The 121,896-nt window shown below is 39.5% G+C and overlaps 1 protein-coding gene across 1 annotated transcript; it reads right to left on the bottom strand.

Annotated features, from left to right (window-relative positions):
* Nucleotides 1-1,359: 1,359 nt before the first annotated feature.
* Nucleotides 1,360-107,609, bottom strand: ZNF385C (zinc finger protein 385C). Its single transcript, XM_025166820.2, has 8 exons — nt 107,360-107,609; nt 20,275-20,417; nt 13,467-13,577; nt 10,425-10,599; nt 9,852-10,202; nt 7,538-7,725; nt 2,799-2,912; nt 1,360-1,654 (listed from the first exon to the last, which is right to left on the bottom strand). Exons 1-8 carry the CDS (start codon nt 107,607-107,609, stop codon nt 1,433-1,435), a joined length of 1,554 nt encoding a protein of 517 aa, XP_025022588.2. The 3' UTR covers nt 1,360-1,432.
* Nucleotides 107,610-121,896: the final 14,287 nt, after the last annotated feature.

The following is a 121,896-nucleotide window of genomic DNA, read 5'->3' as shown; positions in this document are numbered from 1 at the left end:
AACTGCAGCATACAATATTATCTAAGGGTAAGAAACACAAGCACATTTGCACAAAATATGGCTCAAATATGCATAATTCAAAGGCATTATATTGGAACTCGTGCTTGGTAACATATTTCTCATAGAGTAGCTTTTTATGTTTTGGATTTTGCATCTAAAAGCTGAAATTCAGGTGTCCTTGAACTCTACTACTCTGACACTCCTGACATTTATCCTTCTACCAATGAACATCACCATAGAAATCCTGGCTCTGGCCTTTCTTCCTCATCCAGTATGTTTAAGTAGATCCCAACAGTGGTCTGATCCATTAGACTGGCATGAATATGATAACAGAAATTGGGAATAAGTCGTTTCAAATGCTCAAGGACACAGGGCAGATATGTATGGATAGTTCCCTACTGTGCATTTACTATATGCTTCCAGATTCTTACTTTTCCTTTGCCCTGTGCAATGCATACCATAATAACTATAAATATGGTCTCTATGGTGCCTTTCTGTTACGTTGAAGCTACAAGTCCAGAATTCTCATGTTGGCTCAAAATTCTGGGTCTTGTCAATACAGCTGGAAGGGCACCCAGCTGGGGAAGTCTGCCTTAAGATCTCCATATCCTTCTTTCCTATAACTCACATAAATCCTTTCCATACATTTAAAAAAAAAACCTCTTTCCATACATAAGCAAAAAATATTTCAGAAACTCAACTTAAGCTTTCCTGCCTATGCAACAACACTTCTCTCTCTCCTGCCTCCATATACTCACACAGACATTCTCTTCTCCTTTCCTCTCCTTCAATTCAAAGACCCATTTCAGTTCCTTCTTCAAGTATAGGGATGTCTTAGTATCTTACAAGAATAATAATAAATGTTTATCAATATGGGAATGATGCAGGGTCAGATCATCACTATTTACTTTTTTCCCCTTCTTAGGTTTGTAGCTGTGAGAAGGGGAATGTGAACTGAATTAGGATCTGCATCAAAATCTGATATCCACGCAGGTGTGTTTTGGAAAAGAAACCTGTTTGGAGTTCCAATCACACAATTCCTAAATTGTATGTAGTCTGACCTCATCCACAAATTCCTAATTAATAGAATTCTGTGTACAATGGCAGATACTTTTAAATCCTCAGATGTTTTGAATATACTCCTGACTTCACCACCAGACCATCTGGATAAGTGAGATTGTGCTTCTAGGTGTACAAGTGTTAGAAAGCCTGGTGCATTGTGGGAGTATCAGACAACAGGAAGAGTTATTTCCAAATATAACTGAGTTAATGACACATATGGAAACCTCAAACAAATAAAAAAAAAGTTCCACTTCAAAGATTCTGTGTTTCCTTTGCTCAGAACACAGCCTTGTAAAGTCACCCACCCTCCCCAATTTTCCTTGTACAGCTTTCATCTAAAATTCACCACCCAAACAACCTTGGGGTTTCTCTAGTAAGGGGCAAAGACGATAGGGCCTGTAGCTGCTCGCACAGGGCCTGGGGGGGTTCGAAAAAGCGCTGGTCCAAAGATTGGTGCTTGGAAGAGGGTAGCAGCAGCTGGTCGGAGAGTTAGTGGGCTGGGCAAAGTGCACACAGTGGCAGGCGTCAGGGGACTTGGCAGGAACCGGGCAGCCAAGGTCTTCGTGAGATGCTTCTGCAGAGCCAGTTTGGACTGTGGAGAGTGAGAATGAGGGGCAGGGAAGAGGCACAAAGAGACACACATGGTACATGAGCAAAGCAGCTTCAAAAGGCAAGGGGAACATAGAGAGGATTTGCTTTAATATTGCAGTAAATAATTTAAACAAGGGACCCAGTATCAAAGCTTATTTAACACCCTGGTTCAGCCTTGAAAAAGGTGAATTAACAGTAGTTTGCAAATAATTGGGTAAAAATAGGAATGGCCAACACGAAGCCTTCCAGATGTTCCTCAGGAGCTCAACCAATGCAATGAATGGCAAGGGATGCTGTGAATTATATTTCCACATCATCTGGAGAACCATATATTGTTCCCCTCTTGGCTTACAGCAATTCTGTATGACTTTATTGTGATAAAATCTCTTTTACTTTTGGAGCGGGGTGAAGCTTAAAAGAATGTAGCAAGTAGCCCTATTGAATCAGCTCAAATGTCCATCTATTGCCAGCAGTGAAGAAGCCATAGGCAAAGTGTTTGTGTATGTGTGTGTGCGCACATGTATGTGTAGGAGGTTAAGGCTGTGTTATAGCTGGGTAAGCAAAGGGTTTTTTCCCCCAGCTGTAGCCTTCCTTATCCTTTAAAATGGCTTTTCCTGTTAAGAAAATAAAGCTTGTCCTTTTTTTTTTTTTAGGGGGGATACAAGGTGAGTCTTGTTGATGCTCAACAGCATCTGGAGGGCTTCTGAGGTCCATCTCATATACTTAACCAGTGATAGATCTTTTCCTCCATGTATTTGTCTAATCCTTTTTAAACAGCTATCTGATCTCTTCGCCACTACAACAGTCCTGCTACAATTACTTCCACTAAATTAATTATGCACTACAAGAAGATGCATACAGAGAAAAGGGAATACTGGGAATTGTAACCTCTTGATCTGTCCCACTACTCTTCTTGTTTCCTCTCATGCAAGCAGTTATCTCTCGCTCTAGTTTCCAAATGTTGCTGAGAGCAGTACTACCTGCAATTTTGCTGTAGGATGAGATAGTTCAATGCTCAGACACAACTCTCCACAGAGTGGGTGACTGGGTTTCCAAGAATAATTAAAACACCAGGGGAAATTCCTCATTGTCCCCCATATTTTCAATACACCACACAATTACCTGGCACCTTCTGTGACAAATACCTTGAGAATACTCACTGCCAGGGCGGTATTCTTCTGTAGCTTGCTGTACGGGCTGTATTTGGGCTTTGGTGGCTTTCCTGCAAGCCTGTCTTTGTGGCGTCTACTGCTCATATGCTGTAGATGGAAAAACAAAAGTCCCCGCCATTATCAATTAAATAGGAGGCCCTCCAAGGTATCTTCAAGGGTCATGTCAGGAGTGGGCAGGAGACCAGCTGGACTCCACTGTTAGTGTACCAGTCCAATGATTGCCTAATGACTCCTACTCAATAAGATAGTGAACATTTGATCATTAATTTGATTACTAAAGCTTATCCTGACCCAAGAAAGCTACTCTTTACATATTTAAGGAGGTCTGCATAATCAGGTTCACTTAACAAAGATTATTTATGTATTTATTGTATATTCATTCTGGATGCACATAACTATTCTGGAAGTTTGACACATATCATTGGACACCAGGATCCTAAGAGAAAATAAATAGAATTTTAAGACTTATATTTGTTATGTATAGAATTGGAAGGGCCTAAAAGAGGTGTGCTGGAAACTGGCAAAGGGGACATGGATCCATAGCTCATGTGGCTCCCAGCATACCCCCTGTTCAGCAGATACCCTATATCAATCCTAGGGCTGGTATCAATTTTATTTTTCCATCCTGCTAATTTCTAAGGGCAGTCCTTTATGGTGAGGCGGGGGGAAGCAAAAGGAAGTCTACCGGAGGACAGGCTATGGACCAGCCACATCCAATACTTCTCCAGCCTCTGGATGCACTTCAAACAGGGAAATAATTTTGTACTGATCCTAGAGCTGGTGTAAAGAATGTAACAATGGCAGCAACTAAAAAGAAAAACTTTAGAACTGAATAATAACTTAAAGTGTATTTGCAGATGGAGCCCTTTCACCTTCATTGAATAAAAACATCTTGAAAGAAGAACAAAGGAAAAAACTACGCCTCTCCTCCCCTCCTTGGTTCATGGCAGGAGGGCTTTCGAATCCTTCAAGACCCCAAGCTGAAGCTCTATGAATGGTAATTGAACTTACAGTGAAGTACTTTTCTGGTCACCCAAAGATGGACTTGACAGAAAAGGAAAGGGACACCTCCACCTCTTCTAGCTACAAGACAGGACTTAAGCCTTCTTCCTGTCCTGTGGAAGAAAAAACCCTTCATTTAAGTCACATACACTGATCTGATCTGAGAGTAGTTCAGCTTTGTGTAATTTACTGTAACAGCCAAAAAACTTGCCATTGAAAGAAAACATGGGATAATGGAAGAAGAATATTGAACAGGTAAGTTAGTTAATGATTTGACTTGCTTGAACTAACTCCTAGTCTGTCCTCAGAACTGTAGAGCAAGGCTGTTGGGGCTATCTTTCAGTGACCAGAAAGGTACTTCATGGTAAGTCCAACTACTGTTCTTGGTCATTAAAGATTCAGCTAATAGGAAAGAGATACATTACAGCAGTATTCCCAGGGAGAGTCAATAGAAGCTAATACTTCCTCTGTAGCACTGGTCACCCAAAGGGTGCACCTGTGAAGGCAAACTTGTCCAACCTATAATGTTTATAATAAACATACTGTAGATGGTTCTGCCAAGGTCCCTGCCAAATGTCCCTTAACAAGAACCCTACTGTTAAAGACTGATGCAGTTGCTTGTTCTCCCCATGGAGTGGTCTGTAATAGCAGGACATTTTGGGGGGTGGGGGGGGGGGGTTGGATGTGTACACCAAAGTGTTACATTTCCTGACCCACCTGCTGATAGATAATTGTAACTCATCTCCCTAGGTTACTATTTTGCAGTAACCAAAAGAGTAACCACCTTCCACCTTTCTAGAATATGTTTCAATAAATTATTAGTGTCTTGCACACATCCAGCACATTCTCTAGGGTGGGAAGGGTCTGGACAGAAAATGGGGAATAAGCTTTGTTCTTGGTAGAATTTGGAATTGATGTTGGCCATGAAACAGAGTCTGTGAGCCTTACCTTGTAAAACTGGGGGAAACTACTTGCAGGTTCTCCTGGAACATGCATGTTGGACAGGTTGAAACTAGTCCTCAGGACCAACTCACATTGGGCTTTAAAGGTCAAAAACAGCACTTTGAATTGCACCCAGAAGCCAGCAGGAAGCCAATAGGATCCGGAGGACTGGTGTCATATTCTCAGCCTATACTGGAGAATAATCAGGCTGCTGCATTCTGGAATAACTGAAACTTTTGCATGGTTTTCAAGGAGAATAATGGTGACAGGCTCTCCTCTCTTCCTGCTTGCTCTGGGATGCCTCTGTTTCCCATGCACTGATTTAGTATTCCATATCACCCAGCTCTGGAGACTGCTTTGCTTATGTCTGGGGGGATGAATCGGATCCAATGGGGACCTGACCCTCTTCTGGATCCTGAGATGCCATGTTGGGCCTAGCAAGACTGACTCATGGTTTACCTCCTTCTTCTGATATACCACCCAATCTGATGTTTCTGGTTCTCTGGTCACCATACTGTCCTCACTGCTGCTGCACTGCTCTAGAAAGTAAGAGCTGTAATTTGTATAATAACGTCTTGATATCCTTTGTCACCTTCAGTTGGTATTGTTTGTACTAAACTTTCTACTGACAGAGCTTTAGAGTGTTCTGTGTTTTTATTTGCGGAAGGAACTGAAAGAAGGTGTTTTTGATTGTGTTGAAGTACCTATTCTGATTCAGTTTGACCAACAGGATCATGATGAGCTTTTTGATATCACTTTGGCTGTAGGACTCCAGTATTTTTAACCATTTACTCTGACACTTTTGTCTGGTAGAGTGAACTGAGAGATACCACCCTGTCTTTGTGGCAAGAACTACGTGTGCATCTTTCTTTGAGTCTTTTGCTCAATAAGGTAAATGCAGAACAGGATAACTAACTTTTAGTCTATTTTAGGGCTTGATTCAAAATGCTCAATTCAAAGTTTTACATTAACAGTAATAAGCAACAGAAATGAAAGAATATGGATATAATTACAATTCAAATAATTAATTTGTGCTTCTGCTATTCAGCTTTTGGTCTCTGTACAATTATTTTAAAATATATTTTTTTCCAGGGGGATATAGGTAGATAATGCCTAGAATGACATAAAAGAAGAGAAACACAAGACAAGAGACTAATACAGAATGACACCAGCTACATTTTCTAGTTTGTGGCAAATCACTTCAAGATGGCATCCCTGATGACAATTTCTAGAATGCATTCCTTCATATGTGAGTTGCTCACTCTTGAGATGAAAAGTGACCAAGATATTTGAAAGACTATTGTATCAGCTTAGCCCGCCCAATTGTTGAAGACTGTTAAAAAGTCTCTCATGCCTCTGTCATCAGCATCTGTGCTATATTTGTCAGGAAAAGAGAAAATCTTCTCAGCTGCACTCAGCCTCTTGAATGCTCTCCTGAGAGAGGACAGCCCTCCCACTTCTATGATGTTTCATTACTGGATCAAATGTTTCCTCTTCCGATATTCTTTTGTTCTTCAAAGGTGCAAATGCTCCCCTCCAACAGTATGTTTTCTGTTCTTGCTGATTATTTTAAAATGTTGTTCTTGGCTGCTGCTTTTTAAAAATTCTTTGAAGAGTTAAATTGCTTTTCACTGTTACACACACACACACACACACACACACACACACACGAATGTGTAGTTACTACAGATATTACTAATACAGTGAAAGCTCTCAACTGGGGGAGGGAGTGTCCGTTATTCCTCAACAGTCATTAAATTGCAAATTACATCATTTATGGTGATTTGCGTCATTATGTCATTATGCAAACGACACACATTGACGTGAATGACATTATTTGGGTAATGATGTTATTACACAAATGACGCAAATAAATGCAAATGATGTAATTTGCATCATTTGTATATTCAAGTCATTATGCAAATGAGGTAAATCAACGTGATGGCATGAAATTAATGTAAATGTAATGTAAATTTAACATTTAACATGGACTACTTTGGATTGAAAGGACTTGTCTGTTACTTCAGGGGGTGTTCAGAAAGAAATCTTGTCCAATACACGTGAAGTCCATTAAATGGGGGTCAGTGGGATCAAGGCTTCTCTGTATCATTGTTATTGTTTCTGTTGTTATGCTGCTGCTTTTTAATCTTCTTGGTTACTTTACTCAAGGTAGCATGAAAGTATTTTTAATTAATTAATTAATTAATTAATTAATTAGATACTGTATGCAGATGTACATAACATTAACTCTGATCGTTCTCTTGTCACTGGAAAAGCCATTTGTGTAGGATTTCCTGGAAGGCAAATATATATTTGAAATCCGATGAGAGTGAAAAGCTGCTTGGGACACTATTTGGAGCAGAAAAATTCAAGGAGGAGAAAGACATGAGCAGCTGGCCTTCCATGCCCCTTTTCCATCCTGACTGCCCCTTAAGATGTGGCTTTGTTTATTTTATAAAGACTGTTGGAGTGACGTTCCGGGTGTCCTAATGCAACATTCACTTTAGCCTGTAGTTCAATATGGTGAAATTTCCACTTGCAACATAACTTCATCTCTAACCTTAATGGAAATTTAATGAACAGGCCTAAGCTGAAACTTGGGGGTGGGAGTAGGATGGAAAGATTAATTCCCCACTCCCCTTTTTCTCTCCACCTTAAAATGCTTCTTTCAAAAATGTTCAAAATTCAGCACAGCCCTCATCACAGTCCTCCAGGCAATCAGAGGAGCTGCGGGGGCCACTTTGTCCTGCTTAGATTGCTCGACTCACCTGTTTGAGCTGCGTCTCTGAGTTGACAAAGATCTCGCACACCTGGCACTGGAAGGCCTTGTTCTGAATGTTGAGGCTGCCCTTGCTGCCAATCCGTTTGGGCTTGTGTCCCACTCGGGAAAGGACCTTCCCTCGGCCTCGCCTCGGCAAAACAGTCTGCCCTTCCAGCATCGATTTGTGCTTTGCTCCTGGGAGTGGGGAAGAGAAGATGAGTTTGGGAACAAAAAAGGAAAACTTGGCTCTCGCACTTTGATAAGCAGGAGGCATTCTAAGACAAGAGGCAGATATGGCCATGCTTCAAAGGGATGGGGCAGTTCCATGATGCCAGAATCAAGGTGGCTGTTCAGAAAATCTAGGGCAGATGTCTGACACAACATCTGGATGATGTTACATTTTTCTACTTGTTTCCTTGCTACATGCACTTTTTATATATATTTAATATAGTGTTTGAGAGCTAGTTGAGTGTTTGAGAGCCAGTTTGGTATAGTGCTTAAGGCACCAGGCTAGAAACCCGGAGACCGTGATATAAGTTTATGCATTCTGTTATGGTATCTTAGTCTATTTTTAATAGGTTTTATGAACTTATCTTGCCTTTCTGTCAATTGCACTATTTAGGGATCACCTTTGTATTTTCTTTTTTTGCTACTGTTAGGTAGAATAGAGATAGCAAGTAAGGCGAGGCCAAATCCCAAATGAATCCATTTTTCTTTATTTTTAACTGTCCTAATTATTGTGATTCCTTGTTTTGCCTGAAAACATAAGACATCAAGAAAAAAAAAATGACAGCCTTAAAAATTAAAAGTGAAAATAAAGCAGTTCATTATTCTATAGAAAGAAAATTCTACAGGCAATTTGAAAATGACAATATTAAATAAAATCCAAAAATTTCACAAAAGCAAGTAAGCTTTCAAGTTCATTAACATTATTCATAAGGTTAGTCTAGCCTACTTTAGTTTAATATACTCCAAGTGCATTGGACTACAGCATCAAGCATCTCAAGCCAACATGGAAGGCCCCAGATCAGAGTAGAGACAATTAAATAATTGAAAGATAGTGACGGTGGGGGAAAACAAAATTTTACTGAACAGAACAGAAACTCAAAATTGGTTGTGTACTTTTTTATATATATAAAATGGAGGAAGTATTAAAGAGATATTGGATTGCTGCAAGAAGATTTCATGATGCATCATGCAAGGATAGAAAAGTACAGCTGTTTTTTTCTTTGAGTCAAAACAGAAAAGAACTGGGATAGAACTTGGAATCACAGTGCTTCTCAAGAGTACTGGGATTCCAAGTTCTATCCAAATTCTTTTCTATTGCAAACAGTAGCCTACAAATAAGTTACTAGCCAAGCCTACCTATTTGTATAATCATTTTTGGCTTTAGGAAACAAAGAACCAGCTCTCAAGCTTCTGAATACACTTCATCTTACTCACCGTAAGTGAACAGCTACAGTATTGCAAAATCTGGCGGGCAGTATCTGTAAATGACGCCTATTCTCAACATACTCTCCTCTCATGGCATTCACGCTACTGTATCTCTTCCATTCTATGGATAGCCTATTACCATGCCTGCTGAACGAATGCTAAAACCAAAAATCTACTAATGAACTAAACACACTTGTTTATTAATTAGAAGGAATTGATCAAGGATCCCAAAAATCAGAAACGTATTATTTCAGCACTAAATGTAGTTCACTGGAGCAAAATTTGGTAATAGGTCACCTTCTCTAGGTGGCAGCCTCCATATGTGTTGAGAACTCTAGGAGTCCCAGTCCTAGGAGATTTGAAAGGTGCCAGATTGGGGAAGTCTGGTTTACAGTTTTTTATAGGCTTCAGTTATTAAAGTCTATCAATGTCAGTGAGGAAAGCTGATGTATCTTCTGGTAGCATTCAACATTTTCTGTAGAGGAAGAGGAGTTACTTATCCTTTTTACTGCTACAATGGAACTACCCTTGGTCCAGTATCAATACCTGGACAAATGTTTTTGGCAGGTGAAATGAACGAAGGTTTTGGACGGGGCAAGAAGGCAAATGATGAAAATATCATTGCACCATGGTGATGCAAGTCCTCCCCCTTTTGTACATCCATCACGATGACGCACACATGTACAAAAGGTGTGAAGCTTGCATTGTGACCCTGATTTCATCATTTAGACAAAAGCCTTCAATCCTGCAAATGCCTCTGAATTATCATGGGTTACATGCAACAGGCTCCAGATGTCATATCTTTTACAGCAGTGGTAGACATGTTGTATAGTCTAGCTTGGCCTTTTATGTGGTAGCTGGAGAAAACCCACATGAAGGCTCCTTACCAGAATTATGAGCCTCCAACTGAGAGGCAGAGTTAACTGTTACTTTGCAAGTGGGACAGTACAAGTGCTGCCTGATTTTCTTCCCCTCTTTCTCCACCTCTGGTGCTGAGCTGGTGGTTCCTCCAGATTCAGTGGCTGGCACCTCCATACCAGCTGTTGCTGCTGCTGCTGCTGCAGATGTCACACTTGCACTATCTGGAGCTCCTTCCAAGGGCTCTGAAACTGATGGGGAGACCAGGGACATGACGCCAGTAGGTATCTTGGCTGGTGATTCCTCTGTCGGGGACATCAGCATGAGGTTCCAATGTTCTGTCATTGGTTGGCTCAGTCCTAGCAAGCTATTGGATTGCGCTAACAAAAGAGGAAGACGTTTATTTTCTTTGGAATAATGGTTCTAAGATTAACAAGCCTTTAAGGTAACTAGTATTTGCTTCCATTGTAGTGGCATCTCAGCTAAGATTATTCTTCCACTAGACAACAACAGGAGAGGTAAATTACAGGCAAGTATGAAAGTTTCCCCAAACTAAAATCTGCCTAGAAGAAGGCTTCTTCCTAGATCAGCTTGCCTCTTACCTGTGCTGTTGGTAGTGGTGTCTCTGCTGATATCTAGTGCAGCTTCAAAGTCAGCCATTTTTTCTTGGCTGCTGCTGCTGCTATTGTCAGCTGTCTTGTGCTTATTTTTCACTGCTTCAATGGCTTTGAGTCTCCGGGCATGCTTGTGGCCTCTGTAATGTGCCTCAGCTTGATTCTGAGAGAGATAAACGGGAGGGGAGGGTTGAGTGATAGAGAAGAGTATTAAGGCCATTCCATATTATGGAAGATCAAAGAGAGACTACAATGCAAAGTGATTTGCTAAGCCCATTTTTCTAGTTGGTAGAGTAGCACTTTGAAGCCTGGTTTATCTTCCTGCTGCAGCAGCAGATGACTTTTTTCCCAACTACCTTGCTATTTTTCCCCAATTTCCCCATTTCTTTTTTTTTTTTTACAGTATTGAGGAGCAGCACAGAAATAATCCTTCTGTGTACATCTTCCTCCCATCTGAGCCCTTGGAAAAAGCCAAACAGATAGGCAGGCCAAGTGATCGACAGTGAACTGAGTGTACAAAAGTGAAGTGGATCTTTTAAGAATATAAGGATAAAATGTGATTTCAGGCATAAGCTAAACATTCCCCATCAAAACAAAAAATGCATCAAAAATAGAGCAATAGGGAATTTTCCATACTTCTCCTTTCTGGGCATTGAGCACTTGTATTTCCTTCTTCAACCATTATGCAAACTAAGAGGAACCTCTGTGTAACACCCTCATTTTAATTCAGATTGGACTTAAATTCACATGAATTTGCTGGAGAGCCATTCATTGTAGTGAGAATCGGGAGAATCGTCTTTGACTGCTAAGTACACAAGCTTTTGGGGGTGGGGGGAGTCTTTTGTATTTTCTTTTTTTTAATATTTTATCAGCAGTGAACAGACAGAGGACATTAACACATACTTCAGTTATTCATCCTTTTCACTGAAAAGCTAAAGGGGCTGGATGAAGGAAAGCACAAAGTGTAAACACACACATATACACAGAACTGGCATGGCTGCCTGGGAACATACACTTCATGTTAGCTATGCATTCCAGGAAGGGACAATGGTCGACAATTATGTCCTTCTCCTCCCCTCCACTTCAAGTGAATATATTTAGTTATATTATTTCATTTTGTATGGCAAAGCCGTCTGCTGCATATTCTTTCAGAAGCTGCACATTTTTATTTTCCTTTTTTTTTTTTTTGCTTGCCCAAAAGCTCTTTTTGAAACAAGAAATGGGCTGCATTTAATCAGGGGCAACGTGTCTTATCTCCATTTCGCCAGGCAATGAACAATGCCAGGAATTGAATTATATGGATGCACAGCATGAGGCAGGGAGGGAGCGAAAGTCATCAGATGAAACGGGAGCCTGACGGCAAAGGGGTGTGGGTGGATGTGTGCGCGCGCGTGCATGTACAAAATGAAAACAGAGAGGACGCAGTGCTTTGCTAGAGGGCCACGCTGTACAAACAGGATAGTGCTGAAGGTCACTTAGCCCAACCGTGAGGCTCAAGTCCTACACATCTAGCACAAGGAAAGGCAAAAGAAGGAAGATGAAAAACAGAGCCTGATTTATAACTAAGCTCAAGCAGGTCTTCAGTGACTCAGACTATAGACAGACTTTTACTGGGGCAAAGGAGCCCTGCTTGATCCACTTATTCTCCTGGCGTTCAGAGATTTCCTTGGTTATTTCTCCTGTAAGCCTTGTAAGCCTTGGATACTTCTGTTTCATAGGCCCTTTTGCCTGGGTATTAATTTCTACGGGTAGAGGAGTGATGAAATTATCTTGGATAATTTCTTTAGGAAGCACAAGAAAATGTGTGACATTATGATTTGTATAAGTCAAAGAACATTAGTATGTTGGTTGGTTCTAGTAAATCTATGTAAATAAATAGTACGTTCTGCCACCTTTAGTATAGAAAATCCATGTTACGCTGGATGAATGCATTTAGATAATGTTTTAGGAGAGCATGGAATAAAAAGAAAATTCTGCCCAGGAAAGTTTTTGTCACAGCTTTTATCGTTAAAAGAGAGAGAGAGAGGCACCAGGCACTGTGCTGAAGTCTGCCTACGAGACAATATGGCTGTATACTGCTGTCCCTTCTTCTGGCCAGATTCAAGTAATGGCCCACAGGCTGAAAAGAGAGCCTTCCAAACAGAGCGCTTTACTATGCAAGCTCCCTGCCTGACTTTCTGGATGCAGAATAGAGGAGAACACCAACACATGGCTTCCCTTTGCAAGCCCTTAAGAGCCCATTGCTGCCTCCCCCCCAAAAGGGAAAAAACACAGGTGTGGAAAGTGGCAGCAGAGGCAATAGTAGATATTTCCTGCAAAAAAATGTGTGATATCTTTTTTCCAAAAGGAGTTGAAATGGCATAAGAACTCCCTAGATGCCTGGCTGGTAGAAATAATGTTCAATGAACTTGCATGCATAACATGATGTGCCATGTTTTATGACATATAAGCAAGCAAATTATCATGCTGTTACCTTCTTCTTTGACTGTGATTGTAGGCCCCTTCCATGAGTGGGCATGATGAACAAACCAGGTGGCTTTACCCATGGTTTGTTAAATACGTCATCCACACTAGAAGTTCTAGCTTGTTCCTCTTGAAACAATTTAGAGACAGAAACTTAGAGGAAGAAGCACAAGTCCTTGATTTGGATGGTGCACTAAACAATCCCTAGAAGGAGCAGTCTGTGGTGGATGCTCATTCTCTGATAAGACTTATTAATATGACTTGCTGTGCTTTCTGCTCTGTAAGCCATAAATCAGGCCTTCACAGGCCCAAATCTCACCCTTGCCAAAGACTACCACAAACTCAGCTTTAAGATATTTTCAGCTTTGGGTTGTTCTAGAATATGAAGGCACTGCCAATCATTACCTTCCTTACAAATTATCAGATTAGGTGCTTTGAACACTAAAACATTATGTGAGTTGTTGTGCCACTCATAAGCAAGACTGACATCATTATCTATATTGTTTCTCTCTTTTTCCTTTTTCCCACCGATATGCTTGGCCCTAGTGCATCAGGGACGTAGCTTACCGCAGAGTTGAATCTCAGGTGGCAAATATTACAAGAGATGAACTGCTTCTTCTTGAGCGGATTGGGTACACCAAAGGTATGGTTGATTACTGCCTTCTGTACTGGATCCATCTAGAGAGGGGAAGGATGTGAAGAAAAGTGGAGCCAAGTTAGCTGATGCTCTGACAGCCAGAAATGTAAAATTGTGCTTGGGCATATTTCAAAAACTGCCTTCGTAGTGCTGCTGAACCCATTTGCCGAGAAAATGTGCTCATCTGTCATATTTGGGTCAGGAATAGCTATAAACTTCTGCTCCTCCAAAACCTCTGTCCTATTCAGGAACTAGCTAAAAGTAGAACCTTCAAGGACTTGATGCAGCTGGACATGTCATATATACACACAAAACAGGCCTTGCTGCAGAACACAAAGCCTGTATGTTAGCTCTCAGGTTTAAAATCTTAAGCCTTTCCTTCCTGACCTTAGAAGTTAATGGATTCTTAGCCATGACTTTCCCAGCCTTGAGACTGGAATGCACTGGTTCAGTGTTTATACAGGGGCATTCTCTGGCCTGAACAGCACTAGTTACTACCTCTCCAGCTTCAGCTGAAAATGGCAATGAATTCTGCTGGTGGTAATGGTTAAGGGGTGCAGAGTTCTAAGGAACCTTTCCTTAACTTGCTGCCTTCCAATTACATTAAGCCACTACTCCCTATATTCTAACCAGCATGGGGAAGGATTGTGTTCTCAGGGAACTATAGGAATTGTGAATTGCAATGTCTGGAGGACATTTGATTGGAGAAAGTTGTTCCAAGGTGTGCATCTTTCCTGACAGTTCTGGTCAGGCTTGTTTTGCCTCTCTGCTGCTCAGTGTGCCCTAAGAATGTACCCTGGAGAACCTCCCAAGAATTAACAGGCCTGCGCAACATCCACTGGCATTTTTTGAAAGCTCCACAAATCTACTGCTGCCAAGAAGGATCTGCCGTTGCTGCCTAGTTTTTTGCAGCCACTTCTGCCCCAAAAGACATGCTGCTGAGCACCTCCAACGCTGCTAATTCCATTGCTGCTTCCATGCCTCTAGCTGCCAAACAGCTGATCAGGGTGTCAGCTATTCCTGTGCGGCCCACAATTATTTCTAATGTGGCAGCATGGCCCATTTCCCTCTACACGTTGTGCTGGCCTGCTCTACAAGGTGAGAGTTGTTGCAGGAAGAAGATACTGTCGGACAAGCTTTCACGGAAACTTGTCAGCCATTACAGGTCTTGTAATTGGAAAAAACACTATAAAGTTCTCAAGAACCTCACGTTTCTCTAGAAATCACTGATGTGGAAGATCATTTATGCCGTGATAGGAAATAGAACTTGGGGAACTAACATTTCCATAGTTGCCTGATGTCTCAAGGGCCAAGTCAAAAGAACTTAAAAACCAGCATTTGTTTAACATCCAGATTGAGAAAATTCTGCTGCAAACCAACATGAAATCTTCATTTCTATTGCATTCTGCTTTATTTCTTCTTTGTTTCTTTTGGTTTTCCCTAACTTTGCGTTAGAACTTGTTTAAATATCCACAATAATTGTAAACAGATAAAAAAGACTAAAGAAAGAACCACAGAGGGGAAAAGGATAAGAGGGAAAAGGAATCAGTTAATATAAAAATACTGTGTGTGTGTGAGCACAACTATAATCTATAATACAAGTATTGTCCTCTTATCCCTGTGGTTGTGGAAGATATCTCCTCCAAAGCTGGCTATCAGGAAGAATGGGGCAAGAAAGAGATTGAGGTTCGAAGGTGATCGTATGTCTCAGCAAAGCTATTTAGTGGCCCAGACAGGTGCATCGGTCTGGCAGGCAAAGTGTGCAGACAAGGGAATCATTATTTGGACCCCTAAATTCCATCACCAAAGGGAATGGAATTGGCAACAAACAGTGATTGATGAAGTGGTGCCTTCCCATGCTTGTGATGAATTTTTTACTCATGCATCTGCAATAAAAATGAAGGGGGGATCTGTAGAGACTGGATGGCAAGAGTGATGGATCAGAGGCTTTAAGAGAGGAAAGGAACTTTTTATACCACAGTTGACAACAGTTTGCTCTAGATAGCACCAACCTGATGTAAAGCTATGTTAAACAAGGTGGTACAGATCCAGAATATGTCCACAAGGAGAAAAATATATTGTGTATTTGTTTGGGAGGAAGAAAAGTGGTGTAAATAATTTTTCTATGAATTTACTATATTCCTAATACCATGAGGATGTCTATCCTGTTTCTTCTGCAATTGTTTTCAACATCCATTGTGCAGAATTGAAAAACAAAGCCTGCTTTGGGAGATCAAAGCAAGGTCTATATTGTCAGCAATTTATTTCTAATACAGTAAAGGTCAACCAGTGCCTGCCCCTCCCCAAAGCATGAAGATGATTCCCTTTTCTGTGAATAATAATAACAAGAACAACTACTACCAATAGCAACCTTTGTACTTGGTGCTCCATTTATAAATTATAGCTAATAGGTATTGCTTTTAACAGACACTTGTTTTTTAAAAACAAATTTTAAACGTGTAACCTTGTGATCAAGTGTTGTCCCATATGTGTAAGGTAAAATCCTATGCATGTTAATTCAGAACTAATCTCTAGTGTGTTCAGTGTGGCTTTCTTTTAAGTGACTTAATTTTTCATATTAAATGATGATAATTACCATAATAGCTATAGCAAATAGCCAAAACATCCTGAGGCTGTGAACAGCATCATTTATTAATATTATTAATTACTTTTTTCAAAATAACAGTTCTCACTTTCTAAAAACATTTGGTTATAGCTGAGTAAAGCAAAGTAGAACAAACTTAGCAAACAAAAGCTATCAGGAAAACAATTCCAGTAATTCAACTTTAAAAAGGCTTTGGACATAATGATGTGTTAATCATTAAATCTAATGACAGATTACTCTGGGCACCAATCAGAGCCATGCAGTCATTACAGAAAGCCCTTCACCATTAACGCAAAAGCAGACATGAAAGAAAACCTCCCCAACAATTTCAAGTTTACTTTAAGCAAATATGTTTTTCTACTACTTCTGTGTTGCCTATTTTGTTATACAATGCTGTCTTCTAACAACAGAGATCAAAATTTCCTCTGGACATATTCCAGGGTACAATAAAATATGGGCTGTTAGACCACTCTGAAGAACAAACTATTCCACCACTGATTTTTTGGCAAAGCCAACACTTTAGAATTAGCCAACACTCAAGAATTACAATAGTTCCATTTTGAATTGCACAGGTGGCCAACTCTATTCTCTCTCCTCTACTATATGTACAAATTCCCAATTACAGGAAATCCAGGGAAAGGTTTTCCTATTTCACTTGGAAAGGAAAATCTGTTTTTAAAAACATCAACTTTGCCTTTTGTTCTTAAAATAACAACACCCATCTACCATAATCCTTTGCTACCTCTCTAACACATCTGTATACCCTGAATCTGGATTGGTTTCATTTGCAGCAAAGGCCTATCTTAATCGACTCAATTGTTGGCTCAAACTAAATGTTGCTAGGGATTCTTTAGCTGCTCTGATTCTCTTTGATGATTTCAAGTCAACTTGGAAGATCCAGCTCCATAAGATTTGTCAGTGTGGCCTTTTAAGCCAATTTGTGTTAGCGCTGGGATTTGACAAAGCCAAAGCATCAATTAAAAAACGTCCGAGACATAGACCTCCAATAAGATCAGGGAGCACTCAACAGATTCTGAGGGTTGGAGATTAATGGAAAACTGTTCAGCCCAGCAATGTACCCATATGACTGTACATCCTTAGGTTACTGTGTCTTTTTTTCCTTAGTATGTTTTAATTATCTACCCTTGGCAGTACTAGGATGAGACAATAACAACATTCCATCTTGGAGCCAATATGAAGCTCAAAAATTAAGGCTCAAGCACATGCAATTCCACACTGCCCTTTCTACGAGATTCCATACTCTGCGCTTATAACTTCCCTTGTACTGAGCAGACCTGGTCTACTAAAGGATCATGTGGACCTCCTGCTAGCTGAGCACTTTGAGATTACTAGGAGAGTTGCAAGATTTGTATAGTCATTTTACTCTGCTAGAGCTATTAGAACAAGCCTAACCTCTGCTATTGCTTATCCATATATGATCTTCTTCCCTTGAACTGTTATTTACTGATTTTTAAATTATACTGTTTTAACTTGATTTTTTAAATTTAATTCTTGACCAAAATAAATAACAGTGTCCAACCTACCAGATATAGCTTACTCTTAATGTGCTAATCTACAGTAGTTGTTGGACTTTCTTACCTCTCTACCTGTTAGCACAAGGACAAAATGCCCAGAAAACTGAAAAGTATTATTTTGTATTCAGGCAGTTTAAAAAAAAAATCCCCAACTCTGTGTATTAAGTAATTTGCAATGACTCAGATTACTTCTGTTTTATCCCTGGGATATTCCCACCAGTACATAATCAGAGATTATTCACTGAACATCCTGTAAAGACTATGAGGTCAGGGAAACCAAGAGACACAGGAAGGGCTCAAACTATGACTTTTAAGAAGTTTTACAAAGGTTTTGCACATTTGAGTGGATTTTGGGGCACCTTCAAAATTTGAACTTGCTTTTTACACAAACCTGACATTTTTTTCTAAGCCAAGAGTTTTCAGTGAAACATATACAAATCCACAAGTGTGTTGCATAACTAAAGGGGGACAAACAAGCCTTTTCTTGCTTTATTCCTAGAATGAAATCATTAGAGAAAAGGGGACCTTTGCAGAGAAAATAAAAGTTAATACAAAGTCTAGAATAAAGATCTGGGGTATCAACATTCTGGTTTGGAACTTCTGGTTTACAAGAAGTTAAGGTCAAACTGCTCTAAAGTTCAGGCTCAGCATAAAAGTACCTCACTTCCAGATCCTGCCCCTTCTCTGTCAAATTATTTCCTTTGGAAGTTCAGTGCAATATCTGGCTTGACATATCTAATGGCTGCTGTTTAAAATTTTTAAAAATATTTAGAAGCCTTATAGTGTTCACTGCAGTTAGGTACTGACACTGTATTTTGTTTATATCAGCTTATTTTAAAGCCATATTTTAAAGCGCTTTTATATTTTGTTATTGTAAATTATCTTGGGAAGACCATGCTCTTGAGATAACTTAGAAATCTACTGAATAAATACAATGAGCCATAATTGAGACAAAACACTTAACTTGGTTCTCTTATATAGCCATAAAAATCAGCTATCAATCTAATCTGAACTGGAAATCTAGAAAAGCCTCAAAATAAAATGTATGCTTCTTTGTACTTTTTTTTTTTAAAAAAACCAAACTACTCAGAAATATTGGGGTTCATTTACTTGATTTAGTCTGGAACAGGTATTCTGCCTTGAGATATAGGAGTTTGATGAAATTATTCTGCAGCAATGCCCTTCCAATTTTCTGCTTCCATACCCAGCAACAATAGAATACTGCTTAAGGATATAATACTGTTTCCTTAACATCTAGACTAGAGATTCTTTCTATCAACTGAAACTTCAATCTGTCCTAGCAACAGATTAGGCAGGAGAGGAAGATAAAATGAACACTATTTGGTTTTTTTTCCACTACAGCAAACAGTAAACACAGCAGTTGAGCTCCTACTTCTTTTGTCTTTTGTTCATTCTTTCTAGGTAGTACCCCCCCTTTTTTTTTTCATTTCAAGGAGAAAGATAAGCAAACAGGTTAACATATGGATTATGCATTATTCATTTTTTAACACTTTAGTTTTCTCAGAAAATAGAAGTTAGGATCACTCATCAAAAATGGTGCTGCTATCAAACAGACAAATAATAGACAACACTTTCAAAATTACTACTGCAAGATATAGTAAGCAAAACCTGGAATAGATAAATGGAGGAAGGCAGGCTTATCAATGAATTAATAGCCCTAGGGATTAAATGGATCCTCAGCAGTCAAAAGTATCATATCAGATAAAAGAGGCAGAAACAGGGGCAGCTGCAAACTTCTTGAAAACATCTACTGCCTGCTGTGAAAACGATGTCAGAGTGGACACTGCATCTGTTTTTATGAAAGATGCTCAAGAACGATCTTCCCCAACTTGAAACCTCCAGGGTCCTATACTGGATGGGAATTTTTGGAGTTGCAATCCTAGTGATCGGTGGGGGGGGGGGGAGTGCCAAGAAAATGTGAGCATGACTGCCTTTAAAGAGCATAAGCTCCATGCTTTTAGAATTTGTGAGGGTTGACTATATCTCTGTTATTTTCACCTGTTAAAATACAGAGGAAACAGAATTTGCAAGGAAACAAAGCATGTTTGGCACAGGCTATTATGGGAAATCAATGGAAAAGTAAAGTCAATTTAGCACACTTTCCTGGGAATCTCTGGCTCCTCCCATCAACTAGAAGACCACCCTGCAGCTACAACTTATCATTTGGCCATCACCATGGCATCCTAACAATCCTCAGTGACCTTTACATCTCTTTTAGCTTAAGCTTTCCATCTGTAATGAAGGAGGGCTGGCATAATATGATGAACATGACTGGGTGTGTGAAGGCATCCTGCACTTGCTGTATTTCTATAGATGCCACACATAGATCAAGCTCAGAGCACGTGTGTTCTGGTTGACCTTGAAGTGGGTAGATCAACAGGGTGAATTATGCAATGAGCAAACAAAGAAGGCTGAGATAAAGAATTGGCCCATCAGCAATTACATTCTGGGGTGAGAAATGGCTACATTTTTGGCCTTTCGCCCAGAAGATAGAGGCTAATTTTGCTGCTGGCTAATTCCATACAGGACACTGCTCTGTAGGGGAAGAAGAAATAGATCAAACCTAGAAAAACTCACCGTGTTGAAATTAGGAAAGAGGTTGAGTGGAGGGGTGCCATTGAGGCGGAAAGTCAGAAAATGCTTGATATCCAGTGATGGATGCAAAGACCGTCCTGGGATGGGAAGCGAGGCTAAGAGGGAGCTATTGTGACTAGCTGGACCTAGGAACCAAGAAGAAAACAGAAATAAGTCATATGACATGTTTCAAAGGATAGAACTGGAAGAAGAGGCTGGCTAACTTTGTCCCTCAAAACAAACCTTCCAATGTAGTGTGCTGCAAGAGAATGGCTAATTCATTATGGGAACTAAGTAAGCCCCAAATTCTCATCCACAGCAGAGGCGGCTATTCACAGTATGTGTTTGGTTCCTCTCTTACATTACATGCTTTCATTGCTTCAAAGTTGTACGCTATTTCAGATAGATGCATTTGTATAGAAATTCAGAATATTCATACATTATAACAAACACATGTAAACATAAAAGTATGATTCACTCCTCAAGTGTTGCAAGCAATGTAAACGCATAGCAGAATAACTCATGCTAGAAAACTGGATAATTCAATCACTCCCAAACCCCAAAACAGCAGAATTATCCAGTAGCTACTGCATCCTGGCATGAATCTCTAAGCATTCCTTCTACTAATTAGTCATACTAAACTCAGATGGACATGTGATCGTTAGTGGGAAAGACTCCCTGAGTCAAGTAATTCTTATTCATAATCCAGGCTGCATCATGCTAATTTTTAGTTCTTTTTTTTAATTTTTTTTTTTTTTTAGGGGTACTAGGGCATCTTAAGTCTCTCCAATATGTTAAGGCACCCATTTCAGCCATTAACCTCCTCGCTAAAGATATCAGACTGATTTTTTTCAGGAATTGGGAGAATATGTCTCAAGGGGCAATTGGTCGCCTTAAGGTTCTACAAGTCTTACAATGCTGATTTTGCCTCTTAAACTCCCAAAATGGGGAAAATGTGTACCAAAATTTTGACCCAGTCTACTTTAGTGTTGTTATTGAATCACTGGCCAATCCTGCTGGGACCTTCAGACAAGGTAAGAGCAGGAAGAGCAGCCCACAAGCTGAAGTTTGTCCACCCTTGAAATATGAACCAGTCTAAAATTAAAACTTTCAATTATGAGAATGAAGTGTGCCCCCTATTTCCATTCAGAAAAAAAACCCCCAAGAAATATATGGACTATTCCTTTATTACTCAGAAAAGGGCCTAGTTTTGCCCTAGGCCATGTGGGAGCCAGGTTTTTGAAGGTCTTCGTGCTCAGTCATGCTGCTGGCTCCTTGTACCATACCAAGGAAAACACCAAATGAACTATATGGACAGAGCTACAGTAGAAAATGGATTGCAGATTTCCTGGGCAATTAAGAAAGTGATAACAATTGGAATGTCTTAACTATACAGTACTGAAGCTGATATAACCTGTGTCATCCTACACACTCAAAATGGAGAATGCTAGCAGCTGTTTCCTCCACTCTATTTCTACAACTAAAAATGATAAGCATAATTTCCACTTGATTTTCTTTCCTCTAGAGCAGTATTTCTCAACCTTGACAACTTTGAGATGTGTGGACTTCAACCCCCAGAATTCCCCAGCCACTTTGCTGGCTGGGGAATTCTGGGAGTTGAAGTCCACACATCTCCAAGCTGCCAAGGTTGAGAAACACTGCTCTAGACTGGCCATACTTAGTTCTTTCAGTCTTCTCTCAAAACAGTTTGCTTACTTGACCCATCCTATCTTCCTTAAAGTTGCTCACAGTCTTTTCCAGTATGCTGCCTCCTTGTATTTGTTGGTAATCAGCACAAAGATACTGTGCGTAGAGGCTGTCTGATTCATTTTGCTGTCTTGGGTGGCCCAGGATTTTGTTGCATTTAAGATTCTGTACTTTGGCTAAAAGCCATTTTGGGGAAATGAAACCCTTTTCAAGGCCTTTCCTGATTGCCCCTCTTTTTCCATCATCCACATATCAAAATAAAGTGAACACCTGGCCATTAGGCATTCCCTGGCATCTCGACAGACCTTCTCAAGGATCCCTTTTAAGTACTGTACATCATATAAATTAGTGGATCCTTTGTTCACTTTGCAGCATCATGTATACTTTCAGCAACAGGTGCGATCTAAATGCTCCAGTCAATAGTTTTCTGTTGCTACAGTTAGCATGAAGAACAGCTGATAGAACTAAAGTGATATTTTAGCTAGAGCTATCCTAAGGATGTCACAAGTCATCTGAAATCTTCTGCTAGTTATGACTCTGTTTCATCACACAGAGATGCCTCCAGAATTCCCCTCGTCCCAAATTTCTCCTCAGATTTCATTGTTCCAGAGGAAAGCAGACTGTTAAAAATACATTATGGCTCTGGATTTGTTTTTTTCTATTTTATGTAGAAAGCTATAGTTCATTAAAAGTTTCAGGTATGGTCTTCACCCATACTCCTTAAAATGTGTTGGCACTAATAGAACAGGAGCAACAAAGGGCAGCCAATTATTAAATATTGTTGCTTTATTGAACTGTTTCTGACATGCATAGGAGATTTCGCAAGGCCAAGCGAAAAGCCCCTAACTCAAATGTATTTTTTCTCAGGAAAAACAAAGCGCTGGCTCAGCCATATGGTGTCAAATTGGGCAACTACTCCTCTACCAAAACACTTTCCTGGGAAAACTACACTGTCAGCTTAGCAGTCTAAACAACAGCCGTCCAGCCCCAGGTATGCCATCTCACTCAGAACTAGGCTAAAGCCTCCTCTTTGGCAGGACTACTTCTGTGTTTCAGTTGCACAATTTGCAAATGGTATGCACGTAATAATTTTTGCCTGATTTTACGCATTTACAGCACTGTGGGCTGTAAATATGGTCTTCCAAGAAGCTGGGAGATAAAATGATAGAATACTGACTAAAATCATGCTCCCATTTTCTGCCATGCTCTACAGTGACCAAACCAGGAATAGGCTGCATGCCTTCTGTCGATGCCAATTGGCCGTATTTACCAATATAAAACAGCAATGCTAATGAAAGTACAGAACAAGAACAAAAACATGTTTTTTAAAACCCTGAGCCATGGACTTTTCCCCTACTGATTGTAGATGGACCTGAGGATGCCTTGAAGGTGCAAGTGGCCTCTTTTTAGCAGACTGGTCAAATTTGCCCTGTCTTCCCAAACCGGTTCCAACTCTAGGGTGAGGGGGAGAAAAATATGGCTTGCTCCATCAGGCATGTACTGATCAAATTATTGTCAACGTCACCCAGAAGGGAAATCTGGGGAACAACAGGGAAAAAAGCCACACAAGCATGTTTCATTTATTCATGTTTAAGGCAACAAAAGCAAGCAGGCCAACAATTTAATACTTATTCTGGCATGGTTGCTAGAGACCATTTTAACTTCACAGCAACTTTGTAAGGGCTGAGATTATCTCCCCAATCATAGTCCAATACTCTAACTCCCTTGTCTTCAACCCAGTGTTTTCCATACATGTTGGAGCACAACTCTCATCATAATGCTATTTGGAGATGATGGGTTTGTAATATGGTGTAGAGAACACAGAGATGACCATGGAGAAGGAATGCAATGTCAGTTAGAAAACATGAACTAAGCTTAGAAAGGGAAGAAGGCAATAGAAAGAAACTTAAAGTGAATGATCTTGACTCTCTTTGGTATAAAAGGGAGGAAAAGGAAAACACTGTCAGGCTTTCAGGATTCTGTCTGTAGCCTATATTAATAAAATAAAGTTCTAGTATTTTTTGTGGAGACCATTTTCTAACCTGGCCTATCTTGAAGGGCTGACATCTAGAGAACGAAGGCTGATCTATTTTTCTTCACTAAAACGTTCCCAAAAAAGAGTGAAAATAAAATTTGCAAGTGTGTGTAGTTATATATGAAATATAATCTTGTAATATTGATCAAATGTTAATCAGAAGAAACAACCAGGAAAAGAACAATATTCAAACATATAGTTAATATGTGGAATGCAGATGTCTTTGATTTTTGGAAACAAGCTTTTAGACTTTAGGACCACAGAGCAAGACATGCCCAAAATATATTGACAGTTTCCACTAATTCCTTGAAAAATACAAACACAAACAGACTAGCAATTGGGAATATCTCAAGGCTACATAGATAATACCAGCTCTTCCCAGGAGAATCTAGTTACTATTCCTCATTCCCTTTAAGGTAGATACGATATTTTGTTTAATACATTAAAATACATGCAACTGGTATTTCAAAGTATATTTTTAAAAAGGGGACAAATATATCACAGTAAAATGTATTGAACTTCTGATACTGGATGCATGCTTTCTGAATAAGATATGCTTAATTCTAATACCCTAACCTTTTCATTCTTGCATAATAAAAATTGCAGGAATAAAAATCATAAGACTGCCCAATTCCTCAGAGGAGTGCTACCTCACTACTCCACTACTGAATAAAGTACTTATCTAGATTTGCTTCCTGATTATAAGGTCAACAACTAGGATAATGACACAGTCAGAGAACACAATGAACTTTTGAGAGCTGCAGATAATCTTGATATGTCTCTGCAATGAAGCATCCAGTCCCAGCCAATGCAGGGATGGAGCAGAATTAACAGCTCATAGGAAAAAACTGGCTGGAAGAAAGTGAAATAAGGCATTTTAAGGTCACAAATGCCTTTAATGATTTTTTTTTCTTATGGTGAACCAGCAGTGCTCATACTGCATGCAGCTTAGAAAGTATTACATTAGAGAGTGAAAATTTTATTGGATTTGCAGCAATGCTTGTAATGCGAGAAATATTAGCATGGTGACTCTGACTTAGGTCTCTCACAGTATGGCTTTGAGTCTATGGAAAACCTTTGTAATCAAACTCTCCTTTCCCAGGAATACTGAAGAAAAGATCTGAACACATTGTCAATCAACATATTCATTTTGAAAAGTGTGTTTCCTATGCTTATGAAGAAAAGCTTGACAGTATGCAAGCCATGCTGCAAATCCTTCAGGATTGAATTTGATTCTGACCTGGAAGTTTAAAAGCACTTGAATGTCCTGGAAATAGGCATCAAGGTCAGCTTCTTCCTGAGCTCTGGCTGGCTGGGGCAATCTTTAGTGACAGGAGACAATTGCTTGCTAAGTAGCCATAATTTGTTATGGCACTAGGACAAAATTTGAAGACATTCAACATGGCAAAACATGCACAATGCCATCTTTTTAAATTCTTTATCTCTCCACCTGCAAGGCAAGATTTACATACTCATTTAAATATGGTTGGAGATAGGATTGTTCTGAGGCAATGTGGAGATTGGAAATATTGTGTACCTCAGGAGCTCCCCGTGGTCCTGAAGGTGACCTGGAAATTTGCTACAGTATAATACTGGCTAAGGGGGCATGGTGGCGCAGAGGCTTAATGACGCTGAAAGCTGCCAGCCAGAAATGGTCGACACTTCAGCGGTTCGAGCCCAGCCTTCGTGCAGCAGAGTGAGCTCCTGCTTCCTCCCCCAGTTCCTGTCAACCCAACAGTTCGAAAACTCACAAGAGTAGATAAATGGGGACTCTCACTCCAGTGGGAGGAAAAATGCTGGCGGTGCCTTGCAAAAAGGAGTCAGGAGCAGTTGCCAGTAGCGCAGAAGCCACGCTCACCTGAGAAAGGCGCGAAGCAACGGAAACCCCGCCTCCTGCCCTCTCCAGCTGGGCTCTGCTCTAGGAAGGAGGCAATGGCAAACCATTTCCGAAACACCTTGCCTTGAAAACTGCAAAAGGACTTGTCCAAAAGCAGTCACTGCAGAGTCGGTAATGACTGAGTGCAGAAAAAAAAAAATACTGGCTACCTTTCCTTTCCACCTTCATACCTTTGTCTGATCATTCTCAGCTCTGTCTGGATGCTGCATACAATCTCATGACTTCTCAAATTTTGCCAAAACAATGGAGTGGTGGCAATGTTTAATCAGCATTTCCTAAACTAAAAATGCACTGCAACATTTTAGCCAGCAAAACACAAATGCAGCCAAAGTCCAGCTGTACTCCAACCATGCTCAAACACAGTCCTTTTGTGCCATCTTTAAGTCTGGTGGAAAGCACATTAACTTAAATTGTACTGCCCTGACAGCCTACCTACCATAGAACTGAGGTTGGGCTACATTGCTGCCCTCTCACAATATAATGTAGTGTAGTTTCAAGGCAGCATTTCATGAATTCCTTTTCCCTTCCACACATTATAACCTATTGGTGGGAAAGCCAACCATCAATTGATCTCTGATGGGGGGCTGAGGCTTAATTCTTATTATTATTTATTTAGCTTCAAGTTTTATCTACTTATTTATTAGACTTCATCTTAATTATTTACAGCATGCTTCTTTTGATAGGACTATCAATCTCCTGGGAGAGCAATAGACCTATGAAATGATTTTCTGGATGATGCCAGCTGGAGATCATCTGGATTATTACCTAGTTCCAGAGAGATCTTGTCAGAGAAACAGAAGATCAATATATCTGTGTTAAACAGCCCCCTCCAATTGGAGCTGGACTGACTGTTGTCTCTGATTATATCATTTCTCATCCCTAAAACACAGGAAGAAGTGGGAAATCCCAATCCAGTCTATAGGTATGACATCATGTGTCTTTTGGCTTCCTCAAAAATGTTAAGGTAGAATACTCTTGCTATAAAAGGAAGAGTATTTGTGATGATGAGAATCTTAAGAAGCTACAGCATGTACTAGAATAGAAAAATGCCCTCACATAGGCCAGCTCTTTCATCATGCAAAAACTGGCTTGTAGGATTCTTACTCTGCTTTTAGAACCTGCAATCTAAATAATTCATCCCAATTTCCAGAGCATATTGATGTACTGTATCATCCTTCTCTGGAGTAACATCCCAGTTGAATTAGTTTTTCAACTCCCATAATTCTTAGTCGGCAAGGCCATGATAGCTAGAAAACATGGGAATTGAAGTTCAACCCAAGAGTGCCAGGTTGGGGAAGGCTGCCTTATACAAATTATAACAGCCACATGACAAGGTTCCATTGTAATCTTGTGTTATAGGGAGAGGGGAATCATGTTCCAGAGGTCAGGTGCTATGAAAGGGTTAATGGCTATTTCAAATTTTAAAAAGTGAAGAAATCATGACAATGTCAATCTTATCTCCACCAGTTACCTTGTTAGATCACTACCATAGCCACCAGTAAAAACTGTGGCTCCAGCCATCAGAACATTGGCCACCCTTGATTGAATGTAATTGTACCCAAAGACCTGCTTCAAAGTGGATAGTCTCAATGGGATTCCTTCCCTCCAACAACAGGTTTTGCTTTCATTACGCTCCCTCCTGCTTCTGCAGTCCCAATGTTCTTGTTATAGTAGGATCCATCTATCATGATAGATATATGGTTGGATCTCCTGCTGTGTCTTTCAGAGTCCCTTAATTGCCTACTCTCTTCTTCCTATAAGCCCAATCTCTTTTTTCTCCTGGTTCACTTTTGACAAAGTCTTTATCTTCTTGGGAGGCCATGCAGCTGGCACTCACTTGTCAATGCCTCTTCATCATATCTGTTTACTTTCAGCCAAGCTGCCAAGGAGATGTATGCCATCCAGCATTAGCATGACTAAGATATTGAACCCAGGATGGGATATGCAGTTAAGAGCAAACTTTATTTTGCTGGTTTCTATTTTCTGTGGGACAAAAGTCTACAGGGAACACCTAAAGGGGGAATAAAACTGCCATTAAATAAGACTCTGGAGATTCTAATGGCAGATATATCCCCATGGTATGTCCCAATAACAACTTTCTAACTTCTCCTAAGTAATGGCTGACTTTGACTGTTTCCTTGCAGTGAGGGTAAAACCACTAAAACCCAAAACCAGTACTCAGCAGGAAGTACAATACACCTCTGTCAGCATTAACTAAAAAGTAGGCATTTCTTTGCAACAAGAATCAACTACATTTATGAGATGCAATAATTCAATACATTTTTTTAAAATAACCACAGCATACATCTTTCCTCCCCAATTACTACAGTTTATTATTTTGAACTGTGGATCATGTTGGCAAAACCATAAGATTTAACCTTAGTTCCTTAGTTGATCAGACAATGTTGCATTACCATAAGAGGTATGTGTAGGTAGGCAAGCTCCAGTCCATTCTGTATAATATAGAATATGTTAGTAAGACAGACAAAGTAAATCCTACTTGATGCGTTTGGAGGATTGATCACGTGGGTGAAACCTGCCCTATCTTTCAGAACTGGTCTGATGAACAAACCTTTCAAAAGGAAGACTCCAAGGTGTTTAGCTAAAATTCAGTAGTAAATTTGAGTATATTGCATTCAAGCTCTGTCAGTACCAATTTCTAATAAGAATTGTGTGCCTTTGGCAGTTTAGAATAACAAGCAAGAACATATTATCATCAGTGATTGTTGCTGTGAATGGGAAACTCTTTTTTTTTTTTACATAGAAATGTATCTATTTGCAAGTTAGACTTTAAACAGGTATTTGTCAACTTAAGGCAAATTGGGGTTTTGCCCACCAAAGTTTAGGCCATAGCAAGATGTTTGACTAGGGACATTTTTCCAAACTCCTTTGAAGGAAAATTTGGATATATTTAACAACCCTTTCTTCCGGTGAGCTTGGCTGCTGGAACATTTTCTTGTTCCTATTTCTAGACTTAATTCAAAACAAGGTTAACTTTTATTATTTTTCAAGCAATCCTGTACTTCTTAGCTTGCCCTCTTTTCTCCCCCCTCTCTCCAAACCAATTTTTGGTCAGTGATATTCCAATAGAGCAGCTGTGGGATATATTTTTAGCTGTTAATTCAGGCACTCAATTAAAAGGATTTGCTGCAACAAAAATGGTGAGGTCTTTGGAGACCTGGATAGAATGACCTAATCTTAAAGATGTCTTCCAGTTGCAAAGAAGGAAACAGTTGGCTAGATGAGAAGCTGTATGCTAGAGAGGGATACTCTAAAAATCCTTTTCTCTATTTAATCAGAACTGGGCAGGATGATAAATGGAGAGCAACTGGACATAGTGTAAGTGTTTGGATTGACATTCTGTTATAAGAAGACACCCTGTAATGGTCTTCACAGTTTGCAGTTTACAAAATGAAGAGCTAAAAAGAATCTTTACTCTTGGTTTGCAACTTGTTTCTCCTTACAATAAAACCACACTGAAAGCCCTATATTTTAATAAACTGAAGGATGCCATAAAGAAGACAACTGGTACAACCTGTCTGTGTTGCATTGACTTCATTCACTCACTTTCCTCCATTCTGTTTCCAACAATAATCAGTAAGTTATTTCTGGAAATTTACAAGCTCTACATCTGGTTCTGCACATGAAGATTCTACCAGATGCAGTAATTAATAGCTTCTGTAAAACAGTCCACCATGAATATACTGTATCTAATTCTTTTTAGAAACACAACAGCTGCTTAACTGGATTAGGCAAAAGATGCTAATTTGCCCCAAATTCTAACTCAGTGACCTGTCAGACTGCGTGATCCAAGCAAAGCTATTAACCCAGGCTTTTGAACTGCCAGCAGCATTTGTGTGCAATTCCTGTCAATACAAATGGATCAGTGGAAATGGATGGATTGGCTGGTTCAAGAACAAATAAAAGCAAATACATCCTATCAACATGCAGAATGAATAGGAAAAGTGCTGGAAGGTAGCTGGTCCAAGAACAAGGGTATGACCTATCAGTATATACTGATTCTGGAATCTAAATTTAAGATTTCTAGTAGTTCATTTCATGCTACCTTGATAGAAAGTGCTGTTCCAAAATAGAAGCAGTAACATATTATACGGGCAGAAATGTCACAGCAAAGCTAGAGAAACTAGAACACTATGCATGCGCTTCAGATGTTAGGGGAAGACTGCCCCTGAAAGCAGTGTTATGAAAATACTACAATTTTGAATTACAGTGGAAATGTAGCAAGAATTCCCTTGCTTTGCAATAGCTATTTCTCCTACCTCCTCCACAATCTACTTCCCACTGGGTGGTGCATATACCCACCCAAAACAAACTATTTGCCTGAGGAACACAAACAAAAGGAAGGAGATGGGAGAACAATACTTTAGTTTCTCACACCAAACCATGCCATCCTGCCATAACCCCTATTAGGAAAGTGGTGGAAGCTCTTCAGCAAGATGGCCCTTTCAGTTTTCTCTTCTCAAACAAAAGTAGTTTAAATGGCAGAGGTGGGGGAGGGACAAGAAAACCAAGCAAATTAGTGAGTTCGGTGCTAGTACACATTACCACTGAAGTGCAAATAGTCTTTTAAAACCAGAGGACTTTGGAATCCAGCAGTGTTAATCTCAGAACAGATGGAGCAAGGGAAGAGAATTAGGAACCTTGATGGAATCAACTCCATGGAGGATAGAAATGGAATAGTGAGAAACATAGTCGTGAAGAACGGGGTGGAGAAAACACAGACTGATCCTGACATCATACTCCTGGATGGGGAAGTATTTTAAAATGTCTGGATGATGACCTCACAAATGGAGTATTTACAGGGGACTAAGAGTACTTCTAGATATAAGCTTCCTAGAGTCACCAGTCAAAAGACATAGTGAAGCTACTTTATCCTTTCCTCATTTATAGTTTAGAAATCATAGTAGGATTAAAATGGAATACTTCTAAAATGTATAAACAAGACAGCACAAGTACATGATAAAAACACTTTCTGGAATCATCCAAGGCTCCAAGTACTTCACGGATAGTGATAACTTATAATTTATTAAATGGTTTCTAACCATATTCTTCATCTTCACCACAGTGGGCTTTTCGCTCCTGCTCCGCACAATGTTTGTCCCTTTTCTGGAATCTTGCAAAGTGAGTAACCAGTATCTCTACTCTTCAGTATGAACAAAGAACACGAAAGACACTGCAGACTACAGCAACCAGAAAAATCTGCAGTAGCTGAACATGCTCTCAAGCACACTGACACAAAATCCTATTTGAAAACACAGAGATACTGGACAACACCAACAGCCACTATACCAGGCTATACTGGGAAGCCATTGAGATTCACAAACACCAGCACAGTTTCAATAAAAAAGAGGAAAGTCTAAAAATCAACAAGACCTGGCTACCAATCCTGAAAAATACAGCCTGCAAAAGGTCAACGAACTCAGCTCAACCACCAGGACGTGTGAACAATTCACACAATGAACATGCTAATCACCCTCAGCAGCCACTGGTTAACAACTCAATAGAAAAAACCCTGCCTAACCCCCAGGAAGATACACACATATTTGACACCAAAACAAGCAGCCAATCGTTAACCCAACCCCCCCCACACCCTTCAGGCACCCTCGCCGATCTCTATAAATTCCCACAACAGGGTCACATCATCCTGGGCACAGAGAGAACTGCTCCTGTCTGTGCTCCTGCCCTCTGAAGATGCTGGTCACAGATGCTGGCGAAATGTTAGGAAACAAAACTTCCAGAACACGGCCACACAGCCTGGAAGACCCACACCAGCCAAAACAAATGGATCATTGAACAAATCAATACAGAATTCTCACTTGAGGCACAAATGACCAGTTCAAACTGCCATACTTTGGACATATTATGCAAAGACCTAGCTCTCTGGAGACGTCTATAATGATGGAAAAGGTGGAAGGAAAAAGATGATGACCAGCAGCAAGGTGGATGGGTGCACCACTGGAAGACCTGAAAGGCCAAGTTGGGGACAGATCCTCCTGGAGAAAATCTATCTATGGGGTTGTAACACCAACTTAATAGCACATAACCAAGCAAAAGATAGAGAGAGTCAAATTGCCTCCTTTTAAGGTCCTTTCTGTTGTAAGAGCCATTTTGGTATCTTTTGCCTCACTGCACCTTCTCAACCTGTTTTCCATTAGGGGCAACAGATGCAATCAAAATTAGCATAGGGATTCCCCTGTTTGACTTCTTTCCATCATTTCTCTGACACTTCTCAATATACCTGTAACTAGTTAGAGTGAAATTCTCAGCACTGCCATCACTTTCAGTTCCTGCTTCTGGTTCCAGTAACTTCTCTTCCCCCAGCCGTTGAGAATAGAGTAGATGCCACCTCAGCTCCATGTGGTCTACCAGACCACACTGTCCTTTCATGCTTTTACTTGAGAATAGAGCTAGATCGGGTATTTAAGCTTACTACCTAACTACAACTCCCTAATAAATATTTTTTTCTCTTTTTCAAACATAAGACCAGTCTCCAGCATAATTCTATTATTTCCACACAAACTTGTTGCACAATGCTATTCCCATATTTTCTTCCTGCTTGGAGTAAAAATTATGTAATGCCCAGCTACACATTTGTAGACGGAACTAGAAACTTGGCATACCAATAAATTAGCTAATTCCAAGTCATAACTTGCCATTAAAAATATCTGATTCTGAAATGCAGGAGAAGAAGGCTGTATGTTTATTTTTGCATTTGCTGAGAATTGATGCTCGGGTGCATACGGGCATCCCAAGCCACGTGTCGTCTCATTTTTGTCATCCACAACAGATACACGCATGGAACATGGAGCTGTTACACCATGCAGATTTCATTTATGGGATCAAGATTAATTAGGATAACAGCAACAGTAGCTGAGCCTTAGAAAGAGTTACCAAGAAGATAGCATATTTGTTTCTCACCGCTGTTTGTAAATGACTTTCCCAATGTTATGCATGATCCAACTCGTGGATTGTGGCAGAAAACACACAGACATGCATACAAAGCATGCAAATTCTTCCCTCTCCCACAAGCAACATGGATGTTTAAATCTATTTGCTAGGAAATTAGCTTCATTGGAATCAATGTTGATGTCTAAATAAAAATTATAGGATTATGGTGTTAGAAGTCTTCATTCTCTTTGTACAATTGCAGAGTGTGATAAAATTTCAGCACTGAATTATAATCTTCCAGCTTTTTCTGTCCCTATGGATTTCATTGCAAGGTAGAGGAACACATTATACTTCCACTAATACACTACTCTGTGTTGTGCAGGGGCACACTATGAAGTGCCCTCTACGCGTAACAAACAGGGTAACTGTCCTCACAAGACAAATCCTGTCTTGTACTTCTTCACTACTGCTCAGCAGCAGGAGAGTCCCATTTTACGTGAACTCGCCTCTACCTGCATATCAAAGACCATCCATTTAAACTAATTTATAATTTCATCAGCTTCTTCCAGGCAACACTGGGTGCACTGAATTCTATTCTGTGGAAATATTTTAATCACTAATCACCAGCTCCCCATCTTCCACATTTGTGTGTGTCAGAGAGAAATCTAATTAGCATGTTTATCTGCCATAAAACAGAGAACCTTACTTATGCAAATCATCTGGCAAAGGCTCAAAATTGGGCAAACAAATTAATTTGATTTTAATAGGCATGAAATGCTGATAAGATTAAAGAAGTCTCCCCTCTTTCTTCCCTCCTTTCCTTGAGTTCTTCTGGCTTTGGCTTGGTGATTGAACTCACGGAGCAGCTGAGAATGGGGAGAGAGAATCTGTTTTAAAGAGCAACATTCAATGGCAGAATTGTTTATTATGTTAATTTAGGATGCTTTTCTCATTATTGGGCTCAGTAGTTAGCTATTCTGCCCCTGCAACTTACAAAGAAAAAAAGACCTTCATTTTTTGAATATCCTGTTTACAGTTAGTAATTTCTCTACCTAACTATTGAAAGATCCCCCATATTGGTAGGTGTCTACATTTATCTATTATGAACAACCATCAGTATGTAACACTAGATTAAACCTGGGGGAAAAAGCAGGTCAAACCACAACTGACACTTTAAATAATGCATCCAGTTTTGCAATCATGTACAAAGCACTTCTGCTACCTCCCAAAATCCCTTATTTGTAAAATGTAGTAGTAATTCAGATATGTCTAATGAGACATATTTTTAGTTTCTCTCGTGCTTAGATGACAGGCGTACTTTGTGGATGTTGAGCTTTTGTATCTTATTGGATACCTCCATTGTGACCATCCAGTGGATGGTGATGAGGACAGCAATCTTTGTGAAGTGGACCTCTATAGTGACATCAGGTGCAGCTCATGGTGGCTTTGTACTGATACCTCAAACGCCAACTGCTCTGGGTTGACTGCCAAGGGCTTGCCAGTGAGCCACTGAAGAGGCATATCACAGTGGGAGCATGGCACTGTTATCTGAGCCTAATCCAAAGGAGTTTTGATTTTACCATGCTTCTTTTGGTAGCATCTAGGAAAAAGATGATTCCTGCTCACAAATTGTAGCTGGGTGAACTCTTCATTTTGGCTCACTGAAATTCCATCTGCACTTTTAGTTGAACTGCAACTTTTCACAGCAGGTTTCTTCCCAGGCAGCTCCACAGCTTATTTCTGGCCTGGGGAATCAACTGATTTGGAGGAGAAACTGATTCTTCCTCCTTTTCTTGCTGGAATATAATCAGACTTTTGCATTTAATTTAGAGAGAAAGCTTTATTTGTCAATTCCCAGGTTTGACTGAAGATGAAAGAGACAAGCGGGAAAGAGATTAGGGAGTTGGCAGATCTGTTCCAACTTTGTCACAATAAAGCTCTTGGGTTTAATTGACAAAGACAGCAAAGAGAGAGAGCTCTGCATTATGAACAAAACCCAATATCTTTTTAAAGGTTTCCTCTCCATTTAAACCACACCATCATTTTTCATTTTCTTGACACTGATTGCTCATTACTTTTGGTTGTTGATATTGCTCTACAGTTTCTGGAAACATATTAAACCAGAGTCCTCATGTGAGAGGAAAGGATAGGAATAGGAGGAGTGGTATACTGTGGGCTGAACCAAGCAGACTAATCCTTGCAATTCTCATTGAAATAAACTGAAATTTTATAACAGTTTAGTAATGCTCCTGACCTGACTGCTCATTGGAAGGATTGATACTGAAGCTCAAGCTCAGATACTTTGGTCACCTAATGCGAAGAGAGGACTCTTTGGAAAAGACCCTGATGCTGGGAATGATTGAAGGCAAAAGATGAAGTGGACAGCAGGGGATGAGATGGTTAGATAGCATCACTGAAGCAATGAGCATGAAACTGAGCAAACTCAGGGAGGCAGTGAAGGACAGGAAGGCCTGGTGCGATATGGTTCATGGGGTCATGAAGAGTCAGACACGACTTAACGACTGAACAACAACAATAATGCTCCTGAACAGCTCCTATCCATTTGAATGGTGGTTTCTTCCCTTACCAAACCACTCAGAGCACTAAACTAGTCAACATGCATGTGCATTTCTCCCTACAGAAGTGCAAAAGATGGCATGTGAAAGAACTATATTCTTCACATTTTGCACTGAGCAGGAATTAAAAACTGAGGCAGTTAAGAACTTCAGTATCCATAGTTAAGATTCTGAGCTAAAAGCTCAAAACCTGCTATTACTCCAAACTCTCCAGCACTTGCCTGAACAAGAAGATCCTTTCCTGGAGTACTGCTCTTTTTTGGAATGCCATCATATTGGACTGACAGTTCAAACTGAAAAATATCTAGATTACACTATTTCCAGATTCCCTGTTCCCCTAGTTAAGAGAGCACTGGGGGTGCATACAGTACATCTTTGTATGCATACAACAAGATGAAAAAGTGGCAGTAACTCTTTCTTTGTGCAAAGTATGACTATTATATACTTCCTGTTGTGGTGCTACTGTATCTGAGAAAGCTAATATCTGGGAACAATTCATGATTTCACCCTGACTTTGGAGCTAACTCCTTCTTCCACTTACTCCCACAAAGTTGCCCTCACTCACAATCACTGAGAATGTATGGTATATATACTGCTTTGTAGGAAGAGGGTTCCCCCCCCCCCCCCCGGTCTCTTCTAGGTATTTCAGAGGCTTGAAGATAGAGTGGAAGTCATTCATCCTTATTAACTTACTGAGATAAACTCTGGTTTGACATAGCCACCTAGCAGTAATGAACAAAATATCTATGACCCAAATATAGGTGACCCAAAGGATATGAATCCAGAAGGCAGATTACAAAGAGAAAAAAATCCATCCCCCCAGCCTGTTGCCTTGTTCCCTAAAAGGAAATGGGTATTCTACAGCTTTAGTTTGCTCACAAATATTTGAGAACTAGTGATTTGGCAGGAAGGTTAGTGGTACTGAAAACAAATCAGGATTCATTCTCCCACAGCCCACCTAATGACACAGAGGAAATCAGAATTGTATCTTTTAGTGTTTATTTATTCTTGAGTTTATATCCCAGCTGTTTATTCCAACATATAAGATGGTATACAACAATAAAAACTACAGAGTAAAAAGCTGAGCAATAGAATTGATGCAATTTAACCTAGTTAAAACCAATTGTAATTAATAAATTCAAGGATTGGTGAAAGTGATGTGATTGTGTCATCTTACAAAATCCTGAGAGAGTGGGAGCTTCATGCATCTCCTTAGGAACTGGATTCCAAAGCCAGTAAGCCACCAAGGAGACGACCTTTTCTTATGTACCTGATAGCACACTTTTGAAAAGGCCTCTCCTGCTGATCCAGGTAATCTGGTGGGTTCATTACTTTAGCACGCTGTGGAAGTTTTAACTTCTAAAGTAGGATTTAGGATACTGCTGTGCATCCAGGAAACAGAGGACATAAAATCAGTGGCAAAGGCTAAAAGAGAACTGAGGGGACAACCTTTTCTTTCCCCATCCTGCTTCCATCTTCTCTTGCTCTCCTTTCAACACTTTCTTCATTGTTTCTCTCCACCAATCACTCCTCACTAAAAATGAGCTCTGATACAGATTCTCCTCTACTTTTCTTGGGATCTCAAGCAGGATACTACATCAACTCGGCAGGAAAAGATGTTATATTCCCTGGCCAATCTGGAGGGCTGTAGATCCCATAATTACACAATGAAACTGGAGAAGTGGGAACTGGGCTCTGAATGATTTATTCAATTATTTCATCTAAAACAATGGTCTATCATTCAGAGAGTTCTAAGAATCTCTGTCATTATATCTATCTTTTTAAAAATGTAAGTTTCTACTTGGCACTACTACAAAGGCCTGAACTAAAAGTACATACACAGTTCTTTTGCTGGTTGCTGGTGGGAGAAAGGATTTTTAATTATTATGTCTTTCCACAATTAGCTTACTGAGCACCCCCCCCCCCAAATAATTAACGAAAGAAGAGAAGAAACTGTTGAAAACAAAAGAATTAGCATGAAGTGTTTTTGGCTGCAGGTATCACTGCAAAGCATAGATACCCTTGAACTAGCTTGAAGAGTAGCTACTGCTTGGGAGGGAAAGTGCCTCAAATGTAACCCTGTTGCAAAGCATACGCAGGGCTTCCCATTCCTTTCTTCCCCTTGCCTCATTTCCCTCCAAGTCAGTTCCCATCTTCTCTTTTCTCCTTCCCAGTACTACTAACCCGTCCCCTCATCCTGTCTGCATCCTGTGTTTGCTTTTCCTTTTTGCTGTTTCTGCTGAACAGGAGGTAGAGGGAGGGGAACCTCTACATTTCTGTGAATGAGAATAGTTCATCCATATGAGGGAGAATTATTGATATGTGTAAACGGGAATCAATTCATTTTGGAAATGCAATTTATTTTATTGGCAATTAATTTAAATTATTAACCAAATTAGTACAGATTTATTTAGTCTTGACCATCCTCATTTTTGGGGAGATTGTAGCTTCCAGCAAGGGTATATACACACACACATATATGTAGGCAGGGGTATCTGAAGGGTATGGTCAAAAAAAGTCAGGATGGTGTTGCATGAATTATGTACATAAAAAGAGGCAAAGCTTCAATTGCAGTGTTGCAGCTGCCATCTTGACTTTTCTGACCATAGCCCTGTATGTGGGCACATATACAAAGGATGTTGTATACACATATTTAATGGGTGAGTGAAGAAAATCTCCAGGACTGGTAACAGATGAGGTTGGAGAAGGTGATGAGCAGTTGGGTTTTTTTCCTTCCTCTTTGAAAGAGGAGGTTTTAAATTCATGGTCATCTTCCTTTTATGCTGATTTTCATTTAAGGCATGTTTTTCCAACTAATATGGGACCTAAACAGCATAGAATGAAAATAAATGCTCTCTAGTCCCCAAGAATAAAAACTACACAAACTAGTAAGACATTGTAAAGGCAAAGACCAAAGAGATTATGCAAAACATATACATTTATACAATTTGCAAATTATACAGGATACTGGATGCAAAGTTTAGATTTTTTCATTTCCTAGTGGAGAACATGCTCTTTTGTCCTCATTTGTCACTGAAATAGCAGGGAAAGTCCCAGGCGGGCTATGAAGGAAGGGTCCCTCTTGAGTCACAAATTTCACTCGGGGCCCATTTCGATATATGTTCCAAGGATGAACATACTGTGTTGTGGTTGTGCCCCTCCACTTCCATTTTTCTAGTATAAAAAGGTAAAAGCAACCCTGACAAACTAAGTCTGGAATTTAAAAGCTCTTTTAGGAAGAAAAGCAGAGGATGATAAGTTTGGGCAGACGATAAACTGCTGAGAAGGGCTTGAAAGGAGTCTGGGGTGATCATAACCATCACACCATGTTGAAATCTTTGCACAGACTACAGAAAAATCAATGGCCAATTTTCCCCTTCAAGTGTTATCTCAGGGCCAAATTACACAGGAGGTTGGAAAATCTGCAATCAAACTCTGAGCACCCTTTGATGGGAAGAATACAGATTTGAGCACACCGAGTTGCTGGGAAGGTGGGAGAGGGAGGCTCAATCCTTCTCAGGGTGTTCACTGGGACTAAAACTGCTACAAGCTTTCCAGACTGCCTTACTATCCACACAGGGTGGGTTTGGCATGGAGAAAGTGACTGGGGAAGTTTAATTAAATACCCCAGAAAATAAGCATCCCATTCCCTGAGCGGCTGCAATCCATTTCATTTCATTCTGCAACTTCCCACTTTAAAACAAAACCTCTTGTGATCAGTTATGGATCTCCCCCTCAGCTGTACTTTTCAACAAGAAAATAAAATTCACCGCAAAATTTTCTCTCAGCTTAGATAAAAATACCAGCGTGCTGCAAACTGACCGAACACAAAAGAATAACCCCCAAAGCCAGATACATTATTTTAATACATATTTTGGATGGATAAATGCATCAGGCACTGCAAAAATGTGTCATTTCAGAAACGGCAAACTCCCTCCTCCCCCTTTTTCTCCGACACACCTCCTTGATGACAGATTCACATCATTTTTTGCAAAGCTGCTACTGGAAAACTTCACTGATTTTTGAATTAGTAAATGGGGGTGGGGAGGGGACGGAATAATCTCAGTTAAACACAAACTATACAGCCTCACCCTTCCTTCAGAAGCAGTTTTCTGGTGCATTAGTTTTGAAACAAAACGTCATCCTTCTTCCCCAGCCTCTCTGCTGAGATCTCGAAGGATTTGAGAGAAGGTGGGGAGGGGAGACACGAATCTATGCAGACAAAGCCCCATGTATGTATGCCCTTGAGATGTTGTTCTTATTCTGCAACACAATTGCGCGCACGCACACACAGAGTATCCAACAGGGCTGTAGGATCAGACCTGTGATTCTCTCTTCTGTTGCTCACTGACAGCTCCAGTGACCAGTTTTGAAGATGGAGAGCCCAATTTTGAGATGGAGTCACAGAAAGAATGAGTCAAATTTACAACACATAAATGACTCCCCCCCCCCGTTTCCTTCTGTTTATTTTTTAACTCTTATCTTCTTGCTTGATGAAGACTTCTAGAGAATGCAAAGACTTGCACATTATTTAATGACCTTGAATTGCCCTAATTAAGATATTGTCCTAATATAGATGTTGGGATAATTATTTGGGTTATCCAGAAGCATATTATTTCCCTGAAATAAAGGGTCACTCTAATCAAAACTACTAAAATCTCCATTTTAAAGGCTGTGATAGGTTCATCATTCCAAAAAGGAGGCTACTCCAACCCACAAAAGGAGCCAGAGGAAAAAAGCATTGAGAAGAAAAACCCCAGGACTAAGGCTGCAGGTCTGAAGCCAAAAAGGACCTTCAGAGTGCACTGCGATATGCATGCAGCCCCCGTCTACACCTCCCTAACCCAAATCTCATACTTTCCTGGAATTGGGCTGCAACAGAGGAAGGCAGCTGTGCAAACCTCAGAAAAGCTCTTAGTTGTCTTAATCATAAGTGCCTTGCATTCTCTGAAGCATCTTTTGGCCTGTCATTTGTAGATCCACTTTTGATGCCATCCCTTTTGTCAGATAAAACTTGTTCCTCATCTGCCATTTCTTCCATAACATCTTTTGGACACAGCCTATTCATAGAAGCAAACATCATTATTGACATTATTGATACTAACTTCTGATTCCATTTTTCAAAAGTGTCCTTCAATATTTTTAATGTTATAAAGTTTTGTGTCATTTTTAATTAGCTGTTAATCAGGCTTGTGTATTTTTCTCCTTTAATTAAAATCTTGAGTTTCCTCTAGTGTCCAATTTTTAAAATTACTTATCTTTATTTTGTCTTGCAGAAGTCAAAACAAATCTATTTCCCGTGAGAAGGATTCTTTATAATTAATTCCAAACTCTTATTCCAAAGTTATCTGAATCCTTAATCTATTTATAACTTTCTAAAATCAAAGTCTTATTTAGCCTTCTGTTGTTTATTTCATTTTTTAAAAATTCTTAAGCTTATGATTAAAATGTTCTTTTGTTAAGGATTGAAGGCAGACTCACCGGCATTTTCAGATTTGTCGATGTGAAGATCTCTAAAAGTTTAAAAGTAGTTAACAAATAATTTCCAAATGTGATTAGGAAGGGAAGTTTGCAAACTTAGTGTTCTTTAAAAGGTGCTGACCGCAGTTATGAACAAGATGGTTATTCCTGTTGTCTCCTAGTGCTCAAAACCCGCTGGGGACTGCTGTCTTGCAGTCTCCTCATGAGGAGCAACTGTTCAGAGCACATGTGGGGAATCTCCTGTCCTCTCCTTGTCCGGAGAGGTTCCGAAGAGCCGGTCTACTCACTAGCTCTTTGTTCTTTGCTGTGGTTGTCAGTTCTGCTTTTCGCAGAGCTGTCTTCAGTCTGCCATTTCTTCCTCCAGAAGTCCATAATATTTGATCTTTCTCTGAGCAAACAAGTTAATTTTGCCATCTCTGCTAGTTCCATCATCTTCACCAACCATTCCTCCATTGTGGGTATATCAGAGTCTTTCCATTTTTGTGCATATAGTTAGTCTTGCAGCAGTGATCATATATAAAAATAGTCACTATAAATGACTTCCAAAAAGCAGAAAAAATGGAAAATGGGACACTCATCTCTGTGGAGGATACAGTGGCAAGTCCTTCAGCTCAAAGCACACTGGGAGTCAATGTGATTAAAGTTGATGCCCTATCAGTTCACACTGTTGAATCAGCAGTTGAATGGCTGAGTAACAGCAGCCAAGGAGATATCTATGTTGTTATGTGTATATGTATAAATACGGACTAAAAATATATCAGTTGCTTATGGAGAGTTTAGTCTAGGTTTTGCCTTATATTTTCCTCCATTTTCTCTATCTTTGACCACAGATGATTCAACATAAAAAAAAGTATTCAATTTACAAAATAGCCACATTGAAAAGAAAATACAGAGCTTGATGTGTATAAATCTACTCACAAAAGAGTGAGGGGAAAATGTGGTTTTCTAGAGAGAGGGAGACACAAAATCTCTTCTCTGATCCAAAATACAGTATAACTTTTCCTTCCTGAAGAGACTCAAATTCACAACTAAAGGAGAATTTGGGAAGAGGGCAACAGTTTTTCCAGGTTTTAGCAATTGCTTTCAAAGATATTTTCTAGAGTTCTATTTTATTTATTTGTTTTGAAAATATGTGCTTCTTTCTTTCTTGCGCTTCAGTGAATCTGTCCCTTAATTCCATTGGACAAATATATAACTGGGAAACTCTGTAGTGTAAACCCACATACAGAACTGTCCAAAGGGCCTTGTACTATCTTTCCTGGAATCAAAAAGCAAGAACCTGAACCTTTTGGGACACTGAGGAATACATACAGATATAAAGTGTTTCCTGGAGGTTGGGGCTAAAGAAGGAAAAGGACACAGGAGATAGGGATTAGGAGAACACAAAAGAAGAGATTTGAAAGTGCCATTTTTTTTTTAAGGTGTTTTTAATTCCACCTTTATTATTTTTATAAATAACTCAAGGCCGACATACCTAATACTCTTTCCTCCTCCTATTTTCCCTACAACAATCACCTTGTGAGGTGAGTTGGGCTGAGAGAGAGGGGCTGGCCCAAAGTCACCCAGCTGGCTTTCATACCTAAGGCGGGACTAGAGCTCACAGTCTCCTGCTTTCTAAGCTGCAAAGACAAAATTACAGTAGCAATATGAAATGTAAAAAGCATGAACATGGGAAAGCTCTTCAGAATGAAAAATGAAATACACCTATTATACTTTGACCTCTTAGTATCAAAGAAGTGAAATGGAGTTAAGCTGGACACTTTCAGTGGAGAAGATCATACTCAGTACACAAATAACAAAGAAGAAATAACAAAGCTTTCATAATTATGAAGGAAATAGCAAAGACAGTACTTGGGTACACTTCAGTCAATGACTGAATAAAACCAATGAGACTTCACTGGCAACCTTTTAATATGATGGTCATCCAAGTTATGTTCCAACCATTGATGCAGTAGACGAGATATCAATGTAGTTTTATGGAGAGTAGAGTTTTATGGTCAAGTTCAATCTGCAATTGGCAGAACATGCAAGCATGATGTGCTGCATGTGGCTGGAGAGCTTTCAGCTTCCATACTGAAACTGGAAACAGTAAGAAAAAAAATGTAGTTGGACTGTATGGCCTAGAAAATTGAAATGAAGCAGGAGAATTACTTACCAATTTCTGACAATCCAATTACTTTTTCCCTGCTAACACAATCTTCAAACATGCCTATATATGTGGACATCACCAGATGGAGTTCACAGAAATCAAATGGACTATATTATTGGTAAAAGGAGATGGAAAAGCTCATTTGTAACAGCAAAGATGTGGCCAAGAGCTGTGGAGCAGATCACAAGCCCACCATTTTCAAGAATATCAGGATCTGTTTTGAACCTGAGGAGGAATTCCTACTGAAATGTGGCAAGCAACAGAAGAAGAATCAAAGAATCATAGTTCTAACCAAACTATGCCAGTAAATCTGGACAATGACACAGTGGTCAATTGATTGGAAGAGGTCAGTCTACATGCCAATAGCAAAGAAAGGAGACTTAGCAGAGTGTACAGTCTATATTTAATTTCACATGCTAGAAAAATAATGCTTAGGTTCATCCAATGCAGCTTAGAGCCCTACGTGGAAAAGGAAATGACAAATGTCCAAACTGATTTTAGAAAAGGCCAAGGAACCAGAGGCATTATTGCTTATGCATGCTGGATAAGTGAGAAAGCCAAAGAACATAAAAAAGAAGTCAGTATGTGTTTCCACTGATTACAGAAAGGCCTTTAATCATGTTGATCATAAGCTGTAGGATGTCCTTGGAAAAATGGGAATCCCAGAACTTTTCATTGTTCTCATGCAAAATCTATACAGAGGACAGAAGTCACAGTCTGGATGGAACATGGGGAAACAGATTGGCTCCAGGTTGGCAAAAGAGTGAAAGAAGTCTGTATACTCCTTATTTAGTCAACCTACATACTGAATATATACTGAGGGAGGCTGGATTGGAAGAAGATGAGTATGGTTTTAAAATTGGAGGAAGAAACATCAGTAATCTACACTATGCTTTTTTTATATAACAACTTTATTAATTTTTTAAAAAGGCACAGTAAAAACTGACAAAAACTAATATGAGGAGGAGGAGGAGGAGGAGGAGGAGGAAGAGGAGGAGAAAATTGAAAAAAGAGAAAACAGTAAAGATCAAAGGGGCAAAAAAGAAAAGAAAAAGAGAGAAAAAACAAAGGAAAAAAAGAATTAACTTCTGACCCTCCTCGCAACAGATGTAAACAACAATAGACATCAAACTGTTACTCTGAATTTAAAACATAACTTCCATTATTTCTATTAACCCATATTATTTCTAATCCTCATATCCATACAACATAATTTTGTTTTTTTGTTTCCCACAAAAAGTCCAAAAAAGGTTTCCAGTTAGCATTAAAATTACACAATGCTTTATCTTGAATCAAAGCTGTCAATTTCGCCATCTCAGCCAACTCCATCAGTTTCACTATCCATTCCTTCACTGTAGGTAGTATCTTATCTTTCCACTTCTGTAAGTAAGCCTTGCTGCTGTTATCATATATAAAAACAAAGTTCCATGAGTTTTTTCCAACTGTTTGGGTCCAAAACTCAAAAGCAAAGTCTCTGGTTTTGACTGAATGTTAATCTTTAAGATCTTTAAAATCTTCGGTATACAAATATGTATCTCATTCCATTTTTTTTTTTTTTTGCTTTTTTACAAGTCCACCAGAAATGATAAAATGTCCCTTCTTCTTGTTCACAATTCCAGCATACATTCGAAGTACCTTTATATATTTTAGATAATTTTTCTGGCAACAAATACCAACAATACATCATTTGATAAAAATTCTCTTTAAAGTTATAACACAATGTAAATTTCAGTCCTTTCTGCCACATATTTTCCCACCGTTCCATCTCTACATTGTAGCCAGTTTTTAGCCCATTTTATCATACAATCCTTAACTTGTTCATCTTCTGTTTCTAATTTCAATAAAGGTTTATACACCTTTGCAATAACATGTTCATCATTACTACATAATTCTGCTTCAAATTCAGTCTTACCATATTCAAAACCATAAGTCCTTTTATCTATTTTAAATCTCTCTTGTAATTGTACATAAGAAAACCATTGACACATGTATCCTTCTGATATCAATTCCTCTCGTCTTTAATTTAAAATCCCTTTGAGAAAATTCCAATATGTCACCATAAGTTAACCATTTATTTTTAGTTATCATTTCTCTTCTATAAAAAGCTTCTTGTGGTGACAACTATAAAGGAACCTTTGGAGACAACATAGATTTATATCTATTCCATATTCTCAGTATGGCACATCTAATAAAATGACTTTTAAAATCTACATTAACTATTGTACCATAAATAGCCGTGCCACCCAAATCTTAAGTCATGACCTTCTAGTTCCAATAACCTCCTATTTTTAAAAGTCACCCACTCTTTCATCCAAACCAAACAACAAGCTGCAAAATACACCTTCAAATTTGGGAGACTTAAACCTCCTTTTTCTTTAACATCTTGTACAATTTAGATGTATCTTTATACCATTGTTTAAATGGAGCATCAATTGTCATAACAGCTATTGTTTGAAAAAAAATAACATTCTAGGTAAAATATTCATCTTAATTACTGAAATTCTTCCCAGCAATAACAATTATAATTCTTACCATCTTAACATATCTTTAATTTCATTCCAAGTCTTAACATAATTATTGTGAAACAACATACAATTACTATTTGTCGATTCACCCCAAATATTTAACCTTTTCTTCCACCTTAAAATGTGTTTTGTCATCTGTTCTTCTTGTTCTTGTATCCCCATATTTTTCATTAACATTTTAGTCTTTTGTTTATTGATTTTAAAACCAGCCAAAGCACTGAATTCTTTCAACTTTTTCATTAAAGCTTCAATCCCCTTCAGGGGTCCTTCAACACCAACACCAAAACCAAATCGTCTGCAAAGTCTCTCAACTTATATGTCTCTTTCTTAATTTTTATGCCCCTTATCGTCTCATCTCTCTTTATATCTCTATTCAAAACTTCCAAAACTAAAATAAACAACAAGGGAGACAAAGGGCAACCTTGTCTTGTTCCTTTTTGTATCTAACATGTTTTAACTAAATCTCCATTCACAATAATCTGTGCTTTCTGTAGTGTATAAGTTGATTTCACTCCTTTTATAAAATTCTCTCCAAGGTTCCTGTCTTCCAAAACTTTAAACATAAAAGGCCAATTTAAGTTGTCAAAAGCTTTCTCTGCATCCAAAAAGATTAATGCAGCTTGTTTTTCATTATGTTGTTCCAAATATTCTATAATGTCCAGCACCATTCTAACATTTATTGTCTTTTAGGTAAAAATCCACACTGATCTTCATGAATAAATTCTTGTAATATAACTTTCAGCTAAAATCATTGTGAACAGCTTATAGTCATTATTCAATAATGATATCGGTCTATAATTTTTAGTTAAAGTCAAATCTTTTCTTTTTTAGGTAATAACGCTATATTGGCCTCCTTCCAAGACTCTGGCATTCCATCTTCCATCAATATAAAATTCATCATAGATTAGAACAGCTGTAGAATTTCATCCTCAAAATTTCTATAATATGTTCCTGGAAGCCCATCTGGTCCTGGTGCTTTAGTTGGTTTAATGCTTTTAATAGCTTCAGATACTTCCATTATTGTTATAGGACCATTCATAATCTGTCTTTGTTTATCTGAAAGCTTTGGCAAATTTTGTTTTTTTAAACAGTCATCTATTTTTTCTAGAGAAATATTTTTCTTTTGCATAAACTAGAGTAATATTGAAGAAAATTGTTTGTATCATTATCTGTTATTACAGTATCAGCCTCTTGAAATTTCATAATCATTTTCTTTTCTTTCTCCTTTCTTAATTTATATGCCAACCATCTCCCTGGCTTGTTGGCAAATTCAAAATTTTTTTGTTTGGCATAGCTCATATTTTTTTCCAATTCTCTCACTGTTAGCTGTTGCTGCAAAAGTTTAATTTGGTTTGAAATACTTAACTTTTATGGTGTTAACTTTAATTCATCCTCTTTCTTCTTTATCTCATACAAAATAGCTTGCATTTTTTCTTGATTTCTCTTTTTAAACTCAATATTATGCTGAATGAAATATCCTCTAATAAAAGCTTTACTTGTATCCCAAACCATTCGCAAGTCTGTACCTTTATTTAAATTGTTCTAAAAAAAAGTCCATTAATCTTTTTTTATAATCTTTCACTATCTCTTCTTAATGTTCCTGTACCAGCATTTCATGTAGTCTCCATCTGAATTAATTAGATTTTCTTTTAAAAGTTCAACTCACTGGATTATGACCAGAAAAAGAGTTCGATAAAATCTCTGCTTTGAAATCCAAATCATGTCTATCCTTGAGAACAATCTATGTCTTTCTAAAAAATAAGTATATTCTTTAGAAGTACCATTTTCTGTCTCCATATATCCAGTAAAGATAAATTGTCCATCAAATCAAACAATATTTTAGGTAGTTTATTCTGATTCTTTTTAACTTCTTTCTCTGATGTTCTATCCAATTGGGGGTATACCACTCCATTCCAATCTCCCATCAGCCACCAATTTTCGTAAGAAAAATTTGTCAATTTTTCCATAAGATATTTAAACATTTTTCCTTTATCATCATTTGGAGCATAAAGTCCCAAGATTAACGTTTTAATTCCCTGTAGTTTGACTTCTATTGCAGCAAATCTACCATATTCATCAGCCAATACTAATTTCAGTTTTAATTGTGGATTAACATATAACACGACTCTGTTAACTTGTTTTGGACCTGTTGAAATAAATTCTTGTCCCAAATTTGTATAAATCAAATATTTTATGTCCTTTTTTCTAATATGAGTTTCTTGTAAACAAATTACATCTTAAGTTGTTTTTTTTAAAAATAATGGAACACTTCTCTTCTGTGGAGTATTTGCTCCAATTATATTCTGTGTTAGCCATTTGTAATCCATAATTAAGCCAGTAGTTTAGAAAAGTCTATACCTGTGGCATCCAACCCAGAGTCCTCTCTTTCATCTTCCTCTTGGACCTGTTTGGCTTTTGAGACTGTCTGCTCATCCTCCTCCACTTGCATCTCTTCCAGGTCTCCTTTAAATTTTTCTGGAAATTCTTTGGCTTTATGAACAGAATTCAGTCGAAATCTTTTCTGTTGGAAAGTAAAAATCACTCTCTCCAGTTTATCCCAACAAAACAAAATCTTCTTCTGTTTCAATATTTCCGTCAAAAAGAATTAGTCCTTTCTCTTGCATAAAATTCTGATGGGAATTTCTTTTAATATAATTATATCCACATTGTCAATCTTCAATCTGGTATTAAAATGCCATTGCAGAACTTGATTCCTAGCCCTTTTCTTTGGAAAATGTACTAATACATCTCTTGGTACATGTCTTATTGCTGCATAATGTGAATTTACCCGATACACCTTATCAATCTCATCTTCAGCTTTTCCTTCTTCTCAATTTAAAAAATTGTGCCAGTGCTTGAACTATCTTTCTTCTAATATCTTCACCTGAAATTTCTGGAATAGCTCTGAATCTCAGGCAAAATTCCTTCTCCCTTAACTCCAACAAAGCCACATTATCCAGTCCTTTCTCCAACTCCAGATCTCTAGTTTCCATTCTGTCAGTAAGCTGCTCCAGAAATTTGTTTCATCTCTCCACCTATTTGTTTCATGTAACTGTCCATCTTATCTATTATTTCTTCCATTTTTTTCCAAAGTCGCAAATTTAGCTCTTAATTCATCAAACATTGGTTTAAGTAAATTCAAAGCAACCTCCTCTACCGGTCACTCTACAGAGCCTAATCTTTTTCACATTTTTTCACTGCTTTCCTGGTAGCCATTATCTTTTTATTTTATTTTTTTCCTTTGCACAAGTAAAACGGCTAGCCGGATATAATTAAATACAAGAGAAAGTAAATTGACAGTTCACACCCCCTGGTGTCTTTCAAGCTGGAATTGCAAGCACACATCAAAGAAAACACACAGGGATCGAGTTACTGTCTTCTGTTTTGAAAACCCAGCCAATTAACATGCATAGGCTAGTACAACACGAAACTTTCTTATGGAAAAATCAAACCTCATTACTGCAAATGGAGTTTCGTAGAAAAATGAACTTCTAATAAATAAATCTTCCCTTTTCATTGTAAATAACTTTTAAGTCTCTTTTAAATTCCAATTTTCATCCAGGTTTTTGCAAATTAATCAGATTCAAATTAAAGCTCTATTTCTTCTTTTAAAAATATAGTCCCAAAAATAAGGATAAGCCCCAAGAGAATTACTTATCTGTTGTGAAGGAAGGTCTCTGTTAAGTTGAAAAATAATTATAATCCAAAGTGCTTTAGAAATGAGGTTCGGTTGGCTCTAGTGTCCATATAAAAGCGCACTGTAGCTACAAACCAAGATGGATCCCTTGCCTCCCGACCTGAAAGCCATTCACAGAGGGGTTTATCTCTGCAACTGGAGGGCAGATGGATTGATTTCACACTTCCTCCTTGATTCGGAGCAAGTTAAGCAGCCTGCACTTGCTGTCAGCCACTGATCAGTTGTGGTGCTGTCTCCCCTCACAGGAAGAGATGACTAAGCCACCATTGTCCCTACCAGAAATTAATAATCTATGCTATGCAGATGACACTACTCTAATAGGTGAAAATGCAAATGATCTACAAGCTCTAGTAATGAAAGTCAACAAGCACAGTGAAAAAAATGGGACAATTAAATATAAGAAGCCCAAACAAATGACAAGAAGAATAGCAACCATGCTTAGAACATACAATGAAAATACTTAAGTACCATTGTGAATAGCTTCTGCTTTTTAGGATTGATTATCAACTATAAAGGAACCAACAGTCAAGAAATATGCTGCAATCTAGCACTTGGTAGAGTAGCAATGAAGGGCTTGAAAAACATATTCAGATGCTGTGATGTGTCTGTACCTACAAAGATCAATACTGTGCAGGCTTGGTTTTCTTTGTGATGCTGTATGGAAGCAAAAGTTGGACTTTGAAGGCGCAGGATAGAAAGATGCTTTTGAATGTTAGTGTTGGAGAAGACTCCTGGGAATACAATGGATAGACAAGAAAACAAACTTGTAGATCACAGAACAAATTAATCCAGAGTTCTCATTTGAGGGACAAATGACAAGACTCAAATTATCAAATTTTGGATACATTATCCAAAAACCTAGTACTCTTGAGAAATCTATAATGTTCAGAAAAGTGGAAGGAAAGAGAAGACAATAATGATCACCAGCAAGATGGATGGACTCAATTACAGTGGCAATGGGTGCACAGTTGGAAGACCTGAACAGCCAGGTTGGGGACAATTCATCCTGGAGAAAGTTTGTATATGTGATCACTAATAGTTGACACTGATGATGGTACATAATCAACCTATCAATCAATATTCATATGGGATAAAAAATTCTCAGACCATCCCTTGTAAATTATTCCAGAAACCTAGAAATCAGAGGATGCAGGGTTTTGGACCCTTTGGTTATGTCTGCTTCACACAGGCAGAAGATGCTTTTTGCCTGAGTCATGCAATCCCAAACAGAGAATCAGTTATGGAGATTCTGGTGATCTGAATGGGCCAGAGCAACTACTAGCTATTTTCTGTCATTCCAATATGGAGCAGATGCTGTTTTGAAACAACACTTCTGGTGCAGATGCCTCTCCAATTCCTGAAAGTGAACCTTTTTTCTAGACAGAAACAGAAGGAAGCAAAAGTTCTCCATAGGAAACTGCTTATTCCATGTCAAACCCTTTCCATCTAGCTAACTAATGTCTACCCCAACAGAAAACAGATTTCCAGTATTTCAAATAGGAGCTCTTATCTGAACCAGTTACAAATTGAATCTGGTATATTTTGCATGCAAAAGCATGTGCTCTACCACCATGATAAAAATCTGCAAGATCAGAGGCATGGAGGAACATGAATGGGTTCCAGAAAACAAGGTATCCACTTTCAGGAATGGGCTGTAGCTTGTGTTCATTTACTTAAATTTATAACCTGCATTTCTCTTCCAACTGCAAATGCCCCCCTCCCAATTACAAGAAATATAAAGCTATGACAAAAAGATGTAACAATCATGTTATCAAGACTTCCTAAAACCTGATTAGCTACTGATGGAAACAGATTGTTCAATGTTAGGGACTGTCTATTGCTGTTACTTGTTAGGAATTGGTGACTGAAGGAACAGTGGACATATTCCAGAAAAAGCACATAATGCAGCTCCAATGGGGAAAAAAGGGCTCAGTTGTGATGTGAATCCCACTGGTAGAGAACTTAAAGTTCAATAGGTATCTGGGCACACACAAGCAGCAGGAATATGCTGGAATATGTATGCAACTCTGTTCAATCAAAGCCTTAGATCTGAAAGTGAAGGAGCTATCTGATCAGTTTTAAACTGGTGGCTGCTATAAACCTCTTCAAGAGTAGAAGACTGGTTAAAATGATCTGACGTAGGTGCCTTATGGATCTGGATAGTTTCATAAACGTGTTTGGGAACTTTTGCACATCTACTGGTGATACTGGTGAAACCCTAGCTGATCATGGAGATGGCCCAAATACTATCACTCCCAAGTGCCTTCCTCTGTATAGCAGAGCTCAATTAGCATCTGGTTTTACCATGAGTTGCTTCCAGTGAGGAATGGTAAACTGACATTCCACGGACAGTGGGAGATGTTACAGCTGAAAGGCAGCTGGATGCTGGATCCGGACTGCCAAAAATTCTCCTGGAGGAAAGAGAATTCTTGAGATTACCCATGTGCATTCCAGAGTTGTTTTTTTTTCTTTTTCTTGTGAGTAGATGGCAGAAACTGACATTTGTTATGTCTCTTGCAAGCAGCTGGGAATCACTGGATTCCATCAAACTCAGAGCCATTAATAGGGCCTTTTGTGGACTCCAAGTTTCATTAAACCTCATCTTCTTAATCACTTTGGAGTTTACTTTTTTTTTTTTTTTTACTGCTTGTTAAAGACTGAAAACCTTCTAAACTGCAAGTCTGGTTGTATTCACTGGGTGAGTTTTCCTTCAATCCGTTAAGAAAGCAAATTATGAGTTTAAAGTTTTGTAAGAATTTTCTTTTTTCGAATATACAGCAAAAGGATGATTACAAGTTATTACTGTTGCCTTTAAGCAGATTAAGAGCTCAGATGGACTTGATTTAACACTTTGAAGTTAATTGAAAGGATCCTTTCTCATAGGAAAATTCCTTTGTTTATATCTGGAACTGATAAGACGACTTTGAGGTTTGGACACTAGAGGGCACCAGATTGCTACCTGTTCAGTAATGTTTACTGAATGGGTCCAGGAAGTTTTTGAGTTATTTAAGTATATAGTGGAATCAGAAGGTGTTATTGAAGAGGAACAGGCCCCACTGAATAAAACTGAAATTGACCTATAGGTGGATTTAAATATTATAGCCTACAAGCAAGAGATGGAAATAATGGATTTACAAATGAAACTGGATGGATTTAAAAATTTAAAAAGACATACAAATAATAATCCAGAAGAGCAATTATCCAATTTTCTCATACTAGATTTACAAAAGGGATTTGATGGAGTTGCCACACTGAAATTACAAAAGGGTCTTGAAAAAGAAGACAAGGATTTTGAGAGAAGAGACAAAGAGAGTATGAGAAAGCAGATGTTAGAATTTTCTTTGAGGAATTTAAAGATTGTTGGAAGAAAGAAAGATTACAAAATCAGTTTATCTGATTAAGGTTAAAATCATTTCTGCTATTTCTGGTGATGTTTGTTTTTCTGACTAGTACTGGATAATGATGGTTATATTTGATAATGTTTAATTGTTTTTTGACTGGGACTAGAATTCGACTATTTGAAGAGAGAAAATAGAGGGGATCTGTTTAAATAGAAATGGAGATATAAATATAAAAGGAAGGATTCAAATTTGGTATAATAGATAAAGTTTGTAATATTTAGGTTGTTATGTTATTTCTGATAACTCTTACTGGACTTTTGCTGATTAATATGAAGAGATGAGGTTTTAGAGATGGGCTTATAGAGAATGGGGTGAGGTAAGGAATGAAGAAGTGTTTGGTTTATTTTAAGAGATAGTGATAAGTTGTTAATGTTGACTATACTTGCTGGAGATGAAGGGGGAGGCTTCTTTTTCTATCTTTTTCTATCTTTTTCTTTCCTTTTTTTCTTTTTCTCCACTTTTTTATTTTTAATTTTTTAATATGTATTTCTGTACTCTGTAGTTGTATTCATGTTATTTGTATAATATAATCTTTAATAAAATTATTGAAAAAAAATGGCATCTGGCTTTACCTGTACAGAGAGCCATGGAGATGGCCTTGAGGGAAATATCAGAAGCCATTACAAAAATCAAAAGGGCAGAACCATTCCTTGAGCCTTGGGAAAGGAGGCAGAGACTTAGGCTAGCTCCTCCCTGACTAACGGGGGAAATAAGAGGGAGGAGAGGAAAAACACAGACTTAAAAGGTTCTGTAATATACCATCTCTCAATAAAGTTCTAATCTTCTTGTGGAGTGTTTACTGATCTGGACAACTTCAAAGGGCTGACAATCAAGGATTTGAGAGCAATGAAGCAAATAGGTAGAAGGCTGGAGTGCAAGTGGAAGAACTCTTGGGATAGAACAGATTGAACACAGAATGGGGCCCTCCTAAGGCCCATCTGAAATCCTGCTCCATGGTAATGGATGCAATGAAGGGGGTCTTTCCTGCATCTGTTGCATCTGCACACAACAGGCTAGCAATACTTTTCCATACTGTGTAGCATCTTTTTCATCAGGATGTTGAGCGAGGGGAGTTAGAACACAGTTACAGGCTTGCTGTGAGCAATTTTCACTTTTCTTTGCAGACGAAGTCATTCTGATGCACCTCAGCCTGGACTCCAGCATTGCAGCAGGTCATAGGATGATAACTTTGGCAACTGTTTGTCATGTTCATATGGATTCTGTTCAGCTTGTAGATAATGAAGACATGGACAGTGTACATGGAGGGTAGGGGGTACCACATGCTTGCTTAACTCGTCCCTCCCAGCTGATTACATTAAGATTAAGGGAGGTGATCAAAGCCTCTTGTGTCCCCAGCCTGCCTGATTAATGGAGGTCATTATAAGGCCACTACTTAAAAAGCAATTTCTTGAGCCCTTTTAGGACAATCTCAAATATTCCATTTTTGTGCAAAGTGATCAAGAAATGCTCTTCTCAAAATTACAGAGGTATCTGGATGAAACATATTATTTAGGCCTATTTTCATCAGGATTTCATCTTGGATATGGTACTGCGTATGCTTTGGTCACCTTGGTGGATAACCCAGACTAGAAGTAATTTGTCCTAGATCTCTTGGTGGCTTTTGATACCATCCACCACAATATCTTTCTGGGCCATGTGACAAGGATTGGTTTTGGAGCCATTGCTGGCAATGATTCAACACTCTCCCATCAGGATGTACCCAGAATGTACTGTTCAACATTTAGGTTGTTCGTCAGTGGTATCCCACAGGGTTCTGTCTTGTCTCTATGCTATTTAACATCTTCATGAAAATTCAGAGACAACATTTGGAGCTTTGGAATGGGATCCCATCAATATCCTGATAATATCCAGCTCTACTGATCTTTATCATCCAATTGCATGGAAGCAATCAGTATTCTTGAATGTTGCCTTATCTTGATAATGAGCTAGTTGTGGGAGGACAAGCTGAAATTAAATCCAGACAACAGAAGTGCTGTTGGCAAGGAGAAACCTGCCCTTTGGGATTGAGGTGAAGCTTGTTTTGGACAGGGTTTCACTTCCCCAGAAAGAGCAAATTTGCAGGTGGGTGCTACTTGACCCACAGCTGTTACTGGATTTGCAGATGACAGCTCTGATGAGCTATTTGCACAGCTATAGCGCATGTACTAACTTCAATCTTTCCTAATTTGGTCAGACTTAGCACCAATTATCCACACCTTGGTTACAGTCTACCTGGACTATTGCAAAGTAGTCTATATGGGGCTACACTGGAAAAGTGCCCAGAAATCGCAACTGTGAAAAAAGGGGTGGACAGGAAGGCCTGGCGCAATATGGTTCATGGGGTCACGAAGAGTCGGACACGACTTAACGACTAAACAACAACAGATTTTTAACTGGTACAAGGTACAGGAATCACACAATACTTGTACTAAAAATCTGCATTGGCTGCTAATTGCTTACTGAGCATAATTGAAGCTACTGGTATTGATCTTCAAAGCCTGAAATGGCTTAGGATTTGACTGAGGGAACATCTCTCCTGCTATGAACTTGCCCAATTGCTTAGCAGAAGAAACTATTTTAAAGATACCCTTGCTGCTAGAAGCTTGGCTACCTGTATGTGGGCAATCACCTTGAGATGTATTTGTCCCCTTTTTTCCCCCTATTTAAGGAAATGGTAAAAATGCATATTGACTGCCAAACATTTAACTGGGAAACAATTTTAATGACATGGAATTTAACTTTTGACTTTACAGTTTATTTTGTATTTTTGTTATAAGCTGCCTTGAGTCTTTACACAAACAGAAAGGTAGGTAATAAATTTAATTTAAAAAAACTGACCATCAAGATATTGCTAAACCACAACTCCCAACATCCCTCACCATTGTCCATGTTGGGAAAGTCTGTTGAGAGTTGATCAATATCTGAATGGTCATGGATTCCCCAGCTCTGCCCTGAAATATGGTGCAAGTTGAGTAGTAATAGCTTGAACTCACACCTACAAGGTACAAGTTTTCTCATTAATGAATGATTTCCCTGCCTAGTTGGAAATGAGACCATTTCAACTTTTCTAACCTGCTGGTTTTATTAATGCTTTATTCTTTCTTTACATGTAAGCTGGTTTAGGAAGGTTTCTTAAAAGGCATCCTTGAAATATTTTAAATAAAATAAAAATAGTACTATACCATTTATTCAAGAAATTCAGGAATCTGATGTATTGATGAGAATTAGGCTAGATATCTCTTAAATAGAGTTATTAATATTTCCAATATTTACTTGAAAGGATTAATTATTTTCCCAAAATAATTTACTTACAAATGGAAAAACTATCTTAGTTTTGCTGGAAAAAAATAGCAATACAGGAAGAAAAGGGTTTTAGTTTTAGTATAATTTTAGCGGGGACTGTCTGAAATTCCAGATCCTCTTCCTTTGGAGTAAATATGGTAATTCCTAGGAATGTTAGTAAAATCTAAGGTTACTGATGTTAATGCAAGGGTCCCATTTAGCCAGAAATAATAATTCAGGAGCATACTCCATTGATAAGTGCTCTACTCCCAACAGCATAAATAAGAGACCCTAGAAATTTTTGAAGCACCTGGATGGTGCCCCATATTTTGAAGGAGATTTATGTCCACTGATCAACCTCACACATTGCTAAGACTTTCAACATTCACAGGAACCAGCAGACCAAACATCTGATTTATCTCTGCTGAAGAATGCATCTCTGTGACAAGTACATAATGTGGAGCCCATCAGAACAGGGGAGCAAGTTTAATCTTGACCTGGGGCAGAGGAGCTCAGAAACTCAAAAGGAGATAATTGTCCAATTCCAGCCCTGGCTTTACTAGCCCCTGCAGCAATATTGGTCTTTGTTTTCATTGATTTGTTTTTGTGAAGAATAGGAAGACAAAGGGTAATAGACTGCTTCATGAGAAAATAAAGGACTGTCCCATTCTTTCTAGGGCCAGTGATCAAGGATACCATTCTTAGCCAGGAAGAGTTTAATCTGTAAATTATAACCTTCTCAACTTGTTACAGCCAAGAGATACTAGATGAAAAGAAGACAAAAGACAGGTAGATAAACTGGTATTTTGAATGACATATACAAACTTCTTGAAGCAAATTAAACAAGGCTTTTATGCCAGGCTGTTGGAATTTGAAAGGAATATCAGTAACAAGTAGCAATCCCACCGCTCAGATCCTCTGATCCTTATTTTTCTTAACTAAGCAAAATCATCCCTATTGGAGATGGTTAGCCCAGCAATGTATTTATTTATATTTATATTATTTTATTCAATTTATAGATCACCCAACTTCATTATGAAACACTTTTTCTCAGGATGCCTGGTAAATAGCTGACATGAGCAACCAGAAACTCAACCTGAAACATTTCCAATGAATATTCTCTTTGGACGTCTAAGTAAAACCCACACTGGTGTGATTTGTTAGATTAAACATCTCCATGACTATTAAAATCTGGTCCATCTTGAGTGCTCAGGATGAGAAACAATTAAATGAGCATACAAAATCGCAATATAAAACAATAACATTTTAAATCAAACTCTGATGCAATTAATCTTCTCCAAGACCTCTGAAAACTTATCCTGAGCCTCTCCCACTTGACTCTCATGCACACACCCATATGCAAACACACCCACAACAGCCACCTTTTCTTATTTGCTAGTCCCAAAAGGACAATCATTCTCTCAAGTAGTACTACATGTCAGGACATTCCAGAAATTCAGGGATTCCAGATAAGATAATTAGAAAAATAATAGAGTCCTATGGCACCTTCAAGACTAATACATGATTAAGTTTTTGCAGATGGGAATAAAATTAACCAAACACATTAGTTGTTATGCTAATCTCAGATGTATATATGAATACTAGATATATAAAATGCACAAATAAAAACAATGGCTTAAATGATAACAAAAAAAATTCTGTGCTAGCATCTCTTTAACAGATCCTCGCTTGAGGATTATTGCCAGCCTCAAGATATGCTGAAACTAAACTCGCAGCAATCCTAGCTTAACCATGTTGGCTGGTAAGTCAGGAACTGTAGTTCTAGCACTTCCCAAGGGCTGCAGGCTCAGGAAGCTGCTTTATGGCCAGTAAAACAGAACTGAAAACATTTTTCCCCGAGGGAAATACTTACATATGCTCCTAGTTACAGCCCCATTATTGTGGTTTTGTTTCATGCTGAAAAGCTGGAGGAACCTTTGGTTTCAAGACCATGCTAATGTTAACACTAAGAGAGGAGGGAGTTGATGAAGCAAACTTCTTTTTCTAGCTGAAAGCAGACACAAACGTTTCGCTTTCTGGGGTGTCCCAAAATGCAGGACGTCAGGCCCCAAATACATGTCTGAGCATGGGCACAACCAGTTCGTTGCATGAAAAAAAGAATCAGGGAGAATATACTTAAAGTGGATTTCATGTGTTCAGACCCAAAGGCTTCTTGATCTTAACATTCATTTCTCTGCCGTTTGAATTATGGGCATTCTTTTGTGTGCCACGAGAGTGAAAGGAGCTAAGCGTTCCTGTCTTTTCAGTTTTAACACTCACAAAGACTGTGTCCACATACAGGACATAAAACCTGAGCTCTCTACATCAATGCTAATGAATGACACTCACATGACTTCTATTTCAACAGAAGCCCTCATTGCCATTGTTCTCAAAGAATCCGGAAGACCAACAGGGAGAGACGATTAAGGAGAAATGGAGGTGGGGCAAATAGGTCTCTTGACTGTAAAACTGGCCCACTCTAAAAGGAGGAAGGAGAAATGTTAAGCAACATTTCTCTTGATATAACTGTTCTACTTAGGGTATGCTTTGAATTGCAGCTTTGGTCCCAACCCAGAGAAATGAAAGACAATCCAAATTAAGTGATTTCCTAAAATAGCTCAAATGAGGTTGCTATGTGGAATAAGCATTTTAGAAATACTTTTAGTATTTATTGTGGATGCTTACCCTGTGGCCCCACAGCCTAAGTGCTTATGCCCTCAAGGCTCAGGCGCAGTTCTTAACCTCTCCAGTTTTTACTACAAGAGAAGGGGGAAACTGTTAAAAATATGAGTAATAATATTAATTGTGTTTACTTAGATTTAATTAAATTCTCAGTTACATTAAATCAAATTAATTGTTGGAACTATCATCTCTCACTCTTTGGAGGAAGTTCTTTGATATGTCAACCTAAATCAAGTGCGCCCCATGAGCAAAGAGGTCTAAAAAATTGTGTACTTATGGAACAGATGGACTCCATAAGACTACTGTGCAACTAACTAAAAATACATATACAGCCTTTGGTAATTTAAACTAAAAACAGCCCACTATCGATAGCATATTTACTTCCTGCTAGGCAAATTTAGAAGAGTTAAAACATAAGGTTACCAACATTGATAGAGCTTGTTCTCTTTATATAAATGTAAATATAAATATAAATATAAATATAAAAAGACTCAGGCCCCCCCAAAAAAGCACAAGCTTAAAACCAGCAACAAATTTCCAATGGATGTGAAGAGCAAGATAACATAAAGAAAATCTTATCTTATTTTGCCATCTTTGTTCCTTTTGTTTATGTTGTTTCCTTGTTTTTAAATGTTTTTAACAATTTGTAAACTGCCCAGAGTCGTGTAGCATATACATTTAAATTTTAATAATACTAATAGTAGTAGTAGTGATGATGATGATGATGATGATGATGATGATGATGATGATGATGATGATGCATCCCTCAGGAGCAAAAGACGGAAATATTGAGTTTGGGGGGCAAAATGGATTAGTTCATTATTAGGTTTGAAAGAATAAACAAGAAATGTATTGCTGCTACATTACTATTAAAATATATCAAGAATAAAAGATCTGGAGACAGTTTAATCAAATTCTATGACAATAAGCCCTAGTGACCTCCAGATTGGACTACTGCAATGCATTGTATATGGGGCTGCCCTTGAAGAGCATTCAGAAGCATCAGCTAGTGCAGAACGTGGTGGCACAGGCAGTCAGTGGTGCCTGTTTTTCAGCACATGTGACACCACTGCTCCATGAGCTGCATTGGCTACTAGTGTGCATCTGAGTGCAATTCAAGGTGCTGGTAGTCACCTTTAAAGCCCTTCATGGCTTGGGATTGGGTTACTTATGGGACTGTATATCCCGGTTGTTTCTACCCATTCAGTCCCATTCAGTCCAGCAGGAGGGGCATACTCTGGGTCCAGCCTGCTAAGGAGTGTTGCCTAATAGGGCCTTTTTTGTCATGGCACCCACCCTCTGGAATATCATCCCTCCAGAGATCAGATCGGCTTCGTCCCTGTTGGCCTTTCAAAAGCCTTGAAGACATGGATCTGTGCTTGAGTCTAAGGACAGAGCCCATTCCTTGGTTGTGCCTAAATGTTTGTTGCTCTTATGATTTTTTCCCAGCTGCTATGTGTTTTATGTTTTTTTGTATATTTTTTAATCACATTTAATATTGTTAGCTGTCTAGAGTCATGTATTTGAGATGGGCAGCCATCTAAATCTATTTTTTTTCCTCCTAGCATTTTTCCCACAGGTGCAGGGTCCACTTCCCCCCCCCCCAGATCAACCGAATGTTGATTCATTGGTTGCAACATGATGTTGCGGGCTGAGAGAGAGGGGCTGGCCAAAGTCACCCAGCCAGCTTTCATGCCTAAGGCGGGACTAGAACTCATAGTCTCTTGGTTTCTAGCCTAGAGCCTTAACCACTAGACCAAACTGGCTCTCCAGCCATCTAAATCTATTAATAAAATTAAATAAATAAAATAAAATAATGAGTATATTAACTTTTGTTTGATTTAGGCTTAGGGTATTGTGTGAATTCAGTCACTGCAATTTTTAAACACTACTTATGGCTCATCATCTCAGTAGATGGCAGCATCTGGCTGATCTTGTCTAGACTCAGAAGCTAAGGAAGTTCAGACTTAGTTAAGGATGGGAGACTAGCAGACAATTCCAAGATTGTAGGAAGGAAACAATAAAATATAACCCCAGAAGAAGGCAACGGCAAACCACTTTCATATCATTAATAGGAAAACTGCATGGATGTGTGTCCATGCACTCACCAAAAGCAGAGTTTGACTTGATGGTACCTTTACTGTACTTATGGCTCAGCATGATTTATGAATCTAGACAATTATAATTTGTTTAGCAAACCATGGTTAGCTCAATGGGCAACCGTTCTTTGGCTGCAGCAATGGAAGTAGTAAGTACTCTTGATCTTACTGCAGTTAGTTTCTGAGCACACAGTCACACCTTCTTGAGAATAACTCACACTGAGCTTACAAGGGTGTTACTGAAGAGGCTGCTCTTTTGTACCTTGCCAACTGAGCCTAGTGGCATATTAAGCTAGGACTATTTGGAAGGGTGAGCTGGAGTTAACTGGGAGACTACCTGGAGGGAAAGCGAAAATCCGAATTTAACAACCAGAACTAGGATTTTGGGGTTTTTTGAAAAAAGAAATAGAACTCATAGGCATGACAAGAATTTAATGTCAGCTGCTTTATGTATCTTGATTTTGTGTAGTGAACTGTATCTCATAATTGTACTCATGTACAACAGCAGCCCTACAAAGACCGAGAAAAGGTGAGGTTGAGGATGCAGTAGAAATTAGGCAATACCTCTGCCTGATATTTTCTGATTCCTGCATTCCTGCAGCTGTCCATATTTCACCCAAATCATTTCCTTGGCCAATGAGAAAAAGCTTATTGTGCAAGAACACTTTCACCCTCATAAGGTCTGACTGTAACCAATTTGATGTGGAATAGATATATTGCTAGACTGATAAAGAAAATCTCTCACTAGACTGATAAGAAAAATTATTTTCCTTTCAGGCTTTTAGGATTGCTAGTTTAATTTGAACATATCTTTTGTTTATTATTAGGTTCATTTTACTGAAGGAAGAAAGTTGTTGCCTTAGAAAACTGTATGCATATGGTTAAAAAATATTTGTGGGTGGGTGGTCAGTTATTAAGTCAATACATTTATTTTTGCATATCACATGTACACATTCACAATTCTACTATCTTGCTATTCTATGTGAATATATCCAAGGCACAAACCTGAAGCTGATTTGATTAAAGATACCATTTTATCTATGTTGTTCTTTTGTCAAATTAGCGTACACTTTATTTACATTTGTTTAACTATGTCATTGCACCAATGTCATATAATCAATGCCTGCTGCTCTTTCTACCGCTTTCCTTGAATGTTTTCTGAAGCATGGTGAGCAAACCAGGATGATTCTAAATGTGGATGGCGCACTGATTTACACAAGGTTGTCAGGATGGTTTTCCACAATACACCCACCCTTCTTTTCTTCTTTTGGAACCTGAAGTATAGCACATTATAAATGGTCTTTTTTGAACATGTCACAATACAAATATCACATCCAGGGAATGGAAGACTAGGTACATACTACTACAGCCCTGCTTGGTGTACAAGCCAGGGTGCATATAGATCCCTGTCAACAGAGAAAAGAGGTATCCGTTCCATGGCTGGCTTGCTGAAAGCAGTTTCCCCTGCAACACGCCGACTACAATTTGGGCCCTCAGCAGAAGAGATCCCTGAATAAGATAATTCTATGGCTCATGAAAATTGCAAAGCCATTTTTAGTTTAAAAATTATATAGAAAAATGTGTTTATGTGCCCTAACACAATTGTTTTGTTCCAATGGCAGCTTGCTGTTAAATATCTACACACAACTGAAACTTTTTTAATGACATAGTGATCTTTGCAAAATATTTTTTAAAAGAATCTAAGACAAAATCATGTATACTCATTTTTGGCTTTTGCTTTGCTAAAGGAAGAAACATTCCTTTGTCTGCACCCAAACCTATTCCTTTTTTTTTAATCTCATTTTTTTTCCTCGCGTATGTTTTTCTACAACAAGGGAACAAGAGAAAACTAAATCAGACAGAAACAAATATTTCCAGATATATCACTCCTGAACCGGGTATATGTTCCAGTAATATGAGAAAAGGCCATTTTATGTCAGAAGAGGACAAGCAGCATAGATTACATTTCAGATTATTAAAAAAAAATTAAAGCAATTCATGCAAGATAGCTGATGTGCCACACTGCTGCTAGTGAAAAATCATGCTGTCTGAAGGACCCAAATGAAGATGGTTAACTTTCTCAGACCAAACATTCTTATAAAATACAACTGGCCTGATCTGGGCTGAAGATGTCATTAATGGTATAAAATTAGCACAAGCAGAGGGAAGGATGGGGGAGAATAATTGTTTGTATTACTTTCCCTATATAACATATGCACAAGCTGTCCAGCTGCCTCTCAAGACTAGGCGAACCTTCATAGCAATAGCAAGGAAATGGATTGAAATTTCACAATGGCCATGGAAATGAAAGATGAAGATATGGCCCGCAGCCTGCTAAGCAATCCCATCAGTCCATAAATAGGGAAGGGTGTGTGTGTGTGTGTACGTTTCTTGAATGCTGTTGCTTCAGCTGGACTTACTTGGTCACAGAAGGCTGAAGAATGAAAAACGGAAATCAAGACTTCAAGCTGTTTTATCATGATTTGCTTTTGCTTGCTCAATCTCCTTCCAGATTGCTGTTGTGTGTCTACACACATGCATATGGGCACGTACATTTATACCCAGAAATTATGGGAGAGCAGCATTTCATCCCAAGCCAAATAATCAGTACATAATTGTAATCACCATCACCAAAATACAACAGCCTCTGCCCACAAAAGAACCAGGAGTAGATACTGCAGAATCCTCCTTATACAGCATGCAGAGAAAACACTGAGCAAAGAGTAGTTGGTTTGCCAGCTTTCGTTAGTCTGTCTTAGTCAGACAAAAGCCCCTCAAATGGTACTTGTAATCAAGATTTGAAAAGACTAGAATGTACAATTTCTTTTTTTTTTTTTTTACAAAAGAAGGTTTCATCAAAAGTGACCCAACCCGTTCTGTTTCATGAGAAAAATTGGCCTGTCATTAAATGGAGGGAAATAAAGGGAGAGAATTCCTGTGCTTCTTAGCCTAGAACGTCTTTTTTTAAAAATCCGTACTGAAGAAGCCAAACATTTAAAAAATAATTCTTGGGTTGTTTTACTCTAAAGTTGCTATATTTTAGGAAGAACTGTTTATTTCTAAATTTGATCTGGATGGTAAAATATTATTTGCTATTCTTTTAATTTATAAAAATACAAAAATGTCCCTTGCTAAAAGGGCACTTTAAAATGACTTTTAAAAGGATCCATTTTGTAAACTGAAAATACATCTTTTTCCCTGTTCCACTTTTTTTTTTTTTTTTTTAATATAGTCTATTTCCACTGTTATCATGTTCCAGCTCAAGGCCTAAGAAAGTGAGAAGGTAATGATTAGGGCAGAGAAATGGGGAACGGAAATAGGGAATCCAAGAAAGAGAAGGGGAAAGGAAAGAATAATAAAAGACCGAGGGATATAAAAATGGATACAGAAGATACCATCCAAGGTGCTGACAACCACAGCTCAGCAAAATTGAAACACCACACTCTCGTGCATCAAAAGCACAAGTTGACTTTTTCAACAGATCTAAGAATGCCAAATTGTCTTGCAAATGTTTTCACCTATACTTGAATTAAGCCTCAGATATTTGCTGGCGGTTTTCAGGGTTCTGCCCAGCTGTGATCTAAGAGACGTTGGAACATTTACGAAACTGATTCAAGACAGCTGAATCCAGTCCAAAGTCAACTTGGTTTTGCCCTCAATATGTAATGCACAGCTGCATGAATTGCATAAAAAGGAGGTTCAAGCCAGACATATGCTTTAGGGGTACCAAAGCCCTAGAATAAATGAAATATTCCTTTCCCGGCAACAGTCCGTTTTGTTCCTCTTTTGCTTCAGATGCTTAACAGATAGTTTGATTTAACAGCAGGTTTAACTGCAACAAACCCTGCTTTGAGAATGATGAAAGAGCTTTATTTTCTTCCGCATATTTAGAGACATACTGTTTATCGGATGCCAAATGCACCTTTATACAGACACTTTTGCCAGAATCAAATACCACCAGTTCAATCTTTCAGCAAGATTGCAAAGCAGGTGAAAATGTCTATGCCTTCTCGTACTACGGAGCCTCTACATCACATACAGACACACATGGGGGAGTAAAAGATTGCTCATTGAAATAAAAGTGATGCTGATTCCCATCCAAAGAGGGTGGGGGTAGAGAAAGAGGCACATACACATTTAATCCAAAGGGCACAAAAGCAGAAAGCAATGAAAGTAAGTTGTGTGGCACTCACCTAGAATCATAGCGATGGACCTGGCGTCTCTCCAGAGCTGGCTACTTCTTCGTATTTGCCCAAACACTGATGAGTGCAAAAGAGCTCTTGCCTCTCTGAAAGCTGTGTGCTGTGCTACTGCCAGCCCATACTACACCACCGGCCACTACCTCCCCCTTGAGCTGATACACTTACACCTCAATTAAAAGCTTAACGCTCGACTGATCAGTGCCCTAAAGGAGGTAACAGCAACCATGCTTCCCCAGTCATTGGCCCAAGCAGGACAGATGGAAAAATTAGCCTCCGTAACTGCTCTCAGCAGAGGTCCATGCAAACAATGATGAGGAATTAACATCGAAATTGGATGGCAAAAAGGAGGGGGGCTGAAAAGAGGGAGAGAGAGAAAGAGAAGACCACCCGTTTTGCTTTTCAAAAGCTAAAGAACACATAATCCCACTAAAACAAACCCTGGCTAAGTGCTTCCAAGAGCAAATAAACTTTCAGCCTGACACCCCCACCCCCAAAATATCTCACATGTCCTTGTGATTATTTAACATTCCCAGGCACCTTACTATCTGAACATTTAACTGGATACTGACTAATCCCTCTTGATGTTTTTCTTCACCGCTCACCTCAACTGTAAATTGTAGCTTTAATTATTGAGGATTATGAAGCAGCAAGTTTCATGACCAATGCAAAGCAGTGCCTTTGATTCAGTGGTCCAAATGTCATGTGATAGCTGGCGTAATATTTCTATTGAGTCATGGGGTTGATAGGAGGCTATGGGCATGCAACACAATCTGAATCTTACCAACCTCCAATTGGAATATTGCAAACTGGAATACTGTCTCACAAGGTTGGTCTAAGAATGAATGAGAGAAAAGACAAAAGGAATTTTGCACATTCAAAATCCTGTAATAGGATACAACTAAGGAATTTAGTTCCTTTCTGATCACACCAGTCACTTGATTACTTAAAATAACTAACCTGGTGGCTTCCAGATTGGAACCAGAACTGCAACTACCCAAATTCTCCAGTTAATCTAATCAAACCATGTTGTGACTTGACACAGGGGGCAAAGTTGTTGGATCTGAATCAAGACAGGCTTGAAGCTCAGGGAGTCAGTCTTACTCTAGCCTCATCTCTGTTAAGATAATAGGGCAGATTCCTTAACTCTGCTACCCCATTTTACTCTCATTCTAGTAATGCCCCTCAATCCACCTCTTTCATTTAATGGATCTTTGGGTAAAAATCTGTTGACATCTTTTAACAAGCCCAACCTACATCAAGATTTCCTCTTGTGGAGTTCACACAGAAATGCTTTACAAGCCCTAAAGTCTCAGACTCTTCCTATGACTACAGAATTCCTGAGATGGACAATTTTAGCAGAGGTAGCTTTTCCCATCCATCATTTTATCTCTATGCCTGGAAAATATCACTACTGTAGCTACATTTCTGCAGGTCAGGCTTCTGCCAAAGGTGAACAGCAATTAAATATATACAGTATGAAGGACTACAGCACAGTACTATATCTGGGCTGAAGACCTCTAGATGACCACTAGATGACCCATGCCCTCTAGTGGTTAACCAAAATTTTGTGGTCCAGATATGGCAGCCCCCAGTATAAGGCTTGCAACAAAGCTTAATTGAGGGGGTATTTAGGACTGCATTAAGGCACTAGAGAGTTCACATCATTTATTAATTGAGAACGGTAAAGTGTTGCCTTAAAACATATTTTCTCTAGTGATCTATTTTTCCTTGCTACTCAGAAATGTCTGCCACTTGCTATGACCCAATCCAACATACCCAACCTCTTGGTAGGCCCTTCTAAAAGAAATCCACCTGGAGCTTAGTTGACTTATCCAAAATATGTGTTTCTCCTCTTAGGCCTACCGCAATCAGCAGTTTCTCCAAGGTCACTTTGCTTTCCTGAACAATTCTGGAGGGTGTAAAAACAAGGAAACAGGATGAGAGGAGAAAATATTAAAATCCAAATAAATAAAGCTAAAAGAAATGTCTCTCTGGCTTTTCCCTAGTAGAAATTATAGGAGGAAGGCTATGCCTATGGTACCAGATTCCTTTTGATTTTTGGCTTTTCCCTAGATCAGTGTTTCTCAATCTTAACAACTTTAAGTTGCATTGACTTCAACTCCCAGAATTCGCCAGCTGGCTACACAGCCCTAGATCTTGGGGAGGGTCTGTCTCTGTAACTGGAGAATTCAAAATCAGAATAAAGGCTCTGGTGTTCTATGGAGGAGGGGGCACATGAAGAGAGGGAGTATTTCTTCATATGAAGTCTAAGAAATCATTTTATCCCTTTTAAAGTAGAGGTGAACTTATTTTAAAAGGTATAGGTTATTGCTGCTATTATTAAGGGCAAAAAAGAGGTAAGCCCATCTGTCTCCTCATCTGTTCTATATCTAACCTGGAAACCATATCCACGTGCCTACATCTTAAGTATCTCCCATGGAATCTCTAGTCAGTTAGACTGAATTACTTGGTATCTGAATAATTTAACTGCTTTGAAGAAAAACACATGCTTTTGTTAATAGTAGATGATGCAGGTATGTGACACATGGGCATCACAGGAAAAAACATGCTTTTGTAAATTAAAGGAAAAGGCTTCTGCTAAGAAACTACATCTCAGCCACTCATGGTTTTTAGAGGTACGTGTCTGTTATGCATTTATGTATACGACCAGATAAATAACGCACATATGCTGCTTTCTGAGTAATACAGTAGCATTTTTCTAAATGAATACAGTATTTTTAGATTGCAGTTGTATGGTTATGCCTTATTGTAAATATTGTTCAAAACAATGAGGCTTATTTCTGGATAAGCACGCATTGGACGATGTTGTGTAGTAGTTAATCTGGTATAACCAATCTACATAACCAACTCTGCTGAATTTGCTCCTGCATGGAGATCTGAATTTGCTCCGGTATAGAGATCTGGTGTGCCAGATGCTTAGCAGTTGTGTCGAGCTCAAATGGAAAAGGAAGCATCTGAAGAGATTTCCAGCATCTTTACAATTTGAATGTTGGCCTGCACAACTCCTTTGAATGGCAAAGCAGTGTCGGAAGAAAACAAAACGCAAACAGACATCCCTCTCACTTTTGTGTGTGTGTGTCCTTTTTTACTGATCTGTAAAAAGGAAGGATACTAAAATCTGCTTAAGTTTAAAACCTGTCCCCTGCCCATTCTTAGGCTGGGGGGAGGGAAAAGGATTTTTTTAAATAGAAGCATTCACTTCTCTTATCAGATGAAACCACTGGCTCAGCCAGCTCCCCCTTCTCTTAATTACATAGCTGCCCAGCCAGCTAACGGATGTGGAACAGGTTGCTGAAAGGCAAACGTTCCTTGGTTATGAATGAACAGCTTGTACAACTAAAACCAAGATGACTTGAAAGAAGGTTGGGCCAGTGATCATCTCTACACTTTGTCTATTTCAAACCTTCCCAGTTGGGCAGCCTCTAGATTTCTTTGATTACAACTGCTATCACTCCAGCCAGCATAGCTAGAAAGCTGCTGGCTGAGAACGGTGGGGATTGTAATCCAACACATCTAGGGGAACCAAAAGGTCAATCCAGTTGTGGCTGATGGAAGTATCAGATTGAGGAAGGCTAATCTATATTACTGAGTGCATGGATTTCTCCCCAGAGAAAGGTATTACCTTAGCAGAGCAAACTAAGATTCAGCTACAGCTGTTGTGAATAGCCTTTAGGCTTATCTATCAGAGTTCCTATCCAACCTTTTAAATTTTTTTTGCCCCTACTATTTTGCAGCCTTCTCTCCCTATCAGTACAGATCTGTTCAAATTAAGATAAAGTTAATGGACTTGAGAAGGGGGCACAAAGTTTATTTTACAGTGTAGGAGGTTTTAAAAGTTTATTCCCACAACAGAGCCTTTTAATATTGCTAATGCACTTTTTGCAATTAGCTAGAAACATGATAAAAAGGAGATTCCACCGTCTGGTGATGTTGATCGATCACATTAAGCAAAATTTTCAAGCCACAATAATTAGATGTTTTCTCCTTTGTAGAAGGAAATCTGTGACTCTCTTATGTTATTGAACTACAATTTTTTAAAAATCAGCATAAATTAAGAGTGGAAAAACATAAGGAAGCAATACATAAAACACTGGAATGCTAAAGACTAAATGATATTATATGGATGTCCTGTGAAATGAAAATGAACAAAATATGATAATTCTAGAGAAAAGAGCTGGTATGGAAATTATAAACATTCCACAAACTATCCCTCAGGAACTTTCTCTAGATCAGCATTCCATAAACGAATGCCTTCTACATATATGAATTACAACTCCTATCACCCACAGCCAGCATGATCATCAATCGTGCTCGGGGGAGGGGTCAGTCAGGGTGATGGAAGTTGTAATACATCTGGTCAGCAAGACCGCTCTATATTAAAACTCTGTAATGTAATTTCTGTCTTCCCTTAACAAAAAGCAGTGGACATCCTGCTTTCCTCCTGTTTGTCTCCTGTCCTCACCAATTTTATTTTATTCCACTGAACTTAATTAAAAATGCATCTTTTTAATGATTCGTGATTCGGGTGCATATCTTTTTAAACAACAAAATCAAAGACACATGAGTACAAATATAAACTACAATATGTTATACAGCATCCCAACATAAACCGACATCACATAATTTATACTGTGATATACACTTTGAAACATAAACACTACAAACCCAAGATTAACATTTAAATGAATAAAAAAGAAAAAAGAAAGAGGGAAATGGAAATGGAAATAAAAGCACGTATCTAGAAAATATATAATCACAACCTAAATAATTTAAAGAAATTTGCTACAAATTCCTCTGCCCTACCTCTCCATCGGAAAAAAAAAATCAATTCAAATGTTCACAAAGAATGCACATGACAAAGCATTGCTAGAAATTAAGAGTAAAATTATCTTTCCACTGCTATGTAATAATGTTCTGAACTCCACATTATGTTTCAAGTGCGTATGTATCTTTAAGTATGGGTATATTTGTGAAAGGGAACATGGCCATTTTGTAGCCCAATACTGTCTGCCCTATCCAGATGGGCCACTCCACTTTGCATGGCAAAAGTCTGTAGATAAGGGCTGGCTAGCACTTTGCAGAGCAAGTTGCTTTACAAAAGATATATGGAAATGAACAGCTATTAATTTAAAAATAAACAAATAAAATAAAATAAGCCTCTAGATGTGATTGTGCAAGTGCGAGGGTAACAGCCTGCTACTACAACACGGGGACAGATAGCAAGTAATAATGCAATCCAGGTTAACAGCCAGAGAAACCAATCCATGCACAATCAGCCTCTACTGGAAAAATCTCTTTATAGCTTACTAAGAAACCAAGTCTAGACGCTGCCTTCATAACCACAGCAAAGATAAACGGTTCTGATCTAAGTATGTGTAATTAGCACTCATTATAATCACACTAGTCCTTAACAGGTATCAAGGGTCAGTTAAGCAAGGGGCTTTTTAATCCATTGCATTTCAATGGTATCTGCTCTGCTGAACAGGTTGGCATGGAAACCGCTCAGGATGATAACCGATTTCCATTCCATTAGCTAGACAAGGGTTTGTTTGCTCCCCCAAAGCACTTCTCTATGGTCCGCAGATTCTTAATAGATTTCCAAGCATCCTCGCTTCACTTTTTTCAAATAAATGGTTCTAGTCCTCATGATTGGGAGACAGATGATATTATTACTATTATTATTGTTATTATTATTAGTAGTAGTAGTAGTATGAAAGCATATAGAATATCATTTCTACCAAAAAGCAGTGTGTGTGTGTGTGTGTGTGTGTGTGTGTATGAAAAAAACAAACCTGACAATTAGAATAGAACATACTGTGTCACTGATCTGCATTTTAGTATGTTCTGGTTTGTAGAATTTTGCCAGTAGAATTTTGAAGCCTTGATTGCTAATAGCCACTGATCCCCATGTCTTCCAAAAATTGGTCCAACTCTTTTTTGAAGCCAGCTAAACAGGTAGCCAGCACCACATCTCGTGGTAAACACAACTGACTAGATTCACACAGCACATTGCGACATACTGTATATAATGGTTTACAAAAAAACGGTGGCTGGCTTCATAAAGCCAACTAGATCCTTCTACATGCTATCTAAATTCTAACAATGCAGACTTTATGGTTTCAGCATGAAATCAACCTAAGTTTTCCCTCTAATGCTTTTGTGATACCTTGGCTGATGCTGAGATTGGGAGATCACAAAACCTTGCATATTTTCATGATATTGAACTGACCTCATAAAAATACGGTTGCAATGGCCATCCAGGTTTTGTATTGCTTCTAACACAGTTTCGTCTGAAGCATTTATTCCTATGCACTAAGCACACCAATAGGTTTTTTCTCTTCTCTCCAAATACTACAGTGGAATTTCTTTCTTTACATCCGCCCAGAATATCTGAATAATATCACTGTATATCTGTTATTTACCACTTATAAACCACTTCACTCCATTCTAGGCTCTCCATAAGATCTAAAAGTACAGGTCATTTATCTGTAGTTTCAGCAGGCTATAGTATCTGCCTGGGCTCGGAAGCTACACAGGCCTGCTTAGATACTTGGAGAGGAGACCACCAGGGCATCCCCAGACAGTAGACTAGATTGGGAAATCGAAAAATGTTCCAGACAGGGACAATGGCAATTTGCTTTTGTAACACTTCCAAGAAAGTTGCATGATTATGCCCATGTAGTCAGCAAGATTTGAGCTCAACTCAAGGCTATCCTTACTTCTGCAGTTCTTTGGATAATCATCTGCGATTCACATATATACCTTCTACACCTGTGCAGTAATCTGTTTGGAATGTTTCAAAAGCAACAATTTTTGGAAGATGCTATCCTCTTCATCAGCTCCAAAGATCAACACAGTGATCAAAAACAAAGAAGAGTGTTCTTGAATCTGAGTGGGAATGATGGATTAGTTATGTATTAGTAAACAGCTAAGAGGTGGTCTCTATGATTCACACATATTGGTACTTAGCAGACTAACTTGCCTGGACTTACAGACAGACAGAATGATACTGAGGACAATATATCTCTGCCAAAAGCTAGATCCTGTAAGTCTGAAGGTCCAATTGATAGTTCCTAGTAAATATGGGCTACTAAAGAGCCCACTGCCCTCCTCAAATTACTTTGAACCCCCACTGCATAGGGATGCTTGACTAGGTCATAACAATATGATAGTAGACATGATCTATTTAGCAAAATGTTAAGGGAAAGCCCATATATTTTCTTTGGGCAAAATTATTACACAAATAAGCAAGGGTCCTTAGTATGTAGTATGCTGAACATGGAATATTGTGAAGCATGCTGTTGCAGGAAAGTGGTAGAATCCAGAAAAAAATTGAAAATATCCTGGTACAGGTGAAACTCAGATACAGCTTTGGGGAGACAGAAATGTTTGACTGTGGAACCTGTAAAAATCAAATATGGTTCATATGAACAGAAGGCACAGAGCTTGCTGAAGTGCTATGGTATCTGTTGGAATCCGCTAGACTCTGTTTTCTTCATGGCTAAGTCAGCAGGAGGAGAGGACACAGGAAAATGCTCAAAAGCCTTGGACCCAATATAGATAATACAGAGAGAAATTCCAAGCCTAGGACACAGGGCAACAGGATGGAAATGACTGAGGATTTTTTTCAAAACCATTTCACAATTGGGTGAGAAAGAAAATAGAGCCACCCATGAGATCTCGTCTTCTCAAGACTGTTGGGAGACTACCCTCAACAAGGATAGAGCAAGGTGGTATGTTCTGAACCACAATGAAATGTGTAAAACATGACAAACGGAAGAGGAAACAGATTAACATATTGGTCCAAAAAGAAGAAAACAAACCTAGACTATTTGGCAGAATAAGTTTGCTAAGCCTTTATTCAGAAGGGTTTCTATGCTGCTTTAATCATTGTGACTTGCTACTCACAAAACTGAGATCACCATATTTGAAGGTGATTGAAGGGGCATAAACTCCATGTAGTAAGTTTGAGGGCAGTTATATCTGGATGGCAGACGATGCCATTTTACATGGAAAGGAGCAGTGGAGAATGGGAGCCAAACATGCCTGACAAAGTTTCCCATGTCAATAAAAGAGCACTGGGGCCACCCTAAAGAATTTTAGTGGTACCCCAAGGGTTCAGTGTAGTAGAATAAAGAGGTACTGCAAGTCTCTGGACCAATGGAATTAAAACACAATTTCTAGAGATTCACAAATGAAATCTCTCCTGCTTCAAAAGTAGCCACAGGTTTGTTGATATGGGTGACAAAAATGATCTATAGTTGAAATCTTTCAAAGGCAAAATGGGGGCCAGGGACAAAGCAAGAAACTTCACTCATGTTATATAGATGTGGAATAGCTCAAAGAATCTGCCAAAACATTGTCTTGATGTATCAGCACTAGACAATGTGTTGGATGATATACCAGTTTTACAGATCCATGGTAGGCTGAAAAAGCATCCTGCTTGTTAATGTGACAGAGAATGATGGAATGTTCATGTCTACATGACTAGTCAGAAAGGCAGCAAATAATCAAATCCACCAGGAGTTTTAGCTGGTTGATGTGAAGTTACTTTACAGGTCCCACCTACCACATATACAATAAGCTCAATAGCTGACCCCTTTATTAACTAGAGGAAACATTTGTGGACACATATATATGGAAACATAAATGGAATTGGGAGGATGAAAGCATTCCCCATCATAAATTTATTTATTTATTTTTATTTGTTATTAAATTTGTATGCCGCCCATCTCCCCCAATGGGTGACTCCGGGCGGCTCACAGTTAAAATCAAAACGCCAACAATTAAAAATACCCCATAAATAATTAAAATTAATTAATCCATTAAAAATCAATTATAAAAAACAAACCCTATCCATAAATACTAAAAACATTCAAGATGATGGGCAGGGGGCAAAGTCAATCATCCCACAAGCCATTTCCACTGGTGCGAGCCCCCATCTGGCCCCCAGGCCTTCTGGGACAGCCAGGATTTCACACTTTTCCTGAAGGCCATGAGAGTGGGGGCACACTGCACCTCCGGAGGTAGGTTGTTCCATAGAGTGGGGGCCACAGCAGAAAAGGCCCTTTTCCTAGATCCCACCAGTCGAAATTCCTTGACTGGTGGGGTCTGCAACATGCCCCTTCTGCCAGCCCAAGTGGGGTGGGTTGATATAACAGGAGCGAGACGGCTCCTCAAATTGCTTGGATCTATTGCTTGTATCTATCCACTACTATAGAAAGCAAACACCTCTGGAGGAGAAGTGAGGTGGGGGATCTCACCTGGATTAGTTAAGAAATTAAGCCTTACAAAGTTTATAAGCACAGCTTTCTGAAGGTAGTTGTCAATGCCATGTCACTCAAGGGACAGAGGATTAGGCAATTTAAGATTAAGTGACTACAGGATACCTTCAAGACCAGACACTCCATGGATGCCAGCAAGTAATCTCACAGATAGCTAGCTCCTTTAACGACATCCAGATTAACTGGATCATTTTCAGTGCATAAGAGCTATGATTTGTGAAAATAAGCCTCAAAACCCAAAACAGAAAGCAAAGGAAGAATTATGTGAACATGCTCTATAAATTCCAGCTGAGATGGGGCAACTAAGAGACAATTTCCTGAGAAGGATAGTTGGTAATACTAGGGAGTCACAAATGTACAACCACCACAGCCATACATTTGGTTAAAAACTTGGGAGTTCCAATCAGGTAGCAATGTAGAAACAGGCATAAGTAATATCAGCAGATATAAACTAACAATGCTTGAACAGTAAAAGGAGACAGGCTCATAAATAAAACAACCATCCAAACCTTAGTGATATACAGTTAAGTTTTAACTTTGTGGAAATCTAAAATTAGGCAGAGACTACCTGCCCTTTTTAGGGTTAGCAAAATATCAGTAGTAAAATCCCAAAAAGGCTTGGTATTGGCGCACTCTTTTAATAAGGGCAGTCTTATATCTCTTCTTGCAGAGCTAGTGGTGCTGGGCCCAGTAGCAAAAGTCTAGTGGAGGAATATATCCAGGCAGTAACCAAATATCACGAAGGAGAGAACTTATTTGTTCATTGAGATAATGTCCCTTTTATGTAGGAAGTGATATGGCCAGTCCCCTTCAGCTCCAAGCTGTCATCAGTTCTGGAACTTGAAGTGCCTCTCTTCCTCAAACACTACATTTTCAATATAGGTTGTGCATTTTTGAGTGAAGGCTGCACACCTCAACCATGCAAACCGCCGCACACAACAGATCCTGCCAGAGTGCCCACAGTACTGAATTGCTAATTAGCTATTCAAACTGCTTCAGCGTGGAACACTTTAATGATTTCCTTCTAATTATCCAGGTAAAGAAAGAATGAAGCTTCACCCAGAGAAATGTTGATTCTTAACCAAGCAGGCTTGTTAGTTACTACCAAGGAGGCAAGGGCACCCACAAAGCTTTTTTTTTTCTGCCCATGGAATCTATTTTGTGTGCTTCCCTGACCAATGGTGCTGGCAATGCTCTGAGTGGTACTAGAATGCTTCCATGATATAGTAGGAGGGGTGTTGAATGAATGTTAGTTGGCTTTACTGTGAAGAATCAGATGATAGATCTGGCAGGATAAGGTTAACTCCTCTCCTAGCAAGAAGGCAGGGCCAAAATAGAACTTCCTTCTTGCCCTCCAGAGGAAACCTGCTTCAGTCTTGTCTCTGTTTACTGGAAGAGAACAGCAGCCCACTATTGGCTCCATGTCTTCGGAGACAATTACAAAAAAATTACAAAGAAATAAAGACAGAAAGGAAGCAAAGTAGGACTTGGGCTGCAAAGGAACAGTAGATTCAGTGAGCTGCAGATCAGCTGGCAGAAATGAGCTGTTCCTCCTCCAACCTCATGGCCAGCCACTGAAGCATTAAAAAGGGTGCTGAAAGGCCAGGAGAGGATTCAACAGTCTCAATGACAACTACCATGGCATCCTCCAGTGTGCAACCTTGAAAAGCCCACAAACAAAAAGAGAAAGAAAAAGCAGTTGTGATGAAGTAGCAACAAAGAATACTCTAAAATCCCAACAGCGGTGAAGAAAAGAAGGACTCTTTCTATCAATGAAGGTGATGAAGCTGTAGCTACAACCTGATGCCAGAGATTCCTATCAAAGCACTACTTCTCTGATCACCAGACAATCGAGCTCTGGACTAAATTTTACTTCCCCCCATCACTCCCCATGCCTTGCTTCTAACTACATCTGGGCTGGAGGTGATAAGAAAACATTGATGGTGACATCCAGTGGAAGGCAGGAGAGCCAGCATTGAGGAAGTTTACAAGTTTCCTGCAATCTTAGCAGATATACTGCAAGGGGGTGGGGAGGGGGAACCAAAGCAACATCTGAGCGACTCTCTCAACTGGGAAAAGAGAAACAGAGTCCAATTCAACCTAACTGGTGAGTTGAAGCATCTCCTCAGAAATTCTTGATCAAATGGGTGGGCAATAGGAGAAATCAACCCCAAGAAGTGCTACAGACATCTCCCTAGAGGAAGGTTCCTTCATGCCAAGGAGCTATACTATTCTCCCTACTCTTTGCCATCTACTTTTCCCACTCCTCTCTTCCCCACTCTATCCTGATCCATACAGAATAAAGAGGATGGCCTAGATGGAGAGAGGAGAGGAGCGATCCATTACTAGAGCAACAAGGATCAAAACATGGTTTGAGCCCAAAACAAGGTATACATAAACACCTCAGACATGCATCCCCTTAATTCACATGAATATAAGAAAGGGAGGGAGTAAAGCATAATCAGACTTGCAAGATTATCTTACTGTAGTCCATCTTAGTAAAAGTAGTTTTGGACTTTTATGGAATTTGTTTCTTGGTCTGGTCTACATCATGGGGCTGACACCAACAAAGCAGGGAAGAAGAGTGAGGAGGAATGCACTGGGAGCTCAAGAAAGAGAAAGGATAGGTGGGGCAATGAAGACTTTACAGTGATGACCAGGAAGCCACATCCAAAAAGGTGCGCTCTACCCTGACTCATTAACTGAGCAGGACAGAAAAGCTCATGTTCTCTGGGAGAGATAGCCAAGTACCCTATCTGAATCTACCTAGTGGCCTATGTTTGTATCATCTAAATATGTCGTGGCAAAGACTTCAAATCCCTGAGCAGCTCCTTGGCCAGACTTTGTGGCCAATTCCAAAGACCAAATAGGAGCATGTTACATTCAAACAAATAATTTCTCATGATGAAAGCTGACATCTCCTTATCTCTTTCTTTTAAGGGCATCTTCCAGCACCCTTTAGTTAGGTCCAGTGTGGAGATGTATTTTGCTCCACCTAGCTGTTCCAGCAGGCCATCGGGGCAAGGCACAGGGAACAGGTCTAGGACTATTCTCTTATTTAGTTCTCTATAATCCACATCGAAATGAGTATCTGCCCATAATTGGGGATGCACATGTACTCTTAGAGGGTCAAATTATTCTGTGAGAGACTGTGGGGAGATTGGGAAAAAAATGGAAGGGAAAGCAGACATAAACAATCAAGAGATAAAAAAAAGAGTCTGTTGGCAACTTGTCTCATAAAAAGCAACTCAGCCAAGGTGGTAAGAAACCTTTGAGTTGTTCAAAGAGACTCCATCTTAATGAACTATAAATTAGACTTGGAAACTCCTCTTATCAAGATTCTGTATTAACCCCAGTTCAGTATTAAAGATACTTTACTAAAATAATATTGATTTGTATTGTACTTAATAGAAATAAAGAAATATCAATTGAATTTCAATATACACAAATATAACAGGTAACCACTTTACAATCAAAATAATAAACAGATCCTATAAAACCTAGTAACAATATACAGCTAATTAAATTAAATGAAATTAAACAACATGCAACAGAAAAGCTGACAGACATGGCACCAAGGCCAGTCCAGAAGCCATAAGTCCCCAATCAGAGGAGCACTCCTATTCTCAGAATCAAACAAAAAAGTTTAAAGCTCACATTTAAAAACTAAAAAAATCATCTCTCACCCAAAGAAGGAGGGGGAGCTTATTCCAAAGGTCCTAAAAGCTCCTCAACCTTGCTGCTGGAGTAGGGGGAACAGACAGAATTGCCAAGGAGGTTATACACACACATTTCATGAGGATGTGCCTGCTCAACAGTGAAGAAACATAGGAAGGAGTACAGCACCACAGTGCCCCAAATTAAGATTTTATAGCAGCACCTGTCCTAACTGGGCTCTGTGGTGTATAGAAGCATAAGAAGGAAAGAGGAGATTCAAAACCACCTGGACAGCATTATTTTCAGACTCAGTAGTCTTTATTTCCTTGATCTGGCCCAGCAGAGTGGAGCCTGGCACTCCCATTTCTAGCTCTTTGGTTTCCTTTTCAATGGCTTGATGTTGCTGTGGGGCCGCTGAGGAATCCTTTTGATACACTGGCTTACTCTCCCCCATGTCTATGGTGCATGTGGTCAGATTAATAAATCCTGACTGTGCTATAAACTGTTTTTCTGGTGTTAACTGCACAGCACTCTTATTTGGGTTCTTAAGGCATTAGGGATGGGGAGGGACCTTTTTTGAACGTGCATATGCTTGCAGGAGCCACAGGATCCATATGTTTGGTCTAGACAGATGACCTCCTGGGACCTTGCACCTGATGCTTCCTTTCTTTTTTTCGTTGGAGGAAGGTCAACTTCTCCACAATGATTTTTTGTATGTTCTGCTTCATCTCAGGGAGATTTTACAGCTTTGTCATGCCAATAAAACTGCTGGACATTTTGGCATTTTAAAGACCCTGCACCTTCTACTTGTGGACTTCTGGTGGCCTCGTGTCTGAGCAGATGCCAAGGATTATGTTACTTCTTGTCATGCCTGTCACTGGGCCAAGCTGATAACACTAAGGTAGCCTGTTACAACTCCTCCCTGCTTCTGCTGGACTGATTTCTCTGGATTTCATTACTGATCTTCTGAATCTAAGGTTTCATCATTATCAAGATGGCTCATTTTATTTCTTGTAAGAGACTGCCTTCCTCGTAAGGGACTGCCAAATCTTTTCTGGACAATGTCTTCTGGTACAGAGACCTGGTTTATTTTCATTTTGGATTATGGAATCCAATTCACATCACATTTCTGGAAAGCTTTATTCCAGTTACTTGAAGTTCATATTCATTTATCCTCCAGCAATCACTGACAGATGGGCAGACAGAGAAAACCAATGTAACTCTAGAACAATTGGCCAGATTTGTAGCCTTTAGCTGAACTAACTATAAGAACTCTGCATGTGACAACTAGCATGTCCCTTTTCCAGGTGGCTTAGAGTTTAATCCTGTCTGCCTTCTAAGATGTCACTGGCTGTATTGTAGGCAGCACAGGTCCTCAAGAACAGCCTGATCTTGCCAAGGCGGCTTACAAATGCGCAGCAGATTCACATTAGCAGACAGGGTCTCCTATTGATATGAGGGATCATATATGGCTTTTGACTAAGTTTTTGGCATCCTCTCACCTTTCCAAGAAATTAGATTTAAAATGATTAGGCCCCTTCTCTGTGACAGCTCATTAGTCCTGTAGCTGTTCACTTATGGCTGCTGGCTTCAGTGAAGATCCACCCATTGCTCTCTGCTCTTTCTTGAACATTCTTCATGCCCACTTTCCCTGCAGAGCCCCTCCTGCTCTTGTTTTGATGGGCGTAATAAAAACCTACCTTTTCAGTTCACTGATCTGTTCAAAGCTTAGACCTGAACTCAGCCCTCTGCTCCAGCAGTGTCTCTTCCAGATGTGTCCCTGGTTTCCAAAGAGACTCTAGAGCAGTGGTTCCCAACCTTTTCTATGCCCCACACCCCTAGGAAATGTTTGATTAATATTCGCATCCCCTACAAAAATAATATCACATTTGAAGATTTATTTATCTGTTTATTTATATATCGAATTTGTCACCACCCATCTCATTAAAAAACGACACTGGGCGGTTTACAGAGAAGTTAACATCAATTAAAAATACATTGTAAAATGTTCCTGAATAAATAGCAAATAAATATAGTCTAAGAATAGATATTAATTGGCAAGTAGCTCAGGGAGTGTCATCAGGGCACCAGCCACCCCCAGGATTGGGTAAGATTCTTGTTGCCCTATGCAAGCTGGCAGAGCCAGGTCTCTAGTCCTTTCCGGAAAGCTGGGAGGGTAGGGGCTCTCTGGGGGGAGAATATTCCAAAGGGTGGGGGCAATGGCAGAAAAGGTCCTCCTCCTGGGCCCCACCAGCTGACATTATCTTGCTGACGGGGTCTGTAACATGCCTTCTCTGCCTGACCGGGTGGGACGGGTTGATGTGATGGGGGTGAGACAGTCCCTCAGGTAACCTGGACCCATGCCATGTTGGGCTTTAAAGATAATAACCGACACCTTGAATTGGACCCAGAAGCAAACTGGGACCCAATGCAGCTCCTGCAGTAAAGGTGTTATATGTGCCATACTCGAGGCACCCAAGATTGTTCGCAGGGCTGCATTTTGAACCAGCTGTAGCTTCCGGATAATCTTCAAGGGTAGCCCCATGCACAGCACAAGATGAAGAAGTCTAATTTCTAATGTGGGTGAACAAACTGAACTTTAAAACAATAAGCTTTTAACTCAGTGCATAAAATTGTTGCATGTCCTGAAATTCCATCTTGCACCCCCTGGGGGTGCGAGCACTGCAGGTTGGGAACCCCTGCTCTAGAGAGTTCCTGGTATGAAGAGCAGGAGGTCTGTCTTGGTTGATCCTTCTCTTTTGGTGGCAGGTCTTCCGTGCGTTCTGCTAAATCTTCAAATAGCACGGCATTGGGATGAGGCTTCATCACTGCAACCTCTCACTCCCTTTTCCACTGAAAATGTAAATCCACGAGGACTTTTTTCCTTGAACACTGGAAAGGTTGATGTGGTGTAGCTAATATTTGACACGCAGCTGGCACTGGGTTGGTCATGGTGGTGCATTTCCACAGACATCTAGAATGCATCAGCTTTTAGGCCATCTCTTCCACTGCCTCTATGATGTTGGGTTCTAGTAAGACGACTTGATAAAAAAAGCTGGCCAGGTAGTTGGGCTGTTGTTCAAGTTATACCAACTCTTTACTATTGTTTGAGTTATACCAACTCTTTACTGTTAAACAGAAGGCACAGGGTGGCATGCATGTCGCAGCATGGAAGTCTGGCTCAATCTACAGAGCATCTGGTGTGGGAGTTCGAGTGTCTCAGATGAGACATGTCTATAGAAGAATAATGTTTGTAGTGCTATTACAGTTGTAGGAACGGGAGATCTTTTTCCTGAGGTTCTGGTTAATAGGTTTAGAAGGACTTTTTTGTTTATAAGCTTGCCCAAATGCCATTGGACATGAGACAGCTGCCCACCCCCACCCTGGGTTGAATGTTAAGTACGAAACAGTCTGGCCGGAAAGCTGATAGCGTAGGAGCTTAATTCTCAATAGTTCATGCTAAAACATGAGCTGTGTTTTTCCAGCCATTTAAATTTGACTGAGCTGGGTATCCACAGATGGAATCAAGGAAGGAAGAAGGCTTGGTTAGGCCAATTTAACTAGAGTCTGCTGCAGTAAGAGCTTGTTCTCAGAGAAACATTCTAAATTGTGACAATTAGTTATGGTGATCCTGTTTGGCAAAGATCTAATAATACCAACAAAAATCTACTTCAATGAGGCATGACTAATGTCTTTCTGGAACATTCTGAATAGGCTAATATGCAGGTGCAGACCCCATGTGTGAAACCCGGAGACCATAATGAAAAAGATGATGAGGTTCTGCCTGAAGCGGACATTCCAGCTGCAATTTTCCAGAACAATCATAGAAAGAAAGAATTCACAATCAGTAAACTATTCATGTTAATTTTAAAAAATCTCCTCAATGCCATCCCTAGTTAAGCCTTAGCACAGCAACTACAAAACTGAACTATGAATAATAGGATTATTCAAATCTTACCTCTGCCATAGACCTATTGCCTGGATTGCTTAATCATGGTTTGTTGACTAAGCTACAACTGATTGGGTTAATACATCATGCTAAGCCATAAGCTACAGTTTAGAAATAGCTGGGTTCACATGACACACTAAGTCAAAATATACAAACAGGAAACAGCATCACATTTTGGCTTAACACAATATGTGAACCTGGACATTGGGTGACTTCAGACAAAGTCATTCTCCTGCAGCAGCAATACTGTCCTGCCTATAATCTGGCAACAATAGTAAGTCCTCCTTACAGCCGTCAGCCCCTCTGGCTAGAACTCAGCAGAGGTTTCTGAGATACTTGACATGGCAAAGCTGGATAAGACAAGAGATTTGCCATAAAGACTCAATGGCAATGTTAACATGTAACACAAAAGCAAGATTTTACGTATCATGAACAAGCTTTCATAAGACATGATGATGATGATATCATCATCATCCTGGCAATGCAGACAAGAATCACTACATATTGCTTATCAAGGCAGATAAGATACAATCAAGGTGATCAACAATAAATAATATTCAGTTTGATCACAGTTTACAGAACTTTTCATTCATTCAAGCTGAAATGGCTTTCCTAAAGGAGAAGGTCTGACTCTTTTCCTAAAACCAAAAGGATGGAGATTCAGCTCAACTTCCAAAAGGCAGCTTTCTGTAGCTTGAGAGCAATGCAGGAGAAGGTCCCTCTCTTCTGTGCCTGAGAAACAGACTGTAGAGATGGAGAGCATCTTTAAGAGAACTTCTCCCACTGAATTTGCTGTCTGGACAGTCAATATAACAACAGGCTGTCTCTTGGATAGTGAGGCCCCAAGGCATTTCAGGCTTTAACGGTCAAAACAAACAACATAATCAACTTAGAAACAACTGGCAACCAGTGTAGGTCTTTCAACACAGACATAATGTGTTCCCAATATCTTGCACTGGTTAGCTGTTTTGTCTGCTGGGTTTTATTTACTTATTGATAACATTTGTGTCCCATTGAAGCTCCTGACATTGCTTAGGGGTAGCCCTGCCTAAAGTGCTTTGTAGCAGTCAATCTATATGTCCTGTTCTCTTCTTTTCTTCCATGTTTGGAAGCCGGTTCCTTTAAATAACTCTGTTTCTCATGTTCTGGTAACACAGAAATATGGCTAGCTTTGAAGCAAAAACTTTCAGGCACTTCATATGCATGAAGGAAGAAAGGTCTTGCATAGATTCACACTGATAATCTAAGCAACTATTTAGTGAATGGCGAGAGAACTTTTCCTTGGCTGCTGAGGAAGCATGCCATGATGTCAAGCCCCAGGTAAGTGGCAACCCCATGAAGCAAGAACCATACGGATACAGAAAGCCATCTTTACTGCTCATCAGGGGTAAAAACATAACTAAGAATCAATTTCTAGGTAGAGTTATAGAAAGCAGAGTCTCTTTGAAATGTTATCCTCCCATGCCCAATACATCTGGTCTGTGTTACCTCTTCTCACAGCAACTGAACTCCTCTTCCCCCATCCCGTTTCTCACAGTCTCTCACACCTGGGCACTTCTGATACTTTGGGAGCTACAATGGGGACATGCTGCATTTGGCTAGTTACACCCATTTAGTCTGCTGAGCATGGCCAGGCACAACATTTCCATTTGCCAGCAAGTCAAACCAATAAAGTTGCTCCCTGCCCTTCTCTATCACCCTAGCTTACCCTTTTTTTCTGGACAAATGAACAAACTTCCAAACAAAGCCCTGGCTGGTAGGGTTGCGCAGGGCTTCAGATACAAAGGAAAAGATGCTTTGGAGTACGTGTAGGGCTGTGCACGTAGCACTTGTCGGCCACTTAAATCAACTGCAACTTCTCCTGGAATTATGTGGCTGCCTTCTGCAGTTATCGTGCAATCCTGGGAAAAAGATGCATTTGGTTTATGTGCACGCTCTGAAGCACCTTTTTCCTTCTAAATCTAAAGCGGTACATCACTCTACTGAGCTCCAGCCAGCCAGCCACCATTTTTATTTCTAAGATAATCTGTGGTATTTATGTGGAGTCCAGAGGAATTCTAAGAGAGAAAGTTAAAGCTAGGCTTAGTCCTTGCCAGTTTACAATTTTTTAAATTAAAGGAATACTTAAAATGAGTCAAGATGCAGAAGAGCTTCTACCTGTGATTTAATATTAAGTATAAACTAGGCCAATGTATATTTGTTGTTGTTGTTCAGTCGTTAAGTCGTGTCCGACTCGTGACCCCATGAACCATATCGCGCCAGGCCTTCCTGTCCTTCACTGCCTCCCTGAGTTTGCTCAGTTTCATGCTCATTGCTTCAGTGATGCTATCTAACCATCTCATCCTCTGCCGTCCTCTTCTCCTTTTGCCTTCAATCTCTGATGAATCTCCATCAGAGTCTTTTCCAAAGAGTCCTCTCTTCGTATTAGGTGACCAAAGCTTGAGCTTATCTGAGCTTGAGCTTCATTATCAATCCTTCCAATGAGCAATCAGAGTTGATTTCCTTTAAGATTGACTGGTTTGACCTCCTAGCAGTCCAGGGGACTCTTAAGAGTCTTCTCAAGCACCACAGTTCAAAGGCATCAATTCTTCAGTGCTCAGCCTTCTTTATGGTCCAGCTCTCACAGCCATACATTACTACTGGAAAAACCATCGCTTTGACTATGCAGATCTTTGTCGGCAAGGTGATGTCTCTGCTTTTTAATATGCTATCTAGGTTTGCCATAGCTTTTCTCCCAAGGAGCAAGCGTCTTTTAATTTCATGGCTGCAGTCTCCATCTGCGGTGATCTTGGAGCCCAAATAAATGACGTCTGTTACTGCTTCCATTTCTACCCCTTCTATTTGCCAGGAATTGATGGGTCCAGATGCCATGATCTTAGTTTTTTTAATGTTGAGTTTCAAGCCAGCTTTCGCACTCTCCTCTTTCACCCTCATCAAGAGACTCTTTAGTTCTTCTTCACTTTCTGCCATTAGGGTGGTATCATCTGCATATCTGAGGTTGTTGATGTTTCTCCCTGCAATCTTAATTCCGGCTTGTGATTCTTCCAGCCTGGCATTTCTTATGATGTACTCTGCATATAGGTTAAATAAGCAGGGTGACAGTATACAGCCTTGTCGTACTCCTTTCCCTATTTTGAACCAATCGGTTGTTCCATGACTGGTTCTAACTGTTGCTTCTTGGGCCGCATATAGATTTCTCAGGAGACACGTAAGATGGTCTGGTACCTCCATCTCTTTAAGAATTTGCCACAGTTTGTTGTGATCCACACAATCGAAGGCTTTTGCATAGTCAATGAAGCAGAAGTAGATGTGTTTCTGGAACTCTCGTGCTTTCTCCATGATCCAGCGAATGTTGGCAAGTTGATCTCTAGTTCCTCTGCCTCTTCGAAACCCAGCTTGTACATCCGGTAGTTCTCAGTTCACGTACTGCTGAAGCCTAGCTTGTAGGATTTTGAGCATAACCTTGCTAGCATGTGAAATGAGTGCAATTGTGCGATAGATTGAGCATTCTTTGGCATTGCCCTTCTTTGGAATTGGAACGTAAACTGACCTTTTCCAATCCCATGGCCACTGTTGCGTTTTCCAAACTTGCTGGCATATTGAGTGCAGCACTTTAACAGCATCATCTTTTAGTATTTTAAATAGCTGGAATACTGTCATCTCCACTAGCTTTGCTGTTAGCAATGCTTCCTAAGGCCCACTTGACTTCACTCTCTAGGATGTCTGGCTCAAGGTCAGTGACCACACCAGCATGGACATCAGGGACATTAAGATCTTCCTTGTATAGTTCTTCTGTGTATTCTTGCCACCTCTTCTTAATCTCTTCTGCTTCTGTTAGGTCCCTGCCTTTTTTGTCCTTTATCATGCCCATCTTTGCACTAAACGTTCCTTTGGTATCTCCAATTTTCTTGAAGAGATCTCTAGTCTTCCCTATTCTATTGTTTTCCTTGATTTCTTTGCATTGTTCATTTAAGAAGGCCTTCTTATCTCTCCTTGCTATTCTCTGGAAATCTGCATTCAAGTTGCTTATATCTTTCCCTTTCACCCTTGCTTTTCGCATTCCTTCTTTCCACAGCTATTTGTAAAGCCTCATCAGACAGCCAATGTATATTAAGGATTTATAATAATTAATCTAGCTATATTTCCCTTCTACCTCTGCCCTGCCCATTTAATTTTGGCGGCTATTCCCTTCTACTGATATGCTGATGATTGTAGTATTAGGGTAAAAGCTCTCAAAATGCCCAAGACTGTTCTATTTTCCTATCCCGAGGAAAATATCACTCAGATACAGCAGGGACTTCAAATAAGACTTTTTTCAGTAGCAATCTGGTGCTCAGAAATTCACGGTAATAAATTAAATTAGTTAACTTCATTAACTGCTGCTTGCAGAAGGTAGCACAATACTGAATTCAAGAATGCTATGTCACAAAAAACATTATCAGGGAGAAACACACTGATTGGCAGAAGCCCTGCTACCTCTGTAAATCTGTAAATCTTAAACCTATGATTTGTTTCAAAATAATCAGGGGATTCTCACAGCAGACACTGAAAGACAGAATGCTATTTTTCTTTGCATATGTGTTTCACCTACGTGACTAGATATTTACTTTTAAGGAATATTACACATGTTTTTATGTTATGAGTATAAAGCAGAACCAGTTTGCAATGTCTTTGGATTTACTGATGATGAATAACGATACAAATAATAATGTGGCTATCAGGTTTAAGAATCCAAATAGGCTACTAAAACTGAACTGTCAACTTAGGGCAACTGCAATTCCAGACAGTATTGGTGTTCATTTTCTCAGGTTGTCTATAGGTTGGGAATTTTGCATACACTAATTTTCTCATTTTTACAAAGGAAACATCTGCTGAGAAATATATTAGGGGTTACAATAGGAATAAGGGATTGCCAAATTCACAGAGAATTTGTTTTGATGCTGGCTTGAAACTTTTGGGGAAGAAATTACAAGTTGGATGGAAGTGCCAGAGGACAGGACAAGAACATTTTGGTGTTGTGTCACCCAGAATTGTTGATTATTTCCTTGTTTTTATCATAGTGATGAAACAAATTAAACCTTGGCTTGTAATTTTCCTACTTCGAATAAAAATAAGAGTGCAGCCAAGAAGAGTTTGGAGAAATCTTTAAAGACAGGATCTTAGCCATTGGCCAGTACTAAGAAGCAGAAATGTGTGGGTGAAGCCCAAAGCTGTCACTTTCACTCAGACTCAGAAAGCTGGATTGTTTTATGTGCCCCGATTGGAAGTCATATGCAATCTACGAGCTGACGATCTAGTCAAAAGGAGCTCTCCTCTTGTCAGTTTTTCTCAGCCTGAAAAAAATATGAAAAGGAGGTTGACCTTGACAGAAAGGAAGAAAGGAATATTTACAGAAAGAAAAGGCTTTTTCATGTGGGAATATGAAGAATAAATAGTTCCCAATTTATATTCTCAGATCTTCAGTGGTTCCTGAATATGACAACTGAGAGATGTCCTATAGTGGAGAATTCAGCATGTGTCATCAGACAAGAGACCAACCTACGAAACATTCTTGAGCCTTAAGGCCATGGCAAATTAGGTCGTACCATAATATTTAGGTACCACCTAGGTAGGAATATTTAGAGAAAGAAAAGGCTTTTTCATGTGGGTATATGGAGAATAAATAGTTCCCAATTTATATTCTCAGATCTTCAGTGGTTCCAGAATATGACAGCTGAGAGATGTCCTGAAATGGAGATTTCAGCACGTGTCATCACACAAGAGATCAACCTACAAAACGTTCTTGTGCCTTAAGGCCATGGCAAATTAGGTGGTACCATATTCATTCGAAAGAAAGATAATTCCCCTGATCAAGGTGGATCAGATAAAAAAAGTCATCTGCATCCTTCATCATAGTCTCAGCAACTGCAAGATAACTCTCTTATTTTGAAAGTAAATTATTTGGGGGAACACCTAGTCTTCCTTTCAAGCAAGTTCAATATTCTTGAAACTTTTATGCCTTCCATAGGAGGCCTACTCCTACTTCAGTAAGTAGGAACCCCTATATTGCTGCACAGAATCACAAAATCATAGGGTTGGAAGGGACCTTGGAGGTAATCTAGTCCAACCCGCTGCCCAATGCAGGAATCCTCTACAATATTCTGGACAAATGGCTGTTCAGTCTTTTCTTGAACACCCACAACTTCAGGAGGCAGGCTGTTCCACTGCACAATAGCTTCCACAGTCAGGAAATTCCTCCTTAGTTCAAGTTTGGATTTCTCACTGTATGGCTTCCACCCATTGGTTCTTGTCTTACTCTTAGGTGCTAGGGAGAATAAATCTACTCCCTCTTCTCTGTGACATCCCTTCATGTATCAGAAGACCGCTATCATATCTCCCCTTAGCCTTCTCTTCTTTAAGCCAAACATATCAAGTTCCTTAACTGCTCTTCGTGGAATTTAGCCTCCAAGCCCCTTATTTGCTGCTCTTCAATATACTTTTTCCAGTTTCTCAGCATCCTTTTTGTATTGTGGTGACTAGAAGTGGACACAGTATTCCAGGTGTGGTCTGGCCATTGCAGCATAGAGCTGTACTATCACTTCATGTGATCTTGACACTGTATCTCTATTGATGCAGCCAAAAACTACATTGGTTTTTTGGCAGCTGTAGCACACTGCTGGCTCATCCTTAATCTGTGGTCTACCAAGATCCCCAGATCTTTCTCACAAGTACTATTGCTAAGCCAGGTATCAACCTATCTTGTACCTGTGCATCTGGTTTTTCCTGACTAAGTGGAAAACCTTACATTTCTCAACATTGAGCAACATTTTGTTGGATAGGGCCCAATGTTCAAGTTTATCAAGATCCTTTTGAATCCTGAGTCTGTCTTCAGGGGTATTAGCGGTGCCCCCCTCCCCATCTTGTACTTTTACTTTTGTCTGGCTCAGGAGTGATGTCAAAGCATTCTTCCTCAGCAAGTAGCATACTGTAAGTCAAAAGTAAAGAGTAGACAATAAATGGAGGAACTATTCTACAAACTCCCTGAAATCAAAATCCTATTTTGATATCTCCAGCAAATTCAGTGTGGATTTTGGGTCACAATGATTGGATTTGCACATCACTGTAAGTCATAGTCTATTAAAAAAATCACAATTGACTGGGTTCATGCAATATGCCAAGCCATAAACCATTGTTTACAAAATCAAAAAGAACATCTATATCAACTGAATTCACACACCATGCTAAACCAAAACCAGATAGCTATATGAGCCAGGCCACATTTGTATTTTGATTTGACATCCCACCCCCAAAGTAAGAGAGTCTCTTAGCAAAGCAGCTTATTGCTACTTTTGTAATATCAGTTGCAAGATCTCTGAAGCAGGGAACAGCCTCTAGCTAATCCTGGCTGATATCAAAAAAGCTGAACAGGACTGGGTTGCCTGATTAGTGCTTGGAGGGGAGACCACCAAACATTTGAGGGCTGTAGAGTAGATTGGGAAGTCAAAAGAACATTTCAGAAAGCAGCAATGGCAAACCACTTTCATCTCGTGGCCAAAAAAATAATACCAAGAATTGATTTCAGCTCAAGGAGATTTTAATTCATGAGTAAAAGGGACATAATTTATTTCTCTCACATAATTCTCTGCCCAAATCTATGCTTCCCCCTTTTTTACATATATCTTCTCAATATTTCTTCTTGTCAAAGTGTCATGGTCAAACCCTGTTGAAAAGCAGAATTGTATCTCTTTACAATGCTCAAATTAAGACAAGGATTTTTTTTTTTTTTGGTGCCTTCAAGTCAGTTTTGTCTCTTGGTGACTGTCTGGACAAGTGCCTGCCAAGTTCTTGGAAACATTTTCAGAAGCGATTGGCCATTCCCTTCTTCCTAGGGGTAAGAGTGAGTGACTGGCCCAAAGTCATCCCTGGTTCCATGCCAAGGCAGGCCTAGAACCCAGTCTCCTGGTTTGTAGCCTTGTGTCTTTAACCGTTACACTAAACTGTCTTTCTTAGGGCAGGGATACACTCCTATAACACTAATGTTCAAATGGAAGCTCCTTTTTAATTAGTCAGAAGGTTTTGTAAATACAGGTGGTCCTCATTTAATGACCACTCATTCAGTGACAGTTTGAACTTATGACAGTGCTGAATGAGTGGTAGTTACAACCAGTCCTCGTAGTTGTGTTTGTCACAGCATCCTTGTGGTCACAAGATTGCAATCCAAGCGCTTGGTGCCTGGCTCTCAATTACAACGTCACAACATCCCATAGTCAGGTGACTGCCATTTGAGATTTTCTTTGCCAGTTTCCTGGCAAAGTCAATGGGGAAGCCAGCAGGATGTCACAAATGGTGATCATGTGACGTCCTCACTTAATGACCAGCGGTGATTTGCTTAATGATGGCAACCAGAAGTGCCAGAATTTCCATTGCTAAGCAGTGTGGTCACATGACATCACACTCTACAATTGCACTGCTTAGCAACAGAAATTCCCGTCCCAATTGCCATTGTTAACCAAGGACTACCTGTAATGAATTATCTCAAATTCTATACTGGCACAAACCACTAACATTGCAGTAATTTTACAGGTAACATTATTAAACAGCAGGAAGTTTCATTAAAAAAAAAAGATATACATTTATTATAGGCTATGTGAAGTAGGTGTTTTGTGCCCTGGTGCTTCTCATCAAAGTTAGCTGATCTGCCTTGACTGGCTGCCTTACTTCTAGAAAAGTGACTCCATGGCTTAGAATCAGGGGCTGGCGTTTTGCTGAGGTGCTTTGATGAATCTTTATCAAAGCTGAAGTGCCTTTTCAAAGCCTTACACAATCCTAACTGAATACTTAAATAGAAAACAATAATTCAATGTAATAATTACACATAATGGCTAGTAGCATTTCCATGTCTATGAACTCTGAAGGGTCCACTGATCTTTTTGGTTTTTTTTAACAAGAACCACCTTAAAAGAAAGGTGGCTGGGGCTGAGAATACAAACATGAGACCAGAGGACTGACATTGCCATCCTCATTACCTCCAATGCGTCTAAGTCCCACCTCAACATACACTACACTTTGCTCCTTGCTGTGGGTAACTCATTTTTCTGATCACAGGTAAGCATGGGGAGGGGGGCACCATGGTGGTCCTGAGGAAGGATTTGGAGATTTTTTGCCCACATCTCCATCAAACCTGACAGCAGCTCTGATAGCTTTCATTGGCTGCATAATGCCTCTAGAAAAGCATCATGCAATGTGTTTTAATTATGCAAGCCTGTACTTGCACAACTGACTGCCATAATTCTTCCTGAAGCCCTCACTTATCAGTTCAAAGCAGCTCATTATATCTTCTGATTGCCCTAGCATGGGTTTTTGAGCTGTTCCTGAATTTTACCAGCAAACTTAAATATACTACCGAACAAGCTTGACATCAACCATAACCTAGATATATAGAACATATAAATCAACACTAAATACATTATGTATAACTGGTGTTCAGGTAATAAGAAAATTAAATGTCAATTTCAATTTTGAAAGTATTAAAATGTTTCCTCCTTTTGGTCAGGTTTCTATGGAGCAAGCCAAGCCTACTTTGAGGGTATTCTAGGTTGCCCAATAGCTCTATCCCTTCCTGTTCTCCTATATTCTCTGTTTTCCAATTCTGTGTGGGCTAAGTCCTCATGGGGCCATTTTGTGGGGGAATCTTTACCCCTTACGGCTTAACTTTGTTTTTAACTTCTACAAACCTCAGAGTTCTCTGAACATGCTGATATACCAGTCTTCCCTCTCAGTGGCTCCAACTGTAACTGTGCAGAGTTTGCTATTTTTTCTTTAATTGGGGATGCCTCCATTTCTTATTTGGAGCTTCACAAAGGATATACTTTCCCTTGTGTCCCGCACCACCAGTGGTGTGGTCATGACAGAAAGCCTTCTCGGTGACTGCTCTAAGTGTGGAATTTCCTTTCCTCTGCTGATAGAAAAACCATTCATTTAGTTACAGTGCTCAACGTATTTGAAAACGCCACACAGGATATAAGCTGTGTACAATTTAAAAATCCACCTCCCCAAGAGGGAGAGGTGAAAGTCATGTAAAACCCTATACATGGGGGCATGACAATGCAACATCTATATCTCTCTACTCTGAGAACTTAAGGGAAGGTGGACTGTATGTATCATTCTGAGAGCACTTTTGTTTAGTCAAGTCTGACGTTAAATAGACTTTTGGCTAATCAGATTGGGAAAATACTATGATGGTGTGGTTTAAATATCTGTTAATTCTATCCTCATGTATAATGTTTTATTTTATATTAGCTGGCTTGAGTGCCATCCATTAGTGGAAGCACAAAATATCCTTTCTTCAAATAAATAAATTTAACACAAAAGCGTATTTTTGGTGTTAAGTTTTCGCCACCATTAAGGCTACAAGAACTGTTTACTGTTTAATTCAATTCCTTATGGCAAGCTAGGAATGTTGATATCTAGAAATGATCTGTCTTCATGAAGGACAGATATATGGCCATATCCACCCAACTGCTTTGCTGTGCTCCCCTCTCCTCCTGAAGCCATCATGCCACCTTAAATCGGGCTGTCCTATAGTGCTCCCAGAACAGGTCAATGCTGCACTCTTGGCCAGACAGCTTAACAACATTCCAAGGGCCGTGACTGGTGGTTCTCAGGTCTGAAATTCCAGCCCTGCCCAACCTCATCCATCATGTGAAAAGCCTCCTCCAATTACCATGCATAATGTTCTGGTTCCCCAGCCAGCATGGGGAATTCTGGGAGTTAAAGTCCACTCATCTTAAAGTTGCTGAGGTTGAGAAACACTGCTCTATGCCTTGCATTTTTTTTCTTTCCCACTGTATTATCAACGGGTTTTGTTTTTAATTTCTTGAAACTATGGGTTGATTCGTCAGCTGTTTGACCTACTGCCTATAGCGGGCAGCAAAGGGTGTTTTGTATCTCTTAGCTATCCTCTAGCACTTGTCCAAATTTGTGCAGCCAAGATACAGCCACTGAAGAGCTGGAGTCTGAGAAAGATGTTAACTTGGGGAATCACTGTGGGAGATGTAAATTACCCTAAGAACATAAGGTGAGGAGAGGAAGCAAGGACCAGGGTTTCCCTGGGAGCCACAGTGACTGGGAAGGGAATTCCCTCCTAGGCAGGCTACAGAAGTACAAAAATCAAGCTCTTTCAATTATATATCTTAAAGGGGGGATGAGGTAGTTAATTTCAGGGCTTCTCACTCTAGATCCACCAGTTAACCAAACTATTTAATTTCTATTTTTAAAAAGTAGTTGCGGAAGCACAAATTTTGGTCTTCCTTGCAACCAAGCGATAAGGATGGGATGGGCAAAGAGGGCAGGGACTAAGCTGAAGGGACTGGTGCCACAAGAAGCAAGCAAAACCAGCTGGAGGCACAAGATTGCTGGCATGAAGCATCTCATTTCAGGCTGTTTCTCCAATACTCATCCATGCACTGTACACTGCCTGTGCCCAGCATGTTGAGGCAGGATATTAAGGAAAACTGTACTGTACTTCCAGAGCTCAGTACCTTAAGTCATCCTTGGATTGTCTTAGCTATAAGAGGACACTGAGATATAGGCTTAGGCACAAGGACATGTGTTAGGGAAACTGTGGGATATCTGCATACCAGGGCAAGGAAGCTGTGTGAATTTGCCCTATAAATGACTATAAGGCGGTACTTCTGACAGGACTGTTTGATCACTAGGAACAATAACACCGAATGATCACTGGAATTATGCTCTGGGAGTGCACATGAATTTTTAGTCTAAGAGTTCAGAGCTAGATAGGTCAGTAAGGCAATTCTTAAAGAGTAGTCTTTACTCTTGCTAGCTCCCATAATGGCAACAAGAGCACAAACAAATCCAGTATAACTGAAGCAATGTTTTATTTGGCAACTCCCAGAATTCCCCAGCCAGCAAGCTGGGAGTTGAAGTCTACACATCTTACGTTGCCAAGTCTGAAAATCACTATAAAAAGTGATTTTCACATATTTGACTGTTAACCCCCCAACATCCGCCCCCATCCCAAAATATTTGTAATCTTCCTGATCGGCATCTGTTTCCCCTTCAGAGATTCTGTGCAAGTCAATTACATTGTACGGTTATTTTGGGACAGTTCAATTATTACCAGTGGCAGTTGCCCTTCACCACATTTCAGGGGGGTTCACTTCCAAGTGCATTATCTGAAGCCAAACATGCAACACAGTTTGAGGGCATTTCAAATTATTCGCCAATAAAAGAATTTCTAAAATGTCGGGACGTTCCCAAAGCAACAATGAAGTTACTTAAAATGTGAATGTTTTCTGTAATGTGAAATATTTTCCAAGTTTATACAGAAGCTAATAATACATGTATTAATTATTGGACCTTCATTATAATATAAATTAAGCTAATTTTTAAGTTTGGATTATAAATATAGGAAGGTGTAAAAACCTAACACGTTTTAGAATGAACTGAGTTCACATTTGTTTTATTCATTTTTAAATGGTAAGTTGTTTCATAATAGGAAATTAATAAAATTAATAAAACTATAGCTGTTACAAAAAGCCTCCAAAGACCGTTTTGCACTGAACAACTCACTATTAGTCAAGTGACCAGGAATTCTGTATAGGTGTATCAGCAAGCAAGCAGAGGAGGAAAAGATTATAGAGAAGTTACGGTATGGGATTGGTTAAGACGAGCCCATCTCTCTTTCTACTCTGTAATTCTAGAGTCTACTTTTTAAAATATTGTTTATTGTATTATTATAAAACACAAGTAGTACATTACTGTATATTATTTGGGTAATAGTATTTATGCAGTGTTGACTAAAGATTATTAACTCTTCAATGATTTAGATAACTTAAACCTTTAAAGATAAAGGAAAAAAGCATGTATGTCAATATTAACTATGATTTCTAAAAATGTTAATGTTGATAAATATATGGTTGCTTAAATTTTACTTCTAGAGCTGAGTGCAGCATTGATAAACAACTGCAAAATGCTTAAATTATTTGTTATATAATAAAGGTTTCTATCTTAAGCTTAATACTTAACTAAAGTCTCCATTGTATTGTTACATATTTTTGTTTATACATATTAGAGAAAAGAAAAAAGTTAAAAAACCATTTGTTTTCTAACTTCCCCCTTCTTTATCCCTCGACCAATCTGCAGTATTTATAAGCATTTAGGCCCCCTTAGAAACGATACTGTGGTTTTTTTGCCTTCCTGTGTAACATATTGTATATAGGGGAACCATTCTTGCTTGAATTTGGTTAAACTTCTGTTGTGAATGTGTGTGTGTATACCTTTGAGTCAGTGTTGACTCCTGGTGACTGCCTGGACTAGTCCCTGCAGTTTTCTTGGCAAGGCTTCAGAAGTGGTTTGCAATTGCCTCCTTCCTAGGGCTGAGAGTGACTGGCCCAAGATCACCCAGCCGGCTTTGTGCCTAAGGCAGGACTAGAATTTACCGTCTCCCAGTTTCTACACTGATGCTACACCAAACTGACTTTCTCTGTTGTGAATATATGCTGTTAATTTGGCCATATGCTGCATATTCTCCAAGTCTAAATTCCCAGTCAGATATCATTGGAATTGTGTCTTTCTTAGAATCTAATATTTATCTGAGTAGAGCTACAGATTTCTGAGCATAGAAATCTTCAGTTCGCTTCTTCTCAGCAGAGAGGTAGGTGAGATCTGTAGAACCAGAGGGCTGTATATGAGCCTTTGGCACGGAGGATTCTTAGTAAACTCTATGTGCGTTGCAGCTTGGAAAAAGGAAGAAACAGGGGAATTACTTCTCCTCCAAACTGCACCAGCACTTTTTTTTCCTGGCAAGTGCTTTGCAACGGTCAAAAGATTTGAGAAAAAAACATATTTTTTTTCAAAGCTCAATACAAGTTGGAGCAGTTCTCAGGGCCTCTAAAGAGCCCAGATGAGAGAAAGAGAGTTTTACACAATTATATCAATATCTGAATAAGCAGCAGCAACATCTTTGTCTCTGAGTGAGATCATGGGAAGAAGAGGAAGATTTTTTTTTTTAAAAAAAAGCAAGGGGTCTGTGTCTCCTGCTCACTTCCATATACTTAAGAGAAATTCCTACCTCTCCACCAAATTCTTTGCATTATATCAGAGGGCTTCATATACTAGATCAGTAACAAAATCAGAGGTTTAGCTGCCAAACCAAACTGATATTAGAGGATGCCTGGAAATAAAAGAGTTTTTGGGTGGCATCTGTATAGGATGTTTAAACCCACCCAGTTCAGCGAGAGTTGATGCAGTCTTTCTCTGTTAATTGAAGATCAATTTATTCATCCAGGCTTTTGTATCATTTTGCATACTATTGTGGTTGTTACAATGCTGATTTATAGTTTTAACTTTTGAAATGTTGTGGGGGGGGTTATTGTTGGAAACAATAAAAGAGCAGTAAAAAGCTGCTGAAAAGCATTTGGGAAAAACTAAAAATCTGTGCAGAAAGGAACTGACAGCCCCTGGATCAGCTGCAAGAAATCATCCACTTCCTGGCACTCTTGTGCATCCCTGTAGAAGAAGGGAGATTGGTCATGGAGGCAGATGTCAGAGTAAGGCACACAGCCCTATTACTGAGGCAACCAGATTTATTTTATGAACCAGGTTCTACTTTATGAACTTCAGCAATAGAACTGCAATGGAGCCACACTACCTCCTTTCTACACCAAACAGGACAGCATTGCAACTCAGCTTGTCCTCAGTTGAATCCACTTTGTCCTGCTGTTCACATTGTCTGGTAATGTTAATTGGTTCTGTACAGCTCTGATGTCATCGTGCCTTGTGGGCTTTCTGATTAGCTAGGATGATTCAACAAAGCAGTGAAAAAAACCCACAAAACAGTACATTGCAAAACACAATAGATGGAACTAGTGAGTTCAGGGAAAGGAAGGTTCAAAGGCAAATGTTTTATGCATCCTCAACTAGGTTTCAAAGGATTTTCAAATTTGCCAATTGAACCAAATGATATTCAATTTTCCACTCATAATATTTGCTCTTTCATAATGAATGAAATGGTTTTAGATGCAAACTTCCTAAAGCCTCAGGTTTTAAATATACTTCCAAAATCTCTAAGGTGACGACCAAGACAGAAAGGACAGTGAAAACCAGAATAGGAATACTATATTCTGGGTTAGTACTGAGTTTCTCCTCATCAGCTACACTGCCTTATTTTTTGTCCTAATGTCATTGCACTATTGCCCCAAGATAAAACAACCAATTGTGTGGAGCTCAAGGTGAGGAAATATAAGTAATATTATTCTAAGATGTGGCTTAAGTAGTATCAGCTCAGACATTATGTATGTGGAGGATGGATGTTAACATGGTGCTGGTGGTTTTGACAATAGCTCTTGTTCCCTTTATCCTTTAGTTCTGTTCAAAGAACCTCTTCTAAATCCTACTACGTTTCTCTGAGTCATAATTTATTTAACATAACACACTCCTATTATACTAATGTCACAAATTCCAATTATGATGATCCCAATCCAAAAAGGACTTTCTGCATTCAAAAGCAGCAATTATTCTGGAAACACCAAATGGGTAATGGGAAGAATGCAAATTCTCCATTGATTCCCAAATGCTGGGGAACAAGGGCCTGGATACAGTGCAGGTGTGTTTTGGCTCTCACACTGTTTCCAATATTTGCTGCATTTTCCTTCACTCTGCGACTGGAAAAACCCTGGAAGACACCATAATTTGTCAACATCCATGCTCTACTAACAATGGGGGGGGGGGGAGAGAGTGAAAGGAATGACATTTTGCCTATGACAGTAATTTAACTTGAGCTGACCCTGGCTCAGCAAGGCACCGAATCAAATTACATCAAAATAATATCAAATTATATCAAAGACATCATGATTCTAGTAATGACTAGCGTTCAGCATTCAACACGGCCCACCCCCTGCCCCAGAGAGATCACATTCCCAGGACCATGGCATTTTATCCTGGGACATGGCCATTTCCAATGTCTTCCTCCAAAGGTTTCCAGTCTTTCAGGATCTCACCTGTCTCCCATTTCCCTACCATTTTGCCACTTTCAAAAACAATCACAGACCACTTCCTATATGGGCTTCATATTTTCTGTTGCTAAAAAATCCCTTTCTCTAGCTAGCGAACCTGTCAGCTGCCATTATAATCATAGATGCGCTCAGCCATCGCAGGCAAATGAGACCTCCTAGCCTCTTTCAGGCCAGCTGTACCCTTCACAATTCTTGCCAAAAACACACTCTTTGGAATAGCTCATCCCACCTCCCTTCTTCACACCAAAAAAAAAAAAAAAAGAATAGGAAATCAGGAAACAATTTCCAGAAACATATGTTGATTTCATACTTTACTTCTAGTCCTCCAGGTAAAAACTCAGCAAGATTTACTGATAAATTATTTTTTTCCTCGGAATACCAGGAAATGGAATCATTTGGTATCTTTTAATATTTCCTTACATCTCTTCTGGATTTTTAAAAAGATGGATGGATGTTAGATTCAGTAGAAATGGGACAACCTTTCTTCCTCAACTTGGTGCCCCTGCATAGGTCGAATTACAGCTGCCATCAGCCCTGGCTTATATAGGCTTTAACCATATAAACAGGAATGAACAAATCAGTCCATTTCCATTTCTCTTAACAGCTCATTTTTGGAAGTAAATCTGGTCTGGCTTGTCAAATTTGAGATTTTTTTTTAAAGATCTCACTAAAATTTTAGCATTTATTTATGTGCACATAACATACCCACTATTTACACATCACGTTCTCCAACATAATGCATTTCTGTTCTTTATTTTCTTGAATAGGTACATTATTGTATAAAATTTTTCCTAACCTATTTTTAATTGGCAAATCACATTGCCAAATTCAAAGAACATAATTTTTTTAAATTGATGACTAAGATGGGTTTTGTGCATTGTTCAAAAATGCAAAGTTAGATACATTCAAATTCAAATTTCTCTGCAGTCCCCTAATATGGGCTAGAGATAACGTGGGTGGTAGACCAACATGTCTGAAGGACACTAGTTAAGGAATACCTAATACTGTACAGGGCTTTAATTTTTGGAAGGGCAAAACAGATTCAGGTTGCCAACCTAATAAAAGTCAATTATTATTAGAAATATGTAGCTGCTTCCAGCAACATGTAGAAAAAGATGGTTACATGAATCATCAGAGTCAATTCCCCTGCACCATGACAGCACTAGGCACTGAGAAATCCTGAGAATGATGAGGTCAAATCAGCCAAAGTCTTTTACTAACTATTACTTGAGGACATTGATCAGAAATGCAGCTTGGTGGCTAATACACATCTTTGTAAGGCCAGGTTCTGGTCTTCTTAGTTGGGGTTCAAATTCGGTACTATAGAAATTACTTGACTCTCCAGAATCCTGTAACTTTTCTTTCACTTACTAACACTTAATAAAATAAAGGTATGCTTATATTGATAAGCAGCAGCAGCCAATGAAGTACTGAAGAGTCAAGACACTTACAGATAAGTTTTACTGAATGCTATCATGACCGAGTGTAGAGAGCAGGAGGCAGAAATGCAGGACTGCTGCTTTCAATAGTGGCACCATGATTTCTAGAGCATCTAATTCCAGCTTGAGAGAGGCAGGGAAGGGTCACCTAGGGATAATCTAAAGCTGCATAAATAAAAGGGCTCCTTAATTCAGCAGCAATTGTTTAAATCAGGTAATAAAATGCAAAAAGATGGTTCAGACCTTACAACACATCACTGCAACAGGATGAAGGGTAGGCAAGCCCTAAGGAGAATATCCTTCCTGCCCCAAATGGTAACACTGGGATCTTGATCAAATGCAAGCTGACAGGGCCCAAGGCAAGCCTGCTTGGGAAACTCAAACTGTAATGCCTATGGATGCTTACTGACTTTTTGGGGCCATAGAAAGGCGAGGATGGACTGAGAGATGCAACAGAAAGAGATGGAAGAAACATCATTACTGCATGAAATTCTGCCACCTTGAATCTCAGCCATATCAAAATTAGCATGTCCCAGAATACCCATTTGTGAACAGGACAATTGTAATGTATATTAGCTCTGCCCAGAAAAAAAACATACACCACCCTTTCAATTCAATTCAGTCCAGTCCAGTCCATTGTATTATTATGGTCAATGACTAATATTCAAGTTCACAGAACCAATGGACAATACAAGCAAGAACATAAAATTCAAATAAAATGAAGTAATGTAACCAGTGTTCTGTCTAAGCTGCATGCCTACACAGCCATGAAGCAGCTGTTGTATACCCACGCATGAGACTCAATCTCCTGCACTTTGTCAAAGACGATGCACTAATGAAGGGTGTTCTTGCAAAGGGGGGAGGGAGGGAGGGAGGGAGGGAGGGAGGGAGGGAGGGAGGGAGGGAGGGAGGGAGGGAAGGAAGGAAGGAAGGAAGGAAGGAAGGAAGGAAGGAAGGAAGGAAGGAAGGAAGGAAGGAAGGAAGGAAGGAAGGAAGGAAAAGAGGAGGTTTCTTGACCATGAGCTAGGCTCCTAAACTGTGGACCTTCTCCTGGACTTCACACTGAAGGAGGAACAGAACAGTGGGGGGAAAAAAAGCTGAGGAGAAAGAGTGAGGGACACTATTCAGATCTTCCTATTTAAGTTACTCTCTAACATTGTTTTAATATGTATACATATATTTTATGTACAGTTACACCAAAGATTTGGAAGGCATTCAGATCTGGCTGCCATGCCCAAGCTTGTGTTTTTGGGTAGTTGCTCACTTTTTTTTTTAAAGCCAACTAGATATTTTAACCCAAAAAACCAGTTCCCAAATTCAGAAGAGCCCTAACTCTTAATGCCCTTCCAACAGTTGTTTCTGAAGGGAAATTAGGTATCTCCCATTCAAACAAAGACTTTGCCCAGTGATGAAAGAGTTCCTGAAATTAACCCATGTTCTGCTATATCACCCTTATTATAAAGATGCCTGGTTCCAAATAATAACTCCCCATTTAATCAGATTTCCAGGCAACCTGGATCTATTTTTTATAATTGCGACTGCCTAATCAATATGATTTTATTTCTCTGAACGAGGGTAAGTTCTGTTTTGCTATTTGTAAAACATACTTTGACCCCATCAGTTTTATAATTATTAAGTTTTACTATGGTTTTTATTCACTGCCTCAGACTTGGTTTTCTTTTTGCTTTTGAATTAGTTCACGACCATACTACTACTGCCACTACATTATTTTGGGAGCTTATAAATCTAAAGTATGTTACACACTTTTTTCAAAAATCCATCTTTCCATCTTGATTTCTCCAGGACAGAGCTGGTATGCAATTTGGGGATCCTTCTGGACTCACAACTCCTACTCAAAGAGCAGATGGCAGCTGTGGGTAGGAGGGCCTTTACACAGATTTATCTTGTGCACCAATTCCACCCATTTCTGGACCAGGAAGCCCTACTCACAGCAATTCATACCTTAGTCACCTCCTGGTTAGATTACTGTAATGTATGCTGTATGGGCTGCCCCTGAAGAATATTTGGAAGCCTCAGCTGGTCCAGAATGCAGTGGTGTGGGCAGTTTTAGGCACTTCATGATACACCCATGTGACACTTCTGCTTCATGAGTTGAACTGGCTCCCAGTAAGCTCCTGAATGCAAATTAAGTTGCTGGTTGTCATCTATAAAGCCCTACATGGCATAGGGCCAGGATACTTGTGGGATTGCCTATTTATGCTTGTTTCTGCTCGGTCCACCATAACTGGCACAGTTGTCATGCTCTAGGTCCTTTTTATTAGGAAATGTCATCTTGTGGGATCTAGCAGTTGTCCGTTCCCTGTTGCAATGCCTGCCTTATGGAACAGTGTCCCCCCAGAGCTCCAGATGGCCCGGCCCTTCTGGCCTTTCATAAAACATTAAAGGCCCTGACATTCCGTCAGGCATTTGGGCCAGGGGACTAAACCAGCCCTCTTGGTGGATCTGTTACTTTGGTCTTTATACTTGAAATGGAATGTTTTAGACCTGGATATATGTGTATCTTATTTATGTTTTTGGTTTTAATCCTTAGTATGCCACCCAGAGTCACTGTTGTGAGATAGCCCACTATATAAATAGTTTAAATAAATAATCAGATGCTGCCCTCCAGTCTCGGGTTGCCCAGGCCAACCTGACTGCCGCCCCAAAGACACGGTGACTTGCGCATCTGCCTTCCTGACTTAGAAGAAATGCTGGACATAACCCTTAAAAGCACATGGTTTGTTATTTTATTTAATTACATCTCATTCTTCCCTAAATAGTGACACTGGATTTGGCAAGCAGCCAGAAATAATTTTGCAATTTACTACCTAATTCTAGAATTTTGGTTTGCAGGTAAAATAGTTCTTATAAAAATAATTTAAGTGACCAGAGATTCTGTAAATTATAGGCTACAACGAATAGTGCACCCTTAATTTCACAATCCCATGTGAAGGCAAAATGCAGCATTTGTGTTTAGAGAAATTTGAGGAAAGGTTTATGTCACCAGCAGCTGCTTTTAAAGAATTCTTGGTAGCTGTTATGAATTTTACCCCCAAATGACTGAAAATTATCAAGGGGCCATTTTCATAGACATATTCTTTCACCACTGAAATTAATTTCTGAAAGCCTCATCATTGACCCTAATTTCTATTGAGATATTTTTATACAAACCTGTATAACATAATATAAACCTCTTTACATCTTCCTTTCCTTTCCTTTCCTTTCCTTTCCTTTCCTTTCCTTTCCTTTCCTTTCCTTTCCTTTCCTTTCCTTTCCTTTCCTTTCCTTTCCTTTCCACCTGCCCCCAAAACTGCTTACGGCTCTTAACAATTGCTGAGGTGTGCTTTTCCTCAATCAACTTGAAATGATTGTTGCTATTATAACAAAATTTCAGATACCCCATTTCTCCCTCCTCCCTTGGTCTTTTTCCCTAATGAATGTTGGTGGCAACTAAGAAGATTCAGTCCTCATGGGGCTGTTTTGATGCTTCCAGCCTCACCCAAGCTTTTTCCTGAACTATGCAAATTTCTGGATCCAAGCCTGCTGAATCTTCTCCCTTGGATGTTTGTGTGTTGCTATTTTGGAACGTAAACAATGGCACTCCCAGTTTGAACCCTGGAAATAGAGAGCAATGATTTCATAATAAGATCCTCAGGGATCCTCCTACATAATATAACCAGATCCTTTGCAAACAGACGCATGAAACATTCTCCCTGTAATATCAATTCCTTAAGCAAATGCTAATAAATTACAGTAGTCCTCAACAGTCATGAATTTTGGCTAGATCTTGTTCCTTTGTGAGCTGCACTGTTTGCCAGTTTGCTTCCGAGTACAGTTCAAGGTGCTGGTTGTTAGCTATAAAGCCCTACATGGCATAGGGCCTGGTTACTTGAGGGATCACCTGTCTCCCATAGCATCTGCTCGGCCAGTTCAATCCTGCATGGTTGGCGAGCTCTGGGTTCCTTCGATTAAACAATGTCATCTATTGGGACCCCAGAAGCACACCTTCTCTGTAGCAGCATCTGCCCTCTGGAACAAGGTTCTCCCTAAGATCCCAATGGCCCCCACTCTTCTGTTGTTTAGAAGAACCATAAAGACCTGGCTCTTCACCCAGGCCTTTGGCGAGGGACAGTGAGACCCCTCATTTCATCGTGCTTGCCATCTTTTAACTTGATCTGCTATGTTTTATTGATTTTACTGTAATTTCTTTGATTGTTGTGAACCACCCAGAGTCACTGAGAGTTGGGCGGCATGCAAGTTTAATAAATTATTATTATGGTTATATTATGATTATTATTAGATTGGGACTGGGGGACACAAGTTCAATCCTCCACTTGAATTCACTGGGTATCTCTGAGACAGTCTATCTGCCACAGGCTTATCTATCTGCTGTTATGCAGATAAAATTAGGGAAGACTTTATATTCACGAACTTGATTTCGGAGAGAAAAGGTGCTGTATAAATGCAATAAATAAATACTACATACCAAAAGTGAACAGAAACAAGGTAGAAAACAGAAACTAACCAATAACATGGGGGGCCATAAGAAACAATTAGAGATGGAGTAAAGTTTTCCTTCCAGAAGAGGAAGCTTCTATTAAATACACCTTGAAACACTTCAGAGTCCTACCCAATCTACGTTAGAATTACATTTTGCTATAAATTAAAAAAAAACAACCTGAAATTCTATAGCTACCCAATAATGTGATACTCTTTAAAAGTGCATGAAAGGTGACAAGCCCAGATGAAACAGCCTTACCTGAAGGAATCCAATATACAGGAGCCAATCCGGGTATTACATCTATGAAAAGTCTCCATATTCTAAATTGATCACATTAAATTACTAAATTAAATAGCTGTCTAATGTATAAATAGCGTCTTTTTTCAGTGAGTATGCTACAAGCAGCATAAAAAGCATTCATACTATGGGCATATTCCTTTTCTTCTGAACACTGAACTGGAAAAAAAATAACAAGGAATCAGCCATGTATCATTCACAAGTTCTACAATTGCATCCATCAACCATCATATAACCTAACATTGAGCTCTTGTGATCTCTTTAATAGCAGTCATATGAAAAGGCTTTAAAAAAAAAGAGGACTTGGTTTTAATATGTTGCGCTGTGCTGCCCTCTCTAGACTTAACACAGATACTGGCACTCTAGAAATATGGGTAACATGCTTCTTCCAATGCAGCCAGATTACTGTGATTGATTATAAGGTTATGTTGCTGTCCAAATACCCTTGTTATAAATGTGACTGAAACACACACCCCCAATGCAGATGCAAATGCAATATTGTTTTTAGACAAGGGCAAATTGATTTACATAAAATGATAAGGTTCAATGTAAATTCTGCTTTGTATGCATAAAATAATTATTAATGGCCAACTGCCAAAGACAAGAACTTTTATATCACAAAATATTTTTAAAGAGAAAAGTCTGGATATTCTGCTGAGTTTCTGACTTCTCTGAAAGTCAGTTTGAGCAGTCGGTTGTACTGGATATTAATGCACATGTTTGCATAAATCTGGTTTTATTTGTTACTGAGTAATCCTACCCTGTTAATATACCTACAGAGAACTCCAGGAACTGAGCACAGAGGATGTCCCCACCAGGGAAGGCCTGAGAAGAGAACTAACTGCAACCCCCCCCAAAAAACTTGGTAGCCCCAAAAAAGCGAATCAAGCTTATACACCAAACTCAAAACAGTTTGTTTCAAAATACATCCCTTATAAAATTATACACATTTAAGAAAGCTGGCTTTATTTTAAGAGGTGAAAAAATATGGACCAAATCTATACAGACTATATCTGACTATACTGTATTTATACCACTTTTTATCCCCAAAGGCAAAATATACAGACATTAGCAAACCCTTGTGCCAATACTGGAACACAAGGGGTAATTGTGCAACCACACAGTCTTGCAAATGAGGGAAGTTTTAATAAGAAATTTCCTTTATAAACCAATGAAACCAAATCTTCAGCTAGAAAAAGGAGTTTACTGGAAAAAGAGAAATAAAGGGAAAACAAGGGAAGGCAACAATCACACCCAAATTTCCAATAAATTCCTTGTTACTTTGTGTAAGCTCTTCAGCTTCAGTATTGTTTAGAGTTCGTTGCAGAGAGCATGGCTGGAGAGAGATCATCTAGGCCTGCACGTTATTCCACAGGACATCATTGCTGCCTTTTCTTTTTTTCCTTTTCTTCTGAGCGCTAGCCTTGTTTCACAGAATGTGGAGGATCGCTGAAAGCCAGCTTCTTTGGGAAGACAGACTGTTGCTTCGCCCACTCAAGGAAAATGCTCCCTCTCTGATGTTCTTGGGTAATTATCTAGGAGCTCCTCCCGTGGACTTACTGTAATGCCCCTGGGTGGAATGATGAGCTCAGTCTAGTTTCAACAGTGTTGTCTTTGTAATAAAGGGGATTCCACAGGAGAGGAGTAGGGAAAGGAGGCTAAAGTCCATTTATTCAGGTCCTTAACAGAGGGTTACCTTGCCAGAAGCTTTAGGAGGCACTATACTGCCTTACCCAAACTGGGGAGATTTAATCAGCGTCACAACCCAAACCCAGCTGAAATCAGCTTTGGTGTTTTCAGCGCTTGCAATTTAAGTGAGGTATAACAGCAAAATGAAAACCAGGAGGGAAATCGTGAAAAAGAACAATGGTCTTTTGCCCTCTCAGGGATCCCATGCTTATTTCTTTCACAGTGAAATACTCAGTAAACAAGCAATTTTAGGTAGACTTATCTGCCTTTTAACCTTTTAATCAGCCATATTTAATATTAATATTATTTGCATACAGGTAATCCTCATTTAGTGACCACAATTGGGACAGGCAACTTGGTTGTTAAGTGAACTGGTTGCTAAGTGAAACTGCAACTGTGCTTATGATCTTACTTCAGTTTTTCTTTGCTTTACAGACTTGTGAAGGTCGTAAATGCAAGAATTGGTCACAAAGTTACTTTTTCATCACTATTGTAACTATGAATGGTCACTGTACAAGATAGTTTCTATACAAGGACTATCTGCATTACCAAAATCTCAATCTAGTCATGCTTAATGTAACTGTTACTGAGGAAAGCATGCTAATTATCTTGGCTAGTTAAGACCTAATAGGTATTTAGATTAAGCTTATGATGCCACGAGGAAGAAAAATATTTGAAACCCATATTTAGGATAATTATTATTTTATTACTTATATTTCATTCTCACATTCACAGTAACAGCAGAAAGTAACAACAGAAAACCATCTTCCTGTTATAAGAAGCAGCTCATTGTCATTTGGACACAGAAAGGAAGGATGATGGGGACAATGAATGTACATCCAGTTAAGTTAGGCTTAGTTTCATGTATGGTTGGAGAGATCACTCTATTTTCCTTTTACATCATTTTATTCTGTCCTATTTCCACATTAGTCTGAAAACATTTAAAATCTACACATACTTATTAGGTATATATCTTTGAACATATCAGAATATGCAGTTCTAAATATATGTTATCTCAAGTTATACATTTATATATGCTTTATTGTAAAATATTTGGTTTGTGTTTGTATGTGTGCATGTGTATATGCCCTATGCTGAGTGAACTAGACTGGAAAATTCTGAGATGTCAGAATGCTTACATACAATTGCATTCCAATCTGCATATTCATTAGACAAATGCAAATCAGGTTAGTTCCTTGCAAAATTTGCTTGGATGCCTCAAGGATCCCTTTCAAGTAGGGCATGAAAACTAAGACTTCACTAAAAAAGGTTAGTTTTTAAGGCATATTTGAAGAAATCATAGAAAGGGATCATCAAATAGAACTCATGGGAATTCTGGGACTTGTAGTTCAACATGGCTGGAGTTTGGGGGAAAATAATATAGGGATGAACCAATGTCAAGCATTAAAGGCAGCAAAGAGGAAAGGACCGAATTGCCTAAGAAAGCAGGAGACATCTGGAAAGTATTTTACTAAACAACAGCAAAACATAGGCTGGTCCTGAGCTTGTGGAAAAGGGCTATGGAAATATAAACATCCTACATTTCAGACCCTCTTTCACCTTTCTGAGAAGCCTCATATATAGACTGAGCCTTACCTGGACTTGACAGGACTTTGCCTTTGTTAAGGTGTTTGAGGCGTTTCTGGTGAGATTTCCCATTGAAATGGATCTGGGCCTGGACAGCAGAATTGAGCTGGATATTACACACTTCACAGAGGGTGAACGATGGATGTTTTTTCTCTCTCTTTGTACGCTGCTCTGGAGGACTTCCTATGCATGAGTTCTCCGCGAGGCTTCCACAAATACCACTCCCAGGGGAGTGGAACGGGGTCAGGGGACGCTTCATCCCTACAGCAGAAGAAAAATATAGATACCTAATGAAAACTGGGGGAGGCAAAGGTCATAATTCCAGCTTTAACTTCCTTGGGTACCAAAAATCTGAGAATAACCCCCCCCCCAATAAGTACACATAAGCAGCCTCTAGATGGAGTAAACTGCCTGTACTTTTGTTCACATTGCAGCTTAATTCAAGTCAAACTGGTAATAGAGTGCCCCACAAGAATTCCAATGCCTTTATTTCACCCATGTTTTGTCCAGCTTCTGCTTCATAAAAGAATTTCAATGCTATCTAGACAGAGCTACTTTTCATGGATAAGGTCAGTCACTGGAGTCTAACTTTCTTTTAAACGCTATCTAGCACAACTAACAATTCCCAGATTCACCAACTGGAAGTGAAGCTCAATTCTGTTATGTTGTGGACTTAACTATGGATGCTGGAATGGCTTCCACGGTCTACTACAGCTTGCACATTTCATTCACTGTTTCTTCGTTGCCAGGCTATGTGCCTGCTTTTGTAAATTGTGAAACATGGGGATGCTTTTACACTTCAAGAGGGACAGGTGGGTGAGAGAAACTGCAGCTTTTCCCTTCCCCATATTTTGTCACTTCAAGGTTTTTTCTCCTAACTCAGTTCGGTTCCAGTGTAAAGGAGCAAGTATGGGAAGATTCAGCTCTCTTTCCCTGCAGTTGTGCACTACTTCTTTTTGATATTCAAATCGGACATCGTCTTCAACATTTGAGAGAGCAGCCATTTAAATTCAGTATTGGCTGGTGCTTTCATACATCTGTTAACATTCAGAGTAGTCTAGAAAACTGGCTGAAATTAGGGAATATGTTTTTCATAAGCATTATAATTCCACCTCAACGTTACCCCCTATAACATCCAAGCTGCCTGGAAGTATGCCCATTTGCCACAGAGCCTCCAATGATTGCCATACCATGATGCCACAGAAGAGACAATATTAATGACATATCCCAAACTTTTGAGAAGGAAACATACAAAATGTTAAAACAAATAACATTTCTATGGAGAACTTTAATATGAATGAATGTATAGAAAAAAATGTATGAGATTTAACTTATTATCAGTTAAAATGGCCTTGAAAAGGTTAAGTCTGTTAGTCCAGGGTACATCAGCTTTCTCTTACAACTTGCCAAGGTCTCAGATGACCTCTGACCCAGACATGCTATGACGTGCTACTAAGCTTCCAGTGCACAGATTTCATTAACTGTTTTCCTGCAGGTGACTGGGTTATTTTTAATACTGGCAGAAATTAAAATTGGAAAGTTATCTGGACATAATGCTTCTAAAAGACCACTGCTCTCTAAAAAAAGGATATGCAGTCACTCATATGAGCTAAGCCTACCATCAGAGCTCCAGTTACAGAGTTTTAAATAAACATGCTATATTACGGATCCACTCCTCTCATTCACTTAATCTCTTTGGTGCCCATTTGTCCCTCCTAGAATATTAGACATGACAATTTCACAATATGCCTTTCTTCCCAAACAGAACAACATTAAACCCACTGAGAGAAAAGTAAGTATGTTTACTGAGATGGTGGTTACTGTCATGGAGCTACCTACAATGTCTTGCATATGATTCACATAATTCTCTGATTTACTATGAGACAACTCACTGGAAGCGTTTTGCTCACAATATGAATCTGGACAAGAAGAACTTTCTCTCTTGAGGTCCAAGTGGTTTTAATAGCCCTCTCTCAATGACTACTGCAAATTATATAGTAGGCTTCTGTTACCTGGAGCTCTTTTCCTACACTGGACTATATATTCCATTCCCAGATATCTACTGGTCATGCTAGCAGGAAATTAAGGTAGATATTTTCCAATACTTGGAGTATACAAGTATTACATTACATTACATTACATTACATGTATATACTCCAAGTACACCAACTTGGGAAATTCCTTGTATTATGTTAAAACACAGGCAGCCGCATTTGCACTTTTTAATCTAATTCTGCGGTCCAGAATGCAATCTCTAATGGAAGATCTATAAGTATAGGTGTGTTCCTTGCTTGCTCACTTCTTCCCTTTCTTCCATTTCAATCTGACTCAATGCAAATTACCGTGGGGCAACTACATGCAATTAATATTGGCTTAACCAAGTCAGTTGAAAACCTAATGGCTGTATTCATACAACCCGTTAAGCTTGGTTAATTTTCACCCTGGTGTTTTTTGTTTTGTTTTTTAGTGTTTTTGTATGAGCCCAGATTATTTACTCAGTCTATCATTCAATGTATTGCAAAAACTCAGAAAACAGGTTACAATAATTTAAGTGTGTTGTGTGAACTCTTATTCATTATAAACAACATACTGCCTTGAAATTGTTTCCAGCATCAGTCATCATTCAGGAATTTATGAAGTTAAAATCAAACCTTGCCTATGCAGCCACAGACAGATCTGCAGAAAGATACAAAAGAAAATTAAATACGATTTAACAAGACGAGGTCACAGAAAGCGTTTTCAAATCCATTTTTAAAAGGGCCACTGAGACCAAAACCCTGTCCTAGATGTTTTGCTGTGTTTACTCAAGGATTAGAGCATGTCACTCTGTAGATGTTTGCTTATTGGTATTTGATCATCCGTTTACAGTACTACATTCAAATATAAAGACATGGAGCAGTTATGGATGCATTTTTTTTCTTTCCTCCCCAACTCAAGCAGACAGACGTTTCTGCCCTGAGACCTTAAATGGCTTGGGCATGAAAAGAAAAGAAAAATACAAGGAGAGGGAGAGAGGGTGATTTTCCAAGGAAAGCTGTTAAAAGAAGAGGGAGGCTGGCAGGTAAGTAGCAGCACAGGGACACTGAAGATGGAGGATGGATAGCAAGACATCCTCGACAGATGTCTAAATCTCTTCGAAGTGTCAGAAGTCGTATACAGATGACCTCCAAAAAGCACTTTAATATTTTACAAGCACCTGATTTCCAATCTAGGCAAATGTGTGGGTGCAACTCTTCATCTGCAATGCATCAGCAGAAACATAATACCAAACCCAAGTATTCACTCTATACTTTCCCAAGAACTATATATGAAAAGGGACTCCCTTCCATTCCACTATCCAGGTATCTAAATGTGTTTGGGCATGTGCCCCAATTCTCCAAACTTACAAGCAGGTTGAAAGAGGTTCCGCTTCAAAACAAAAACTGAAATGTTGGCAAAATGTCTCCCATTTACTGACCCGCCCTGCAATTGCAGAACCCAATTGCTATTTGGGTGCACTCTTCTCTATCTGCTTCCTAGGCAGTAATAACACTCATTATTATCTCTTGCTCCCTTAATCACTTCTGCAAAACTGGACATTTATGAACGGCTACAATGAATCTTTTTGTCCCTTTATTAAAGCAGACAAGCCCATTAGGACAGCTTTCAAATGTTAAATGTTTTAATCAGCACACCTAATTTGAATCCCCTATCTTAGTATTAAAACAGAAATCCAATCCAAATCCATCTGACAAGAGTTTAACCAAACAGCCATTCCGCACAGCTGATATATCGCTATTCCCACTATTCTTAAAACAGAAGCAAATGTGGATTTTTATGCAGTCTAAAGAACATCATTGGACACAAATGGAGGGGATAGAAATAGGCTTTGGGAAAGTCAAAAGTTTGCAAAAATACCAAAAAAACCCCAAACCCCAGAAACAGAAACAAAACCAGTGATGAGCCAGTAGCAGCACAAAAAACTTGTAACAACCCAGTGAGAATAATGCATTCTCCTTGGGCCCACGATGCTGACAACGGGGGGAGGGGGGGAATGAAAAATTAGATGGAAGGAAGGAGTGGAATATAGTATCCTAGAGAAGAGCTTTCTTGGCTGATGGTAACACTGAAGAGGAGTCTTCCACACTTCAACATTTTGTTGCAGGCTCCACTAGTGTGTATGAACAGTCTCGGTCTAGGAATGTGCGCCATGTGAAGAAGTGATATACAGATTAGCGTGCCATCGCTCACTGATTCTTTTCACTTTTGAGCTATTGCAACTCATTCCCCCAAGCCTCAAGCCTGGGTAGGGAATTGGAGAATTCATGCATCCATCTTGACACCTCTCTTTTTAGAAATGGAGCATCAATATAAACTAACCTGCATAAATACTCACGAAAACAAACCACACTGCTTGAAAACCTGCCACTGTTGTTGTTCAGTTAGTTTCTTTTTCCTTCCAATGTTTCTAACAGTGTGGTGAATATGATTCCCTCAACCCTCCAATTACAATTCATTTTAAGATATTTGCACACATTCAGTCCGGTGAAGTAAGAGGGGAATTACAATCCACTAACCACACAGGCTAACAGTAAATCTGAATATGGTAAGCAAGCTGTCAGGAAGGGAGCCTCGCCATCTCATTAATAATTTTCTAAGGTCACTTTTATGGCCCTCATAATACACTCCATTACCTGAGTTCTTTTTTCTATTTTAATCTTAATAATGCCATAAAATTCAACACTACCAATTTCTTTTAAATAAAAATAGGAGGAGCAGGTGCACAACAGCAACAAACACTACTGAGAATTCAGAATGAGAGAAATAAATCTGAAATGGGTCTGGGTTATGGACAAAGCACAAATGAATCTGGGAAGGTGGTGGCTGATCCTGTAGAGGTACCAATTTACATTTTAAGGGGAAACTTCTATTGGTGTCTTCAGGAGCAGACCCAGCTTTAGTACAAGGCCAAGTAGGCATCGGCCCAGGGCTCCAAAGCATAGCGGGGCATGTGCCACCCCTCCTTCCAAATCAGTCAATATGGCCTAGGGGCACCATATACCCTTGAGCCAACAATGGTGAGGGGTGGAGGAAATAGGCAAGATGGTGGACAGAGCATCGCAATGCAGGCCCTGCCCCTTTTGTACATCATGCATTGCAAACTGTACCTGCCATTTTGACCATTTTGACTTCCCCCGAGAATACCCATGGAAACTTCTCAGTCACTGTTTGAATTTTGTATATGCAAATAGTCCTCAACTTACAAATACAATTGGGACTGGAACTTCCATTGCTAAGCAATGCGGTCGTTAAGTGAGTCACGCCCGATTTTATGACCTTTTTTGCCACGGTCATTAAGCGAATCCAGCTTCCCCCATTGACTTTGTTTGTTGGAAGCCCCCTAGGAAGGTCGCAAATGGCAATCACATGACTCCAGGATGCTGCAACCATCATAAATACATGCCGGATCCCAAGTGCCCAAATTTTGATGATGTGACCATGGGGACGCTGTGACAGTCATAAGTGTGAGGATTGGTTAAGTCACTTTTTCAGCGCTGTCGTAACTTCAAACGGTTGTTAAATGAATGTCGTAAGTCAAGGACTACCTGTATTCTATGATTTCACCTTTCAAGTCCACGTGCACGTAAATTACAGCGACCATATTTTCTTGGAAAAAATAAAGGGCAAATCTGAAAAAGGGGCAAATCTCGAAGAGGTTCATAAGAATTAAAAATTAATTGTTTATGTTTATAACTTTGCTTTACAAAGGAAAATTCAAGAGCAAAACCAACAAAATAATTCAATTAAATAAATCTAAAGGACAGCTTTCTAAAATAAAGGACTGTCTTTTATAATAAAGGACATATGATCACTGTAATGCACATTCATACATGCACACATAAAGATTCAGCAGTCTAAGAACACAGCTTATTTTTATTTTCTAAAGCAAGTTCTAAGGGATAGCTTTCCACGTGCCTTCTTCAGGAAAATCATTACCTATCAGGTTGCACAGTGCAAAGGATTCTGGACCATGTTCAGTGGTGTACATTCATTCACAGAACTGGTTCACAGTTCATGTCAAGCCATCCTTTGTTTAGCCATGGTTTGTTGAGAAACTGCAGTTGACTGGATTATCATAATATATTAAACCACAGAGTGTAAGTGGGCCATTTTTCTCAGCAGGAGTGGCACTTCGGTTCTTAATTATTTTGGCCTCCAAAGGACACAGGAGGATATATTTTTAATTTGTAATTTATTTGTTTAATAAACATGTTATACTAACAATATCTCTTAGTGCTTTGGACTAAAACTACATCGTATTTAAAGCCAACAAAACCAAAGACCACCACTAATACCTATTAAACTTAAGAATGAAAAGCCTATTTAAACGTGCAGGGATTTTTTAAAAGCCAACAAGGAAGTCAGGCCCTTCAGCCCTGCAAGAAGTGCATTCCAAGGATATAGGGAGAAGACAGAGAGCTGTTGGAAGCAGGGACAGGGACACATGTAAAAAAGGGGCAAGGCTTTGGTCCTGCGACTGCAGCCACCATCCTGACTATTTTTATTCCATGCACACACCTGCCAGCAGACGGACATGAACCTGTAGAGAGTAAGGAAGATGACCGTGATGAAGACATGCAGAAACTGTTGCCCAGGCAAAAGGGACTGAAACATATTTTAAAGTCCAGAACATCCAGGTAACATTTGGAAGCAGTTCAGACTGACACCTCCTTAATTCATGGACATACAGGTAGTCCTTGCTTAACGACCATTTGTTCAGCAACCATTCAAGGTTACGATGGTGCTGAATGAATGGTAGTTACAGCAGGTCCTCGAAGTTCTAGCCATTGCAGCACCCCCATGATCATGTCATCAAAATGTGGGTACTTGGCAGCCCATCTGCATTTATGACTGTCACATGCACTTAATTTCCCCCCACCTGCCTATCTCCCCCCATTTCTGCCCTTTTGGCCACGCTGCACTCTGTCGCCTACCCCTGCCGCCTCCAGCTGACCTTCGCCACCTTCTTCCTCCCGCTGCTGATGAGCCATGCCCAGACAAGGCAGCTGCTGGCCCTTTGTGAGACTTCGGGAGGTCTTGCAAAGGCCTCGCAAAGGGCCAGCAGATGCCTCGGCTGGGTGCGCCTCATCAGCAGCAGGAGGAGGAAGACAACAAGGTCAGCTGGAGATGGCGGGGGGTGGCAGGGGTAGGTGGTGGCAGCGGAGTGCAGGGTGGCCAAAAGGGCAGAGATGGGGGGGAGACAGATGGGGGAAGATAGATGGGGGGTTGAAGCGGAAGTGAGCGCGGCAGGGCAGGAGAAGCATGAGGTCCTCGCCTAATAACAGCGCAGTCCTGGCCTAACAACTGCAACTGGGACTACTGGAACAGCCATCGCCAAAAGATGCAATCATGTGATATTTCACCTAACGACCACTTCGCTTAGCGATGGAAATTCCAGTCCCAATTAGGGTCATTAAGTGAGAACTACCTGTATAAGAAGGAGGAGGTACAACACAATCAGACTGGCAAGATTGTTATTACAGCAAATCTCAAAAAATTCACATTTTGCTACAATAAGAAATGTTCCAAGGGATGTTTTAGTGCATTTTGTGAGGAAAAAGACAAGGGATCAAGTTTTGCAACAGCATTTTAATACAAAACTGAAGATTGATAATGTGGACATTATTATCTTAAAATAAATTCCTATTAGAATTCTACGTAAGAAAAAAGAATACTCTTTTTTGACTGAGGTATTAAACATATTAAAGCAGAAGAAGATTCCATTTCATTGCGACAAATTAGAGGGAGTAATTTTACTTTCCAACAGAAAATATTCTGGCTGAATTCTGTTCAAAAGACCAGAGAATTCTTGGAAAATTTTGACGAAGACTTGGAAGAGGTCCAAATGGAGGTTGTGGAGAAGACTGCCCTAAAATCACAATAGGTGCAACAGGATTTTGAAAAATATGACTCTGAATTAGGCACTACAGGTATAGGCTTTTCTAGACTACTGGCCAGCCCTCTCACTTCTTACCCCAAAACGAAGCTTCATTTCTTTGCTTCACCTACTCGGGCTGCCCCAAGAAGCTTCTGTGCACCTGGGATGCAGCTGCAAGGTGAGGCAATGCAACACACTCCCTTGTGGCAAATTGCATTCCCCCTTCACCTCAACAAGGTACCCTGTGTTCCTTTCACAGCGCAAAGTGCCTTGTTGAGGTAAATCAATGCTACCTCATGCAGGTGTAACAACCAGTATTTTGGTATTCATCTGGAAACACATGTTACAATAATCAAGCCTGGAGGTTGGCAGTACACACACTAAAGCTTTACGGTCATTTTCTTCCAGGAAGGGACACAGCTGGTGTACCAATCAAAATCTATAAAAGGCACTTCTGCTCACCGCTGCAGTCTGGAAACCAGAGAGATTCAGATCTAGAAACAGCCCCAAAGGACAGGTCTGCTCCTTCAGGGAGAGCGTGACCATTTCAGAACAGGCAGATCTATCACTTTTCTCTAACGATGAACCCTTCAGAAGAGCACCTCAGCTTTCTTTAGATTCAGCTTCAGTTTATTATCACATATCCAGTCCATTACCAACTGCAAGCAGGCATTTTGGGAAGCCACATCTCTGCTGGGAAATGCTACACAAAAACTGATGGAGGTGTTGTCAGTGTACTCAAAGCAATCAGCTCCAGCAGTTTCACCCAGATACTGAGAAGCCTTGGCAACAGGGCAGAGCTCTGAGGGATACCATGTAAGTTAAACTCAAACAGACCTCGTTATTGCTTAGGCAATTTGAGAATCCAGTGACAGAGAAGTCGTCTCAGGCCCGTTTGATTCACCCTGTGCAAAATGAGTACATCCCAAAATATTCACTGCTTCCTTGCAATTGTGTATTAAAGGGGAGGATCAATAATAATATCCTTTCATGGAAGTGTGTTTCGCTGAAAATATTAAAAAACTAAACATCCAAAGAATCTCCAGGGTTCCTGAGAAAATAGCCTGGTAACAGAGCGTTCCCAACAGAGTTGATTTTCTAGTCTGGTTCCAAAAAGTAACAAGGAAGAAAGAAATATAATATGTAATGGATTAATCAGTAGCTTGATCCACGCTAGAGCTACTTTTATATGCAACATCCACTTCCCAACTGTTAAATCTGCCTCCCTAAACTCTGAAACTTTAGCTTCTTCATATAAACCTCCGTGGTTACCGTAGAACAATTTCACTCACAGCTTTAAAATATCCTTGGAAATTTCAAAAAGTTGTCAACTTTTTTTCCCATGTAATGGGCCAAATGAGACAAGACATAATGTGACTGGATATTCTATCAATTTTATTTAAAAGGGAGTTACTGTATATGGGTGCGGAAAGGATTTCATTTTTGACAATGGCACCAAGAGTGAGGCAGTACTCATGTAAGCCAACAGTTCTGTTTTGGGCAGAGCAATGATGCTTTTGAGCAGTCATCCCACCCAAAAAACGCACTGTGGGAAAATTCTGAATCCAGCCTACAATGTGAGGTGCTCTACTCCAAGCAGCATCTTCTCTACCAGCACTGGGGATACAGCAGCCTCTAACTCAAGGACATCATCTTCTCACCTTCTCTTTCCCACACATTCTATTAATAACCTTTTCTGCCCTAGTCCAGGTGTTCCTACCTAGTTCTCTGGAGAAGGCTCTAATGCTGGGAAAGGTGGAAGGAAAGAGAAGAGGACAACAAGCAGCAAGTTGGATGGACTCAAATTACAGTGGAGATGAGTGCGCCATTGAGAGACTTGAAAAAACAGGTTATGGATAGATTGTCATGGAGAAAATCTATCTATGTGACTGCTAGGAGTTGAAAACGACTTGATGGCACATGATCAATCAACCAATAATTCAATCAATTGCCCCAGTCACAGCCTGGTCTTTTCTTAACACATGACAAGGAGACTGGGGATGGAGCCATCAGAGGGACAGAAGGTGGGTGTGATCAGCAGGAGGATACCTTACAGAAGCAGTGGCTACCTGGCATCAGCAAGCACAGCACAGACAGAGATTTTGGTGATTACGAAAACAAAGACCTTCCCCAGAGTCACTCTGCAGTGAGATGGGCAGTGACAAATTTGAAATATAAATAAATAAAATAAAATCTAGACCTTTCTTATTCAGAATAGCATTTTAAATGTTGTTAGTTCAAAAAGAAATCCAAGCAAAACCATTAACTTCTATATATTATGCAGAGGGCAAGAAATTTCATCTCCATGAAACTGCTAGGAGAGGTCATCACCAGTTCAGGGGGAAAATCATTAAATGCAGATGATACTCCCCACCCCAGCCCACTGGGAGATGAAGTAGAAGTCACAATGTGGTATCTGGAGGCTGTCAGGGTTTAGATGGGGAAAAACAGACTCAGATTAAAACCAAACAAGATGGAGTGGCTGTTGATTCAAAGGCCAACTGACTTCAGGACTGAATCATCTCTTGTTCTTGATGAGAGTGTGCTCCCTTGGAGAGCAGGCTTGCAATCTGAGAGTCCTCAGGATTCATGGCTTCTGCTCAAAGACCAGGTGGAGACTATGGCCAGGAGGCTTTTACACAGCTTTGGCTGGTGCACCAGCCGCAGTTTCACCTGGAACAGGATGCACTAAAGATGGTTGGACATGCCCTTGTCATCTCTCAATTAGATTACTCAATTCACTACACATGGGGCTGCCCTTGAAGATCACCTGGAAACTTCAGCTGGTCCAGAACGCAGCAGTGCATATGCTCAGTTGTCAGTCATAGCATGCCATATTGTATATCAGCTGTGAGAGCTGCACTGATTATTAGTAGGTTTCTGAGTGCTGGTTGCTACTTATAAAGCCCTACATGGCCTAGGGCTTGGGTATACTAACAACCATCTTTCCCCAATAGTTTCTGTCCATCCAACCCAGACAATTAGGGAGCCCCTGCTAAGAGTCTTCACCTAGCAGGAGGTAGAGTGTAAGGGGGACCAAAGGCATTATCTTACAGGAGCTCCTCTCCTTTGGAATTGCTTGCCCCCTGAAGCTCAATAGCTCTCATCTTCATGGCCTTCTGAAAGCAAGTTAAAACTTGGCTCTTCCATTCAGCCTTCAGGGATTAATTGTATAAAGTGGTGGCATGTTCTATCATTCTAAAACTTTAGCCTTTATTTTAGTTACTATTTTAATTTGCTTTATTTTGACATTGTATCCTGTCTTTATTATGTAAATTTTGTAAGCTGCCTAGAGGCTGGTCAGTTTCAGGTGGCCTGATAAATGTTATAATAAATATAATTAAATAAATGTATAAAGCCACCTGGAGAAGGAAATTCACCTGCCTTCATGAAACATCTACCTATGAATTCTTAATACCTCATGATGGGTTTCATAAGGGACTTACAGGTACAGACAAGCACAGGACAAATGTGGAAAATCTTTTCAATACTGATGAATTCTCAAGATGCAATCTACACAATCCAGTGAGGGACACAAAAGTATATTTTTAGGTTTTCCTCCCCTTATTATAGCATAATTTGTGGTGGATGACAATTTAAGTAAATTGGTAAACAGTTACCTGTTGCTCATCATTTGGACATTTTTTATTCACTTAGGAGGTTGCTCTTTCAATAGCAAACACTGCTTCAGCCTGTTATTGAGGTTCTGCTTTGTTGAATCTATTCCATTAAGATTTGAGAGACAGAATGTACAGTATTTCTCAAACAAATAATAAATGTTAATGAATTATATCCCTATTTCTGATTCTGACATATTGGCACAAATATAACCACTTTCTACCCTTTACCTACAGTTGCTCTGTCAAAGATGAGATCCAGTCACAGATCTCCTATGAGTCATCTAGCAAGAAAACTTTTGTCACAAGAACTTTAACATACCTGTAAATATAACTCACCACTGAGTGTTCAGATCAGGTCCACCTCATTCAGATGCCTCTGGGAGCTATCAAGCTAGGGCCAAAGACAATATTTCCATTACTTGTCTGATTGCCACAGCATTCAGAAGAATACTGATAACCCATAACACCAATTCACCATAACTGATGTATCCTTTGTGCATTTGGCAACCTCTTTTAGAGAGTCATCCAAACCAATGACTATTATACAAATGGAATGTCTCAACTGAACTATGCTTTGTAGCAATTATACAATACACAAATTTCTTTAATGTACACATTTTACTATTAATTTGTTTTGAGCATCCTTCTGAAATCAGAAAGTCCAGATCTGAATGGAGATGAAATTCTACTACTGTATGTTGACTAGACCTGTTTTTTTTTAAATAGAGGAAAACAGTTATAAAAATGGGGATTTTTCCTTGTAGCACATACGCACCTCATTTTAATTTCCACTGAATTAGATTTGGGTTTTATATTTAGTCTAAAATGGCCAAATTTGTTTTATCATCTAAACAAAGAGCAACTAAAACCATGAATCTACACTGATTTTTCTACAAGTGCACACACACACATACATACCTTGCCTGAGGTTTTGTTAAAATTTACAGTCTTCCTCCCCAGTATTTAAATTTCTTCTCTTATACTGTTAAATAAAAACTCTAATGAGTTGCTGGCTGAACATCTGGGAGCTGTAGTCCCAACAGATCCGGCAGGTGCTAGGTCGGAGAAAGCTGTTTCTTTAATCAAAATAGGGTAGAGAAAACCACTGGTGTACACCGTGGGAAGAACCACTGGCATACACTTCTTCAACAATTATCATTTACCTCCAGAGTATTATAAGTATGATCCCTACTATTTCAGATGGCCTAAAATGCTTATTCATTAGATTTATACCCTGCCTTTAAGACCTCAAAGTGCTCAAACCGCAAACACTATACCACATTGGTTCTCACAGTCTCGCTCATCCTGGTGCCCTCCAGATATGCTCCATTAAGGATGAGGGGAACTATAAACCTGCACATTTGGAGGGCATCCTAAGATGCTTTTAAAATACAAGGAAAGCAACAAAAGAAAATGCTGGCAAATGAAATGACTGTCCCTCATACCTGGGTGTACTGGCACACCTGGGATAAAGGGAAAAGAATCTGTTGCTAGGCTCACACACGCCTCATACTGCTAATATGTTTGTCAGCCCCCAAATTTGTCAAAATCACACAGAGCATGCACAACCCTAGCAACGCTTGCCCACTTCCTAGCAACACTTTTCCTTCACCCCACAGGTTTAGCATAGCTGTACTGAAAAGCTGAAGGTATTCAGTTTTAATGTGAAAGTGTTTTAAAGTGGTCTCTCAGATGACATACATGAGAATACTGATGCTTAACAAAGAAGTAAACCAGAGTCTTGAGTAATAAGGAAGCCAAGCTTGAGGGAACATGATTACAGAACACAATCAATTACACTTCCCAGAAGCAGGGAAGGCGAGTGACACAATTGTAGACAAACAACTGTGCATCCTGTCCATTTATGGCCACCCTCAGTACTGCATTTCAAAGAGACCCTGTTATCCCTTCTGGTAAAGATTCAATACCAGTGAAAATTAAGTCAAGTAAACTCTGTTTTTAATGACCTCCACGTATGCAAATTCCTTTTAAATAACTGATTGCTGTGATCCTCTGAAGCACTTTGCTTAGTTGTTGTAGAAAGTAAGAAAGATGACCCTGACAGAGGTATACAAGTTCTGTCGCGAGAGTGACCGGGGTGAGGTGTGTATGTACATATTTTAAGTCCACAATAAACCGATATTATTCGGAAGCGGCTCAGACAGGTACCTCCCTAAATCACTGAACTATGAGGAGGAGGAGGAGGAACAGCATAATCAGACTTGCAAGATTCTGTTATTCTAGCCAATCTTAATAAAAGTAGTTTTAGCCTTCCTGTGGAGTTGATTTCTTGGTCTGGTCTACCTGCTGGGGGCTGATAGTTGCTTCCATCAATGAGAGCAATACCCAATGTATGCTAATCATTCCATCCTCCACACAAATGAAGGAGGAGACCAACTGCCCACCACTACCTATAATGAAAGAGGGGGCTGTTTTTTCTGGATGCAGGAGGAAGTGGGAAGTGACTCAGAAAGAGGATTGCCTTTCTCCCTTTATTTTCCTACACATAAAGAAAGTTGAGGGCTGAAGGCTTTGGGGAATGACCTTGCTTGAAGTCCTGTGGACTGAATGGGAGGCTTGGTGGGCTACATTTGCTCCAGAGATCGGAGGTTTCTCGTCTCTGCACTATGTTGCTCTCTGATGATTCAAACATCCTGGCTGGACCATTGTATACAGCACACAGAAAGAGCCACATATTTGTCACTGCAGAAACCAGAACACAACTTGGGATCTTGCTTTTGGAAGTTATCATAATCCTGCAGGATAAGTAATTTACTGCTTTTCCAAAATGTATGCAGGCCGTCTGATAAATTTAGTGCTATCATATCTGAACTGCAAAAATCCAGATTACTATATGGCAACAAAGAGTTGTTTTCTGCATCTCTTTGCTATCATCTATGGGTAATCCAGATTTTTGCAGCCAAAGTATGGTAGCCCAAATAAAGCACTGTATTGCTGGTTGAACTAAACAAATCTTGATTACTTTGTACCATTTAGGTTCTTAGTCC

This window comes from Python bivittatus, unplaced genomic scaffold (genome assembly GCF_059951505.1).
Source record: "Python bivittatus isolate LINGU-HERP-01145 unplaced genomic scaffold, Pbiv_v1 ctg000410_np1212, whole genome shotgun sequence".
Taxonomy (NCBI): domain Eukaryota; kingdom Metazoa; phylum Chordata; class Lepidosauria; order Squamata; family Pythonidae; genus Python; species Python bivittatus.
This window is presented reverse-complemented; position numbering and strand designations above follow the sequence as displayed.

Coding starts and splice junctions, on each gene's coding strand:
- ZNF385C (XM_025166820.2), bottom strand. CDS start 107,609: ATGAAGCGTCCCCTGACCCCGTTCCACTCCCCTGGGAGTGGTATTTGT. Junction 10,203..10,424: donor CACCACTACCAACAGCACAG/GTAAGAGGCAAG, acceptor CTCTTTTGTTAG/CGCAATCCAATAGCTTGCTA. Junction 2,913..7,537: donor CAGAGACGCAGCTCAAACAG/GTGAGTCGAGCA, acceptor TTCCATCTACAG/CATATGAGCAGTAGACGCCA.